General features: G+C 42.3%; 3 protein-coding genes and 1 long non-coding RNA gene across 5 annotated transcripts in view; all 4 read left to right on the top strand.

Moving 5' to 3' along the window:
- The first annotated feature begins 27,350 nt into the window (after positions 1–27,350).
- On the top strand, positions 27,351–31,616 carry LOC117757340 (B-cell receptor CD22-like). Its single transcript, XM_034578428.1, has 7 exons — positions 27,351–27,701; positions 27,838–28,059; positions 29,000–29,083; positions 29,790–30,050; positions 30,270–30,354; positions 30,486–30,543; positions 31,204–31,616. Exons 1-7 carry the CDS (start codon positions 27,635–27,637, stop codon positions 31,282–31,284), a joined length of 858 nt encoding a protein of 285 aa, XP_034434319.1. The 5' UTR covers positions 27,351–27,634; the 3' UTR covers positions 31,285–31,616.
- A 4,008-nt stretch (positions 31,617–35,624) lies between these two features.
- On the top strand, positions 35,625–87,153 carry LOC117757534 (B-cell receptor CD22-like). 2 transcript variants are annotated; one of them, XM_034578886.1, is made up of 7 exons: positions 35,625–35,694; positions 37,806–37,889; positions 38,595–38,855; positions 39,078–39,162; positions 85,612–85,669; positions 86,325–86,413; positions 86,753–87,153. In XM_034578886.1, the coding sequence occupies exons 1-6, from the start codon at positions 35,640–35,642 to the stop codon at positions 86,403–86,405; spliced, it is 624 nt and encodes a 207-aa protein (XP_034434777.1). In that variant the 5' UTR covers positions 35,625–35,639; the 3' UTR covers positions 86,406–86,413; positions 86,753–87,153. The 2 variants fall into 2 exon arrangements, with proteins under 2 accessions (XP_034434777.1, XP_034434693.1); XM_034578802.1 differs by lacking the exons at positions 85,612–85,669; positions 86,325–86,413; positions 86,753–87,153 and adding exons at positions 39,294–39,351; positions 40,012–40,100; positions 40,441–40,962.
- Positions 87,154–100,153: 13,000 nt separating this feature from the next.
- Positions 100,154–100,989, top strand: LOC117759136. Its single transcript, XR_004613429.1, has 3 exons — positions 100,154–100,166; positions 100,403–100,593; positions 100,683–100,989. It is a non-coding gene; the product is annotated as an uncharacterized LOC117759136 (long non-coding RNA).
- Positions 100,990–114,557: 13,568 nt separating this feature from the next.
- LOC117766429 overlaps positions 114,558–115,113 on the top strand; it is a 5,636-nt gene continuing 5,080 nt past the window's right edge. The window contains exon 1 of the mRNA XM_034593478.1: positions 114,558–114,646. Within this exon, the coding sequence (XP_034449369.1) occupies positions 114,558–114,646 (89 nt within the window). The remainder of the gene's footprint in view (positions 114,647–115,113) is intronic.

The following is a 115,113-nucleotide window of genomic DNA, read 5'->3' as shown; positions in this document are numbered from 1 at the left end:
TCTCAGAACTGTTTTGAGCTGCTCCAGCTGCCCCGCAGGCGACTGCACCGCCGACGTGGGTCTCCTCAAAAATACAACTACACTTCAGGGCAACAACGAGAAACACGAGGACTGTGAAGCTTCGCCCCGTGTTTCTGAATCCGACCTGATGAGACACAGACTGTGGAACTCTATCGCTGCATTTAATGATTACACAATGATTACAGACAACGGTGATCACCCAAATCACATCCATTTCATATTCTTTACACACAGAACAGGGACCCATGTACATCTCCAACCTGTTGTTACCTTTCATCACCAGCAGGGCACCTAGGTTTTCTGACCAGGGCTAAACTGCCCGAACTTTGCCTGCATGTTCCTCGTCCTCCTGATTTTCATGTGCCAACAGTTTGTCTGGTTCATTTCTTGTGAAGCTCTTCATTATTTGCACTGTGAAAGGTGCCATCTTTAATAAACTTAACTTATTTACTTGATTGCTCCATCCTGTCAAGTATAGGCCCGGAAAATATAGTTCAAAGAAAGGTGCATAGTGATTTCCAGTGATGACGATGCTGCAGGAGATTCTGCAATGAAAAGATAATCATGGATATTGTACAGTGGAAGCTGGATATAGTGATCAACCGTTAATATGGATCAAAAAGCTTGGGGCAGAATCGTCCCTCTCTGAATGCTGTTTAAATAATTAGGTTACAGTGATGAAGTTGTCCTCCTTCAGGGTTTTGGGTCTTTTTATACGATTTTCCACCAGATTATATGAAGGAAACCTCCTCCCATAGTTATTTATCTGCACAACAACAACACACAGGCCCTAATTTATCTTCGGCCTTTTGATTTTCCTTGTTACATCTGGATAAGAGGTGATGAAGAGCTTAATGAATATCTCTCGTCTTCCTCTTGTAGTGGTTCTGAGACTGGAGGTTAGTTTTCAACGTGGAAATAACTCATTTTAACTTCATAGATAAGGTGCTATCCGCAAAATGCTGTTTGTGATGTTGTTGTGTGTTTTTTAGTTGTGTCTGTCTCCCTGTAGGACTGCAACGAGCCACGTGCACCAAATAAACTGTTCATTCTCTCTCTCTCTCTCTCTCTCTCGGTCGACTTGATGCAATTCTTAAAAGTTTTATTTCTTTTCCATTTTACGATCAACGCAGAGGCCAAAGCCAAAGGGCAGAGAGTCCAAACAAACACCACAATCCAGCACAGACAGGCAGCCAGACAGATTAACAGCAGCGGCATAATTAGCTCCCGGAGCCAGAGTATGTGAATTGTTTTATTACGGCTGCCAGTGGTCAGGGCTGCACACCGCGCTGCTGGGAGAAAGGTTTTCCAGTGAGATGGCTTTGGCGCGCTCACACGCTTTCTCTGGGTATTAGTGTTATTGCTCTGTGAGCGGCTCAGGAGAATTACTGAGCGTCTCTGGTTGCAGGGGGGAGATTCTCATTTTCTCATAAGAAATGACAATTTAGAGACGGTTAAAGTCTAAATATTTACCTGCTCGCGCCAGAGAGATGATGTTTTCACCCCTGTTTGTTTGACTTTCCCTTAACATTGCAAGATATTTAACCATTTTTCTTGATTTCTCAGGGAATAATTCATGGGTCTTGATGGAAAAAAATACACGTTTAGGTGATTTGGTGCAAGAAAAACCTGGATCTTGTGAATTTAAATGTAGTTTTCACAACGAGACGTTTGTCAATCTGGTGTTTTTGAATTTTCTTTTATGTGTTCCCTTCAAAATTACCACAAAAAGACAGTAAACCAAGGTAGTGGCCCTCTTCAGGCAGCCGTCCCCCCCCCCACACAAACAGATTAAGTTTCTATGATGCTTCTTTTCCTCCCCGGAGACAACTTTGATCTTCATGGAAGGGAAACGGCATCAATAACCTTCATCACCTTAGAACCGAGAATATCAACAAGCTCTTTGACGGGAGCGTGTGATGAAGATACAGATGTTCCTCAGTGATACAGAGCTTCCAATCACCTCTGTTTTTTAATTCTGCTGGTGTCAGCGAGGAGGATGAGAAAGGACAACATCAGTCACCGCAAACCTTTGGAAATAATTAGGTCTGAAAGTAAGTGTGGAATCTGCAGGGGAAGTTATCGAAGATGCACAAATTCAAACGCCTGTCTTCTTGGGGATTATAAATCTGAATATAAAATTCAGCCACTATAACACGGTTGAAATCAATACACACACAGACAGTAGTTGAGCAAAGTCATCAAAATAAGGCTGTGCTATGTTTTGGGAGCCGGTAGGTGGTTCTGGATTGGGATCGCCAGGAGGATCTTAACTGGAGCAGAACATGTTGTCTTCTCTTGAGACAAAACTGAATAAAGAGTCTGTTCCTCCTCGTTTCCTGTGTAGCCCACTCCAACCTCACTTATAATAATTATGATAACAATACAAATTACAAAACAATAATTAACTACTATTAAACCAATTAAGTACAATAATTAACTTTGATTTTAATTGCAAGGTCTCCGAGGCCACTTTCCAGAGTTAGAAAACAAGAATAAAAATAAAACGATCCAAAGACAGAAAAATATTAGTGCAAATGCTAATCTGTGAATGAAGAGAGACGTTTTGAGGGGAACTTTAAAAACGGGGGATAGTGAATAGACCTGTATCTGAAATCCATAGATTCTGGATTGGAATACGAGGACAGAGCAGGTCAGACTGGTCCTGACAGGCCAGAATATCGAGGAATTTAAAGTTTAAGAGAAAAAGTCTCTGCGACATCCAGCTTCTTCATCTTGTTCTATCTTTATGGCCTTTGTGAAGTTTTGTTGCACTAGTTTTGAACTTTGACTCGTGAGAAACAACATGTTTTTCAGCTGTATCCTGCATCAGGAGAGATGACGATAAAAGTTAAGTTGAACTTGAGTTTGAATGGAAGTTTGGGGAAAGTTGATTCAGTCAGGGCTCCTCCACCCCCTCCTCCTCCTCCTCCTCCTCCTCCTCCTCCTCCTCAGAGTTTGTCTCATCTCTGGTTGACTGATGACGTCTGTGGTTAAGTGGAGGAGAGTCGTTGGGTCCTAGATTTGAACAGAGACCTTCTCTGAAAGTCTCAGGTGATGGTGGAGAGATTCTTTCCTGTGTAGGTATTTGAACTTCCAAGGACTTGTTGTAGTGCAGGTTGGCACCGAGTAGTTTGGATCCAGGGAAGTTTTGATGATTAAAGTGTTGTTGCATTTCCAAAACATGTTGAAATTGTCAATTAACTTCATCTCATGGGTTTTATCAGCCAGAGCTGGAAATGAGCCTGAGATAAATACATGTTGTGACTGAAGGTTCCTCAGTAGCAGGGAAAAGTCTTTTTACGGGATTTCAGAATGATAATAATCCTCCTAATAGTTGGATGTGTAGCGACGATGACTTTTCGCAGCCTGGTAACAAAAACCCGCTGCAGTATAATCGCAGAGGAGGGAACTTTAGTCCTGGAAGTCAACAACAATCAACAGCCGGACAATCAAATAAGCTCCAATCAGGCCAATCATCCTCCGCAATTTCTCTGGAGGACGTGAACGTGTGAGAGCAAACGTCCGAGTGGGAGCCTCCGGGGTTTCTGCTGTGTCAAGTCTGCACAGAGTCCAGAGGAGTCGATGTACGAACACAGAAGGAGATCCTCCAATTTATTTAAACTCTGCAAAGTTTAAAACTACTTCAAACTATCTGATCACAAAACATCCATCACATTTTGCTCACTCTCTTTGGTAGAATCCATTTGTGTTTGAACACAAGATAAGATCATTAACCATCAAGTCCACTTCGACCTAAACCATTGAGTCCACTTCCCTGTTTGTCTTCATGTCTTCTTCCACGTTATTAACAGCAGCTGATTTATTCAGACACAGAGCTAACTCCAGGACGGCAGCAGATATGTTTCTGCCACGGCTGATGTGAGTGGAATGTCTGAGAGTGTGGGGTCATTAGGGCTTCGGTATCTGCGGCGTGAAGGATTTGCATAAAGAGGCGGACAGTATGCATACTGCTGAAACTCTCCGGGGACGTGTGCACCGCTCAGAGCTCCCACACATACGCTCAATCACCGCTGGGAAAATCAAACGCAACAACTCTGAAGCAGCTTATTTGTTTGACTGTCAGGCCTCATGTGGGCGGATGGGGTTCATGGAAATATGAAATGCAAACGCTAACATTGTCAGTGGGTTACATATGCAGCATTAATACTTCATACATAAAATAGCGGATGTAGTCAACCTCAATGTGAATGAGCACCACGGTGTGATTTTGCATGTGACTCCTTTGCTCTCTGTCAACTACAGACATTTTGGAAACACATCCCGAGGTTTGCATAATTTACAATCTTGCAGAATCTATTTTTATGTAAATTCAAATCATTATTTGGCTCAATACTTCGTTTTCTAGTGTTAATCTTTGCAGCTGAAGGAGCCAAAAATTGACAGAAAAGTTTTCTGTGTTGGTTTTTTAACAGGGGTCGGGGAGTCAAAAGTGAGTCCAGGTTGCTTATGTACCAATTAGACTTGAATGGTTGAGGTCTTTGGGAAGTTTTCAAGCAGTTAAAGAGCATCTGTCCACTGTGGCCACTGAAGCAGGCTCCCGCCAAACCGCCTCCTTTGTTGGCTGAATGCACGACTCGATAATGAATGAAATTTACATGCTGAGTGCACTGAAACTCCACAAAGAGAATGGTGCAATAGATTGCACTCGTGTTGCCACAACCACACCCTGAAAACACGACGACGGCGGCGGACGCTTTCATCATCAGCAGACGCCACGTGACACGGTGCGTCTCCGCAGCCGAAACAGAAGCAGTTCTCATTGTTTTCTGCATTTTAACAAGTTCAGTGACGAGAACATGCTGAACGATAGATCAGTTAATACCAAGGTTTTGTTTTTAAACTCAGAAATCAAGATTTAGTTTGTGTGTCTGTTGCATCGACAGCTCTTCGGGTTCAGAGCTCTGGTCAAGGGAGTTATTGGTTTTCTTTTCTGTGCATGAAAACCTCTCGGACTCGGAGCCCAACAGAAATATTAGCATTGTTGTTGAGCAAAATTTAAATCATATTATGACATTTTAAGAACACCCATCCAGCCTCTGCATGAATACGTCCAAGTCAAGTGGGACGACATCTTTAAATTCAGCCAAAAGAAACAAGAAACGAGAAAATAAACAAAAAAATGTCTTTGAATGTGTAAAAATCCTTCAACTATAATTTAATATAAGTTTCCTTCGCAGTCAAACATCTTTAAATCCGTCCGGTAGACCTCTGACTGGTTTATGTGACATGGGACAGCTGAGCGCTGAGCAGAGCAGAGCAGAGCAGAGCTGAGCAGAGCTGAGCAGAGCATGACTATTTCATGAGAAATATGCACTTCTGCGGGGGGGGGGGGGGGGGGGGGCTTGCTGCATGAGATGAGAAACATTTAATTAATCCCACAGTGATCTCACGACTCTCCCGCACAGCATCCGCAAACTAATGATCGTCAATTTAAAAAGTGGAGGATAAATGTTAGAAAGATGCACGGGGGGGGGGGGCTTCCATCGTATTAACACTGCAACGAGCCCTCGGTGGTTTCTAATGCGCTGTAATGTGCATCTTGTGTTATACGCTGATGGGGTCGGGTGATGGTGCATGTTGTCAGACTGACGCTTGAAGGCACAAACAGCTGTTTGATAACTGGATAGTTTCCAATCACGTTCCAACGGAGATAACGTTGATCAGATGCTACGAGAAAATACACGATTAAGGTTCATAGCTGGAGTTGAAATGCAGGTCCCGGGTGTTTCCACTGATCCGTATCATCGTGTCATGGAGATCAGTGGAAAGGGCAGAAGAAGAGGAGCCGCATCAAACCAGGAGGAGGTTGATTCTCCTTTTCTCTCCTTCGCCTTTCTCCTCTTTCAGCCTTATATCCTTTTCCAAAGCCTGCAAACTCCACCACCACTGTTTGTTGGTTGATTTTTTGTTTTACTTACGTGTGGTTAAGGATCGGTGAAGAACCCACTGAATTTTGGTGTGGATCTGGATCAGGGGGCGGATCAGAGAGACTAATATTTATAAGTTTGCCCGGTTTTTAGATCCAAATTAAAATATGGATCTATTGAATTAAAATCTGTTTTCATAAAGCGACTGTTGGCCGACGTGTGTCTTCTACCGAGTGTCATTATAGTGTTTTTAATGTATAAACCAAGATGGTTGCCATCTTCACACAACCACACCACCGACATGAGATGAATCAGTCTGTGCAATTTGGTGCAGATCTAGATCAAATTACAGATTTGGTGAATTTAAATGTTCATAAGGGAACTGTTGGGCCATTATAGTTTTATATTTTATTTATTTGTTAATATCTAGTTTCCAAAACGTTTAGTTTGAACTGACAGTCCAGAGGAAAGACTCAACAATCACTGGACTGACCTGGACTTGATTTTGAATCCTGACTCCTGCTGTTTGGAGGACACACACCCGGAGATATGAACATTAGCTCTGTGGCCCAACTGTGACTGAAGATTACAAACAACAAGAGGGACTTTAAAATGGTGGCTGCCTCGGAAGGCGCCCCAGTGAAGTGCTGTGTTACGACAGAAGTGCCTGGCTTGGTACAATGGCAGCAGAAAGCAGGTCCCCTGTTAGAAGTTACTCCTGCGGACACGTCGAGAAGCTCTGGAACTACAAGCTCCCTCATAAAAGACTCATTTGGCCATTACCGCCCTCGGAGGAGCGAAGCAATAAGAAGTGTACGCATGCGAGTGGCTAACATGCTGTAATGATTCCTGAGGCGTGGTGGCAGAGAGATGCTTTCCTCCGGGGCAGGGAAACGGCTGCAGTGCTGCAGAAACATGGATATCACATTATGAGACAGGAGTCCGAGGAGGCCGGGCGGGTTGTTAGTCCTCATCCGGGGAGAGGAGGAGGGAAAGAGGAAGGACAGGACATGTGGAGAGTCAATCCATCAACGGTGTGTGTCTGTGCAGGAATGTGTGTGTTTTAGGGATGCGTATCCTCTGAGGAGAGAAGATCTCTCGGAATAACTTTAAGGATGAAGCTGAGGGAGATGGAGAGCGGACACACAAAAGAGACAATTAAATTACACCATGTATTTCTGCATATGTCTGATGACGTATATGTGTGCAAGTTCTTCTTATGTGTGTTTGCAGAGCAGCTTATTCTCCACGGACGAGAGACTGAGAGGTAGAGATGAGACACAGCAATGCAAAGCGATGGAAAAGAAAAGTGTGTGTGTGTCGAAGAGTCATTGAAGTGAATCAGGAGAGCCCGTAGAGAAACAGAGAAAATCCCCAGAACCCTCAACCTTCACTGACGGCTTCTATCAGCTCGGAAACCGTTTTCCAACGCCGTCATTTTTTCCAAAAACAGACGGGGAACAAGAAGCAGAGGAGCAGCTCGGCAGGAGGTGGATACAAGTCTGAAGCATAGAATGTGTTTGTGTGAATATGTGAGAGCGCGAGTTTTGACGGAAGCAGCCCGGCGCTACATAAATCATATATGAAACACTTCCACAAATATACAGCGCCGCCGCGGTGTAATTCTAATTATCCATTCGAGGACGGCGACGACAACTCACCAGTTTCGCCGCGGGGCTGAAATCAAAGACGGCACAGGGAGGGAGACAAAGCAACGAGGGAGCGAAGAGGAGCGAGAAGAAGAAGGAGAAGAAGAAGAAGAAGGAGAAGAAGAAGGAGAAGGAGATGAAGAAGGAGAAGAGGACGGCGAGGGAGTATCTCACAAGCACAACAATGTGTTAGTTAAATGCTAATTAACCTGAGACAAAAAGCAGCGCATGGGGCACCGCGTTATGAAAGGGAGGATGAAAGGAAGGGGAAGTATATTCCGAAACAGGGGGGGGGGAATGACTAAGTGCATTCACAACAAACACATGAAGGTGCAGAGGAAAGCGGCGGAAACAGGGAGGCTTAAAGATTAACCTATTAATGCAGCAGGTTTGTCACGCTGTAAGCCTCTTAGGAGGACCTCTCCGAGCCGAGAGGCGGCGAGAATGTCAATTTAGGCGCTTTCTCTGCTAATTACACTCCGTCTCCGGGGTAGAGGCTTATTTTGCATGCGGACGGAGACGGGGAGAGATTTGAAAAGGAAAAGATATGCAGGCAGAGGACACACGGAGGATTCTCGCAGGCGATGGCGACTCCGGCCGTCTAATTGGTTGACAATGTAAATGTGGAGGGTATAAATACTGTCAAATTCTCTGTATTATTCATCTGCAGCCCCTTCAACTGTCGCCCATTTAAACTGCATCTCATCTTGAGGAAGAAGAGACACACAAAAACGCATCATTAAGAGTTTCCTTTTCCGTCTTTTTCTGCTGTTAAAGCAGAAGTGCCTGCTGGGAATAAAAATACTTCTTCATGCCGTTGTTTCGTCGGCACGTTTTGCTCAGGATCAGAACGTGTCAACAAAATGTAAAACTCCAAGTCTGTAAAATTGTTTTGAGGTTCTTCTAATTGTTTTAAGGGTTTTAAGAAGTGATATAAAGTCTCTGAATCTGTGAGCTCATGTTTAGACTTGAGCCTCAACTCATCTCTATTAAGTACTGGAGTCTGGGCTTTAAAAGTCAAATCAAATCAATTCCACACCGTGCAGGGAGCCAACGGAGCGAAGGGCCGGGATCGAGGTGAAGTGATGTTGTCTATTAAAACCAGTGAGTTGCCTTCAGTCGTGATTTTACCGTGGACATTACACAGTTATTGAATTGATCTATAGTATAACTAAAACAAGCTGGCTGCTGAAACACGTCTGTAGTTGAAGGTGGGATCTGATAGAAAAGAACTTCTATCATCTGTATATATTACGTTCTTTGCTTGTAGCCGCAGGACGAACATAAAACACCGATGTTCAGTCATTTAGTCACGACATGTAAACTACAGCTCAAACTCACATGGCAGAGGTATTAATATATCTATTGTTTCCATAACAACGATGCTCCGTCCCACTTTCTTTTCCGCACTTAACGTTGAAGCCAGATCTGCATAAGTTCTCGTCCCGAAGATGATTTCCGCTAAATATAACAACACATTTACATATTGTGTTCATTCTCATCTGTAAAGCAACATTTGCATCCTGCTGCTGTCGAAGCTGTTTGATGCATAATGTTTGAGTTAGTTTTTTCTTCGAGGAGTCGTGTTGAACACAGTCTTCTGCTCTCTATGAAATTAACCTTTTCTGATTCTGTTTACGTTATCACACGACTCATTGCATCATGAAAATAAGAAGAAGAAGAAGTTCAGTTAATGTTAACATCTGGATCGGAAACATGCCGTCAGTTTAAATACTGGATCATGTTCGACGTCTAATTCAGGGAATTTCTGGATGAGGCTTGTGACCATTTATAGTTTCAATAGTTTCAAAACTTTTACTGGTGACAGATGTGAGGGTCACCCTGACACCACGAGCAGCCGCGGTACCTTCAGTGCATCTCGGCACAGGTTCTTCCAAGCCTCCTGAAGTGTGATGGAGAAGACAATCACCTATTTATCTTTAATGTTTAGGTTTTGGGGCGTTTTTTATGCAAGATGACATCTGAGACAAGACAATAAAATAAGAGAAATGTATAAAAGATGATGTCTAAATGTCCAGGATACCTGATCGATCCCCGTCCCAACCCTTTCAAGCAGCGGAGATGAGCTGGGCTCAGTCTAACACACAAGGTCAGGAGTATGGACATCCAGAGGGAGCCCAGAGTTCAGCCTCTTGATGTGGAGCAGGCATCTTTTCAGGAGGGAGCCTGGGCGCCTTTGACTGGAGGATTTCCGGGCTCGGCCAACTGGGAGGGGACACCCTCGAGGCAGAACCAGAACTTGGAGGAGGGACAACATATCCCATCAGGCCTGGGAATGACTCGGGATCCAGCAGGAGGAGCTACAAGATCTGCAACCTGACCTCGGATGAGCAGAGGAAAATGCCAGGATGGATGGATGGATGGATGGATGGATGGATGGATGGATGGATGGATGGATGGATGGATGGATGGATGGATGGATGGATGGATGGATGTCCAATGGGAGATACAACACAAATGATCTCCCTGTTACCAGTGATAGAAGTAACCTTGATGTTCATTGAGCATAAATCTGCATAAATCTGCAAAGATGAATACATTATTACTATTAAAAGAAGTAAATCTTTAATCAATTTATTCCTCACTTATCTGCACCTTTTTTTTTGGCCAACATTGCAATTTTCTTAAATGCAAATGACCCCACAAATACATTTACTGTTTGTGCATATTCATATTGAAAAGGGCCACGCTTTATGTACACATAGTTATGGAAGGTATCAGGTTTAAAGAGGAGGCTCTCTGTGGTTGGTCAAACCCGGTTGGTCGCAGAAGCGTGTGCAAGAGCAATTATTATTTCTTTGAGTTGCATATATTTGGATCTTTCGTGGACGAGCTAACTAGAACTGAATCTCTGCATCGTTCTTTAAACCAGACTCCCGCAGAACCTGGAAGCTCCTTGGAGAACTCATCTATTTTTCAGGGTTGGATAAACCCGCCTAGTTGAGACTGGTAAATATTTCATCTTTTTCCTCGTCGTGCCGTCTCCCAGGTCGCCTCAGTTTGACTGCTGCTCTCCACCGTTCTGCTTTCTCTGCTCTCTCTCACTTCCCCGCTGCCACGATCGTGTGCCACGTGTCTCCGGCTCTTTTGTTTCTGCCTTTCTCTTCTCTTGTCAAAACACGTGTGTGCGTTCATACTCTCAAAGGTTTCCTCTCGTATAGTATATTTATATACACCAGTGGAGAGAAGGGTCAGCAGACAGTCGCAGGGAAAAACATTTCACCCGTCGACCACACAGATTTAATCTGGCTCCACAAGAATAGATACAATGCACTTTGGTTAGGATTTGGCTGAGATTTAAAATGTCGTAAGAAGTTTAAAACATCTATAACCACTGATAAACATGATGATGAAGCTCCTACAACCCAATGACAAACTACAGTCTGTAAATAAACATGGGCGACGCGTCTTTACTTCCTTTTATGGTTTATGAACATTGTTTAGACTCAAATCACATTTTATTAGAATTGTATTATATTTGTACCAAGTTGCATCACAAATACAGGAAGGAACAGAGACAAAAATCCAATAAAATAATAATATTATACTGAAATAAGATATTTCTTTCGATTTTAAAGATTCCTTAATACAAATAACCTTATTATTCATATTTTAGATATTTAGACAAAATTTTGCATCAAATTGTGCACATGCATAATGTAACGTAATGGTGTAATGTAATATCCTGTGGTGGTTCAGAGGAATTAATAGTAACGAGCCAACAGTCAAGATGATCTAAATGTGGTTGACTTCAGTGACCCTGAGCTCATTGAGACTCTGAATCCGTCTTCACGTTGTGGTTGTTGTTGTTAATCCATCTTCCTCTCTCTTCCTGTCAACTCTGTTGATTCTGTGATGCCCTCTCTCTCTCTCTCTCTCTCTCTCTCTCTCTCTCTCTCTCTCTCTCTCTCTCTCTCTCTCTCTCTCTCTCTCTCTCTCTCTCTCCCTGTCTCCTAATTTCCATTTTGTTTTGTTCTCTCACTCTGAGAAATCCTCCTCCTGTCTTTTCTTTTGTTTTAACACAGATTCAAACAGACACGTTCACCGTGAACACATAGGAAACAACGGGAGCTGCCAGGAAGTGAAGAGCGATCCCAGCTCACCTGCAGCACTTTCTCTCTGTCTTTAACAAAATCAATTCCACTGGATTGTTCCAGGCTACTCGATCTAAACAAGCAATTCAGGTTCATTATATTAGTGTCGTCTTTTTTCTAAAGAAACACTGAAGTTAGTGTTTCTCATGTGAAGAAGCAGCAGGAGATTGTTCGGATCAGACTCGGTCACGACAACAGGACAATGTTCAGGCGAGGAGCGGAGCCTGGGTGGAGGCAGGACATGTCGTATGAATGTTAATATAACTATAAAAAAGGATTTTTATTGACAGCACATCCCCATTGACGTCGGCCCTTATCACCAAGAGTAGAATCTCGTCTCTGAGTTCACGTCTTCGTCTCCTACGTGCATGATGCCTATTTAGTAAAATATACAAACAAATTTAAAAAGGCATTTCCCAGCACCAGGAGCTGCTAATACATTTAAATTGATAAATCCCTCAACTCCAACTTCACACTAAACTTTCAGTTGTCTCACTTGTGTCACGTCTACACAACAGATGCAGCTTCTTTGTCATTGTTAAAATATGCAGCGTGAGTGAAAACATGAGCTGTTAAGCAGCTGCATGAGTTAAGAAGCCAAGTGCATTTGTTCTGATGGACGTTTGAAACATGTCGATGGAACAGTTCTGGTGGGAACAGACTTTCAATTATTTTTCTAGCTTTTTAATGTGACAGGAAGAAAAAAAATCTCCTTTTCCTGTGTTTGTGCTCATTTGACTAAATAATTGAAAGAGTTTAAGTTAATTCAGCCGTGAACAGAGTGTGATTAGAGGGTTATTTTAAAGACTGGAGGCTGTGGGGTAAATGATACTGTGCCCCTGAGACGCAGGTTAAACCGGACGTCTCTGACTAATCTGAAAATGTTTGTTTCATTAAAAATCTCTGTGTCTGTGCAACAGGTGCGTCTCTGCCGCGGCTGCGAGGCTCGGACAGGAAGCACCGGTTTGTCCAGCAGAGACACGGTGTGCGGTGTGACATCAGGTCTGTGTTCCCCCGCTGCAAACATCAAGATACAGACGTCCTTCTGCTGTAAAAACACTTTTCCACAGTTGTTAAATCCAGCTTCAAAGACGTTTAAGAAGCTGTGCAGGGTCTTGTAACCCTCAACGTTCATATTCTAACATGCATATAACACATCTAGCTCTATTTGTCCCAAATGTCCTATTTTATTCAATTTTATTCTATTCTTTAATGTGTCATTGTGACTATCTGCTGCTGTAACAAGTGAATTTCCCCCGTGTGTGATCAATGCATTTTATTCTATCTTATCTCTTTTCTTTTAAATTCGTGTCTTTCTCATGTCTGAAGGCGTCGATTCCACCATTTACCTCGTCCCCTCGGCCCGTTTCCAGCGTTAAGCTTCACACCCTTCAACCCGTAGCACTTCTCCTCTCTCCATCCATACGATGATATAATCTGAAACAGCAGGAGGTCGGAGCAAGGATAACGTGTAGAACATGGCCTCCGGTGGCGAGGGTGGTGGGAGTGAGGGGGCTTTTTATTTCACTGCTGCACCGGCACCGAGCGACGGCGCTGGAGCTCTGACAGTGATGCTATTTAACACCATCGTCTGCCCCCAGGGCCAAAGGTCTGTACGCATCAGGGTGAAGTGAGTGTGTGTGTGTGTGTGTGTGTGTGTGTGTGTGTGTGTGTGTGTGTGTGTGTGTGTGTGTGTGTGTGTGTGTGTGTGTGTGTGTGTGTGTGTGTGTGTTATATGCCAGTGAATTCACATCTCTGTACTTTTATGTGAACGTTCAGTGTCCTTTGTGTGTGGAAATACAAATGTATCCTCTGTACGTTCCCAGCATTTATGTACATTTCTGCAGGAGTTCGCTCAGCAGCCGCCTCTCGGCTCCTCTGTCGGTTCTGTGTGAATGCAAACGCCAGCTGGAGATGATGGTTTCTGTGAGTGTCGGTGGCTAAATGTTGGATCTGTCGTCTCTAAACGCTCGATGGCAAAGGAGCTAATTAGCAGGGAGGCCGAGGAAGGAGGGAGGAGAGAGTGTGAACGACATGAAGGAGAAGCGGCGTGAACGGAGGACGGGACAGATCGGTGGTAGGAATAAAGAACAGCCAGATATTTTTAGTTTAACCTTGTGATCTTTCACGAGTTGCCGAGCTGAAGCGAAGGCCAAGCGGCTGCTGACAAACTGTCACGCACACGTTGAGCAGCGCAGGCAAACAAGCGGTGAAAACAGATCCACGTGCCACTCGCTCATTTCTCACCTGCAACTAAATAAAGATCAGACTCTTTGCAGTTTGAAACAATATCAGAAGGAGCGCTCGGATTTCTCACATTTCAAACCCTCGGATTTGAGCTGCAACACTTTCCAACTGGAATGTTCACTGCTGTCGATATCTGAACGAGTTCATCAGCTCCAGCGATATGAGCGTGATTGGATCTGACGTGAGTAATCAAACATAATCTGCCTCTCCTCCGACCTCTCGTCTTTTTCCATCACGCCTAATCACTCCACTCTCACTGCCATCGCACGCCGCTGTGTGAGGAGGCCGCGGCGGTCAGTGTGGCGGGACAGAAATCGGAGAAACGGGTCTGACGTCGAGAAACGGGAGGAATCGGTGATAGATTGTGTTTTATATGGTCATGATCATACGATTATCTGTAATGTGAAGGAGACAGTGATGAACCCTGAGAGGATTATTCCCCAATGTGACTGTCCTTGTCACTGGAGCAGTTCTCATCCATTTATCTCAGTTCTAAGTCGGTATTAAGCAACACTGGGGAGTTATTAAACTTGGCAATAACAGCTTCAAAGTTATTCTGGTGCTACAAAAACTTTGTGTCGCCTGGACGCTTGGAACTGAACGATGGAACTTCTCACTAACACTGAGTGACAGTGTTTCTGAAGGGACGGGTTGTTGTAGTAGTTTGTTTGTGAGCAGGATGATGCAAAACCTGCTCGTCAGATTCCCTTGAAATTCGGTGGCGTGGAGGATTGGGACACATACGCAAAACATTTGGGGGAGAATGCGTCCAAAGGATATTTTACATCACTTTCTTTAACGTGGCGAGACAGTGTTCTGTTGACATTTTCACAGTTTTTCCAGCGAATAATTAAGGAAACAAACCAGGACTGATGATCTGTGAGAGTGTGAAATGTGGAGCAGCTTGATTGGATTTAAGGCGACTGAGAGCCACTCGCGTTTCAAATGCAATCTGAGCTGAGTACAATTATAATAATAATAATAAACTTTATTTGTATTGCACCTTTTATACAAGAAATACAGCTCAAAGTGCTTTACATTAAATATAGATACAAATAAGATGCAGGTAAAACAGAAAAGAAAGAAAGTGATAAAAACTTTCAAAGCACAGGAGAAGTGCAAGTGTAATCTGATTACATGATCCAGATTACATGTATGAGTATCTGATCAGGTTTGAGTACTAACACGCTCAACACTTTTTAATTGCTCCCTGAGGAGAACCGTGTGAGTCACTATCTGAACGAGGACAAACTTTCCCTGACAAAGTCTCGAACACTCGGAAAAACTGTTTAAACTCCAAGTTCAAATGTCACTTAATTGAAAATTGTTCAATGCAACTTTCAACACGAAGCGTGGCCACTTCCTTCACATGAATCCGGCCGCGCCTCTGCTCAGCGTTAATTGCTCGGCTTAAGGCTTCAAAGCCGAGCGAGCGCAGGGATTCATTAAGACAGAAACAACAAGGGAAACACACCGAGTGAGATGAAGCGGGAGCGGAGGGCGAGTGATGGTCAGGAGGACAAAGGCTTTGAAGTCTCTTGTTCTCCACGTCCGGGAGACGTAGAAGTGTCTCTGCCAAACCCGAGACTATGATTGTGTCACAATTGAGTTTGTACTTAGTCCTGTTTCGTTTTGTTGAGCTTGAAAGTTCATTCTTGACCTTGGAAACGGCAATTTGACAGAATAATGTTGACTCAGGTGCATTTTCACGGTTTTACGAGCAAAGCTGTTGTATTTTCTATCAAAGTCTCATTAACCTCGCCAAACTCGTAATCCCTCTCCAGTCAGAGAAGAGTTTAGTGGATTGTTTCTTCGGTCATAAGCAGAAGGAGGTTTTCACATCTGTGCTTCTCTTTCGTCTCAGTTTAGGAGAAAGTTTTTTCCCGACATCACTAGTGCACCTTTGCACAAGTGTGAGGGGAAACTTACCTGATTGACTGGGACTCGTTTCCACTTCATCACGACGGCAGCGGGAGTTTGGATAAAGAACCAGTGTCCCAGTTGGGAACACTGTGAGTACGACTGTGTCACAGACAAGAGCGAGCACCTCCGAGTGGAAGGTGATAAAATACGTGAAACATTTCACAGGGGGAAATAAAACTTGGAGCCTCCCTCCCCCCCCCAAAAAAAACAGGGGCTAAATCCAGGCCAGACAGGAGGAGGGTATAATGGTTTGTTGAGGTTTTATCCCTCTACACCCCATATTTCCATTTCAAAAGCTTGTTATGACTAAACTAAACTTCAAAATAAAGAGTCGAATTAAAATAGATGCAATACCACAATAACCTTGTTACATAAAGTACAGTTTTTTTTCTTGGATGGAACAAGTTTGCCTGCGTCTCCTGCTGAACTCGGCAGCAGCTGAGCGGCACATCGCCGCCCACAGAAACACATTCACCCCGACCGGGACCTCGGTGTTGGTGTTCGCATCACAATCCAAGAGCAATCTCCCTGAAATGTTCCATAATCAGGCCTTGATTGCGTCCTTCTTACCGACAAAAAAACACAACCGATGGCTCCACCAATTATCCACCAAGTATCCCACAATGTTCGTGTGCCGGGGGAAACAGGTGGTTTATTGTTTTCGGGGACAAAAGGCTCAGCTTCCCTAATCACAGCCCAGGAACTGTGCAGCCAGATGCAGGGCGTCCTCTGCCACCATTTCACGGGCCTTGCTTTTGTGAGATTACGCGAGCGAGCGAGCGAGCGACGTACAGGCATTCATTCCCTCTGACGTTTATTTCGGTTGCTCCGCCAGGCGCAGCGGGCAGCGCCGCGAGATATTCGTCAAGGTAATCAATTTACAATGTGCTAATCACGGCCCCCTCGTTGTGGTATGCTAATACGTATTGTGGCTAAATGAACTGGTGAGTGATTCCAGGGAGCCGTGCGGGTCCGACATGGCAGCGCTTGTTGCTGAGCCGTTTGTGGTGAATGGCGGTGGAACGTCTCCTGATGAATGACGGGGGGGGGGGGGGAAGCTGTGGGAGGAGGACGGCAGCTGTGATTCATGGAGGGATCTGGTGCTGGCACTTCAGGTTTATAAATGTTTACAGGCGAGGTAGCAACATGGTGTGTGTCTGTGTGTGTGTGTGTGTGTGTGTGTGTGTGTGTGTGTGTGTGTGTGTGTGTGTGGACATGCTTTAATATGGTGTGTACAGTCTCTCCACATGAATGCATATTGTGATTGCCCTTTAAAGAGGAACTGTTATGTGTTCATTCTGCAGTTTTACGTTTAACTTTATGGTGAGAAGTCTCTGATATTTTATACTTTCCTGATTTTGTTTGAATTTTAATGTTTTATTTTCATGTGTTTATTTTCTTTTAACGTTTATGACCATTGGTTCCTAATTCTGATGATTTTATGACTTGTTTGTTTTAATTGCTGCCTTGTGAAGCACTTGGTAATCTGGGTTTTGTGTAATGTAGATAATTGGAGTAATTAAATGGGGATTTATTACCTTATTTATTACCTTATATATATTTATTACCATTTCTTTCTTTATTGATCCTTAAAAATCAATAAGCTCATTTAACCAAAGAGACAACAAGATGTTTTTCTTATTGTCCTCTCAAATGTGTCACAGCTGAATTCTTCAAAAACCTTAACTTTCAATTAAAAGTCTATAACTTTGCTCTCAACAGGTGCCAACAGATAAAAGGCCTCAGATGAGCAGATTATTAGGAACAATCACTTGGAAATCAAAATACAACAAAAACAAGACAAGTATATAAAACATGAAGACATAAAATCCAGCACTAAAAAAACCATTGAACACAATAAAACATGCAGATAAAACACAACATTAATATAAAGTCATGCACAATATATAAACAGCAAGTATAAATTTACAGCTAAACTACACACCCACACAAATGTGTCCTCAGGAAAATGTCCTCTTCTTTAATGGGCTGTTTATAAACAAACTGTCCCACAGGCGTTTTATAGCTCACTTTCAAAAGCACAACACATTTACCAGACTTAACCCAAGTCAGTCTTTTCCTTTTGCGTCTTCTGAGGACAGTCTGTGCCGGTGCCATGTTTTTAAAATGTCATCAAAGTCAAACCAACCCTGAGAAAGACGGTGGAAAACCTGTTGAGACGAATGTTTGCAGAGACAGACTCTTGATGTTGTTCACGTCCCTGGAGCCCGAGACACTGAGAACCTTCTGAGAACCAGCTCCACCAACCACGTCTCCTCTGCCGACGACCAGCTGGAAGCCCAACGGCCGCTTGTTGCATCGTGCGCTGCAGAGACAGAGGCTTCCTACTGCAACAGTTAAATGTGATTAGCTGCTAAAATCACAACGTAATTCCACCTATTTGCACTAATCCCATCAGCTGCAGGTGATAAACCTCTACATTTGGTTTATATACGTGTTTACCACATTATTCTGCTGTGGTTTTAATCACTTAATCTCTGACTTGGCAGTTTGCACAAATTATTACTGAGACGAGCATTTCGATGAGTATCACAGTCAAAGATCAAGACAAATACACTCAGTTTATGTTTAACTGTAAGAAAAGTATTTAGATCCAAAGTCTGTTTCATCAGCATCATGTGAAAATAATTCAGAAACGTAGTTAGGATTCCGTGTTTGCACTAAATGTTCTGATGAGAGAGGTATTTCAAAGTTTATGGTCCAAAAATGTTAGAAAATGTTTGTCAGTGCCTATAAATGTCCAACCCTGTGTACTTGGAATTTATCGAAAAGACTAAACTTCTAGTTTCTACGACTGAACGACTGAACTAAAACATATTTATATATAAAGTAAATGTAGTTATATAGTTTCTGTGGGTGAATTTTGTAGAGAAACCAAATAAAACACGTTGTGGGTCATAGTAAACTTAGCTGCTGTTGAATATCAAACCTAAGGAGATTAGAAAATGTCTCTTTTCAATTAGGTGCATTGAGTAGATTCCTTCACTGCTGCAGAGCTGCATGTTGTTTACCAATGTAGCTGCTTTCCTTTCTGTGCTCTCACTTCAATTACACTGCAAAGTGCTTTGATTCTCATTATGTGTAAAAACAAATCCATTATGGAATGAGTGACATTTCCAATTCGCGTCTTTATTCAGAGGCACAACAGGCGCTTTGTTGAACAATAACACAAATGTGATAAAATGTCAGATCTGGTGGAGGGTGGTGCGGCAGCGCCGTGTGTTTGTGTTTGCGCGGAGTCGTGACGCGGCCCGGTGATTTCCATTTAAATTTCCCTTTGGTCCCCTCACTGCGTCTCCTGTAACCGCCGCCGTCCCTGGCGTCTCTCCGCAGCAACACGTGGCGCCTTTGGGAGGTCGCTGCTGTTTTAATAGCTTCTCCACACACAGTCAGCTCCATGGCTGGGTGCTGATGTGGCGTTAAACACATTGAGCAGCGGCGTGCTGGTGACGGGAAAACAGAGCGACCTGCACTCAGAACTGTGATTCCATTTAAGTCAAACTGCAGATTCTTGTGTTTGATCCATTTAAGATTCACTTTGGATTATCAACAGGAGTTCCACCATCTCTTTGTTAAGTTCATGTCTCACTCAGGACGTGTTATCATGAACTTAACACTGGAGATATACTTCTGAAGTTTGAGGGGTAAACAGCATTGCAGCCAAACCGAAAAAGCTTGGGTGAACTATCCCTTTAACGGCCTCATGTACCTTCTACGATGGCGCCAGGAGAGCTGCTTCTGCCATCTTCTAACTTCCTGTACCTACAGAATGTAAATCCTAGAAATCTATACAACACGTGTCCTGGGGTGTGCCCTCTAGTGGAAACCTCCAGGAACACACATTGTACACAGTGAGCGTCGTGTGGCCAAACAGGAAACTGCGTGTGTTGGGTTTTGAACATAGCCTGCAGGATTCAGCACGGTCAGCTGGCTAACAACAGTTGTAAGCAAAGTTGTGAATTATTCAGCGTCAGCAAAACTCCGTCATTGTCCCGACACTCGCTACAGGGGACAGAGATTTCATAGGTCAAAGTTCAACGCAATTAAAATCTGTGCAAGGTGATATCAGCTGGCCTCATTCCATCCATCCCTCTGATTGGCTGCCAGTCTCCCATGTCCACTCACCCACCTGTGCACCTCCTCCTCTCACTGTCTCCTCCTGTCGAACGCCCTCTGATCTCTTCCCTCCGAGCTGCAGCTACATTCCTGCGATTCGCCGGACATGCGTGATGTTTAATCAGCTCCATTACCACCCGCTCACACTCACTCTGCTCTGTGCAGTCGGCCCCTCGCCGGCTCTCTCGCTGCGTCTCCTCTCCCGGCCTCCTCACCTCACATTTCCTCGTCCTCCCTCCCACCCGCCTCCTCCCCCCCCCTCGAGACCTCGCGTGCTGTGAGCTGTTTGTTGTTTGTCACATCCATTAAGAGGAAGGCGAGGCGGCGGACGGTGGGGGGAGATGCTGCCCTAACGTTTGACCCACTTTGCCCTCCACGTCACTGGGCGGCCGCGGCGGAGCCCTCCGGGAGGCGGTGGATGTCTGGCTGGGTCCTTGTGGTGTAAGCCTGCCTAGACAGTAATTGGCTGGCTCAGAGCTCCGCGCAGGGGCCCGCTCCTGACAGCTGGTGGGTGGATGCTGCACCAATTAGAAGAACAGAGAGAGAGACAGGTTGAAAGAGGGGGAGAGAGAGGGAGAGAGAGAGGGCAGGGGGGGGGGGGGGGGGGGGGGGGGGGGTTACACTGTGTCTCTGTGATCACATGAGAAAAGTGAGAGTTGCTGAAATAGTGAAGAGACGAAGAGGGAACAGTTTGTACTTTTACCTTTCAAATCCATTCTGGTTGTCGTAAGTGAGTAAGTGACAAACACACACACTCACAGACACACACACACACACACACACACACGCACACGCACCCACACACACTTGTTTCCTCCCTCGTTCTCTCTCTTCTTCTCCGAATACACAATATTTTCTCACAAGGACTGACCTTGTCTTCAAAGCTCACACATGCTGGTACAGACGTATTCAAAGTGAAACTGGCACAGACACACAACTTAAATACAGACACACACACACACACACACACATACAAACAAGCCGAAGGTAGCCACACACCATTTAATGATATTTAATCAATACCAGTTCATACCTTAGTTCTTTAAACCATCCTGGAGCAGCCAGTCTCTACACTGCTCATCCTCATTGGGCGAGAGACGGGTCACATGTCCATCACAGGGCAAAGACACCTGCAGGTTATTGAAAGTCTTTAATTAACCTGCATGTCTTTGGACTGTAGGAGGAAAACACAGTGAGAACAAACACACAACCCTTGTGTGTGGTGACGGTGCGAACCGCTGCACTTGCTTGGACCACTAGAGGGAAATCGGAGGTTTCCTGCTGCAGCCGCCGTGGGTTTGGTTCCCAGACCTTTGCTGCATGTTTTCTCCTGTTCCCTCTTACTGTCCTGTCAATTAAGACCAATGCAACACATTTAGATTCAGAAAGATGCTATAAAATAAGCATTATTTACAGTGAACAGGCAGCTGGTTTACATGCAATTCTATAATTCCTTACATCTTTGAACTTTAAGGGTTGGGGTTTTATTATTTACTTTCCCTGGTCCGGGAACACAGACTCACAAACCAGTCCTGTGCACACAACACATCCTGTCACCGAGGACCTGGTCACTACTTCAAACAGTAAAGACAGTTTCCCTGGTACAGACCCACACTCGCTCAGTAAAGTTCCTCCTGCAGAGACACACTTTTCTGTCGCTGAGGTCCTGATCTGTGTTTCAAGGCAGAGAAACTCTGCATGAACCAGAGACTCAGAGTCAAATAGTCGTGCAGCAGCCGTAACAGATTCGAGTCCCTCTTTGTCTCGGTGTCTGAAACGTGCATTAAAGATGAGAATCACTGTTTTAATCTCTCTGCCTCATTACGAAAAGTCCCTGAAATGTGTGGTTATTCTGGATTATGGATAAATTACAGTCATTTTTATTTGTAGTGGAGTCTATCATTTAGTTGTCTCACTGTTTGTTAGGTAAGACAGTTATTGTTCATTAAAGTAATTAAATGATGTCTCTATGAACAGGAAATGGACAAAATAGAGTCCTGGTCAAAATGTCATGGGATCTGTTTCCAATATTCGTGTGTGTGTGTCGTTACTCTTTGGGAATAATCTGTGATTGACAACATCACTAAACTTTTCAGTGGAACAGCTGAATTAATGATGTATTTCATTTTATTGACAGTCCAGATTTTAGGGTCACTCACTTTATTTTTACTCAACTCTGGACCCTCTTGTACCAACGATCAAATAGTTGCCTCATGGTCCAATTCCCCTTCTTCTCTTCAACCTTCTTCTGCAGGACGGATACCAGGGACCCTGTCGGCCCCAGAGATTCACTTTGGAAAGAAGAGTCCTGTTCCTTTCTGAGCTTTTTTAATTAGTTTAACTTTGGGGATGTAGGACTGGGGACTCACTTTACCTCCCAACAAGCCAATGTGGTAGAAGTCAGATCCCATCAGTGCAATATCCTAAAAGTGACTCAGGCAAAGACCAGCATCGAACCCGGGAAAAAGCAAGTGTCTCTCTGTGACGTGACAGTATTTGGTTGAATTTCTCCTGAAGAGTTAAAATATGGGCTTTTTTACAGCGTATCTTTCTTTTAAAAGGCTCTAAAATCCAAGTGTTCAACATGTAAACCTTTACCAGCAGAGTGGATGATGCATTTCCTCGCATTTAGGGGCGATTGTCAAAGACGGGGATAAAGCATAAAACAACACCCGGTCAGAAAAATGAAGACGAGCTACTCAAGGTGGTAATAATTGCTTTACAGGAATTAATGTCCAGCTGTATGAAAAGGTCAGAGGGAGACACACTCTTACGCTTTAATCTTCAGTTTGAGGGAGGTTTTCTCTTGTTATTTGTCTGCAGAAAAAAAAAGCTGACAGTAGGTTTCTTGCCTTGAATCCACATGTGCATCATTGCTGCATCAGTGCTGCTGTCAGTTAAATCTAAATCCCTCCAAGTGTTTGATAAAGGAAGAAATAAAACGTCTTTATTTGTTGGATTTCGTCCATAAAAAGTCCCAAAGTGCTTCTATTCAGCATCTGGCAGCAAAAAACCCATTTGGCCATGATTAGTTTTTCTGGGACGTTGAAAGTAATGACAATTTTTATTGTCGTAACAAAACAAGCGTCAGTGCAGAGAAGATTTTCTACTTGCTCCGTCTGAACACCACAAGGTTTATCTGCAGATCCTTGAAAAATACAAACATGCTAGAGGCTTGATTTGCGACCTCTCACGGGGGGGGGGGGGGGGGGGGGTTCTTTTTATTAGCTCTTCTAAGGAGGTTTTGTTTTCACCTCTGTTTGTGTGTTTGTTTATTCGTCAGCAAGATATAAACATATTTGGAAAGATAAGATAAGATAATAGGCTCCTGTAGCTTCCTTCATTTATCAAGACACTTTGTTTTTGGTTAACGGCATGAATTAAAAGGTCAAAGTTCGTCAAGGTGCAATCTGACTAAAACTAAAACTACTGCAATCCAACGAAACATGTCTGCTGTAAGTTTCACCTTCTCCTGTAAGTTTGTGGTGCTATTGGATTACATTGCACTGGTATTTCCCTAATGAGCAATAGTTCATAAGTGATTATTAACGGATGTTCGAGACAAGTCAAGATGCTCTTGAAGCCCAAAGTAGTTTAATTTATGACTCTACAACCTGGAGCGTCCATCTCCGAGGTGCATTACATCCAGATTAATGTGGCCTGAAGGGGTTTTGGGAAACACTGAATGCTTCTCTGTTTAAAATTTGGGTGAACGTCCATCAAGAGTTTTTTTTAAGTGGACCCACAGGTGAGTGAGCATCTCTCAGGTCAGGGATTTCTGCTGTTGTCAGGTGTCTCCTTCTGCTTTGTTTTTCAAGGACGTATGATATTAAGACATGAGGTGATTGGAGTGTAAACGTTAATCCTAAAAGGGGTCTTAACCTATCACAGGCAGCCAGCGGTAGTGGCTGCTTGATGAGCTCCAACAAAACCTCCTCACCGCTGACGGAAGTTTAATAGAAGGCTAACAGGGGTCAAATGGGGTTTAGGGTTAAGTGACATATGGATAAATGGTGTTCAAGCACTTTATTACAGTCAGTCATTGTACTTGGAGATCTGAGATGTTTCTGTATTAGTGTTTATGCAGCAGTTTTGGCATCGTGGTTAGAACTAAGATGAAGCAATAGTTAAAAGGAGTAAAAAGGCCCCTGAGACAACCACTAGGGTTCCCAGGTTTAATCCAGGTTTGAATCAGATCAATCTCCAGCACAGGCCCATATCACAACTTTTTAATTTTCACACCTACAGTTTTTAAACTCAAAACTGTTTGTGAGTGTGAGGGGTTTTGCTTGAGGAGTACGTGTGACTTTATTACAGGAGAGTGTGATGTGTTAGCTTCCCACTCCCTCACATTGAATAGTGCAGATCCACAATCTGTTGGACGGCTACTCGACTTGATCTGTGGCCATTTTTCAGTCACTTCCTGGTTTGAATATGGTCGTCAGGCTGTAGATGCCCTGGTGGCCTTTCCTCGAGCTGTATCCCGACTCCGCAGGGGCCCTGTACAATAAACTGTGTGAGCTGTGTTCACTTCACAGACGGAGTCGTCTGTCCACTGTGTCTTTTACCGACGGGATTGATGATATTCCATCTTTATATCAAATTATGGATCAGTGTGAGCGCAGAGGCCATCTCTTCAAAATGACATTACATTAAGCTCTGTCCCGCTCTTTCTTTCTCACTTCTTCCCTCCCTCTCTTCTTGCTTCGCTGACCAATCGCTCTCCCAAATTACATTCTATGGTTCCATTATGAATGACGACAAGACGCCGAGCGGCGCTGGTTCGGGGGGGGGAAGACGCACAGAGCAATGCAGTAAAAGTCATGTCCTGAGCTATAGGCGCTCCCCTGAAATTAGGTTAGCCACCGAGCAAAGTGACAGATATTGGTGGAGCGAACCATCCTGGCATGCTGCCGGGGGACATGTTAGCAGGTAATTGTGACCGTACTCTTTAGTCAACCCTTTTGGTTTGTGTTCAGGATCAGTCCCATCCAAAGTATTGTTTCCTCCTTGATAATCTTCTGCCAAAAAAGCAGCACGGCTCTAGAGACGACGGTGTTGCAGCTGCTTGGTCAGTCAGTCGGAAACTGAAATGTATCTCTGCCACCGTTGGGTGGATTGCTGACGTTCATGGTTCCTAACGGATGAATCCTAATTACCTTGATCCTCTGAGGTCCAGTTTCACATGCCCGGTGAAATCTTTCATGCTCATCACGCCACACTTGATTTTTCATCCTGAAAATGTCATCAGCTGACTTACAGTAGACCATAAGAAATGCTAGCGTGCTAACATTAGCATGGGACACAGTTCCAAAAGTGTACAGAATATTAGAATTTTCATTTTCCATTTACTTGTCCATATAAACTGCTTCTTTTGGAGAAGAAACGCTGACATTCCTTGAATTACTTCATACTTTTGTGACCTTTGGACGGATACTGCCTGCAGGTGACGGTAAACACGTTATGGATGTTTTAATAGCCCAGCAAGATTTGTCCCGTTGCTGCTGTCAGTCAGTCTGGACATGTTATGCAACTCCACTCTGCTGCTTTTCATTCTTTTTGTCAGTTAGTTTTCACTACTTAAATAAAACTATGTGTCATATGTAAAATCCTCTAACTGTACTTTATTTTGTTGCTTGACATGGTTCTTTGTCTTCTGAGGTTGGCTCACAAATGTATCACGGTCGATTGTAAAGGTGGAAACCAAGACTTTTTATTTTTTTCGCCAGTTATTTAAAAACCTGAATTACGACTATACCACCTGTAGGGGGACCCAGAGTGTACTTGCTTTAAAGCGTCGTAACCAAGTGGCTAACGCTGGGGACAGACTCGTGACTCTTCACTCTTGAGTTGTTAAAATTGATTTAAAAGAGACATGATGTAAATTTTAAATTGCATGTGTGACACAGGGAAATGGAGGATTTCAGTCTTATCTGCCACGTTCAAACGAAGTGTTGTCAGGCAATAACAACATGAAGCCCTGAAATAACATGGTGGAGAACTTGATGTTTTATCTTTGGTGACAACAATAATAATGTAGCATATTTAAAACTCAGGGGTTTTGATCTTATCCAATTATTTAGTTAGAAAGTCGGATGCTATTTTTAAAACGGATAACGAGCCCAATGCCAGAAAATCACTTTGTGCGATAAGCAAACATCTGTTTATCCGTTTAGATTTATTTTGTGGATTTTTTAAATGAAATGTTTAGGTTGTTTTTTTTTTCATCTGCAGCATATGCTGACTTGATGGATAATGATTAGAGAGAGTCTCTTCCTCCCACACAAGTTACAGCTTCCCCAATTAAAGTTAAAGCATGATATTTTCTGCCTCATTACTCCTAGAAAGTTAGTGTCACAACAGAGACGGGTGGAGAGAGAGAGAGAGAGAGAGAGAGAGAGAGGGAGAGAGAGAGAGAGAGAGAGAGAGAGAGAGAGAGAGAGAGAGAGAGAGAGATTTGGAGGAATAATAAACCTTAATATCTCAAATAGATGAATTGCGGATGCAGAAGAAGACACTTTGATATTTTAACTTTTATTGTATTGCATTTGACAATAAACTCTTGAATCTTGAAGTCGTTTCTCACACTCTGTTAAATGAAGAAATTCACAGTTTGTACAAAACACAAGTTACTTCTTTGTTTTAGGTTTAATCTTTCACAATCGGGCTCAGCAAGCATGTAAGTGTAAAGAGGAAGGAAGGGGGGGGTGTTTAACAGTTTAAATTTATCTTTCTCTGACAGAATCTGTCTTTATTCTCAGCCTCTTCTGTGTTGTAGGTAGACGTGTCTGTGATGTGACTGAGTTTCATCTTGTGCACATTATTTATCTGTGGACGTTTTTATTGTTTGAAGTCACAGACGAGAGCAGCAGCTACTATGAGTGTAACTGCAGCAGCGAGTGGATTTGTTGTCCTTCTTCTCACTGTGACAGGTACTGTACGTCTACATTCATGTTTCACTCTATTTTACACTCGGACTTCTGATTCACCTGAAGTGAGTTTGAGAAAGAAAGTAAAAATATAAATGAACCATTCATTCATTTTCAGATTACCACCTGTAAAGTGATGCAGAAAGAAAATATATGAAGGAATTATCATCAGTATTATTTTGTATCTTTGTTTAGATGTTTCTATCGTCTAGAGCTCAAAATATTACAGAGGCTGAAACATGTTATTATAATAATAATTATTATTATTATCATCATGACTGAGTTCCTCTCCTCTCGATGCAGGAATTGTCATCAGTGTGTGGAGTCATCAGTTGAAATGCTATGGAATGCTGCTCATGGAAATGTGTTTCTTTTCTACAGAAAGTAAAAAGTAAACTGGTGTCGTTATGAATCTGATTCTCTGTGTTACAGTGGTACAGTGTGAGAATGGCTGGGATGTGAGTTACACTTCTACTGAGATCTGTGCCTTCAGAGGATCAACAGTGGACATTACCTGTACCTACACATACCCATCCACATTTAATAACCATGATACTACAGTTCAGGAAACTTTCTGGTTCATTCAAGAGAGTAATGGGATTCACGTTGATCTAAGGACTGATCCGGAGTATTCAGGTCGTGTGGAGTATCTCTGTGAAAACAACAAGTGCACTCTGAGAATCTCTAACCTGACAGAGAGCGACTCAGCTGTGTACAAGTTCATGTTCACAACAAACCAACCTACTGGGAGTTTAACTGGTTCAGCTGGAGTCACTCTGTCTGTCACAGGTAACATTTACATCTGAACATTCATTCATTTATTTCCTACATCTTGTTTGGTTCACTTGAGTGTGTCTGTGCACTTTTATATGCATGTGTGTGTTGTCAGTTTGGACTAAAATGAATTCCTTCTTCTCACACACAGATTTGCATGTGCAGGTGAGCAGATCAGTGAAGGGTGACTCTTATAACTATGCAGAGCTCAGGTGTCAGAGCAGTTGTCGTCTTCCTGATCATCTGAACTACGTCTGGTACAAGAATCAACAGAAGGAGATTGAAGGAGCATCTTATTCAGATTTTTTTCGTCGTGCAGACAGAGTTTCCTGTGCTGTTGAAGGACACGAGGATTTCCGCTCTCCGTCAATGTGTGAGTTTAATCTACAGTATTTCACTAACAGCACCATCTGCTGGAGTATTTGAGATAATGCATTGTACCATAACTTCATGTGTCTTTAAATACTTTTTTCTGCATGGGCACATTGAACTCTTGGGATACTACTGTCAGTACTGACAAACTAGTGTAGTACTAGTACTAGTATTCTGCTTGTGTAAATAAAGATGGAAGACATGACAGCTCCCCAGAAGTGAACCCAAAGCATTGTGATCGCCCCCTGGTGGCTGGCTGCAGTATAGAACATACATCCTGTCTCCTCCATGTTAGTGGATGGAACATGGACCAATCTAAAAAGTCAAATACATTTTTCTCAAAGATGGTTTCTGTCATTTTAGGTCGTTCTTATCACACTCTATTGTTCATGTTTCTCATAAGTTTGGTTTTAATTAGTTATTTGATGAAATGAAAAGTAGATTAAACTTCATGATTGACAGCTGACGCTGACTCAGGATTGGTCGAGCTCGTGTATGGGCGGGACCTTGATACTGTGGCTCCATCTCCAGATCACTACTGTGCAGACTGTGGTTCCAAATGTGAAAGATGGCAGCGTTGGTATCCAGGATATTTTGGCTTCATTTCTGGAGAGTGGGAGGAATTGGAGACGTGTCGTCCATCTTTGGTCGACTCTGCATAAAAGATACAGATCATTTCCTCCATATTGGCCAGTTTGCTCCATTATAAGAGCAACTTCTACAAGGTCCCTCATGTTCCTCACCTCCAACAGTGTGTTTCTCCCTCACTCTGAAGTCTAAAGGGCACTTCCCTGTGTTTTTTGTGAACTGAAAGTTTCCTCATCTTGGCATCGTCATCATCTTAAAATGAAAACCTGCCGACTGGTGATTCACCAGAGAAAAGTTAGTTTCATAAATGTATAAGTTTATCTTCTGATTCTCTGATGTGCTCTGTGTTACAGTGGTATGGAGTCAGAATGGCTGGAATGTGAGTTACACTTCTACTGAGATCTGTGCCTTCAGAGGATCAACAGTGGACATTAACTGTACCTACACATACCCATCCACATTTAATAACCGTGTTACTACAGTTCAGGAAACTTTCTGGTTCATTCAAGAGAGTAATGGGATTCACGTTGATCTAAGGACTGATCCGGAGTATTCAGGTCGTGTGGAGAATCTCTGTGAAAACAACAAGTGCACTCTGAGATTCTCTAACCTGACAGAGAGCGACTCAGCTGTGTACAAGTTCAGGTTCACAACAAACCAACCTAATGGGAGTTTAACTGGTTCAGCTGGAGTCACTCTGTCTGTCACAGGTAACATTTTCATTAGAGTCAGTTTGAAATGTTAGTGTGTATGTTGAAATAAAATAACATGTTTGTTCACAGACCCTCAGCTCCAGGTACATGTGAGGAGATCAACAGCCAATCCATATTCTACCTGGACAGAGCTGACCTGTCACAGCAGGTGTCAGCTCCCTGATCATCTTTCCTACGTTTGGTACAATAACAATGAACTTGTTGGACGAAAAAAATACTTTCACCTCCAACACGTTAATGCTGAAGACAGCTATCACTGTGCTATAGAAGGACAGGAGCGTTTCCCTTCTCCTACATTGTGTGAGTTTACGCCTCCTCATGAAGCTACAATAATATGGAAATAATTTAAATTTTAACTTTTAACAAATAATACAGACAGTGTTTTGATTGTATTCTCCTCCTGTGTGTGTTAATATAGACTATCCTTCAGACGCTCCAAAGCCTCCCTCTGTGTCAGTGAGTCCCTCTGGTGAGATCATGGAGGGCAGCTCGGTGACTCTGACCTGCAGCAGTGATGCTAACCCAGCAGCTAATTACACCTGGTACAAGGAGGACGAGGACTCACCAAAAGCATCAGGACAAATCTTCACCATCACTGATATCACAGCTGAACATGGTGGAAATTATCAGTGTGAGGCCCAGAACACACAAGGACGTAGTAAGGCCACCTTACATCTGACTGTTGGAGCAGGTGATTTTAGCACTCTGACTTTTAGAGCCTACACCCCCCCCCCCCTTTTCATTGCACCAGAACCTTAAACCATCAATACTCAGGATTTCCAGATGTGTCACAGCTGTATATCAAGCTCATCATATTGCACATGAACAATACTGACTGACCAACAGCATCACCTGGCAAACTGAGTCATCAGTCTAACCACACTGCTAATGTCTCCTGTCTGTTGTCTAGTGAAGTCAGTGATAATCATGAATATCATCAGGCTGACTCTGGTGGTCGTGCTGGTTCCAGTGCTTGTCTGGACTCTGTGGACGAGGTAAAACAATACAAATCCATCAGTTCACCCTCTGCTCTTTTACTGTCTTCTTCAAATGTCTTCAGACACTAGTTTCAGTGTTATGAAGTTCATTTTGTCAAATGTTGTGTTTGTTGTTGTTTTCGATCCAGGATGAAGAAAACTCTGAGCTTGAAATCAGAAGCGAATGAAGCTGTGGAGATGATAGAGGTGAGAGACAGTGAGGCCAAAAGAATGACTCCATATCACTGTTTTCATCTCACTATGTTAGAGAAAGAGATAAAACATTTCTTGGATCAGCTACTTTGTCTGAATCTGCCCCAAAATGTAAAAGGTTCTTTCCATTGACCGTATATTAAAATGGACGTAGACTCTGGGTCTAGAAAGTGAAGTGAATGATCCACTTAGAGTCAAATAGACCATAAAGCACCGCAGGCATTGGGGCATGGATACCGTGTGATTGACAGCTAGTACTGGGTGCAGGTCGCAGGTTTAGGTGGGCGGGCAGTGTCCTTGGGCCCTGAGTCAGGCTCCACCCCCTCTCCTCCAAATATGGTTACTTCTGGTTTCAAAAAACCAAGATGGCGCTGGACAACATGTCAAAAATGGAGGCTTCAAAATGGCAGCTCACAAACCAATGGGTGACGTCACAATGCGTTGACACTTCTTTCTTGGCCCATGTCCCATCCTTCCACCAAGTTTTGTGGAAATCAGTTTAGCAGTTTTTGTGTAATCCTGCTGATGAGCAAACAAACGAATGGACAGGGGGCGCAACAACGTTCAAACTATTTTGAATGAACTGTGATTATGTGCAGGTTTCATGAATAAAGTCCAGTGAGGCTTAATATTTTCTCATCTCTCCCCCATCAGTCACACAACTGTCCTGAGTATGAGAACGTCGCTGCTGCAGCACAGACAGAAGACACAGAGGAGCAGGAAGACCTGGTGTGAAGCCTCAGGTCAGAGCCACTGTGACAAACATAACCAAGATGGACGACTTCAGAGTACATCCGTACAAGAGAGTTTTACAGAAACCATAGTGTGTAGTTATTAAATACAGGAAATCTGTCCAAGCAAAAAATATCTGAGTGCAAGCGCAGAGTTTGAGCACAAGCAGAGCAAATCTAAGAACCAGCAGGAGCTGTGTGAGTGCAAGCGCAGGGTGTTGAGTAAAAACACCACGAAATCTGAACGTGCAAGTCCAGCTCTCAAACTAAAAGACCACGCTTTTTAATAAAGAGGAAAACACCCACACATTTCCTTTCTACTCATGGTTTCCTGTTTTCTTTTCTCCTCAGGTGCACTGTGATTGGTTGATGAAAGTATGTGAGAGGAAACAGGAAGTATCTATCTTTACATCCCCGGTTGCAGCAGCAGTTTGTACAGCATGACCTTTAGAGCAAGAGTATTGTTGTGTTGTTTCTTTTCTTTTTCTTTTCTGATGGGTCCAGTCGGCCAGTTTTCGCAGCTTTATTTCTGTGAGCTTTAGTTCTGATGTTGGTTTAGGTTGAAGGAAGATTCTCAGGTCCTACGACCCTTTGTGGGTTGGTGTGTTGGGTTTTCCTTCTTTTGTCCATTTTGCCGGCCTGTTGTTGAAGTTGTTGTCTTTTCTGCAATAAATAGATTTTGTTTTTGCTGTTACCCTCTGAACTATGTTGAACGTCTTGGTGATGAGCCTTTGAGGCTGTGGTAACACCACGTGACTCATCTCGTGTCTTATACATGATATTATTGTGGTTATTACATGGATAATGAATGTATCGTAATTTTATGATTCTTTCTTAAATAAATGTTTTTGGTCTTTTGTTTTCACTCCTTATCTATTTGTTTGTCTGTTTTTCAGCAGAATTACACCAGAAAACTAAAAAACGATTTTTCCTCAAACTCATCAAATTTGGGCAGGAATCCTGATAAAGGGGCGGAGCCAGGAGCCTGTTTGTATCACTGTCTTTATAATTGTGAGACTGATGAAAACAGTCAGGATTATTTAGTGGACTGGTTTCTATGAGTGATTGAACTCTGGTGCAGCTCGATTGAATTGAGGGAGATTGAATTGATGGAGGCTGGCATGTGCACACATAGACACCAAAGGGGGCTTGAGCCACTGCCCTTTTTCTTCCTCGAGAGAAAGTGTCCTTTTTAAATAAATTAATATTATATTCCTGTTTGCGCACAGCTTCCCTGTCGAAAAAAAATATTGAAATATAATAAAAAATCTAAATATCAGGTGGGGAGATTAGACTAGTCTCTATAAACCAGCACCTCGGACACGGAGACACGAGACTCCTCCTCCCATACTGTTCTAAAGTTACAGCTTCCCAATTAAAGTTAATTGTGCGGTGTTTTCAGAGGAAGGTGATAATTGAAAGCACTTGTCTGCAACAACAGCAGGTTTCTTTCACACTGTCAGACTCAGATTGATGAGGAGTTTTCATTTGGAGGAATAATAAACCTTAATATCTCAAATAGATGAATTGCGGATGCAGAAGAAGACACTTTGATATTTTAACTTTTATTGTTAAATAGAAGAAAAGAATTTCTCCAGAGGGACGTGAACGACTTCCCCTGTTGCTGTGATTGGTTGATTGGTGGCAGCTGTAATTGAAGCAGCGGAGATGGAGACGAAGTTCGAGTTCTGCGTTTATAATATAAATATAAATCTTATACTTTGGGTTTCGCCCTCAGTGAACTTACTTTGGCCCCAAAGGTCAAAACACAACTTTAAACTATTCATTACTCACTGAATCAAATCCTTGCTCAAATTTTAAAGAGTTTGATCAAATGGAAGAAGAGTTTGAAATCATGAGAGAAAATTTAAACAAAGGACATTCATACGATTTCATTTTCAAATGTATCATGGTATGAAGTGTCCTGTGACAAAGAGGAACAAGATGGAGCAGCTTTGCTTCCTTGAATCACATCAGAAGGTCTTATCTTACCAGACATCTCATGAAATGTGGTGCATGGACCTGGGTCGTTTACTACGAAGCAAGTTCAACATGTATATAAGAGGAACGAGAGGAAAACGCTGATACCTCAATTCAGTTCCAGTAGTGACAGGATATGAATGAAACTCAACAAGGCGAAACACAATCAATACAGTTACATAAAGTTGACTGAATACGTCTCATAATTTGACACACTGACGTCAGACACATGCACAACTGAGAACCAATCAATGAAGTGCGTGTAGACTCAGTCCACGCAGGTGATGACAGTACAAACGTATGTCATACAATTCTAAATCCTCAGTGTCCTCTGTGTGTTTGAAACTGTAAAACTTTGTTTCTGACAAACTTTGCAAAAGGTCAAGGTGACTGTGACCTCCCTAAACCATTTTTAGCCTCATGAACAGATTGAGAGAATAATTTCAAATTTGGCATAAATGTTCACTTACACTCATGAATGACCTGATTGGTCAAAGCTCAAGGCCACAGTGGCCACACCAACATGTTTTGGGCCTTTTGAACATGATATCTCAAATCTGCCTTTAAGGAATTTCTTGAAACTTTGACTTAAAGATGAACAGATTGGATTTTGTCACGATGGTCTCATATGAGGCAAGAAATAAATGTATGAATATTGAAACTGCAATGGTTGGAGGCGGCGCACAACCGAAGGGCAGTAATTCTAGTTAGGGAGTAAAATGTAGAGTGAATGTTTCATGGTGGTGACACCGGGTTCATCTGTTAAGAAGATGAGCTGGTGACCAGCAGGGAAAAACAGAAAGCTCCAAGATCACTGCTGCCATCACAGTTTGATTCAGCAGAGTAGGATCAGGCCCACAACAAAGAGAAACTCTCAGTACCCAACAAAGTTAAAGAGTAAGACACAGATTCCAGCCTGATCCCAGCTAGCATTTTACTGTACGACCAGATTTCAGCTGCGGCACACACACGACCAGCAGAGCCGCACGATGACGTCCACTACGCCAGCGTCTGCTTCACCCAGAACCGGGCAGATGCCATCTACTCCAACATAGGTCGAGTTCAACCCCAGAGAGAAACTGAGGAAGACGAGGAGGAGGCTGAATACAGCGCTGTTCGATTTGACAGTGCAACAAGGTGAGCAGCTCCACACGTGAACATTTTCATCACTACACTTACTGAGGTTAAAAACTGTGGGTGTGAGTGGTTTATTCTGCCCTTCACAGAACAAGACGTGAAGAAGAGGGGGACGATTCATCTGCAGTGTACAGCACAGTCACCAAACACTGAAGAAACACAACATGAATCTGTTGTTTATATTTTACAGCATCACGGAGCCAGAAGAAATAAAACATATAGACATGTGCAGTGTTTGTAAAGGTTTGTTTTCTTTCTTGATGGGTTGGTTAACCCAGATTACAAATTCTCTCACTTCTCACTTTGGAAGCCACGAAAGGTAAAAGTAAGAAAGTTGTTCTTCTTCTCCCATAATTGAAAATATTTCCCAGGCTCAACCAGGTGTAGAGTTAGCCTCAGGTTAGGCTAACGCTAACCGTAATGTATGTTACTGTCAAAATGTTACAAATAACAATAAGATTAACTTCTAAATATTATAAATTGTAATTAGTTGTAACTAATATTAGAACAGCTAAAAGATTTTATATAAATCAATGGGAGTGACCAATAATCATTTTCTGGAGGGGGGTTTCAACAACAATATTTTGGATAATGTAAGTACACTATCCAAAATAGTGACTGTACTTTTTGGACGATTAAAGTACAGTCAGTACATTTTGAAGATTTAACAGGAGATTGTTGCAGAAGTGACACCCGCTCATCCAGGAACACAAAAAAGCTTCATGTTATATATTCACGTTTCCATGGTGACATGTCAAACTTTGATGTTTCACCATGAAACAGGAATTTGTTTTAACTCAAATTTACAACGTCTAATCTTCAGAAACTTCACGTTTGATACTGAATATAAAGATGGACAACATGACAGCTACCCCCAAAGTGAAGCCAAATGATAGCTTTAGTTGAGGAAGATTCAGGTTTGGTATGAACAGCCACTAAAGTCGTTTCTCACACTCTGTAAAATGAGGAAATTCACAGTTTGTACAAAACACAAGTTACTTCTTTGTTTTAGGTTTAATCTTTCACAATCGGGCTCAGCAAGCATGTAAGTGTAAAGAGGAAGGAAGTGGGATGTGTTAACAGTTTAAATTTATCTTTATCTTACAGAATCTGTCTTTATTCTCAGACTCTTCTGTGTTGGAGGTAGACGTGTCTGTGATGTGACTGAGTTTCATCTTGTGCACATTATTTATCTGTGGACGTTTTTATTGTTTGAAGTCACAGACGAGAGTAGCAGCTACTATGAGTGTAACTGCAGCAGCGAGTGGATTTGTTGTCCTTCTTCTCACTGTGACAGGTACTGTACGTCTACATTCATGTTTCACTCTATTTTACACTCGGACTTCTGATTCACCTGAAGTGAGTTTGAGAAAGAAAGTAAAAATATAAATGAACCATTCATTCATTTTCAGATCATCACCTGTAAAGTGATGCAGAAAGAAAATATATGAAGGAATTATCATCAGTATTATTTTGTATCTTTGTTTAGATGTTTCTATCGTCTAGAGCTCAAAATATTACAGAGGCTGAAACATGTTATTATAATAATAATTATTATTATTATCATCATGACTGAGTTCCTCTCCTCTCGATGCAGGAATTGTCATCAGTGTGTGGAGTCATCAGTTGAAATGCTATGGAATGCTGCTCATGGAAATGTGTTTCTTTTCTACAGAAAGTAAAAAGTAAACTAAGTGTTCTCTGGTGTCGTTATGAATCTGATTCTCTGTGTTACAGTGGTACAGTGTGAGAATGGCTGGGATGTGAGTTACACTTCTACTGAGATCTGTGCCGTCAGAGGATCAACAGTGGACATTACCTGTACCTACACATACCCATCCACATTTAATAACCATGATACTACAGTTCAGGAAACTTTCTGGTTCATCCAAGAGAGTAATGGGATTCACGTTGATCTAAGGACTGATCCGGAGTATTCAGGTCGTGTGGAGTATCTCTGTGGAAACAACAAGTGCACTCTGAGAATCTCTAACCTGACAGAGAGCGACTCAGCTGTGTACAAGTTCAGGTTCACAACAAACCAACCTACTGGGAGTTTAACTGGTTCAGCTGGAGTCACTCTGTCTGTCACAGGTAACATTTACATCTGAACATTCATTCATTTATTTCCTACATCTTGTTTGGTTCACTTGAGTGTGTCTGTGCACTTTTATATGCATGTGTGTGTTGTCAGTTTGGACTAAAATGAATTCCTTATTCTCACACACAGATTTGCATGTGCAGGTGAGGAGATCAGAGAAGTATGACTCTAATAACTACATGCATGCAGAGCTCAGGTGTCAGAGCAGTTGTCGTCTTCCTGATCATCTGAACTACGTCTGGTACAAGAATCAACAGAAGAAGATTGAAGTAGCATCTTATTCAGATTATTTTCGTCGTGCAGACAGAGTTTCCTGTGCTGTTAAAGGACACGAGGATTTCCGCTCTCTGTCAATGTGTGAGTTTAATCTACAGTATTTCACCAACATAGCACCATCTGCTGGAGTATTTGAGATAATGCATTGTACCATAACTTCATGTGTGTTTAAATACTTTTTTCTGCATGGGCACATTGAACTCTTGGGATACTACTGTCAGTACTGACAAACTAGTGTAGTACTAGTACTAGTACTCTGCTTGTGTAAATAAAGATGGAAGACATTACTGCTCCCCAGAAGTGAAGACAAAGTATTGTGATCGCCCCCTGGTGGCTGGCTGCAGTATAGAACATACGTCCTGCCTCCTCCATGTTAGTGGATGGAACATGGACCAATCTAAAAAGTTAAATACATTTTTCTCAAAGATGGTTTCTGTCATTTTAGGTCGTTCTTATCACACTCTATTGTTCATGTTTCTCATAAGTTTGGTTTTAATTAGTTACTTGATGAAATGAAAAGTAGATTAAACTTCATGATTGACAGCTGAAGCTGACTCAGGATTGATCGAGCTCATGTATGGGCGGGACCTTGATACTGTGGCTCCATCTCCAGATCACTACTGTGCAGACTGTGGTTCCAAATGTGAAAGATGGCAGCGTTGGTATCCAGGATATTTTGGCTTCATTTCTGGAGAGTGGGAGGAAGTGGAGACGTGTCGTCCATCTTTGGTCGACTCTGCATAAAAGACACAGATCATTTCCTCCATATTGGCCAGTTTGCTCCATTATAAGAGCAACTTCTACAAGGTCCCTCATGTTCCTCACCTCCAACAGTGTGTTTCTCCCTCACACTGAAGTCTAAAGGGCACTTCCCTGTGTTTTTTGTGAACTGAAAGTTTCCTCATCTTGGCATCGTCATCATCTTAAAATGAAAACCTGCCGACTGGTGATTCACCAGAGAAAATACATGGAGTCAGTTTTATAAATGTAGAAGTTTATCTTCTGATTCTCTGATGTTCTCTGTGTTACAGTGGTGTGGAGTCAGAATGGCTGGGATGTGAGTTACACTTCTACTGAGATCTGTGCCTTCAGAGGATCAACAGTGGACATTACCTGTACCTACACATACCCATCTTGGTTGAATTACCTTGATACTACAGTTCAGGAAACTTTCTGGTTCATTCAAGAGAGTAATGGGATTCACGTTGATCTAAGGACTGATCCGGAGTATTCAGGTCGTGTGGAGTATCTCTGTGGAAACAACAAGTGCACTCTGAGAATCTCTAACCTGACAGAGAGCGACTCAGCTGTGTACAAGTTCAGGTTCACAACAAACCAACCTACTGGGAGTTTAACTGGTTCAGCTGGAGTCACTCTGTCTGTCACAGGTAACATTTACATTAGAGTCAGTTTGAAATGTTAGTGTGTATGTTGAAATAAAATAACATGTTTGTTCACAGACCCTCAGCTCCAGGTACATGTGAGGAGATCAACAGCCAATCCATATTCTATCTGGACAGAGCTGACCTGTCACAGCAGGTGTCAGCTCCCTGATCATCTTTCCTACGTTTGGTACAATAACAATGAACTTGTTGGACGGAAAAAATACTTTCACCTCCAACACTTTAATGCTGAAGACAGCTATCACTGTGCTATAGAAGGACATGAGCGTTTCCCTTCTCCTACATTGTGTGAGTTTAAGCCTCCTCATGAAGCTACAATAATGTGGAAATAATTTAAATTAAACTTTTCACAAATAATACAGACAGTGTTTTGATTGTATTCTCATCCTGTGTGTGTTAATATAGACTATCCTTCAGATGCTCCAAAGGTTCCCACTGTGTCAGTGAGTCCCTCTGGTGAGATCATGGAGGGCAGCTCGGTGACTCTGACCTGCAGCAGTGATGCTAACCCAGCAGCTAATTACACCTGGTACAAGGAGGACGAGGACTCACCAAAAGCATCAGGACAAATCTTCACCATCACTAATATCACAGCTGAACATGGTGGAAATTATCAGTGTGAGGCCCAGAACACACAAGGACGTAGTAAGGCCACCTTACATCTGACTGTTGGAGCAGGTGATTTTAGCTCTCTGTCTTTTACAGCCTACACCCCCCCCCCCCTCCTTTTCATTGCACCAGAACCTTAAACCATCAATACTCAGGATTTCCAGATGTGTCACAGCTGTATATCAAGCCCATCATATTGCACATGGACAATACTGACTGACCAACAGCATCACCTGGCAAACTGAGTCATCAGTCTAACCATACTGCTCATGTCTCCAGTCTGTTGTCTAGGGAAGTCAGTGATAATCATGAATATCCTCAGGCTGACTCTGGTGGTCGTGCTGGTTCCAGTGCTTGTCTGGACTCTGTGGACGAGGTAAAACAATACAAATCCATCAGTTCACCCTCTGCTCTTTTACTGTCTTCTTCAAATGTCTTCAAACACTAGTTTCAGTGTTATGAAGTTCATTTTGTGAAATATTGTGTTTGTTGTTGTTTTGGATCCAGGATGAAGAAAACTCTGAGCTTGAAGTCAGAAGCGAATGAAGCTGTGGAGATGATAGAGGTGAGAGACAGTGAGGCCAAAAGAATGACTCCATATCACTGTTTTCATCTCACTATGTTAGAGAAAGAGATAAAACATTTCTTGGATCAGCTACTTTGTCTGAATCTGCCCCAAAATGTAAAAGGTTCTTTCCATTGACCGTATATTAAAATGGACGTAGACTCTGGGTCTAGAAAGTGAAGTGAATGATCCACTTAGAGTCAAATAGACCATAAAGCACCGCAGGCATTGGGGCATGGATACCGTGTGATTGACAGCTAGTACTGTGTGCAGGTCGCAGGTTTAGGTGGGCGGGCAGTGTCCTTGGGCCCTGAGTCAGGCTCCACCCCCTCTCCTCCAAATATGGTTACTTCTGGTTTCAAAAATCCAAGATGGCGCTGGACAACATGTCAAAAATGGAGGCTTCAAAATGGCAGCTCACAAACCAATGGGTGACGTCACGGTGCGTTGACACTTCTTTCTTGGCCCATGTCCCATCCTTCCACCAAGTTTTGTTGAAATCAGTTTAGCAGTTTTTGTGTAATCCTGCTGATGAACAAACAAACGAATGGACAGGGGGCGCAACAACGTTCAAACTATTTTGAATGAATTGTGATTATAGGCAGGTTTCATGAATAAAGTCCAGTGAGGCTTAATATTTTCTCATCTCTCGCCCATCAGTCACACAACTGTCCTGAGTATGAGAACGTCGCTGCTGCAGCACAGACAGAAGACACAGAGGAGCAGGAAGACCTGGTGTGAAGCCTCAGGTCAGAGCCACTGTGACAAACATAACCAAGATGGACGACTTCAGAGTACATCCGTACAAGAGAGTTTTACAGAAACCATAGTGTGTAGTTATTAAATACAGGAAATCTGTCCAAGCAACAAAATATCTGAGTGCAAGCGCAGAGTTTGAGCACAAGCAGAGCAAATCTAAGCACCAGCAGGAGCTGTGTGAGTGCAAGCGCAGGGTGTAGAGTAAAAACACCACGAAATCTGAACGTGCAAGTCCAGCTCTCAAACTAAAAGACCATGCTTTTTAATAAAGAGGAAAACACCCACACATTTCCTTTCTACTCATGGTTTCCTGTTTTCTTTTCTTGTCAGGTGCACTGTGATTGGTTGATGAAAGTATGTGAGAGCAAACAGGAAGTATCTATCTTTCCATCCCCGGTTGCAGCAGCAGCAGTTTGTACAGCATGACCTTTAGAGCAAGAGTATTGTTGTGTTGTTTCTTTTCTTTTTCTTTTCTGATGGGTCCAGTCGTCCAGTTTTCGCAGCTTTTTTTCTGTGAGCTTTAGTTCTGATGTTGGTTTAGGTTGAAGGAAGATTCTCAGGTCCTACGACCCTTTGTGGGTTGGTGTGTTGGGTTTTCCTTCTTTTGTCCATTTTGCCGGCCTGTTGTTGAAGTTGTTGTCTTTTCTGCAATAAATAGATTTTTTTTTGCTGTTACCATCTGAACTATGTTGGACGTCTTGGTGATGAGCCTTTGAGGCTGTGGTAACACCACGTGACTCATCTCGTGTCTTATACATGATATTAATGTGGTTATTACATGGATAATGAATTATTATGTATCGTGATTTTATGATTCTTTCTTAAATAAATGTTTTTGGTCTTTTGTTTTCACTCCTTATCTATTTGTTTGTTTGTTTTTCAGCAGAATTACAACAGAAAACTAAAATCATATTTTTCCTCAAACTCATCAAATTTGGGCAGGAATCCTGATAAAGGGGCGGAGCCAGGAGCCTGTTTGTATCACTGTCTTTATAATTGTGAGACTGATGAAAACAGTCAGGATTATTTAGAGGACTGGTTTCTATGAGTGATTGAACTCTGCTGCAGCTCGATTGAATTGATGGAGGCTGGCATGTGCACACATAGACACCAAAGGGGGCTTGAGCCACTGCCCTTTTTCTTCCTCGAGAGAAAGTGTCCTTTTTTAAAAACATGAATATTATATTCCTGTTTCACACTGTCAGACTCAGATTGATGAGGAGTTTTCATTTGGAGGAATAATAAACCTTAATATCTCAAATAGATGAATTGAGAATTCAGTTCCAGTAGCGACAGGATATGAATGAAACTCAACAAGGTGAAACACAATCAATACAGTTACATAAAGTTGACTGAATACGTCTCATAATTTGACACACTGACGTTAGACACATGCACAACTGAGAACCAATCAATGAAGTGTGTGTAGACTCAGTCCACGCAGGTGATGACAGTACAAACGTATGTCATACAATTCTAAGTCCTCAGTGTCCTCTGTGTGTTTGAAACTGTAAAACTTTGTTTCTGACAAACTTTGCAAACAGTTTCAAAGACTCCGAACTGAATAAATCACTTGATGAACTGTGAGCGAGTCTGAATTATTCTGAGTTGCACCTATTGCACTTGCATGCAGATGAGTTAAAATAATCGTGCTCATGCAACATGCATGAACAGAACTTTTTTTTTTAAATACATTTTCCTGGAAGGGCCAGAAGTGATGAGCCTATAATACAAGCGTTCATAATTTAAAGACTCTAATATAATGTTAATAATAATTTATACCGCCCATTGAAAGTCTATTAAATATACAGAGACACTGTTCTAATCATATGATTCATTCTACTTCCACTAAACTGCAGACATCCGACAGTGGGAGTATTTTATTTATTTATTTGAGGCGTAACTTTTGTAATTAAAGATTAAACGTGTTTTTTTCAGGCTTTTTACTTCTTTGAAATCTGCAGAAAGACGTTTATGTTTTTAAAAAACCTTTGAAATCCACCGTCACATAATTTCCTCATTCTGTTTATTTGTAGCTGCGGCTTTTTTTCGCAGGATGATGGTGATTATAATTGAAAGTGCTTCTCTCTGATAACAGCAGGCTTCTTGCATTTCATCTCATCATGTCGATTTTTTTTTTGGGGGGGGGGGGGGGGGGGGGGAGCTGATGGGAAACCATATGCAGATTTTATTCTGGAGACCATTTTTTTTCATTTCTACTTCACCAAACAAAGTCGGGTGAAGCAGCCAAGTGGACCAGAACTTCACTTCTCACCCTGACACAGAAGTTGATCTGCAGGTCCGAGGCTCCAGATGCTCGGTGACATAGGACTTTAATTTCACCAGGAAAATCCATTCAGTGTGATACTGCTGTTCAGGGACTCATTAAAAAAACAAACATTTAACACCAAATAACAAGGTGGTGACGGGTTAAAGGGATCGATTTCTAAGGTACTAAGGTGCCAAATCACCTAGATCCCCCCCTTGTGGCTGCACACAGTATAGGTCATTCTGAATTATGGTTTCTGGCACTTTAGGTACAGTTCTTATCACACTGGTGCAGATTGAAGTGTTTGACAGCCGTGATTGACTCACACTTGGTTGATCATGTGTTTTTGTAGGAGTTTGATACCTGCTGCCCAATCACCACTGCACAGACTCTAGACAGCAGAGTTAATATCTGGGATATTTTCTTTTCTTTTCTGGATCGTGGAAGAATCTGGTGACGCATCCTCCATTCTCATGTACACTCTCTGATCCCATCATAACAATCCACCGGGGGATTTTTCTATAGCACACACAGCCTCGCCCCATATGCTCAACTACATCACATCAATTTCTCTATTTCTAAATGTTGTTCATTTGCCAATTGACGTCTGTCCTGATTGTAAATCTCTGCACTTTCCAGGTGCTGATATAAAGCCTCAGGCAAACCAACCAGAGACCAATCCAGACGTGTGTGACAGAAACTAAAACCAGGACCGAAAAGCCAGGAGCAGATCATCTGAATGTTGCTCTGCTTGTTTCCACACGCTTGTGTTTAATCTTGTTGTTTAGTTGTGTTGTCAACACGACACCAAACACGACGCCTTCCTCTGCGGCTGTCAGGTCCAGCTCATCCATGCAGAGTACGAGGGCGAGCGTCCTCCGCTCCGCCGGGTGCTCACGGTGAAACGCAGTGTCAAACAAACAGTAATAAAAAGCCAAGGGTTACGCTGGTCGATCATACGATGCTGGTGGTGATAGTGTTGTCATAGAAACAACCCGTGTGCAGCGCTGCTCTCCGGAGCTTTTCTGCCAAACGAAATCGTGATACGGGAACATGCTCTGATTCAAAAGACATGTCTGTCTCATAACTGTCTGCAGAGCATCGCCCCCTTTGTGCCGCTGCTGCAGATGTAATTAAACGTGGATGGTGCAATAAAGAAAACAGGCTCAGCTTCTGTTGAATGGCAGGAACCTTCATATTTAATCCAATTTAAATGTTACCACAAACTGTGGAAGCTAAAATATCCTTTTGTGATGATGTTGAACACATCTTCAGCCTGACGATGACCAGGTCTGTGGAGCAACTGGCACTAAACTGAAGGGACATTTCGGACATCATGACCGTGGACAGTTTCTTTCTCACCTCTCCTGCTCACGTCATCCTTACAGTCCTTTTAAAAACCACGATCATCTAACGTCTGCTCCCACGAAGCCGCTCAGAGATCATGATCAGTGTCGGGTGAATTTCTTAAAGGCTCATTCATGCTCAACGTTAGATACGTGAAAGAAACATGGACAGACGCCACATGTCCTCATTGCTCTGTGTATTCATTCCAATGGCAAACTCTGGGGTCTCCGATGTGTCGGGAAAATGTGTTAGTACATTATTACGTTACGTTATATAATTGGAAATGAGGCGTTAAGACATATAGGACACAGGGGAAGGCTCCTGCTGCAGGGGGCTAACGTCACTATTTACTTTTTGTCTGCAATATAAATATAATTTCTATCACCCATCAGTCCCTGTGTGTATCACTTCTGTGTGTGTGTGTGTGTCTGTGTGGGCGGTGTTGTTGAGGGGTGGTTAATGTTGTGTTAACGGCAACAATAAGATTTATGTTGTATTTAATATAAAGTCATAAAAGTGATGGCTTATCTCGGTAAATAAAAGCAGAAGGAAAGACACGGCTCAGTGAAATAACGGCTGGGGAATCACGACTGGGTCATATATCGCGTGTGTGTGTGTGTGTGTGTGTGTGTGTGTGTGTGTGTGTGTGTGTGTGTGTGTGTGTGTGTGTGTGTGTGTGTGACTAATTTAAAAAAACTAAGTACTCGAAAGTATGTGTTTTTAATAAACAACACGTTGGTAAAACACACACATGTGCCCAGGTACAGACGTGTGGGTGGGGGGGTGGGCGCTGCCGTCTGTGATCAGGCCGGTTGCTGGATGTTCTGCTGCGTGCACCGTCGTGTGCGGCCTGCAGGGATCGGCCTCAGGGATTCACAGCTCGTGCTCCGGTGGCCGATGATCAGCAGGAAGACGATGAGGAGGAACGACGGCGGCTCCTTAACGAATACCAGCTTCTCTTCTCCCCTTCCACTGTTTGCACACGCACACGACATGTTGTGCAACAAAGAAATAATGAGACCAAACAGAAGTGGTCACGTCGCTGCTGCACAAACTTTTCTTTGGATGAAATAACTTTGTTATAAAGGATTCAAATACACGTTCTTAGTGGATAAAGAACACATTCAAAAACTGAATGGTTTGTTTCTATGTGTTTGAGCATGAGACAACAAAAAGCCCGTAAACATACAGAGTGTTTTTGTTTTATATATTATAACTTAAAGATCTAGTTAATGCTGTTTATCTGGAGCTAAGGAAATGTAGGTAAAGCAGCAATATCAACAATAACAATTTGTAACGCTAATAAACCCTGTGAAGAATAATATTCATTGGAATTGTATTTATCTTTGTAAATAAAGCACTTTGTAAACTTTGTTTTGCTGCTCAGGGTCGTCCGCCAATCACAGAGCCCATTAGCTATCACGTGACAATGAATCAGCCTCTTAGGGTAACGGACAGTATTACAGAGCTTCTGATATCCGGGCTCAGACTCCATCTTTCGTCCGTACATTGCATCAGAAGGTCAGATCAGTGGTTAGATTCCGGTATTCCCGAAGTGTCCTTGGGCAAAACCCTGAACCCTGTATGTCCCCTGACATTGTATGAATGGTGCCTGGTAGAACAAGAGCTGCTTTGAGCGGTTGATTAAACTGGAGACAATTAAATAAGGACATGACTCTTGTTATATATTTGAATTTGGAGTTGTTGTCATTGTATTAATTGTTTCTTCATGTGAACCGAACAGAGAACACTGTGACCTGCGGCTTGGGGGTGGGGGGGGGGGGCAAAGTATTGACTTGTTTCTCTCTCTCTCTCTCTCTCTCCGTCCTGTTCTCTCTCTCCAGGTGTTAACAAGCTGATTGGCTTCCACCTGAGCCGACCAGTCACGCCTGGTTCCCTCCGACCGAGCCGGCCTATCGGTGTCCGGGGACCTGAGTGAAGCTCTGTCTCTGTCCGTCTCTCTACTTGTAGCCTGCATGAGCGGCTTCTGCACAAAGAACTCGTCAGGAATAGTAAAGAGGGAAGTTTGACCTTCTCTCACCTGCTTTATATTAAGAAACATCCAGTTGTTTGGGTTCGTTTCATGTCTCTATTGTTTGGGTCTTTTGTCTTTTTGCATTTCTCGTGTTTGTTTTTCTGAGGTGGTTGGTCGTCAGGCCTCGTTCTGCTTTATTTGATTTGATTTCGTTATCAGTTTTTTCTGTATCGCTGCTCCAAAGTAAAAACGTAGAAGTTTGCTGTTCCCTTTCTTAGTTGAAAAACTCTGGGGTCAAGCAAAATGGGAACGTTTGGAAACGACGACGCTTTTCAACATTGTTGTTTCTCTATCGTATTTTCTAAATGCTCAGGTGATAGGAGATGAGTTCTGATACGGAGCTAAAGTGCTCGTGTGGACTGATGTCATTTTAAAACTAGAATGTTACATGGTACAAAGCATAAGGCCACAAGTCCCCAGGTTAAACTACATTTAAATCTACTAGACCCGGTTTATAATTTGAATCTTATAAACATCAAGATCCATTGATTCTCTGAGAAATCAAAGAGTATTTTGAAAACAATGTGAAAGACAGATTCCTGGATGGGCCCCTGATCAGCATTCCACAGATTTAATTGTTTATTTCCTGATTGATAACTGCATCGTTCCACCGAGTTTCATGAGTAGTTTTTGTGTAATCCAGACAAACAGTAATAATAAGGGGGGTTAGGGTTAGATGTAAATATGACCTCCTTTAGTGGCGGTAATGAAAGATGTCGATAGAGTCGAGACAAACCTTTTGAAATGATGTTCAGGTCTCTGGCTGAGTCGGTCACTTTGGCTCGGGTTACGATGCCTGTTGGGCTCAGGTAGTTTTAAAAATAAGAAATGAGGCCAGAGCTGCACTTTAGTGTGGATGGAGCCATTGTCTCCATTTCCCCATAATGTCACGGCATTAAAAATTCAAGATGTTGATAAATCAAACACAGCATGTATACTTTCAGACGTATTACTTATTAATATACTTTTAATACTGTACTTTGTCCACTAACAAAACTCCAGGATGAGGCGAGACGGCGGTCGCTGAGAACATCTGTCAGAATAATTCATGTACTCACCTCCATCAGCAGCAAAGCACTGAAGAACTGCACTCGTCTGTCGTTCAGACCGGAAGATATAATCCTCAGAGACACACAAACTTTGTCACATTCATGTAGTTGTATTTAAAACGTCGCCGACTCGGTGTGACGACTCGGTGTGACGACTCGGTGCGAGAGCGGCAGAGCAGTGGTCACTCGTCCCTGATCTGAAGTGCAGAGGCTGCGTCGCTGTGAGAAACAAGAAGAAGAAGAAAACCTGCTCGCTCGTCCAATCTGTGCTGAAGTGAATCAAGGTTAACCAACGAGAAGCTGTCAGGAGTTTAAGAATCGTGTTGAGGGCAAGAGATAAAACTCAAGGATGATGATGTGGTCTTTTAAATGGAAAGTTAACGTGTTTGCTGTCCCATAAAGTTACAGACATCACTGATAAACATTAGTTAAAAGCCTGGAGACTTTAGCTTGTGTGAAGCTGTTCATGTACTTCACATGATAATCTGTCACTCTGCACCATAGACTGATGGAAATGGATGCTACTTACTACTGCTTGGGGATCAGCTGCTGCCCCAAGTGACGGAGTTTGAGTATCTCGGGGTCTCGTCCACGAGTGAGGTCAGCAAGAGATGGACGGGCGGATCATGCTGCCTCAGCAAACCTCCAAACTAATGCCCCTAAAGTGGTGGAATAAACAAATCCCAGAGTGTGGGAGCGTGGAACAGCGAGTCCCATCTGTTCGGATCACGTCAGTGTGAAGAGTCTGTGCCCAGGTCAGCTCCCAGGCGGCCGCCCGGAGCTCCCAGGGTCCGCAGCTTGGACAGCAGCCATGACTCACTGGTACAGAGCGATCTGAGGAGCCGGAGCTGAACCCGACAGCCGGACGCCGCTTTAACCCGATCTATGTATACTGAGGTCATTTGTTTAAATCACAGGCTCAGACTCAGATCACTAACAGTCATTTTTATTTCCACAGGGGCTGGTAAATTATATCAAATCAACCCCACTGATGGAGATGTCCTTGTTTTGTCACAGAGGAACATGAGGGTTTGAGCTCTTTTACCCAAACTGACACCAAACTGAACACCCAGCGCTGCCTGCGAGGCCCAGCTCGGGGCAGGAAGCCTGTTTCCAGCTCTGTGCACTGATCAACAGGCGAGTGAGTCGGTTCAGGACGAGGATTCTTCTCTGAGGGACGGTGGAAGCAAAGAGTCGGAGGGAGATTAGAGGAAAAGTCTCAGGGAGAAGATCGACGTTATAAAAAACGATGTTGGCACCGGTTGCTTTCTGCTCCTTTTTGCTGAATCAGTAGAATAACGGAGCAAATGTAGTTATTTTTAACAAACTAAAATAAATAATCGTATCAACTTTCACAGAAACAGATGTCGGTATAAACCAAATCTGTCATATCAGCGATCAGCAACATCCTTCATCAGCTCTATCGGTTTGAGGGTAACTTTCTTTAAACAGCGACTGAACGAGACACTTGTTTGAGTTTGAACTTGTTTTATTTGACTGGATTTTGTGTAAAGTTGACGACAGACCTGTTTACAAAGTTATTTTTGAGTTTTCAAATATGCAAGAGCAATAACCTCTTTCCACCAAAACGGTGAATGGGGATAAAACAACTGACGTGTGTTTGTACCACAGAAATATCCAATGTATCATCATCATTTATTATTTAAAACCTCAGGAGACACGTTGAGCTAGATCCCTCATTTCCGACGGTGCCGCGGTCCACGGTAACAACACAGGAGATTTAAGGCAGCAACAGATAAAATCAATAGTATTGTGTCTGAATTGCCTCAACGGTATAAATGACGTCAACTTGAACAGCTCTTCTATAAGAGTGAAGGAGCTGGTGGGGGGGGTGGGGGTGGGGATGGGGACAAGATGTAAAAGGTCAGAATGAGTTATTTATTCAGCAAAAAGTTTGGAGTAAGTTTACAAACGAAAAGGATGTTGCTCAAATCAAAGAAATAAATAAAACCTGGAACCTTTCAAAGAGACAAAATTCCTTCGAGTGTCTTAAAGCGTCCGTCCAGGTCGTCCAGGTCGTCCAGGTCGTCCAGGTCAGGTTTCAGAGTTGATCTTTTAGATTTTACTCTCAGTCACATTGTAAATTTGCTGCCTCAGATCCTCGTGCACGGCTTCGCAGGCTCCTACCTCCAGACTGAAGGTGATCCGTTCCCCTCAGCTCTGGAACTCACTGCCCGAGGATCTGAGACCTGCAGAATCAGCAACGTCCTTTAAATCACTTCTCGAAAACTCATCTTTTTAAAAAGAGCCTTTTAATTCATTTTACCACAAAGTTTTATTGCCGACACGTCTCATCTGTGTTATTATGATTTATTGTTTTTTGGGGATTGTCGAGGGGCTTTCTTCTTTCCTTTCATTCCTCTTTGTTTCTTATCGACTGTTTGTGTTTTCACTGTTGATTTATTCCATTTTAGTTTCTGGATTATTTGCCTTGGTCCTGAAATCTCCTAATTATTCAAGGATTAGGAATAAACAGGCACTAGTAAATATAATTTATTATTATTATTGTTGTTGTTGTTATTATTATTATTATTTGATGTAAATTGACCGATCGACTTCAATCTGTGCTTCCTAGTTTAATTGCATCTTTTTTCACTGGCTTCATTTCATTCTACCAACACTTACATTTGGTTTGTTGACTGGAGGATTTTGGGTTCGACGCCACCTCAGACAAACCGGCTCTGATGTTGTTGCTGAATGTTGCAGACGAACCGAGCATAATGGAGCAGGGACTTAAAAAGACTTAATGTCATTAGACTTGGGCTGGTCTCTAATATACTGTAATCCAAGCCTCACCCGTGGTTCTAATTACTAAAATAAAGACTAGCGTGGGAGAGATAATGAGATAGATAGGACGGTAATGCCTGTGGAAGCTCGGTGCCGCGTGCAGAGCTTAGTGGAGGGAAGAGACAATAGAGACGAGCGGGTAGAGGACAGTCGGAGGAAGAGGAGAGAGGAGGAAGAAACGACTGGATGGTACAGTTTGTAGTGACAGCGGAGGAAGGAGAGGAATATGGAGACATCAGGAAGAGGGGAAATGGAAATGACAGGTAGAAAGAGAAGGGCATGAGAAGAGAGTGCGGTAAAGGAGGTTTGAGGAAAAGTAAAGGTAGCAGGTCAGAGAAAGAGAGATGGAAGCCAGAGGAAGGTAAAGTAAGAGTGTGCAGTCATCCATCATTCCTGCTGTGGACTTCTCAGGGGACAACATCTTATTATAGAGCCGTGTGTAATACTGTACGTGCATCATGTGTAACACACACTTCATTACATGCTCCCTGCACCGCGAGCGTCGACACACTGTGTGTTACTGTCTCACCTGCAGACCACACACCATGACAAAACCCTTCTGTTGTGTGAAAGGGATTCAAATGTTTTTATTTTTATTTTTTCCTTGAGCAGGAAACAAATATTTGATTCTCATAGTGTTTATACCTGGTTCCTTTTAAGTATTAAGAGCAAAGCGAAGAAAACTAATTTGATTTGTATAATAACAGTAAGAGTTAATGTTATGTTATGAGAGTAGAGTTGTTATTCTAAAGTCGTAATACTACGACACTATTGTAAATATGAAATCACAGTGGCTTTAAACCAGAATATCGACTGTAAACACTAAACACATCTAAACAAGACGATGGTGAGATGAGCCAAAAGAACAAATATTTCCAAATTTGTGAACCTTTACTAACAAGATGCTCCACGATCCTCATTTCAACGCAGGCAACAGACTGATCTCGTGAAATCCCCCCCTCTTAAATGACAAATAGCCTAAAATTACCATTTTTAAACTCATGGAATTACGACTTTATTCCCGTAACACTCCGACCTTATTCCCAAAATTGTAATTCTCACTCATTAATTGGCCGTAATGTTCCGTCTCGGTTTCTGCCTTCGTCTCACTACGCCCCAAATTTAGAGAAAGTGCACTGAAGACATCTCAGCCTCGTTAACTGGAGGATGAGAGGGATGCGTCCTGCATGGCTGATGGAATAAGACTCTGTCGCAGCTGGACGCAGATGGAGCCGGAGCCCGTAGAGTTTCAAAAGCCCCCCGAGCGATTGGGCTCATGTCTATTGACGCGAGCATCGTGAAAAGGCCAATTGGGCTCTGTGAGTAGAGAACGTCACCACGCAGAAGCTAACGCAGACGACACAATCCGCCTAACGTGACTCTAATTACACTTTAAGCTGATAGGGAAGAAAAGGACGCGCAGAAAACGGCTCGGATCTCCCTCATCTCTCTCTCACGAGGTGGAAATTATTCAAAGTAATTACAATCCGTATCATGGGGGGGGATTCCTCAAGGTGAGCTTATACGCAGGAGTCGTCTTATAGCAAATTACAGCTCGCACACAATAATGGAATAAGGATATTTCATTTTAAATGCATGTAGAGAATTGCTGTGTGGATCCCAGCCATAGGTTAAATCTGTAATTCCATACAATCAACAGTAGCGTTGATTTAAATGGATTTTTTTCCGTGGCTGTAAATTGTCTGATTCTCTCATTGCTCGTTACCTCTGGACATTCATAACTTTGATTAAAAAATAAAACTCTGCTTAGTCATGTGTGTATTTCTCCTGGTTAATAAAGGATTATTACATCCTGTGTTCAGGGATCAGATCTAAGTATCTAGGTTTAGAAGAAGTTCGAATAAAGTTCCCTCGTTAAGAACTTTAACGACGAATTGAATACATCAACACTGCAAAAGTAAAACCAGTAATTAGGATTGAAATAAGTTTTTTGTGGGGGGGGAGAATATTCACTATGATCACGAATGTCACACTCAAACTTCACATGTGGACGTTTTTCCTCCGAGAAGCTGCAACATGAGTGTGTTTAATTAGGACCGTGGAGGCTTCTCATCAGAGCTGGAATCAAACGGTTTTCTCCGAGACCTGGAGGAGGGCGGGGGCAGATGTGAAGAGTGTGAAATATGTATGTGCACAAAAAGTAGCTCATATATTCTGTCCAGGCTCCCAGGGACGGACTGGGACTAAAGGACGACCCTGGACCAGCGCCGGCCCTGGATCTCTCGCTCTCAGCGTCGTCATCGACCTTCCTGCTGCCGCCGCTGCTCGTGCTGGCGTGAAACACGTCATTTATCTTCATACATGTTGCAGCATCGGCTTAAAGTCATTTCATTTTTGAACTCCAGGGTGTTCAGCTTCCTGTTCCTGTCTATTTTGCCCAGTCAGCGTCGCTATGAGTTGCTTGTAAACTTCCGGCACCACGGTTCTGTTTTGTCTGGTGCTCGTGGTTATGACAGTTTTTCTTTAATCAGACGTGGACGTAGTTTAATACACTGTTTTACAAATGCTGTATATATTATATATTAGTTGTAAAAGCAGTTATGATATTTTTGATAAACTTTACTTAAATAATAAAGTGAAAATGAAAAAATAGGGGATTTACAAACAGTAAATTATTAACAAAAGAGTAAAACAGACGATACAGATTTTTACAAGTGTCTTATTGAGGTGACGCCTCAATAGCTTCAGGATTGACCTGGGTTGAGATTTGTTGACTTCAAAGGTCTTTGCTCCTGATTGACACCACTCCCCCCCCCCCCCCCCCCCCCCCCAGGTATTTAGTTCCCTCCCTTAGTTTCCCACCTGTCTGCAGATTTTAATGCTGCAGAGATTTTGAGAAGAACAGATAAAAAACGCACTTTACGCCCCTGCAGATATAAATTTAATAAATTCCTGACTTTGGCGCCTCCACGTGGTTTAAATAAGACAATGACGGTAACATCTTTACACGCCTACCCCCCCGCCCCCGGGGATCTCACCCAGTGGATGAATGCACTGAGAACAATTTTCATTAAGTTTTGTCCAACTTCTCTGCAAACAAACTTATCCCAGCAGAGTCGTTTTAAAGACTCGCTCGATAAATATTTTTCTCCTGTGGGCTTTTACTTAAGCAGAGAAGCATTAACGTGCACAGCTGTGTATTAGTATAACGTTATTATCACCACGATGTAGTTGCTTGGTGGAGTCTGTAACTCAACTTGACAGGAAACGAGTCCCCGGCCGTCCGCTCAGTCGTATTTACGTCCGTCCCTCTTTCTGGTCACATGTGCTGCAGCTGACAAATGAACACATTGAACAACCGCTGATGAATGTGACGTTTAAAGTTGTGTGCTCAGCATGTGACTCGCCTCATAGGAGGCTAACAAGCAGGTCGATGCAGAAAGGTTCGATGAGGCCTCTTGATCACCTGATCGCCCATTCATCTGGCTCTTAACCCCTCCCGCCTTCCACTCCTCCGCCCCCGCCCCCCCCCTCCTTCATCACGGCCCTCAGCTCCTTTCCACTCAGGTCAAAACACTTTCACCGGCGAGAGAGCGATTTAACGTCAATGCAACATTTTCCCCAGGTGCCACTTGACGCCTGCTGAGGAGTCCTGTGCTCCTCCCCGGCTCATTCATTAGAACGCCATCGACCGCGGTCCGGTCTGGTCTGGTGAACCACGGGGAACCGAGAGGTTATGCACACGCCAGCGCACAAAATACACACAGTCACACATTCACACATTTGCAGAAGCACACACACACACACACACACACACATGCAATTTGCTGTTGTATAACAAATCTATTGAATGGGAATGTGACCATATTTAACAAGAAGCTCCCACTGATTTACAGCGAGCGCGTATCAGCGGGGGGGGGGGGACGCCGGAGCTTTGATGCTGTTGTGTCAGCCTGTCAGCGGTTTCCATCACTGGCCATAAACCTGTCACTGTTAATGTGGCTGCACAGACATGTCAGGAAAGAGAGGACCAGTGGAAACACAGCAGTAACGCTCAGGTCGTATAAAATCCACCTCCTGGGGATGAAGGCTATGAAATAATTTGCCGTACTGAGGTATATATTCTTGCACTTGTCATATTCCGGGGTTGTATACTAAATGATGAATTTTGGCGCCTCTCAGTGGCGGTATCAAATAGCACACACCGATGTTTCTCACTCCAAAGTGTAAAAACAACTTAAAGGAGCCTGCAGAGTTTTTGACCACTAGTAGTGCTATAGAGCAATGGGTTATAAATCCTGCTTCCTCCATGTTAGTGGATGGGACATGGGACTCGTTGGTGCAAGATGGCAGCGTTCGTATCTGGGATATTTTGGTTTCGTTTCCGGATAGTGGGAGAATGTGAAGACACGTCGTCTATATCTTTATTTACAGTCGACGGTTGTACAGTCGGAAACAACAGCAACATGACAGGGAGTGCAGAGAAACACTTCCATCAAGCAGAAGTGGACGTGAACACGGCAGGATTTTAAATATTTTAGGAGGAAGGAAATGTATTAAAATGTTTGTTAGATCTCAAGAATGTACACAATTTATTCTCATGACATAAAGAACCAAAGCAGCTGTTCAGGATATGTCTAGAAATAAAAAGTACAGATGGCCCTTATAGCTAACAGATGTGTCCTAAGTGAATGTAAACGCTGTGATTTTGTCACGTGTGACCTTCTTTAAGCTTCTCATCTGAACACTCGCTCTCTGCATCCTGTCGGCATTGAGATAAGCAGGAGTTGATTCTCTTTATAGACGTCACCTGAGGGCAGACCTTTAAAGATCCTGTGTCTTTTCAGCCTAATTAACTCAACACGTGACTACACGTGTTGAGTTAATGTCGAGTACACGGGGGGCGGGGGGGCCTTCTCACACAGCAGAGCAGCGAAAGGCCTTTTTTTCTTAATAACGTTTCACTGCGATGGACAAAGGAGTAAAGCCTACAGGCCCCATCTCCCAAACAGGGTTTAAGCCTGTTCTACACCATGGAAGAAAAAAAATAAAATCCATTAAAGGAAATCCTTGAAATAAGATTGGGCTTAATCCTCGTCTGGGAAACATCCTGCACGATCCTAAAGGAGCGTAATCCTGCCCAGGCAATTTAGGGCGTCGGTTTATTGGAAAGTACGCAGGCGATGTTAACAAATTGTCCACTCTGTGTCCCCGTGTAATGACTGATACACACAGGAGAAACTGTTTTTTGCCTCTTCTATATATATAGATATATATATACTGTATATATGAGCCTGTGTGTGTGTGCTCCTTCTTCTCAAATAAGTGTTAATGTCTTTCTGTTATTATCAAATGTTCTTGGATGGTGATTGATCGCTCCGCCCAGGACAGAACCAGGCTCCAAAAATGAAAATGCCTCCATTACTCTCCCTCACACGACAGTTATTGTTGATGGCCCCATATTGCATTAGTCACCAGATGAGGTGGTGTGGCAGCCCCTCGCTAATATCGTCCAACTTTTATCTCCGTGTCTGCCCTGGAGGGGGTTTGATCTCAGAGTTTCCAGCTCAATAACTGCACTAACAACTCGCTCGGTCCCCGCGTGGTGCCTGTTTGTTTTATTCGCCTTCAGCTATTTATTGTCTTCCTGCTCCCGCCGCCATCTGGGAGTTGACAGATATGATGTCTGTTTGTCCCGTGCTGTCAGCCACGGCTCGTTTTTTATTTTTATTTTAATTAGTTGCGGTTTCCCTCCGTTAAATAGAAAAAGCTAAAGAAAGACTAAATTAAAAGGAGATGTGCTATTACTCTGAATTGAGTTAGTTTTTTTGTATAAATACAATCAAGAGCAATAATGTATTTTCTTTTTAGTCGTTGATTGTCCTCGGTTTCTGTATCTGCTGCTAATTTTACACTGTAATCCCATTTCTCCTGTTGCCATGTCCTTCCTGTGCTGTTTGTTCCTTTTAACGAGCAATTTAATGGTTTTATTCTCATAGTTTCTGTCAGATAATGTGCTCGTCTCACCCCAGGTCTCATTATGTGTCCTCAAAACCTACATTTGTTCCGTGCAGACGAGCTCCAGGTTAAATGTCTTTAATTATGATGAGTCTCAGGGAGAGTTTCCGGCCTTTTTCTTTTTAAACAAACCACTTTAAAACACAATCATGGTGTCTAGTGTATACATTAGTGTACAAGAGCAAAAATTCATCTTCTCACCTCTGCAGTATCCTCCCTTTGGAGCGAAGGAAAAAAAAGCTTATTTTAGGCCAATACAAATATAGTTGATATTTTATTTTACCTGCACAAACTTGTCACTTGAGATGTGAACGTGTCGGATGCACAATCGATGCTCTGCTGAAGAAGCCGTCCACCTGAAGGTTCGTGTCTGTGTCTGTCCCTGAGGATGTTCCAGGTGTGAACGTGTAGATCGCATGTTGTGCAGGTAGTTCACAGGACTGGGAAGGAGGCTGGGAGGTAGAGTCGGGTGTCATCTGCGTAAAGGTCGAAGCTAAAGAAGCATAGATTAGCTCAGAAACAGATGATGAAAGAGTTTAGTTAAGTATAGTTGACATTTTGGTAGAAAAGTCTGTTTTGTTTAATGCGGTTCTGACGCCTTAGAAGATCTTTGATATCACAACATCAAATATGTTGTAAAGAGTTTTCAGGAACACACCCTCAAGCGAAGCTGTCCCACATCCAACCCGGAGCTCAGCACAACACTCACTCCCTGATCACTAAGTGAAAGGAAGAATGAAAGCAGGACTTTGTCAAATATTAATGACGGCAGCGCAATCGTCTCGTGTTCAGGAGCAAGTCGGGGCAAACTTCCCAATTGATGCTGTTTATCACAGTGAACAATAGAAAGTAGAAGCAGTTACTAAGGTCTGATGAATCTATTTGTTGTGGTGGCGCTGCGATCAACAGTCTAGCAGAAGGCTGATGAAGCAGTATCTCTATTTGGTGACAGTAAACCTTAATTATTTTACTTGTGTAGTTGTTATTTTTGCACATAATGAGCTGTCATGTATATTTTTTTCAGTTTTTGTCTCGTCTTTATCAAATCGATAAAAGAAGTTCTTCAAATTACCTCAAGACAATAAATCAGTGTTTGAAGCAAGAACCGATTGTGAGTAAAAAAATGATCCTGGACATTTCTAACCCAGACCGGGCTCCAGCAACCAGGCCCCTCCTCTTTTTATTCAGATCTTTGTACTTTTTGCTCAATCAACTTCTTTTAATTCATGTTAGCTTTCGCATGACATCAGCCAAGAATGAGAAGCGCTGTGTTACCATACGTGAGGGCTGCGGGCTGCTGGATAATCAAAGTGGGCCGTCAACGTATCAGTGGTCTGAGCAGCACCAGGGAAAGTCGTCGATAACGGCAAATAAACGTAAAGTATATATGATTTAAGGTTTGTTAAAACTCTTTGTCAAGGATCGGGGAGCCGTTGTTGTTGTTAAGCAGAAGTGACCATTCATTAATGTGTCCTTGGTACAAACTGTACTTTCCTCCATGAAAATGGAACCGGACCATGCAGCACCTGGAGTTCTCCACCCTGCCGCTCCACCTCACTGCATCAAGGCTGCACCGCTTCTTGTTTTGTTCATGACTGTCGGCATTGACAAGTGCAAAAATCCTCCAACCTTAAAGTAACCGAGAGGTACCGGGGGTTTGGCGGTTGAATATATTCATATCCTTCCCCCAATTTCTACACATCTTTCCCGATGTTTATTCAAGAGCAAAATATTAAAAGCGTAGAAGCTGAATAAAGCAGCTGTACAGACTGGGACTCTTCTCTCTGGGGTTTTCTGCAGATTTGGAAGTTGAGGCTTTGTTGCTGAAGTTCCGTCAGTATTGCAGCCCTCCCAGCGTGACTCCTCATGTCGAGGCATTGGTTTAGAAAAGAGATGATAATGAGATGAGGGATGGGAGTAAAATAAATCTCTCTCCCTCTCTCTCTATCTCTGTGCTGTCTATCTGCCTATCTTAAAACTCTTCTCATCTCTTCATCTGTCCGTCTACATCCACACCAGCCGACTCGGGGAAATGTTATGTCTCTCACTTCGCTCATTTTCCTTTTCCATCCTTCTTCCCGCTGTTTCTCCTCCTTTTCCACGTGGCCCTGGCATCAATAATTCACAGTCCCCTGCAGAGTAAACCGCCCGGTGCACTGATTAAACATGAGAGAGCGAGGGAGAGGGAGAGAGAGAGAGAGAGAGAGAGAGAGAGAGATTGCCGAGGTGCGAGGAAGATGAATCAATGTTTGAAATGCACTAAATATGAGATATGCAAGTGAGTAGAAATGAATCTGTGCTTGATTCGTTTCTTTCTGTGAGTTTGTGGCTTCTTGTACTTTGGGTTTTAGGCCTTGAGGCTGAGGAACAGCCACTCTGGACCTTTAGAGGAATAGTTGGTCCGGCTAATGGATCCGATTATAGGCAGTGAAAGCTTCTGTTAATGGAAATCTTGTCTGTGTGTGTGTGTGTGTGTGTTTGATGCAGCCATCCAGAAAGCCCAATATTATCCCCATCACCAAGTGGGCGTAGGCAGCATAACTCAACCACGTCTGATTTACGGAGCCTCGCTAATGCACCGTCCTCAGGTGCACGAAGCAGCACGTTGTCTTCCCTCTTTAAAACCTGCTGCACCCTGTTCTTCTTCAAGCAGTCGCCCGTAAAGAACCTTGTTTCCTGGATCTTGGGATGCTTGTTATAATGCTTATTGTCTTTGCATCGATGATTTAAACAAAGCGTGGATCATAGACTGTAGATAATTTGGTTCCATCGGTGGAACTTTGTTAGTGTGGCTCCAACCCTCGTTTGCTGCTGCTCAGATTCTGGCTTCAAACGCCCAAGATGGCGTCGTTCGTATCCAGAATATCTTGGCTCCATTTCTTGATAGTGGGAGGAAGTGGGGGCGTGTCCTCCATCTTTACACACAGTCTAGAGATGGATGTTCATCTATAGATGTAAATGGCACCAATAAGAGGTTCAATTTCGTTTTAAAGTTTCTCAAAATCACTTCTTCACAGATTCTGGCTCCAACATAAGATGGCGTCGCCCGTATCAGGGACATTTTTAGCTTATTTTTTGTGCAATGGGAGGAAGTGGACATGTGTCGTCCATCTTTAATTACAGTCTATGGTGTGAGCAGAAAAACAAAATGCTCTATATGCCTGTGTGAGTTTAACACTGTGCTGAACTGCAAAGGAAAGAATTGGCCTGATTCTTTATTTTATATCCAACAACCACGAGACTTTCTTCTTTTATGTTTTTTTATTACGTGCCATGTTTCTCTCTGGTCCCTCTCAGTGCTTTGACACTGAAATAGAAATGATTCATACGTTTCATGAATAAATGATCAAACTTATCAGCGTTGGAGGTAAAGCACAGTTTCACCACCAACTCACGTGCGATGACATTTGTTTCATTTTTACAGTTTTCCTTTTGAAATATATATAAACTGCTCTGTGGAGGCAGATTGTGGGTTTTGTCTTTTAACCAAGTTGAGAGAATATTCATGTTATTCACCTGCAAATGTAATAAAAGTAATAAAATGCATTTACCCTTGTGGCTAATTTTAAACATTATATAAAATGTTACGCTAAATACTCATTAGATGTGTAATAGCAATGAGCCATGATCAGACTCACATTAGAGTGAAAATGAAACATGGCTGCCGCATGAGGAAACAAGGTTTTCATAGAATATGGTTTCTAATGTTCCCAATTTTCTTGGGACATATTTTTACTACTATTATTATTATTATTTCAGGAACTTCATTGTACAGAAAATCAAAGTCTGTAACCTGCAGCAGTCGTAAAACCCAGATCTCCAGAGTGAAGATGTGCTGCAGGTTTCTTCTGACCAGACTCAGGGACATTGATTTGCCATCTGTGTCAATGAAATGCAGCCTAATGAAATAGATGGTTTTAGTAAACTGAAAACAAGTTAATTAACAAAAGGGAGATAAAGAATAAGAGGGTGACAAAATGAAATGAGAGTGTATTAATTCATTCGACCGTTATTTATTCAGGGCGGGTCCACGCAGAGCAGCTCCCTCTCTATTGCATTGGATGCCGTGTGTGCACAGAACAATTAAACAGGAAACTACAAGTTCATCGATGTTCTAGACGTGTGAAGCTGAAAGTGGAGTTAGGAGCATTTTATAATTCTTGCTAAACAAAGTTTTTCTGGCACGGTACCACCCGACGAATCCGTAAGAAGTGCACAGAGCGATGACTGTTCAAGATATTTCAAACTTTGGCAGTTAATAATTCACATAGAACCCAAATGAGTGAGGTTAGAAAGTCAAACCTTCGAAAAAATATGGTTTAAATATTTGAGTGCTCTATAATGAATAGAGCTATAAGATGCTGCAGTGCACCGTGATGCGTCATCTTTGCCTTTTCACGAGAACACAGCAGGAGATTCTCGTCTCAAAACACAGAAGTCTGGGGAGCGTTCAGGCGAAGGGGTTGGTGCAGGAGGCAGGAGGCAGGAGGCAGGAGGCAGGAGGCAGGATGCAGGAGGCAGGAGGCAGGAGGCAGGAGGCAGGAGGCAGGATGCAGGAGGCAGGAGGCAGGAGGCAGGAGGCAGGAGGCAGGAGGCGGGTGGAGATCACGTTGACGCCGGCGTTGGCCCGAAATCTCTTGAATCTTGTTGTCTTTTTCATCCTGAGATGCTTGAACCCTTAATGTTTTTCCAGTTTTTCATCTGTCGCATGTTAAGCCAGGGCCACATGAGTGCGTGTGCAAAAATCTGTTATTCACACAAAGAGGGTGTCTGCCGGAGAACTGCTACTTACGGTTTCTGGTATTGTTACTGTATTTTGCTGTGGTAGGTGGAGGAAATAGGCGAAATCCCGACTCTCTAGAAGAGCAGGAACGTCATCAATGTGCCTTGTTCCCAAATGTGTCCACTCGGACGTTATCCAGAGTTTTTACTCGGGGACTGGAGGGAGAAACTCCGCAGAATGTCTGGAGCCTCTGAATCAGACGTCCTCACTTACATTCCCTCTTGAAAACTCCAGGAGATTATCCAGAGATCATCGCAGGTCTGAAAAGCTGCAGCTTCTGAGTCCTATGAAAAGATAATGCACGGCGTGGCGTGAGTGGTGTTTCTGCACATGGAGAAGAGACATATTTGTCTTTAATGGAAGAGGAAGTTTGTCTCTGAGAGTCTGGCAGCCGCCAGTAACTGTATCTGTGGCCTGATGGTTCTGGAGGAGAGAAGAGTGCACTGTTTAATGAGGGGTTTTAAAAGATGGCACCTGCTCGGGAGGCGAAGCAGAGGGATTCATATTTATCTGCGGTGCCTTGGAAGCTTTGGCAGATGATAGAACGTTATGTTTTCATGTAGTTTCCCCTTCTGCTTATCAAATTTGTAGAAGTGACCGTTAATAATTCAGATCTGCACAAAACTACACACACACACACACACACACACACACACACACACACACACACACACACACACACACACACACACACACCAACACACTTATTGTAAATAACTTGAAATGCATCTCTGTACCGAAGCACAATGACATAATAAAACATTTAGCTTACCCGCCTCTCTCTCTCTCTCTCTCTCTCTCACACACACACACACACACACACAGTCGAGGCCACGTTTACATGGCTGTGAGGCATCATTTCCCCTTAATGAGTCCTGCCAATGCCTCGGGCTGCAGATATATATTAGCGTCATATCGGGAGGAAATGGAAAGAATTCACCCAAAGGGGCCGAATGTTTCCATTTATTTGTGCGCCCACGAGAATGTTAATGTATCGTATCTGACACAGAAACTGACATTTAGTGGAACTGAGCGGACGCTAGAGGCGAGCGTGGTGTGTTCTTCCCGGCGTGTTTCTCACAGGTATTCTCAGGTGTCCTCCATTTTGACGAGACGCTGTCAGAAAGTGTCTCACTCCGTATTCGGGGGGGGGGGGGGGGGGGGATCCTCCTCGACGCCGTCCATCCTCGGGGAGCAGTCACAGAGGGAGTGTGAAGAATCATTGAGATCTGATGCTTCCAACAGATTTTACCCATTAAATCAACACTATGCAACTTCTTCAGGTGAAATGATCAGCTTGATTTAAAAGGAGTTTGATGTTTGAGTGACTGTGAACATGGAGAAAGTTTCCCTCTGTTCTCTGTGACTCTGGTGAGTGGGTTCGCTCTCCTGTGAGAAGAACTGACTGAGAGTCACAGCTTCAACTGTCACAATCAGCTGCAGCAGGTTGAAGAGTGAAGCTGAACTGTGGATCAGTTCAAAAGACTCAGAAGTTATTAGAAACCAGAGTTTATCTCCAATATTCAGCAGGAAACTGTGAAAACATTCAGAATTCTGAACAGAGTTCGGTGGATTTGTTACAGCCGCAGCTCTTCAGGTTCAGGAAGCAGAGGATCATGGGTAACGTCCAGCGTTCAGTGAGTGGGACGACGCAGTCAACTCATCGATAGATTTAGTTTTTTTCTCTACATGAAAACCACGTCATCACTCGGACACGGATCCCAACAGAATTAATAACCACGTGTGGCCGCAGGGGGCGCTGTTGCTCAGTAAATGTTACATAGTGTTGGTTTAAAATGAAGAAATGACCATTTGTGATTCCCTGTGATCTATTTGGGGGGGGGGGGGACTTGTGATTTAGCATTTAGCCATTGATAGTTTGTTTGGTTCTGACATGAGTTTTCCAAATAATTACAGTCAATTAACATAAAAATAATAAAAATACTTGTTTTGTTCTTTCTGACCCTTTTTATAAATGTTTGATATTATATAGTAGATATGAGTGTGTCTATGTGATAGAACTGTTCATACTCACCCTGACCCCCTGCAACCATCAAAGCACAAGCCATATAGCCAATGTACATATGGATGGATGGAAGTTCGGTATCCGGGTGTGTGTTTGTATGATTATTTGTGTGTTTGTATGATTATTTGTGTGTTTGTATGATTATTTGTGTGTTTGTATGATTATTTGTGTGTTTGTATCTCCCTCTGATTCATTATTGAACATCCTCTGCAGACGGCCTCGGCAGAGTGTCGGTATAATTCACTCCCTCATCAATAATGAGTTTGTGGGGTCATCACTTTGTGTTGTATTGATAACACGGAGATGAGAGCTGATTAAAATGAGGAGAGGGAGCGTAACGTCGGATTCCTCGTCGTGGTGAACGATTTAAAAAGAAATATGTATTTATCACCACGGAATCATTAGATGTGGGGGGGAGGGTGGAAGAGAATAAAAGTTTTATATTTTATATTTAAGTATTTTAAATTGTGCAAAACATCTCACCAATTCTTTCACTTTGATAATTAAACTTAATTAACTCTGTCGGGGAGGTTATGTTTTTTTTATAAGATATTAAAATAACTGGCTGTGAAATAAAGAAAGTTTTTAATATGAAAAACAATAATCAACAATGATAAATAACAGCAATAATATATATAATACTTATACAGGACAAGAGAAGCATATTTAGGACGAGTGCTATTCAAATTAAATAAGACCATAACGGTATGTAGATAAATGCAAACAAGACAACACAACAGATGAGAATTTTTAAATATAATAAGTGCTATAGAATAAACAGCATTAAGACTAAAGAAACACCCTGAGGTCAGTTAAATGTCAAAAAAAGTCTGTTAATATGTGTATATTTTTGTGTATGTGGGGAAATCAAATTGATAAAACATATTTATTCATACTACTGCATGTGATAGATTGAATAATAGTGTTGGGGTTAGATGTTAAATTATAGTTAAATGAACATAATTATTTAAGATATAAATGTGCTGTGGGAAGACCTGAGTGCCAAATTCAGAACCTGACCCCTGTTACCTAGAAAACAAAGAAAGAGAAATGAAGAAAAAATATATAAATGTAAAGTGTAGTTCATTTTTCTCAGGTAAACATGCATTTCCCCACATATTTGATATTCTGTAAACTATTCACATGTGAATAAAGAAGCAGTCATCCAGTGTCTTTGTTCAGTCTAATACCTCAAAGTTACACCGTGAACACAGGATGTGATTTCAGCAAAACCCAAACTTTGTGAATGTTCTGAATGTCGGAATCACAGGTTTTCAGGGAACAAACAGGAATCCCAGCGACGGGCCTTTCTTCACACGACGTTCACACGCGTCTACAAACAAACACAGACGAGCAGAGACGTGTGACGCGAGTCTGGCTCAGAATAACAGGATATTCAACGCTTTAATGCCTCCACCTGGTTTATTAATGCTCTTTCAAATCCTCATCCAACACAGATGAAAAACGTTCAAATGTGTGTTCCTTAGCAACGGCAGCAGTGGTGATTTTACTCTCGGGTTCCCTGTGACATCAGCTTGTGTTTTTCTCCGTCTCCATCGGGGGCGTCGCTCTAATAACGACACGAGGAATCATCCTGAAATGTTCCATCTTCAATTCACCTGTTTGCGAAATGTCTCGTCGTGAAAAACTCTTCTACTGACGCTTGTTTTGTTTCTACTTGGATTCCAGTGGTTTAACATTTACAGTTTCCTGGCATCATGATAAATGACCACGTTTTTAAAAAAAAAGTTTTTGCAGAATTCCGAGTGGTGAAGCTTTTAGAGCGGGGGAGATAAACCACTTTACCTCCCAGCTTCAATTTTCTTCACCTCATTATCATGTTTTATGTTCAGCTTGGATTCTCAGCTTCTCGGGCTCAACCGGAGGAAACTCGTCTTGATTTAACACTTTAATTCAGTCTGTTCTTCAAAAAGACAGAAAGTGACAGTGACTGCACATATTACCGCTGTTCTGTAAAAATACCACAAATGCAAATATGAGTCAAGTAAGTTTTTTTAAATTGAGCAATCAGGTGTGAAAAGCTCGGGGCGGAACATGTTCCTCGGCCCTCGGAGGAATGTGCTTCCCCTCAATAAAATGTGCTTCCCCTCAATAAAAAGACAAAAGTTGAACATCACCAAAACTGAAGTTATAAAGATTTGTTTTAAACGTCCCCTCGTGAAAACGCTGCAGGCGGAGAACTGGATCCAGCCTGGATGTAACAACCTGCTGCTGCCAACACACTGATTCCTCCGACTGACTCCACGTCGTATCAAAGACTCCATTTTGTTCACCACATGGGCCGTTTGGAAGTGGATCAAATCGTTCATGTTTCACATCCCGGCTCCTGAATAATGTAGAACTGCACCGGCTCAAGTTCTGTAGCGCATTAGGAAATGGATGAGAACTTTTATACCTGAAAATAAAGGAAGAAGAACAATATCATAAAGTTTCTTATACATATTTAACTTTTCTTAAATGTGATGTGTACATTGGTGCCACATCACCATTACTGCCTATATTTATCTTTATTTGATTTAATATTTTTATATCTCTAGTTGTATATTTTAAGTTTTATTCTTGCACTGTCTATCTATCTATCTATCTATCTATCTATCTATCTATATATCTATCTACATTTTCATTTGCAGATATTTAGCAAATAATATGTATAAATATGCTATGACTCCTAGATTATGTGGTGACTTTGTCTTATTAAAGATTATACTACATCCTTATGTTTTTTTTTCAATAACCTGAGCTAATTATTCCTTGATTTGGATATTATTATATAATCGATAAAACACAAATGAATTGTTCGACTCAATGTTGTGTCAACATAACCATTAAAATAAATGTTCTTTTTCCCAGTGCAGCAGAAGCTCCTCACGGGAACACAACAAATTGATGGTAACACTCTTGTTGTGTGATGTTGTCTAAGAAGTCGTCTTCCTCTAACGGTGCGTTCACGCCAAACGTGACGCCCTCTGTAGGCGGACAGGCGAATATACACGGGTTGTGTTTATTCGCTCTTCTCACGCGAGTAACACAAATAAACACAACTGGTCCTGCTGCACAAATCGCGTGAGTAACACAACATAGAGGAGGGTGACACCCGGTCTGAATTTCAAAACATATTGTTCTAGAAGCTCAGAGTGAATATTAAAAAAATGTTTGATGTAATATATAAAAAGGTCAAAGAGCTGAAAATGAAACCCAAACAAACCTGAGGAATATCCAACATTACTTATTCAAACGGTACAAAGTGGTTCCTCTGTAGCAGTTTCTGATGTTTTCCTCCACTTATCCAATCAATGTCGTGGCCCGGCACCGATGTGCTGAGAAAGGGTTTATGATTGATGGCCTGAATGTTGAGTGGCTCTCATTGTTTGTTATTTCAATTAAACCGAGACAGACAGCAAACAAATCAATAGCTATGCTTAGAGAACTGGGGATTAAAAGGCTGTTTTTGGATCAAATATAATTCTCTAACTTTTTTAAGGGCGTCCAGTCGATATCGGAGCGGAGCGCTGTCGTCCAAACGGAGGGAAAAGCCGCAATTTATTATTTCTATCCGCGTTAAAGCGGGATAGATGGGATCGCTGTCAAAACCTACGCACAAATTGACCGATTAAATTGAGGGAAGGATTGGTGGATTAGGCCAAAAAGACGATTCTGTGAGGATCAGGTCACGGGTTTGATCCCCTAAAGGAACTAATGAGCACAAAAACTGCCACAGGAGCGCTCGCTGAGTGATGGTGAATCCGAACAGAAGTCAACCACTGGAAAAGACTGTCAAATTAGAGAGAAGCAACTCGCAGACAGACGATTAAAGACACGTGAAGTTTGGCTTTTTTTTTTTTACTCTTTTACTGTGAAGCAGTGAAATGTGTCACTAATCCTGATCTGAGTCCAGATCTTCGTGAAATACTTTTCCCGACGTTCGCATTATTTTGACGAGCTTTTCTCCTCGACTGAACATAATATGACCACAGTCTGGTTTAATGGAGCCGCTTCAGAATTATTCTCTATATAACTCTTTCTATTGTTTGTGTGCAGAGTCAAGTTACAAAACTCTGTGTTCATCCTACCTGGTTTATCTGCAAGTCCATGTTTTTTTAATTTATGTTCACGTGCGTGGTTTATCTTTAAGTTTGACTGATTTATGTTTTCATACGTTGCATGTCGGCTTATTCTCTGAGGTCTGTTGAGCAACCGACACATTCTTCAGACCGGAATTCACTACTTTTCAAAATAAAAGCTCTGTAATTCAAGTGATTCTGGGAATATTGTTGCTATGAAGGAGATCTGCAGCCGTCGGATGTTTCTCAGTCCAATATGGTCAAATTAAAATAATCAGATTTTCACCCACAGTTTAACTTTTAATATTGTACTTCTATATAAATACAGTAATTTGGTAATATTTTTGCTTTACTACACTTATTTACATTTACACCTTCATGACTTTTTTTCACTTACTACTCTACTTACAACTTCCCTTTTAGACCAGGACAGTTTTAAAAGTTACTACACACTTTTTTGTTTATTCCTTTTTATCACACTAGTATATAAATAAGCAGTGTTGATGGATCTTGGCCATAAAATGTTTTAAACTTTGTAACGTACTTGATTTAAAATCATGTTGACCATCTACACGCTGGATAGAATAAATGTTTGTGAGAGAAATATGTCAGGATCCTCCAGAGAATCAGTCGGAGGAGTCAGAAAAATGACTTTATGAAGAAAACAGAAACAGAAGAAAAGATTTATTCTACTAAACCCAGAGATAAACTGGTTGTGTTACTTTAAGCTGATAAAAAAAACACACACACTTGTCAGCAGCGCTCACACAAATCAACCAAAACACCTTTGACATGAAATGTAAAAACGGTGGTCATGCAGATGCTCCTGCTGCACGATGCCATCAGGCTCCCTGAGGCGTTTGTGGAGCAGACCTGCCAAACTGTTTTTCCAGGGCAGGTCTTGGCTCGTTGGCCAGTCGCCACTCGTCCCTCACATCTCGTCGGTGGCCACAGGCCCAGAGAGGTTCAACAGACCCCCAGGCGGTGCATGTCTGTAGCCCAGGCAGGAGGTGATATCCTGGGCTTTCACTTCTCCGTCCTCAGACGCCGGGTCCTGGATGTAAACACAGCTACACAGAAGCCTGGTGAGAGAAATATACCATCCACAGAAATGTGCATGTGGAAGTCAGATGAGAGAACAATCCTACCCAGCGGATATATAATCAGAAAGCTGTGACAGTTTACTTCCAGGTATGCAAAGTCATGCAAAATGTATTGTATACAATGAATCCTGGGATGGGTTTGTCCAGGAAGGATCCAGCCATCATTACTCAGAACGGTTGGACGCACTTTGTTGAATCCGAGCTGACAGTGGGCGAGAGGCGGGCTGCAGCCTGGACAGGTCATTATCGTATCGTAGGGCTAACACGGCTTTGGCTCAGGAGGCAAAACGTGCTGACCACTTGACTTGAGCTTTGAGTGGTGATCGAGACTAGAAAAGATCTATATAAATACACATACACGGTTAACCCTCGATCTGAGAGGGGGAAACTGGAGAAAACAGACATGGAACATACGTGCAATCACCTCAGGGAACCTTCTTGCTGTGAGACCACTGCACCCCCGCTCCTCCCACAGCTAAACTCTCATCACCAAATCAAGTAACCGAGAATTAACGCCGGTGCTTTTCACACTCTGACGTCTTTTCACCTCTCGATCATCGTCCCATTCGTCCAGTCACATAAACAGAACCACACCAACAGGGCTGACGGCACTTTCAGGCGACGGATGTTTACCTGCTCACGATCTTTCTTTCAAAGTGAGTCCATTTATTAATGTAGAAAACAAACAGGCCCCCCCCCCCCCCCCCCCCCCCCCGCTGTCAGCAGAGCGGAACGCACGTATTAGTGTGATTATTAACGACTCCTGAAGAGCTGGTACCAGTCAGCACTTTACACACATCACGGGGAAAGAGAGCGTGTGCAATTTACTCAGAGCTTTTATCCACTCATTCATGTTTAGACTGATAGAAAACCTGTATAATAACTGTTGAGCTGACGACACGAAGACGTTTAGACAGTCACAAGTCAAATGTTGTCTTTAAATCAAAGATGGATCTTATTCCAGCCTCCACTGAGGTAACATCTTTGAAAGTCATCGTCACTAACGTCACTAACGAGCTTCCTGAGGCGATGGTGGATAAAAAACAACCTGAACCCGAGTGTGTAAATTTATCGAATCTCGTCGTGAAGTGATATGAGCTGGATTTCTTGGCAAACTTCTCGAGAACTGCACTTCTGTAATCTGTTGGTTATAAACAACAGCTGTTCCGCAATCCACCCACACACACATCCACCCACACACACAACCACACACACACACAGACACACACACACAGCTGTAATGAGGTCTCCTCTGACAGTGACCATGGCCTCTGTCCTGCGCTGGACTGGAATAACACGTACTTTAAGGAATCGATCAAAGCAATGTGGCAGGAGTAGGAATTACTATTTTAAGACCCTGATAAAATCAACTCATATTTGAGAGCAGTCTGAGTTGTTCAATCTTCTTCTCATTGTTCTTTAAGTATTATGTTTATAGCTGATTATTTTTATGCTGCTTTCAGACAAGCACTCAACTGATTTCCTGAAACTATCCCAGAGGGGCTGGATGAGAAAACAAATGTCCGTGTCATTCTCCAGAGTTTTCACCCGACCGCCTTCCGGTAAAATGAGCCCATGTGAGAATAGAGCAGGAAAATGTCCGGAACATTCACAGCGAGCGAGTGAACGTGAGACATCATTAACACTGATGTTCCTAACAAGCCACGGACGAGAAACTAAAGGAATACAAATATCTCAGGATGATGAAGAGGTTCTGCTTCTATTGCCCTTTTCTTCTAAAGCAGTGTGAGTGGTGTTGTTCTGGGCTACTGGGCTGGATGAGCAGCACCATCTTGACTGGGAGGCAGCAGCACGATAAATGTATGACTGTGGGCCTCAGAACCTGCCTGTGCACTCAGCTGCTGCTCATTGTTAACGATTGGCTGCAGGGGGACCACAGACCAATGAGTCTGTGGGACTGTGTGACACATGAATCGTAGTGGGCACTGCACCAAGATCTGCAGAGGAGATGGCTCAGAGAACAAGAGCTCATATTTTCATCTGCGTTCGTCTCTTATTTAGCAGGATTGCGCAAAAAACACTTGTCAGATTCAAATGAGACTTGGTGGAAGGATCCAGTTTGGGTCAGAGAGGAAACCATTCAAATTCGGTGTGAATCCGGATGAGGGGGCGGACCCAGATGTTTTGTTTTTCACTTTCTTGAACATTGCAAGATTTTCAAACATAATGCATAATTACAGCACCTTCAGAGTTTAAATGATTCCTTCCAGAGCAAAGGGAAGTAATGACCACAATAACAATGCAGAGAATATATAGAATATCACACAATACATGTTCAAACACAGCTGAATATCTGCAACAGCCTGAACGTGTTTCACTTCATCTAACACCGATGTAGAACTGTGTGTTTTTCTTTCAAACACTTTCATCTCATTCCCGTCCAGTGGATTTGCAGTGAGCAGCAGAAATTCCACCGTGATGTAACAGTTACTTGATGTTATTTAAGATTTTTTAATACCCACAGTAAAAGCCCCAGGAATTAATTTCTGATGATAAATCCACACAGTCCAGATAATAATTGAACTAATGAGACTCTGGATTTATTGCTGTTCTCACTGATTACAGACTTCCGGCTCTAACGCCTTGAGGAGGAGAGAAAGAAATAAAATCCTGATGACACGCAGCAGGAGCTCCGCGGCGTCTCCACCCACATTTTCATCTAAAAGAAAGCAGCTGAATTATTAACTGTGTTGTCCTACGGTAGATTAATTTAAAATATTTGCTTTGGCTAATTAGTATTTGCAGCGATGCAGATTATTGTTCAGCATCTCTGTGACACATTATGTATAAAAAGGAATGTGTGGAATAATTAATTCCACAAAGTTTTTATAGGGTTTCACACCGTTTTGAGGACATGAGCAAGAAAACGAATGAAGAGAGAGAAAGAAGAAGGTGTGACACGGGTTTGTAGGCTGTTGGAATAAGGAGGGATAAGGAGGGATAGTGGAGAAACATGGAGATAAAGATAATTACCATAAAAGTATTTATGCTTGAGAGTAATAGAACTTAAAGTTGTACCTTTTGTTCCCTGTGGGATTTTGTGTCTTTACATTTCTACACGTGGATGAGCCGTAGATTGAATAAAACGACAGAAGACACATCTCCACTCGTTCCCGGTGTACGAAAACGGAGCTGGACCAAAGTGTTGGACCAATCAAATTACATCTTATGAACATGAATCACTGAATTTTTTCAATTAACACATTTGTTTGTAAGTGAACCAGCATCTTAACTTTCAGTCATTTAGAGTTGCTGGCCTCCTGAAAGCTGAAAATAAAAGAGAGAGGAGAGAGAGAGAGAGAGAGAGAGAGAGAGAGAGAGAGAGATATAGAGAGAGAGAGAGAGATATATAGAGATCAGAGAGAGAGAGAGAGATAGAGATAGAGAGAGAGAGAGAGAGGAGAGAGAGAGAGAGAGAGGAGAGGTGACAGATGCCGGAACGAGAGAAAACAGAGAGTAAAAGATTCAGAGTGTTGGCTCAGACCCACTCGGAGCTGGATGCAGAGTCACATCTTGGCCGGTGAGTCAAGCTCCTCTTGGTCCACTCGGTTTCTGGATGATCCCTGAAGAGCTGGACGCAGAGAGTGTGTGTGTGTGTGTGTGTCTGACAGAGTGTGTGTGTGTGTGTGGTGTGTGTCTGTGTGTGTGTGTGTGTGCAGTTGGCAGACACATCACAGCTGAATCAGGGAGAAACAAGGCCAAAAGTAGGAGCTGCCTTCACCTAATGAAGCTCCATAAATACAAGAGACAACTTCCTCTCTCTCTCTCTCTCTCTCTCTCTCTCTCTCTCTCTCTCTCTCTCTCTCTCTCTCTCTCTCTCACCATGAAACAGGAATTTGTTTTAACTCAAATTTACAACATCTAATCTTCCCTCAACTTTTAAATCATTTATTATTCAGTCACAGTCATTGTGCCCCCTACTGGTCACTGGAAGTAACCCTTGTGTTAATTACCCTTCGGTTTACAAGGAATGTTCATGTCCTGTTCTACTCTTGATATACAGCAGCATAGTGCGTGCAGGGTGTGTTCTCCGGTGCCACATAGTGGACACAGGAAGCATGTACACAGCTGCACACTCCACGCCGGAATTAGCATCTTTCTCAATCGTGCAGTGTCGGACGGTTGAGAAAAGTAAACCACTGCGTCAAGTGGCTGGATCGAGGGGGGGGCAGGCCTTGGTGGGAACAGCCACTAAAGTCGTTTCTCACACTCTGTAAAATGAGGAAATTCAGTTTGTACAAAGCACAAGTTACTTCTTTGTTTTAGGTTTAATATAACACCTTCTGGCTCAGCAAGCATGTAACTGTAAAGAGGAAGGAAGGTGGGTGTGTTTAACAGTTTAAATTTATCTTTCTCTTTCAGAATCTGTCTTTATTCTCAGACTCTTCTGTGTTGTAGGTAGACGTGTCTGTGATGTGACTGAGTTTCATCTTGTGCACATTATTTATCTGTGGACGTTTTTATTGTTTGAAGTCACAGACGAGAGCAGCAGCTACTATGAGTGTAACTGCAGCAGCGAGTGGATTTGTTGTCCTTCTTCTCACTGTGACAGGTACTGTACGTCTACATTCATGTTTCACTCTATTTTACACTCGGACGTCTGATTCACCTGAAGTGAGTTTGAGAAAGAAAGTAAAAAATATAAATGAACCATTCATTCATTTTCAGATCACCACCTGTAAAGTGACGCAGAAAGAAAATATATGAAGGAATTATCATCAGTATTAATTTGTATCTTTGTTTAGAAGTTTCTATCGTCTAGAGCTCAAAATATGAAAGAGTCTGCCACTTATTATTATTATTATGTTTATTATTATTATTATTATCATCATGACTGAGGTCCTCTCCTCTCGATGCAGGAATTGTCATCAGTGTGTGGAGTCATTAGTTGAAATGCTATGGAATGCTGCTCATGGAAATGTGTTTCTTTTCCACAGAAAGTAAAAAGTAAACTAAGTGTTCTCTGGTGTCGTTATGAATCTGATTCTCTGTGTTACAGTGGTACAGTGTGAGAATGGCTGGGATGTGAGTTACACTTCTACTGAGATCTGTGCCTTCAGAGGATCAACAGTGGACATTAACTGTACCTACACATACCCATCCACATTTAATAACCATGATACTACAGTTCAGGAAACTTTCTGGTTCATTCAAGAGAGTAATGGGATTTACGTTGATCTAAGGACTGATCCGGAGTATTCAGGTCGTGTGGAGTATCTCTGTGGAAACAACAAGTGCACTCTGAGAATCTCTAACCTGACAGAGAGCGACTCAGCTGTGTACAAGTTCAGGTTCACAACAAACCAACCTACTGGGAGTTTAACTGGTTCAGCTGGAGTCACTCTGTCTGTCACAGGTAACATTTACATCTGAACATTCATTCATTTATTTCCTACATCTTGTTTGGTTCACTTGAGTGTGTCTGTGCACTTTTATATGCATGTGTGTGTTGTCAGTTTGGACTAAAATGAATTCCTTATTCTCACACACAGATTTGCATGTGGAGGTGAGCAGATCAGTGAAGGGTGACTCTTCTAACCATGCAGAGCTCAGGTGTCAGAGCAGTTGTCGTCTTCCTGATCATCTGAACTACGTCTGGTACAAGAATCAACAGAAGAAGACGGAAGGAGCATCTTATTCAGGTTTCTTTAATTCTGCAGACACAGTTTCCTGTGCTGTTAAAGGACACGAGGATTTCCGCTCTCCGTCAATGTGTGAGTTTAATCTACAGTATTTCACTAACAGCACCATCTGCTGGAGTATTTGAGATAATGCATTGTACCATAACTTCATGTGTCTTTAAATACTTTTTTCTGCATGGGCACATTGAACTCTTGGGATACTACTGTCAGTACTGACAAACTAGTGTAGTACTAGTACTAGTATTCTGCTTGTGTAAATATAGATTGAAGTCATTACTGGTCCCAAGAAGTGAATCCAAAGCATCTTGATTTCCCCCTGGTGGCTGGCTGCAGTATAGAACATACATCCTGCCTCCTCCATGTTAGTGGGAAGGACATGGACCAATCTAAAAAGTCAAATACATTTTTCTCAAAGATGGTTTCTGTCATTTTAGGTCGTTCTTATCACACTCTATTGTTCATGTTTCTCATAAGTTTGGTTTTAATTTGTTATTGGATGAAATGAAAAGTAGATTAAACTTCATGATTGACAGCTGACGCTGACTCAGGATTGGTCGAGCTCATGTCAATGTCAATGTCAATTTTATTTGTATAGCACATTTAAAAACAACTTGGTTGACCAAAGTGCTTTACAGGAGTAATGGTACAACAAAGGGACAGTAAAAAGGTAATACATTATAGTGCAAGTAATACAAATAAAATACAATTATTAATGTAAAATAAGATAAAACATAAATAAATAAATGAAATAAAATAAAAGATATATGATGAGAGAAATAAAATCAGCTGCGATGAAACACACTCAACTCGAGCAGAAAGCCTGGGAGAACAGGTGTGTTTTTAGTAGCGATTTGAAGTTTGTTAAAGACGGGGCAGAGCTGATGTGAAGTGATAGGTTGCTCCACAGGTTTGGGTCGGCTACTGCGAAGGCGCGATCACCTCTGGTTACTAGCCTTGTCTGAGGTTTGTCAAGGAGCAGTTGCGTTGCTGATCTCAGTTCCCTAACTGGAGTGTGCATAAAGAGAAGTTCCGATAAGTAAGACGGTGCCAGTCCATTAAGAGATTTAAAAGTTAAAAGTGAGATTTTAAAAACGATCCTGTGACAAACAGGAAGCCAGTGTAGGAGGCGCAACGTGGGTGTAATATGGTCTCTCTTTTTTGTCCTAGTCAGCAGGCGAGCAGCAGCATTTTGGACTAGCTGCAGGCGTTTAATGGATGATTTGTCTAAGCCTACATACAGGGAATTACAATAATCCAGACGGGAGGTTATAAATGCGTGGATAATTCTCTCTAGGTCTTTTTGTGGTAGGTAGGGCTTTACCTTTGCTATTTGTCGAAGTTGAAAAAAGCTACCTCTGACGATTAAAAGCCCTGTCAAAAAGAACACCAAGACTCTTTACAGTGGAGTGAGTATAAGAAGCCAACGGCCCAAGATTGACCATATCTTGCAGTTCTGATTGTCCAAATATGATAACCTCAGTTTTATTGTTGTTTAATTTGAGGAAGTTTGAGTCCATCCATGATTTTACGTCATTTAAGCAATCAAAGAGGGGCTGCAGTGATAGTTTTTTGGTTCAGGGGCAAGTATATTTGAATGTCGTCTGCAAAGCAATGAAAGGAGACATTATATTTTTCAAAAATTGAGGCTAGGGGCAGCATATATAGAGAGAAAAGGACAGGGCCTAGAACGGATCCTTGAGGTACCCCACATGTAAGTGGGGCCTTCCCCGAGGAGTATTCACCCAGGTGGACAGAGAAACTCCGATCTGTTAAAGAAGACTCAAACCACTTGAGTGCTGTACCTTTAATCCCTACAAGGTTTTCCAGGCCTGACATTAGGATCGTGTATCGGCGGGACCTTGATACTGTGGCTCCATCTCCAGACCACTACTGTGCAGACTGTGGTTCCAAATGTGAAAGATGGCAGCGTTGGTATCCAGGATATTTTGGCTTCATTTCTGGAGAGTGGGAGGAAGTGGAGACGTGTCGTCCATCTTTGGTCGACTCTGCATAAAAGACACAGATCATTTCCTCCATATTGGCCAGTTTGCTCCATTATAAGAGCAACTTCTACAAGGTCCCTCATGTTCCTCACCTCCAACAGTGTGTTTCTCCCTCACACTAAAGTCTAAAGGGCACTTCCCTGTGTTTTTTGTGAACTGAAAGTTTCCTCATCTTGGCATCATCATCATCTTAAAATGAAAACCTGCCGACTGGTGATTCACCAGAGAAAATACATGGAGTTAGTTTTATAAATGTACAAGTTTATCTTCTGATTCTCTGATGTGCTCTGTGTTACAGTGGTAAGGAGTCAGATTGACTGGGATGTGAGTTACACTTCTACTGAGATCTGTGCCTTCAGAGGATCAACAGTGGACATTACCTGTACCTACACATACCCATCCAGGTTGAATAACCATGATACTACAGTTCAGAAAACATTCTGGTTCATTAAAGTGAGTAAAGGGATTTACGTTGATCTAAGGACTGATCCGGAGTATTCAGGTCGTGTGGAGTATCTCTGTGAAAACAACAAGTGCACTCTGAGAATCTCTAACCTGAGAGAGAGCGACTCAGCTGTGTACAAGTTCAGGTTCACAACAAACCAACCTAATGGGAGTTTAACTGGTTCAGCTGGAGTCACTCTGTCTGTCACAGGTAACATTTACATTAGAGTCAGTTTGAAATGTTAGTGTGTATGTTGAAATAAAATAACATGTTTGTTCACAGATCCTCAGCTCCAGGTACATGTGAGGAGATCAACAGCCAATCCATATTCTACCTGGACAGAGCTGACCTGTCACAGCAGGTGTCAGCTCCCTGATCATCTTTCCTACGTTTGGTACAATCACAATGAACTTGTTGGACAAAAAAAATACTTTCACCTCCAACACTTTAATGCTGAAGACAGCTATCACTGTGCTATAGAAGGACATGAGCGTTTCCCTTCTCCTACATTGTGTGAGTTTACGCCTCCTCATGAAGCTACAATAATGTGGAAATAATTTAAATTTAAACTTTTAACAAATAATACAGACAGTGTTTTGATTGTATTCTCCTCCTGTGTGTTAATATAAACTATCCTTCAGATGCTCCAAAGCCTCCCTCTGTGTCAGTGAGTCCCTCTGGTGAGATCATGGAGGGCAGCTCAGTGAATCTGACCTGCAGCAGTGATGCTAACCCAGCAGCTAAATACACCTGGTCCAAGAGAAGTGGGGATAAACAAGTTCAACGTCTCAGTGAAGGGACACAATTTGTCCTCAGCTCCATCCGGTCGTCAGACTCTGGAGAGTATTACTGCACAGCTGAGAATGAGCTGGGAAGGAGTTCAGCAAACATCTTTATTACTGTGACATGTGAGTGAAACACAGGTTATGAAGTGAAGATATATTGAATCTGTCCCATTCTTTGTCCTTTACATTTTAAATGTGCAGATATGGGTCGTTTGACTTCTGCCCCATAAATATTCACAGTCAGACCATCAGCAGCACAAAGAGGAATCCACCCAGCGTCTGTTAAAACATCCATAAAGCTTTCACCATCCTCAGTAAACTTGAAAGATATTTCCTTCACTGTGCACATTCACGTGACGAGCAAACAGCTCTCAGCAGACAGACAGTGGTGAAAACAAAACCCTGCTCCTGTGCACACGTCACACATACACCTCCCAGCAGGGGGAGCAGTGGCTCATTAACATTTTAATAAACATGCCCACAAACAGGCCACTCTGAACAGAGCTCTTCACACGTTTTATTAGAAAAGAAACTTAGAAAGTACTTAACAAAGTACTTTTTGTAAATGTTTCGTCCTGCACCTTTAAAGGGGACATAGCATGCAAATTCCACTTTGTTAGTGCTTCTACAGGTTAATGTGGGTATCTGGCATGTCTACCAACCCAAAAACTCTGGGAAAAAAACACTCGCGCATTTTGTTATAGTTCCTCTAAGTCAGAAACGTCATGCTTGAGCGACTCGATTGAGCTTCCTGGGTTTTGTGTCGTAACAAGGAACTGGAAGTCTCCCTACATGGGGCTGACCAGCGCGGAGAAATGCACGTCCCGTGTGAACAGCCAGGCGGCTGCGCGCTTGAGAACGGCGCTGCGCTGCCTCGCAGCGGTCTTCCACACAGCCAGCAGTGTGGAAGACTTCCGCAGTGTTCAGCACTACTCAGCACGCCGGGTTACAGTAGTTACGCCGGGTTACAGTAGTTACGCCGGGGTACACCGGACGCGGAAGCGCCGCAGCGAGGCAGCGCAGCGCCGTTCTCAAGCCGAGCAGCCGCCTGGCTGTTCACACGGGACGTGCATTTCTCCGCTGGTCAGCCCCATAGACTGTATATATAAGGTCAGCCCGCGATTCTGCTTTCTCCGCTTGTTGTTGTACCCGTTGAATGTCGGGGTTCGGGGGTAAATGATGGTCTTCATACCCCCCCCCCCCACCCCTCTTTCTCTCTCTGTCTGTCTGCTTGTAACAGAAGGGGAATACAAAGTATGGGATGCATATTTGATAATTTATATCATATAAAATATGTAATTTATATCGTTTAAAATCATGGGGGGAGAGGGGGGAGGGGGGAGCTGGCTCATTCGCATTTAAAGGAACAGGCACTCAAAACAGGTCACTCTGTGGAGGGCTGTTTTATACAGGGTAAAAAGGAGCTGTTTGAAATGATCCTTGTGGTATTTTGACCAAAGTATGTTACAGACATTTCATTAAGACCCCAAGGAACCATATCAACTTGTGGTAAAATGGGCATGCTATGTCCCCTTTAAGTATTGTCATGGACATCAGCACTCATTGGATCAGCCGCTGCAGTTTTCCTCGCTGTGACTCTCCTCTCCGTGTTCCTACTGATCAGGTGAGCAAATCTGTTCCACTAAAGCTTTGTACGATGAATTCATGAAAATTTGTCCTGTTAAATTAAATCAACTCAATTATTATGTATATTGTTTGTTATTTGGTTCAATTGATCAGAAGAAAGAGAAACTCTCAGCAATCTGCTGATCCTGGGGACAGACTTGACCACAGTGAGCAGGTGAGACACACAGTTCAGCGTCCAATCCTTTCAAACGCCACTATTTCTCATATCAAACCCTTTTCTCTGTCATGTGAAGATTAAAAACTAGTTATTAAAATCACAGTCAAAATTGCCATTGTAAAAACAATCATCTGGTGTTTGAATTTCCTTCTGGTAATCTATCCATTTAAGCAAATCGCTGAGTGTTATAATTTTCTGTGCTGTGCGGTTTGTTCAACAGATTTTGCTGAACTATGACACTTGATGCTGCTCTAAGTTTGTTGAGTTGTAACATGTGCTGCTTTAAATCTTGTCAAAGTTTGTGAAAGATTGTATTGATTGGTTCAGATATCTTTAGTGTGGAGCACTGTAATGTGGAGCAGATCACCATTGGGTGTGGCTGTGTAATATGTTGATTTTGCGTTGTTCTGTCTGAGACTAAGTGTGTGTGAGACTGCTGTTCGTAGTCTGTGTCGTTGGGACAAATAAAGTCAGTGTTGGCTGTGTGTGGATGCAGCTCTATAATTAAAGGTTGATCCACAGAGCAGTCGTGTTCTTTCATATCTGTATTTAGTGAGTATGTTGCCCTTTTACGTGAATTTGAGGTAATTGTGTTACGAGTTTGGAGAGATAGCGCTGTGTGGCATTGAGTGTCGGTGAGTAGGGCGTGGTGCATCGGCGAGACGGAGAGTTGTGTACTCGTTGCTGGTCGGAACAAGACTGAGAGAAAGAAGGGAGTTAAGGGGGTGTGGCCTATCCCCCTTCCTTCTCGCTCCTTCTAGTTCCTGTGAGCCTGACTTTTCTTTTTTTAAGTGCCTCTGTGTCTGTAGACCTGCAGTTGTATTAAAGTGTTATACAATTAAATGATACACACTATACACCCAAAATATAGTGCTAAAAGAGTTTTTATCAATGATTTGCTTACAGATAGTTTTGGGGTCTAGGGATTATATTGTGTGTAGCTCGACCTCTAATTAAATGATGTTAAACAACTTGTTTTGACCAAACTTGGCTGCAGTACGTGAACATCCAGCTCCCAGATGAAGTCTTATCTTTACACAACAGAGGTGAAAGCGCACACACAAGTGGCTCACAGACACACTAAGTGAGAAGTTTGAAGTGTTAGTGTTTGGAATTCAAACTGAAGACCTTCCCTCCTTTTGGTTTTTAGCAGAATCACATGTTTCCTGTCCTTGAAACACGTCTGGTGTAGAAGGAGGCGGTTTAAATAAATCAATAGCTGCTATAGTTGGACTCTAACGTTGTCAATACTGCCACATGTACAAGATTCAAAAGCAAATTTGTGTTTGCAGCGTCTACCCATTCAGTCTGAGGAAAACTGTGACCTTCACTATGCTAGTGTCCACTTCATGAAGAGACAGACGGATCCTGTCTCCTCCAACATCGGATCAGCTGAACCCAGCAAACACAAGGAGGCGGAGGAGGTTGCGTACGCTTCTGTCAACTTTAACAGATCTGCCCCGAGGTGAGCAGCTCTTCATTCAGGACCATTATCCTCACTAACACCACAAAACATCATAAACAGAGATATATCCTATAGAAGTCATTTGTTTTTACACTTTCATTTTCTTGTTTGTTTAAACATATGTATTTGTTAAAGGAGACATATTCTGCTCATATTCAGTTTGATCATTTTAATTAGTGTTGTGACTTTAAAATGTTTAATGTTCAGAAAACATCACTTTCCTCCGACTGTCTATTGCTGCAGCTCCTCTTTTCAGCCTCTGTCTCAAACACTTGGTTTTGGCTCCTGTCTCTTTAAGTCCCCCCCTCCTGATAATGCCCAGTCTGCTCTGATTGGTCACCCGGCCCACTCTGTTGTGATTGGTTAACCACTTCCTGTGCGTGTAGGAAACCTCCACCCTCACTTTACGAGGGACACATTCAATCTCAAATCATTTCTTATAGTTTAACTATCGTTTCCGTGGTGAACGACATGTTTGTTTGAACCCGTGTGCAGCGGGCTCTCGTTTGGTGGGTGTGTCAGAGGTGTTCCCCAATCAGCAGCGACTGTTTTAAAAAGGCAGTGACACAATGGATTCTAAAGTTCTCTACAGATGCTGGTGTTAGAAGCTGCTGTTCCAGATGACGGAAGCAGAGACTGTGACATTCAGCCTGTATTGAAGCATTCAACACGTATTTTAACCCACATCATCTACCTCCGAGATGTTTTCCACGAGAACGTCAAGAATGACCTCCTCCGCTGACATTGTTGCAACACTTCGTAACACAATGTGTTCAACGCACCACTGTTTACGTTTAAATACTGCTTATGCTACGTTTGCTACAGCCCTGGCTTCTGCCGATGATGCAGAGGTATGGGTGGGACTACTGGTGAGGTGTTTCAGGAGCTTCATTTTTTCTGTGGGGCAGAGGAGCTCGTTTTACCAGGAGAGGAGCTCAGACTTTGGGCTTTTTAACTTAGCAGAACTTTGAAACTCAATATGTCTCCTTTAATGCTACGGCTCCATGACCTCCTGATCATTTATTTGTTTTATCTCCTTTCAGAACCAGAGGTCAGGACACTGGAGAGGATCCAGCTGCATTGTACAGCACAGTCAAAAAACCTCCTGCTGTTTAGACCAACGTCTGGAAATCACCTTAGTCCCGATGGAAATATCTCAACAGCTGCGGGATGGATTTGAATAGAAGTTCATACAACTGTTCATGGTCCCCACAGGATGAATCCTACTTTGGTGACAGTCAGACTCCAGCATCATTGTTGAAGTGAATGTTCAGTTTTAAGTGACTTGTCTTGACAGCTAATGGATAAATTGACTTCGGTGACTCGACTTTTATCTGAAATATATCAGCAACTTGTAGAAGTTGTTAAAAACACCACATTTAGCCTGAATGAAAAATATCAAACATTTTATAACTTGCAGCTTCAAACATGAAAATATCTGCGGTGTGTGTCAGACGGTCGACAAACTGTAAACTTGTAATTAACTTTTTTCTATTCATAAAATAATCTCATGTGGATGTGAGCTGCTACTTACGTGATGAACGCCTTGAATGTGACCGTTAACACAAAGTGAACTGCTGACACCAGATGAGTTGTGTTGCCTCTGGTGTCTGTTCAAAGTTTGCATCAGGCCCATTGATTTCACTTTAGTGTTTTGTGGTATTTCTCACATCACGTGTTAAACACGTGAAGAAGAAGGAGTTAGGTGTGTTTTAATCCACCATGTTCACACGGCGGCCATTTTCCTCTGACGTCTCTCTCAGGGTGCGAAGCTCGAATGTTGTTACGAACAGAATAATGTTGTACTGCTGTGATCCAGGTTTATAAGTTATACAAAAAAGATTATATATTATCACTTATTCTTCATTAGGATTATTGTTTCATTATTATAATATTAGTTTTGGTAATTTTAGTAACATAATTAGTTTGTTTGCTGCACCTTTAGGAGACTGATATTAATTATACTTTTTCTTTTTCTTCACAACATTATTCATATTTATAGTCTTGTTTATTTCATTTGTTGTTCACTCACAACTTCCTCTTTTCTAACTTTGTGATGTACAGTTTTGCAACAAAGCAGATTTTCTTTCGGGATCATTAAAAGTATTTTTTAATGATTTATCTGTTTATAAATTTGTGTTTTTCCATTAAATGTGAAGCTCATTTGTTGTAATTTGCTTTTGTTTTGAAACTCTTACTATATTTGAATCTCACTTAAAGTATTAATGGCAGTTTATTTTCCAGTTCAATTTTAAATCTTTTTTTAATTTGTCTTTTTCATGTCAATCTTTATTACATCTTAATGAGACACTGAACTGATGAGATTAAAAACAGCCCAGTTTCTCTCAAGTCTCCTTAAATTTGTCTTTCTTGTGTCAGTGAGATGTTGTGATGTGGATGATACAGGTTTGGTATGAACAGCCACTAAAGTTGTTTGCCACACTCGTACAAACCACAGTTTAATATAACACCTTCTGGCTCAGCAAGCATGTAAGTGTAAAGAGGAAGGAAGGTGGGTGTGTTTAACAGTTTAAATTTATCTTTCTCTTTCAGAATCTGTCTTTATTCTCAGCCTCTTCTGTGTTGTAGGTAGACGTGTCTGTGATGTGACTGAGTTTCATCTTGTGCACATTATTTATCTGTGGACGTTTTTATTGTTTGAAGTCACAGACGAGAGCAGCAGCTACTATGAGTGTAACTGCAGCAGCGAGTGGATTTGTTGTCCTTCTTCTCACTGTGACAGGTACTGTACGTCTACATTCATGTTTCACTCTATTTTACACTCGGACTTCTGATTCACCTGAAGTGAGTTTGAGAAAGAAAGTAAAAATATAAATGAACCATTCATTCATTTTCAGATCACCACCTGTAAAGTGATGCAGAAAGAAAATATATGAATGAATTATCATCAGTATTAATTTGTATCTTTGTTTAGAAGTTTCTATCGTCTAGAGCTCAACATATTAAAGAGTCTGCAACTTATTATTATTATTATCATTATTAATATTATTATTATTATTATTATTAATATTAATATCATTATTATTATCATCATCATCGATGCAGGAATTGTCATCAGTGTGTGGAGTCATCAGTTGAAATGCTATGGAATGCTGCTCATGGAAATGTGTTTCTTTTCTACAGAAAGTAAAAAGTAAACTAAGTGTTCTCTGGTGTCGTTATGAATCTGATTCTCTGTGTTACAGTGGTACAGTGTGAGAATGGCTGGGATGTGAGTTACACTTCTACTGAGATCTGTGCCGTCAGAGGATCAACAGTGGACATTACCTGTACCTACACATACCCATCCAGAATCAACAGAAGAAGATTGAAGGAGCATCTTATTCAGGTTATTTTAATTCTGCAGACAGAGTTTCCTGTGCTGTTAAAGGACACGAGGATTTCCGCTCTCCATCAATGTGTGAGTTTAATCTACAGTATTTCACTAACAGCACCATCTGCTGGAGTATTTGAGATAATGCATAGTACCATAACTTCATGTGTCTTTAAATACTTTTTTCTGCATGGGCACATTGAACTCTTGGGATACTACTGTCAGTACTGACAAACTAGTGTAGTACTAGTACTAGTATTCAGCTTGTGTAAATAAAGATGGAAGACATGACTGCTCCCAAGAAGTGAAGACAAAGCATTGTGATCGCCCCCTGGTGGCTGGATGCAGTATAGAACATACATCCTGTCTCCTCCATGTTAGTGGATGGAACATGGACCAATCTAAAAAGACAAATACATTTTTCTCAAAGATAGTTTGTGTCATTTTAGGTCGTTCTTATCACACTCTATTGTTCATGTTTCTCATAAGTTTGGTTTTAATATGTTATTTGATGAAATGAAAATTAGATTAAACTTCATGATTGACAGCTGAGGCTGACTCAGGATTGGTCGAGCTCATGTATGGGCGGGACCTTGATACTGTGGCTCCATCTCCAGATCACTACTGTGCAGACTGTGGTTCCAAATGTGAAAGATGGCAGCGTTGGTATCCAGGATATTTTGGCTTCATTTCTGGAGAGTGGGAGGAAGTGGAGACGTGTCGTCCATCTTTGGTCGACTCTGCATAAAAGATACAGATCATTTCCTCCATATTGGCCAGTTTGCTCTATTATAAGAGCAACTTCTACAAGGTCCCTCATGTTCCTCACCTCCAACAGTGTGTTTCTCCCTTACACTGAAGTTTAAAGGGCACTTCCCTGTGTTTTTTGTGAACTGAAAGTTTCCTCATCTTGGCATCGTCATCATCTTAAAATGAAAACCTGCCGACTGGTGATTCACCAGAGAAAATACATGGAGTTAGTTTTGTAAATGTATCAGTTCATCTTCTGATTCTCTGATGTGCTCTGTGTTACAGTGGTATGGAGTCAGATTGACTGGGATGTGAGATACACTTCTACTGAGATCTGTGCCTTCAGAGGATCAACAGTGGACATTAACTGTACCTACACATACCCATCCAGGTTGAATCACCATGATACTACAGTTCAGGAAACTTTCTGGTTCATTCAAGAGAGTAATGGGATTAACGTTGATCTAAGGACTGATCCGGAGTATTCAGGTCGTGTGGAGTATCTCTGTGAAAACAACAAGTGCACTCTGAGAATCTCTAACCTGAGAGAGAGCGACTCAGCTGTGTACAAGTTCAGGTTCACAACAAACCAACCTAATGGGAGTTTAACTGGTTCAGCTGGAGTCACTCTGTCTGTCACAGGTAACATTTACATTAGAGTCAGTTTGAAATGTTAGTGTGTATGTTGAAATAAAATAACATGTTTGTTCACAGCCCCTCAGCTCCAGGTACATGTGAGGAGATCAACAGCCAATCCATATTCTACCTGGACAGAGCTGACCTGTCACAGCAGGTGTCAGCTCCCTGATCATCTTTCCTACGTTTGGTACAATAACAATAAACCTGTTGGACGAAAAAAATACTTTCACCTCCGACACTTTAATGCTGAAGACAGCTATCACTGTGCTATAGAAGGACATGAGCGTTTCCCTTCTCCTACATTGTGTGAGTTTACGCCTCCTCATGAAGCTACAATAATATGGAAATAATTTAAATGTAACCTTTTAACAAGTAACACAGACAGTTTTTTGATTGTATTCTCATCCTGTGTGTCAATATAGACTATCCTCCAGATGCTCCAAAGCCTCCCTCTGTGTCAGTGAGTCCCTCTGGTGAGATCATGGAGGGCAGCTCAGTGACTCTGACCTGCAGCAGTGATGCTAACCCAGCAGCTAATTACACCTGGTACAAGGAGAACGAGGACTCACCAAAAGCATCAGGACAAATCTTCACCATCACTGATATCACAGCTGAACATGGTGGAAAGTATCAGTGTGAGGCCCAGAACACACAAGGACGTAGTAAGGCCACCTTACATCTGACTGTTGGAGCAGGTGATTTTAGCTCTCTGACTTTTACAGCCTAACCCCCCCCCCCCACCTTTTCATTGCACCAGAACCTTAAACCATCAATACTCATGATTTCCAGATTTGTCACAGCTGTATATCAAGCCCATCATATTGCACATGAACAATACTGACTGACCAACAGCATCACCTGGCAAACTGAGTCATCAGTCTAACCACACTGCTCATGTCTCCTGTCTGTTGTCTAGGGAAGTCAGTGATAATCATGAATATCATCAGGCTGACTCTGGTGGTCATGCTGGTTCCAGTGCTTATCTGGACTCTGTGGACGAGGTAAAACAATACAAATCCATCAGTTCACCCTCTGCTCTTTTACTGTCTTCTTCAAATGTCTTCAAACACTAGTTTCAGTGTTATGAAGTTCATTTTGTCAAATGTTGTGTTTGTTGTTGTTTTCGATCCAGGATGAAGAAAACTCTGAGCTTGAAATCAGAAGCGAATGAAGCTGTGGAGATGATAGAGGTGAGAGACAGTGAGGCCAAAAGAATGACTCCATATCACTGTTTTCATCTCACAATGTTAGAGAAAGAGATAAAACATTTCTTGGATCAGCTACTTTGTCTGAATCTGCCCCAAAATGTAAAAGGTTCTTTCCATTGACCGTATATTAAAATGGACGTAGACTCTGGGTCTAGAAAGTGAAGTGAATGATCCACTTAGAGTCAAATAGACCATAAAGCACCGCAGGCATTGGGGCATGGATACCGTGTGATTGACAGCTAGTACTGGGTGCAGGTTGCAGGTTTAGGTGGGCGGGCAGTGTCCTTGGGCCCTGAGTCAGGCTCCACCCCCTCCCCTCCAAATATGGTTACTTCTGGTTTCAAAGATCCAAGATGGCGCTGGACAACATGTCAAAAATGGAGGCTTCAAAATGGCAGCTCACAAACCAATGGGTGACGTCACGTTGACACTTCTTTCTTGGCCCATGTCCCATCCTTCCACCAAGTTTTGTGGAAATCAGTTTAGCAGTTTTTGTGTAATCCTGCTGATGAACAAACAAACGAATGGACAGGGGGCGCAACAACGTTCAAACTATTTTGAATGAACTGTGATTATATGCAGGTTTCATGAATAAAGTCCAGTGAAGCTTAATATTTTCTCATCTCTCCCCCATCAGTCACACAACTGTCCTGAGTATGAGAACGTCGCTGCTGCAGCACAGACAGAAGATACAGAGGAGCAGGAAGACCTGGTGTGAAGCCTCAGGTCAGAGCCACTGTGACAAACATAACCAAGATGGACGACTTCAGAGTACATCCGTACAAGCGAGTTTTACAGAAACCATAGTGTGTAGTTATTAAATACAGGAAATCTGTCCAAGCAACAAAATATCTGAGTGCAAGCGCAGAGTTTGAGCACAAGCAGAGCAAATCTAAGCACCAGCAGGAGCTGTGTGAGTGCAAGCGCAGGGTTTTGAGTAAAACACCACAAAATCTGAACGTGCAAGTCCAGCTCTCAAACTAAAAGACCATGCTTTTTAATGAAGAGGAAAACACCCACACATTTCCTTTCTACTCATGGTTTCCTGTTTTCTTTTCTCCTCAGGTGCACTGTAATTGGTTGATGAAAGTATGTGAGAGGAAACAGGAAGTATCTATCTTTCCATCCCTGGTTGCAGCAGCAGCAGTTTGTACAGCATGACCTTTAGAGCAAGAGTATTGTTGTGTTGTTTCTTTTCTTTTTCTTTTCTGATGGGTCCAGTCGTCCAGTTTTCGCAGCTTTATTTCTGTGAGCTTTAGTTCTGATGTTGGTTTAGGTTGAAGGAAGATTCTCAGGTCCTACGACCCTTTGTGGGTTGGTGTGTTGGGTTTTCCTTCTTTTGTCCATTTTGCCGGCCTGTTGTTGAAGTTGTTGTCTTTTCTGCAATAAATAGATTTTGTTTTTGCTGTTACCCTCTGAACTATGTTGGAGGTCTTGGTGATGAGCCTTTGAGGCTGTGGTAACACCACATGACTCATCTCGTGTCTTATACATGATATTAATGTGGTTATTACATGGATAATATTATGTATTGTGATTTTATGATTCTCTCTTATTGTAGCGAGACTGCGACACACCACAAAATCACTCCGACACCACAGCTCTCTTTTACTGTACTGATACAACATGTGACAGGGACTGCATCAGTTCACATCCTCTTCTTAGACTACTGTAAAGGATGCATGAAATTATAATGTAAACCAAAGGACAAAATAAACATAAATATTCCCTGCCTCACATGTCTAACCCATCACAGAGCAAACACAATGACTTAATGTGGGTTCACAAACAACATTTGAAAAAAAAACAATGCACTTCACACTCGTTCTATACAAATCCCACAAGAAAACTACATCTCCCATAATGCCGCGGGTTGCTGCGGCGCGAATCGGCGGCACTTCAAAGGAGCAGAAAACAATGCAACGCTAACTTTTGAAATAACTCTGAACACTCCTCACAGTACAGACTTGGGCTTTACACACTACAGCTGTCTTATGTTGCTCTTTCAGAAAGCAGTCACAGCAACATGCACTAAACGTTGGAATGACACTTAGAAGCGGAACAGTCCGTAAACATACCTGTCTCTCTTTCAGCTCCCAGACAGAGAGACAGGTTCCTGAGCGGCACGTACCACAGCGCGACAGGGGGGTTCACAGACCAGAATACTGACATACAACATATTCACATGAAAATAAAAGGCACATAAAACATTACTCCTTTTGTAAGTACTGAAAAGAATCTCACAAAGATGTTAGGACTGATTTAGCCGAATCATTGGCTATAAAATAAAAATAAGAAAGTACTAGAAATACATATCCCCCCCTCCTCTCATTGTTGGCAAATGGAACATCCCCCTGAGATGATACTCACTGCAGGGTTTTTAAAGTTAGCTGGAATATAAAAACACACCATGTCGTGTTCTTTTATCCTTAGGTATGAGAAGGGTCGGTCTTAGTTCAAAAAGTATTTATTTAGAAGCAATGAAAAGGTACAGCATAGCTATGGGCACTCAAGGCACAGCCTCGGCTTTTAGTCCGTAGCTCGGGGTAGTCAAGAGTCGCCCCGAACGGATGACAGGTGCAATATTTATAATAGTAGGTTGAAGGCGTGGTCCCAGCATCTTGGAACTGGAATCCACCAATGATGAGGAGCCGCTCCCAGGTTCGTCACTCCTTTGATAGTAGCTGGGCAAATCTTCACATTCTGACAGTGTTAAGTTTTGTGTATTAAGAAAAAGCCTTTATCCGGCTGAAGCTTTGTGAGTCTTCAGTAGTTTTGCAGACACAGTGTTTTTGTTCATTGGAGTGTGAAACATTGTGTTTCTGTTTTATCGTCTGTATGTTCTGTGTGTGTAAGCATGCGTATTTATCAGACAAGACAACGCCTTTCCTATCTGGCCTTCAGAAGCTGGGGCAGCTTCTTGATTTCTTTCTAAGGCATAGGTCACAGTGTCTTAATGAGCACAGTGCATTCATGTATGTGTGATGTTGAATAAAGCTAAAGGAATACTGTAATATATATATAAAGGTTTATGTATGAGAACAAGTTTAAGTACAGTGTATTGTATGCCACGGATTACAGTCCTAACACATAACAAAACATAAATTCTTTCTGTTAAGGTACAAACATGGTGCGTGTAAAATCAATCCTTTTTGGGGCTATAGTGTCTAATTATATTATTAAAATCCTAACAAATCCCTCCTTTCACACCATGAAATGGTGTGAACAATTTACTGGGGATCATCCACGAACTCCCCAACCTCCATCTCATCCAATGCAAACTCATCACTATCATCATCATCATCATCATCATCATCATCACTCAACAAAGGCAACTGATAGGGTAGGGGATGGGGCATGTGTTCTTTGGTCAGAGCCATGGTGATGAGTCTGTCGAGCAAGGTCCTAAAGCAAGGGATGCAGCAGCAGCCACAGGTGACTAGGATAGCTGAAAAGATAGCTAGGGAGAGGAGGCAGGATGCAATCAGCCCTTTCCATTTGCCGAATGCAGTGTTCATCCAGCTATCTAGGGGGTTGTTAATTCCAGAGTCTGCGGCCATGTTTTGTGCCATGGTGCGTAAGGCGGAGAGGGCCCTGGTCACCGAGCCATCAGGGGCGGTATTGTTGGGGATAAATGTACAACAAGAACTTCCTATCATAGTGCACACACCACCCTTTTCTGCCAGTAGGAGGTCTAGGGCCATTCGGTTCTGTGTGACCATAAGGGAAGTAGGGGCGAGCTGTTCGGATAGGCCAGTTATGGCGTCTCGAGTAAGGTTGGTGAGGCGTTGGAGATTGAAATGGACGTAGTTAATGCGATCCATGTTTTTGTTGGGAGTTACCCATATCCAGATAGACTCAAATCCCGCTGCAATTTGATCCGCTAATTTATATTGGTCTGGAACACCCCGTGGAATCCCTATGGCATCTATGTATGTGGGTGAGTCCCTATTTAAGTCAAAATCCGTTGTTCTTCGTCGGCGGGTGCTAGTGGGTTGTCCTGGGCGGGGAGAGAGGATAGTCAGGGGCATGGCCAATTGAACAATTGTGCAGGAACCCTTCCAGTTTGAAGGAAGGCAGTTCCTCAAGCGTTTTCCTCCACAGTACCAGAAGAGGTCACTGCGGGCCCACTCCAGCTGTGTGGCGTTGTGCCAGTCGGTAACATTGATGTTTCTAGAACACCAGGAGGACGGTATCGAACCCACCTCTCTGTGAGATGAGTTACCTTGTTTAGTCAGACATGTGTAATTTCCCTTTACTGGAGTAAATATAGGGGGCAGCGTGTTGTTTGGCGCCGGGGGAAAGAGATGACTGAGAGTAGAACAGTTGGCGGGACTGGCTTCCATGTGTAAGCCATACATGCAATCAAAACCGGGTCGATCCGAGTCTATCAGTAGGGGGGCCGGGGTGGTGGTTAAGGTGGGCCGGGCTGACTGCAGACTATACAATTAGTGAGGTTTTGGGAACGGTGTATCCAGTCTCTATTTCTACCACATCTTCAACGGTACTGGCGTCGTAATATTGTACCGCAGGGGAGCTGGGTGGGGATGGTAGTGGTGAGGTGGATTCAGGGGGAGAGTTCGTGGAGCTAGTAGTAGAGTTATCAGACGGGGAAGGGGAAGGCTGAGTTCTAGGGGAGGAGGAACGGACGTCTACCCTAACGATGCCCATGGGGTCAGCTCCTGTCATGTCTACTCCTAAAACAAAATAATAAGGCAGTGCAGCTTTTTTACTCAATTTGTTATAGTGGAGATGTTTAAGAGTCTATTGTCGGGGGAACCGGCAGGCGTGATCCTCCGGGTGAGGGTGATGTTTCTTTAGAGCTGTCCCAAGGGGGTTCGTGCATTGTATCTGTGGGTGTAACCTCTGGGGCCTGTGTTCCACAAAACGTGTTATCAAAGGTTTATCATTTTGCATTCATCTCTAAACCATTGTTTTTTATATGTGATATCAGGAACCATATGAACATGTGATGTATAATGCAGAAAAGTAATTTTCCATTTCTAAGCATGTGATTGCTTCTAATATCAATGTGTGTGTGTCAGTGACATTTGGTGTGTCACTTTCATGTATGTGTGGTGTGGGTGCGATACCATGTATCTCAGGCGTCGAATGAATCAGAGTTTCCACCGCTCTCTCCTGGCCCCCCCTCCTCAAATCTGCCTGAGCAGCTGCACCTCGTTCCTCCGGACACTCCCTCGCCCAACGTCCCCTCTTTCCACACCTGTAGCAGGTGTCTGCTGTTCTGTTCGTGGAGGAATACAGGGCAGAGGTGAACGGCTGGGGCTGAAGCCACTTCAGGTCTCTGAAGAGGGGCACAGTCGAGATCGTGGTCCACTCTGACACACTGAGGCACTGTAGGATACAAAGAAAACTTTTTCTGTGCAGATGTATCTGTTCGTTAACATTCATTGGCCATTTTATCACATTCATTCCCTTGGGTAGCACACTGCATTTGTAGTGACAAAGAAACTGTTGCAGGCGTATGCTTTTTATGTAGATGCAATGAAGAGATGTGTGTGTGTGTGAAGAGTTGAACTGTGTGTGTGTGTGTGTGTGTTGTGAGAACTACGTGTGTGGACTGAGTGAATATTAAAATCCCAGGAGATAAGACACAGACACATGCTGAAGGCCTCTTCGAGGTCTTGTTGGGGGGGACGAGCACAGTCTCAGATTTGTGGCTCTGATGTCATTTTGGCAGTTTACACAAGCAGAAATAGTATGCATAAGCAGAGATAATATTTAGTGTGGTATAATGGTAAAAAAAATGTCATTACCTTCCTCCTTTTTGATCATAAAATGATCACAACATCAGATACAAAATTTACTTGCAAAATGTCAGCACATATTATATCTAAGGGTGTAAATCTCAAGTAAAATTCTTAAGTAGTCTTTATCTTCCAATTCTAAAAATAAAGAAAATTAAATAAATAAAGAATTTCTGTGTGGAAATTGCTTCTTCACTCCAAATTCGATCTCTATTCAGTTAAGGATATATCATTTCACAGTACCAATTTTGCTTGGATATGTGTAACAGTGCAAGGAACCCTCTAATTTTGTGCACTATAAAAAAATATTTTGGTTGGCGGTCTCGATAGCAAATCTTGTTGGATTATATATTGTCATAACTCTAAAACCTTTTTAGGAAAAATTATATTATAACATAATCATGCAAGTTCACCTTTTCAAAGAGCAATGAACATTATTCAGTCTGACATTTGAATTTGAATTTTGAAATATTAAAATATTAAAATATCCTTGTTTGAATAAAACATAAACAAAACAAATAAAACAAACATCTAATAAACCAATAAAAAACATAAATAAAATAAACAACTCCAACTGAAATACCAGATAAGATGGACTCTCTAGTCCCATTAACGAAAATTGCTCTTGAATACATAAAACATTTGACACAGGATATATGTTACCAGCTCAGTATACTGCTTCTCTAATTGAATGTGTGTTTCTCTCTGCTCATATGGAACTCAGAGGTGCGTAGCTGAGTTTAAAGTACAGTATACAAGCTTATATTTGGAAATAATCAAGACAAGACATACAGATAGACCCTCCTTTTGTGGTCAACGTATTACTTTAAGATTTTGAGGAGGAGTCGGCCAAATCAGTGGCTACTTCTCGTAAAGACCGAGAAGGTGGGTCAGTGGGTACACAATGTGTGAGGTGGTGCCAAATTGCTCCTGTTTTTTTTTTTCTTTTACTCGGATCGCATGTGAGGTACACTCTGTTACCTCCCAAGGTCCTGTCCACCTAGGGTCGGGCCACTTTCTCTTGTGAACTTTGACCCTTACCCAATCACCCGGTCTTACTGGAACAGGAGTCTCCGTGGGTGTCTCGTCAGAACGTCCAGCAGCCGCCTGGACCTGTGCAGACAAAACTTCAGTAAGATTAGTTAAGGCTTTCATGTAGTCAGTCAATTTCTCCTGACATACATCCAACCCGGGTCCATACCCAGGGTCTCGAGGAGGCCCTGGCATGGGCCTTCCTGTGAGAAGCTCATGTGGGGATAGATGGGTGACACCATTGGATGAACTTCTCATTGACATGAGCGCCAAGGGCAGTGCTTCAACCCACGTGAGTGAGGTGTTGTGACATGCTTTGGCTATCTTTCTTTTTAATGTCTGGTTTGCTCTTTCTACCAATCCTTGCGACTGGGGGTGATACACGGAACCAAATCGATGCGTGATCCCTAGTGCGGCTTCTACCGTACCTAAATGTTTGTTGGAGAAGTGGGACCCGTTGTCTGATCTGATGACTCGGGGAACTCCATACCTGGGTATGAGTTCATTTCTTAACCATTTGATCACTGTTTTAGCATCCTCCCGTCGGCAGGGTATTGCTTCGAGCCATTTGGTGTATCTGTCTACCATTACTAACATGTACCTATATCCCTGTACTCGTTGGTCAGCGCCCATGTCTGTGAAATCAATGCATATTTCTTTGAATGGCGCATCAGGAACAGGGAAACGGCCCATGGGGCATTTGTATGGTCTTTTAGGGTTGTGTGCATTGCATGTATCGCATTCGTGTACAAAGTTCTCTACCAGGGCTTCCATGTATGGATGCCACCAGAGTGTTTCCATGTTCTTCTGAGTCTGTTTCTTACTGATGTGTGTAGGTCCATGGGCCTGTTTGAGAAGTATCTGGGCTAGTTTGGCTGGGACTGCTAACTGTCCGCTGTGTGTTCTCCATTGGCGTTACAGGTCACTATGGGGTCAAATTCGGGGGGCACAACGTGACCTGCTGTGGACACTGGGCAACTTCATTGGTCATATTCGTAGCCGTATTCCCAGGCGGAAGATGGCATCTGGTGTGGTTGCGGGGGCATGCCTCTTCCTCGGCCTCGTCCTGGGGGGCCTCCGCGCTGGGGGCCTTGTCCTCTGTAGGGGGCTGGTGTTCCTCTTTGTTCCCCATGAGGGCAGTCTCGGGCCCAGTGGTCAAGCTGGCCGCATATGAAGCATCCGGTATTGGGGTCTCCGGTATTGGGGTTTCCTCTGGTTTGACCTCTATACTGACCACGGCCGTACCCTCCTCTTGGTCTGAATGGAGGGGGACCCTGTCCCCACTGATCGTAGCTGGGAGGTGGGGGCTGCGGGGCGACCGGGGGTTGACTGAGTCTTTCAGTTTGCATAGCCCGTGCTACTGCCTCTGCTATTTCCAAATGTAATCCTGACACGGCCGCCATTTGTTTAAGGGGCTTGTTTTTCTTGTTGCTGTTGACGTCATGCCTCTTCTCTGCCAGTTGGGCTTTTAGTAGCTGTCTGGCGAGAGCCTTGTCCTCGTCGGCCTCAGTTTTTTCCTGTCGCCGATATTTGATGAGACTATGTGCCACGGTGCGTCTCCAGTCTGGGTCGGTCTGGGTGTCCAGGTTAAGGACGTCTTCTAGGTTTTCTTGGACTGTTTCAGGAAGCCCACCCACCACCTGGCGGCGCCAGAGAATAAGGGTGGTGTCTGATGTGTCGTGTCTGGTCCCCATTGCTTCCATCCAGAGTTTGCTGGCCCTGTCCAGGTAGGTGTTCAAATCTTCCCCTTCTCTTAGGGTGATGGAGCCTAAAGCCCGTGGGTCTAACTGTACAGGGTAAAGGGCCCTCATGGCATCGTGCAGCGGGCCTGCACAGGTCGTCAGGGGGCTTCGGTCGGGGGAGTCTGTCAACCCTGCTGCAGTCATTATTGCGTTGCAGACATGTGCCCCTCCTTGTCGGGTGATCAGTCCCCTGTAGTCTCCGAGGCACAGCGGGTCGCCAGCTGTTAAGGTCACCAGGTTCCTGATCCAGTTATCGGCGCCTTTTGTCAGTGGGGGGAGGTTGTTAACTAGGCTGGTTAAGTCCTTCATGGTATATGGTAGGAAAAGAGTTTGCCCCTCGAGCCCCACTTGCAGTGGAGCTTGAACAGGGACTTTCCACGGGGCAGGTTGCTGGGGGTCCAAAGGGTTTTTGGCCCTGGTGCGACTGGCGGGGTGAGAGGGCATCGCAGCGGCCAGGGATGGCATGTCGTTTTCTTCAGGAAACAGGCCTCCGTCTATCATCCCCACGAATTTTCCTCTGGCAGGGAACCAAGCCCCGGTCGGAATGGAGGTCTGTTCTTGCTCATTGTCCTGATCCTGTGGTGGAATAGATGCATTCCTCCTGGGAGGGGTAGTACTCCTGGAAGGGGGAGGATAATTGGTTGTGGGGAGGGCATGTGGAAGATCAGGTCCGTCACTTAAGTGATTCTGTCTGTTGTCTTTGTATGGGCTCCTGCGGGGTGTGGATGAAATAATTGGGGGGTCAGGGTCCATAAGCGGAGGGCTGGCTGCTCCGTCTTTTTGACATGGGTGGTTCTCAGATTCGGTCTCCTCGTCTGCTCTTCTTTGTAATTCGTCCAACTGCTCAGCGTTCATTCAGCTCTCGATGAGCTTTTCCTGCTGCATCTATGATGTCACTTTCCAGGCCCACCTCTCCACTGATGATGCGGAAAACAGGGGTTTGTAGTGGTGGCTTTGAGCTGCAACAAGTGTTGTCATATAGGGGAGGGTCGGGGATGTCTGGGTACAGGCCGGTGGCGGGAGGAGGGGGTGCAGAGGGAGTGTATATCTATATAGATATATATATATATAATTATTATTTATTATTATTATTTTTTTAATGGTAATATCGCCAGAACAGCACACATCAGTACATCAGTATTCCAAATAGAAGGTACAGCCACAGAAGAAACCAGATCATCCAATTGTCAGCCACCCGATGTTTTCCTAGTGCTGTGACACGTTGCTGTAATGTGTGTATCTGTATGTCAAGGGTGTGTATCTCTGACTGTAAAAAGTTCCCGTCGTCTCTTAGTGGAGAAAAAAAATAAAAATTAAACAAAATTAAATAAAATCAAAAATTCAAAACACAAGCCAATCCAATGATGTCAAACCAGTTGTAACCCGAGCTGTAATGTCCTTTGATCTCCCCCAGGTGGCGTCCTTGTTTTATCCCTAGCTGTAATACCCTTTATCAGTCCCCAGATGGCAGGCGTACACCGCTAGTTGTACTTTCTTTTATCCGCCACCAGATGGCGACCTCGCTCTATTTTTCTTATTTCCTTATTTATTCTGTCTCTGTCAGCTGGGTGACCTTCCTCTTGTTATCTCCTCCTAATTTGGTTCTCTCTCGTTTTCCACACACACACTTTCATTCACACTTGTATCAGACTTAGTGCTGTGTCACCATAGTTCCTTTACATGAAGTTCATATTAGGACTACTCAAATCAGTTCCATTACCCACACGTATTAGTTACCTTAAATTCTTTAATCAATCTCCAAAATGCTATTGTTTAGTATTTAGTAAATACCCACACATTCAGACCTCTTAAATCTTATATTTTTTATGGTCAGTTTTTTTTGTCTGTCAGTCTTTTTATTCTAGTCAGTCTTTTCATCTGTCAGTACTCGCGACATGTTATGGCCTTGGCGTCTTTTTAATTTGTGCCCGATTCAAGCAACGGTGTGTCTGGCTAGTTAAGCTCCTCACTCGTCAGTGCCGGTAGCCCCTTCCTCCAGGTTCACACCCTAATCCCAGATTTGGTTGCACGGATGCAATCTATTGCATGAATCGTCTGTCTTTTCTCCAATCTGAATTAGTTTTAAGGGTTGGTGCGTCACAGACTTTTTAAGTGTGGCGCCCGTCCCGCGCAGGTCCCAGACCTCGCTTTTTTATCTTGTTTCTTTTGCGCCAAGACAGGGTCCCAGACCCCACACAAGGTCCCAGACCTTTCACAAGGTCCCTGACCTTTCACAAGGTCCCAGACCTTTCACAGGGTCCCAGACCTCTGTTTAGTACTTTTATTTTACATACCCTTTCATTGCTTCCATAAAACACAGAACTTTATTATTTTACCTCCTTTCTCCTCTCCGCACACTCACAATCTATATCAATGCCTATATAACTAATGCAGAATTTGTTTTAACAGGTTTCTGCTTACCTTTTAGTTTGGCGCCCGTGAGTATGTGGAGAATCGATCGGAGCGGCCTCGACCTTTGGGTCTCCGGTCTTTCTGGTCAAAAACTTCTCTTCAGGATCACGTCGGGGTCACCAATTTTGTCGTGTTCTTTTATCCTTAGGTATGAGAAGGGTCGGTCTTAGTTCAAAAAGTATTTATTTAGAAGCAATGAAAAGGTACAGCATAGCTATGGGCACTCAAGGCACAGCCTCGGCTTTTAGTCCGTAGCTCGGGGTAGTCAAGAGTCGCCCCGAACGGATGACAGGTGCAATATTTATAATAGTAGGTTGAAGGCGTGGTCCCAGCATCTTGGAACTGGAATCCACCAATGATGAGGAGCCGCTCCCAGGTTCGTCACTCCTTTGATAGTAGCTGGGCAAATCTTCACATTCTGACAGTGTTAAGTTTTGTGTATTAAGAAAAAGCCTTTATCCGGCTGAAGCTTTGTGAGTCTTCAGTAGTTTTGCAGACACAGTGTTTTTGTTCATTGGAGTGTGAAACATTGTGTTTCTGTTTTATCGTCTGTATGTTCTGTGTGTGTAAGCATGCGTATTTATCAGACAAGACAACGCCTTTCCTATCTGGCCTTCAGAAGCTGGGGCAGCTTCTTGATTTCTTTCTAAGGCATAGGTCACAGTGTCTTAATGAGCACAGTGCATTCATGTACGTGTGATGTTGAATAAAGCTAAAGGAATACTGTAATATATATATAAAGGTTTATGTATGAGAACAAGTTTAAGTACAGTGTATTGTATGCCACGGATTACAGTCCTAACACATAACAAAACATAAATTCTTTCTGTTAAGGTACAAACATGGTGCGTGTAAAATCGATCCTTTTTGGGGCTATAGTGTCTAATTATATTATTAAAATCCTAACAACCATTACATTATATAAATGTTTTTGGTCTTTTGTTTTCACTCCTTATCTATTTGTTTGTTTGTTTTTCAGCAGAATTACACCAGAAAACTAAAATCAGATTTTTCCACAAACTCATCAAATTTGGGCAGGAATCCTGATAAAGGGGCGGAGCCAGGAGCCTGTTTGTATCACTGTCTTTATAATTGTGAGACTGATGAAAACAGTCAGGATTATTTAGAGGACTGGTTTCTATGAGTGATTGAACTCTGGTGCAGCTCGATTGGATTGAGGGAGATTGAATTGATGGAGGCTGGCATGTGCACACATAGACACCAAAGGGGGCTTGAGCCACTGCCCTTTTTCTTCCTCGAGAGAAAGTGCCCTTTTTTAAATACATGAATATTATATTCCTGTTTGCGCACAGCTTCCCTGTCAAACAAATATATTGAAATATAATAAAAACTCTAAATATCAGGTGGGGAGATTAGACTAGTCTCTGTACCCTCCCTCCCTCCACGTCTCCTGCACAGAGCTGAGCACTGGAGCTGTGGACATTTCTCCATTCTTAGAAGCATCGCGACTCGGACTCTGAATAATTCTAACAGCGCTGCTCCAGGACAGACACTCGTTAAAGATCCGGTCTGTGTCAGAGTCTCTGTCGGAGTCTGCTTCCTCCTCACTCCTCCTCTGACCTGCGCTCACTTTACACTTTAACATTAAACACCAGCACTGATCACAAGTTATCAGGACACCTACAGGACTGACGTTTACTTTGTGTTGGTTTGATTTGCTTTAGAGTTTATGAGACACATGTTTAAACCTGCGACACAACACGAGACGTGACGTGACACAGTCAGGACATCAGGGTTAAAGTGAGAGAACCATCCGGAGTCATGATCCGACATCATCGATTAATAACTAAATACATGTGGTTATCAGTTTGTGTGAAGAGGGACAGAGACCAACACACACACACACACACACACACACACACACACACACACACACACACACACACACACTCCTGCAGACAGAAGAGTTCCTCCCACAGATTCCGACGTAACACAGTGTTTTAACTTCTTTGTTGCAGAAGAAGCGACGCCCCGTTCATCCAGGAACATAAATATGAATTCAGCAGGTTTTTATAAAGTTCAGTTCTTAATGTGATGATTAGAAAACATCAGAGGATCAAAGTCACTTGTTGACCTGCGGAGTAATGGCCTCAGTGCAGTGGAGCTGCTAAGGGGGGCCAGGTGGGGCCAGGAGGGGCCACCTTGATACAGTAAAGGCAATCATCAGAGTTTGTCCTTTTAAGCTTTAGGTGCAGGACACAAGTCTAAACTGAATGAATGTCCAATCAGTGTGGAGAGCACTGACCACTGTCATAGACTGACTGTTGTAATTGAAAACCTTATTTTGTAAGTTACAGCACAACTGTAAGAACAGTAACAGTCTATAATACTTTTTAAAGCACTTTCTAAATAAAAACTGATTTCACATTTCTCTGACTGATTTTATTAACTGATGAAAAAGCAGCCATGGGACATTGTGGATGTGTGACACTTTGACTTTTAGTTTTCACAATACACCCAGACCACAAAGTTGATCCAACTTGAAAAAGGTAAGTAAATACATTTTCTTCATACCTACTTTTTAATTTAATTTAAAAGCTGTATTTACCTAATTTTGGCAGATTGTTCCAACTTAAAAACGGCAGGTGAAGTTAACTCTCAAAGTAAAACCGGCTCGTCTCATTTAACTGAATAGTTGTGTTTACTCTGGCTACAACCATATAACTGTGCTTCTAAACAAAAACGATCTCTCTCCACGTTCTGCTTGTGCTTTAATGTAGTATCAGACTAATCAGAACAATCAGTTCCAGAGCTGAGGTGGAGTTCATGTGAATTTCACAGTCGGGAACTAATTCTTCTGATTATTCTGACTCCACGTTAACGCACAACCAGAGCACAGTGGGAGGCTCCGCCCATCTAACCCAACAGTCGATGGTTCCTGTGTCGCTCTACTGCTCACGTGCACCCGTGCATGAGCTCATGAAGTCCAGTCTACACAAGTGAAGAGTTTTACACGTGTATCAGACAAAACAAGTTTGACTCACATGAGTTGAATCCTCGTGAGAAATAAGTGCAGGCATCATTTCCAAAATAAAAGAACATTTCTTCATTTTAACGAGGGGATTTACTGGTGTTTGTCCGTTCGTGCATGTTAATAATGTAAAGAGGAAGGAAGCCAAGGTTGTAACTGATCTATGATTTCTATCTGTCATCGTGACTGGCTGACAAACATCGTTTCTCAAGGGTGGAATCTAGCTGCTACATCTCTCTCTCTCGCCCTCTCTCGCCTTCTCTCGCCTTCTCTCTCTCTCTCTCTCTCTCTCTCTCTCTCTCTCTCTCTCTCTCTCTCTCTCTCTCTCTCTCTCTCTCTCTCACTCTCTCTCTCTCTCTCTCTCTCTCTCTCTCTCTCTCAAACCAGCAGTCAAGCACTCGGCACCCATGCAAAATTTCTCTGGAGGAGTTTTCTAGTTCATCCAACTGTTTATTTCTTTCCTCTCATCTAGAAGAAACAAGTCCTTCACACAACAACGTGAGTGCGGTGAGAGACCAGAAGACAGAGCGCAGGTAAATGAATAGTTTCATTTAAAAGCACTTGATCTCCACTCTTCAAGGCTGCCTCATTAACCGGTGGAGTTCTGCATCATTGTGATTTGATGAGAAGGATCACTGCTGCCATCACAGTTTGATTCAGCAGAGTAGGATCAGGCCCACAACAAAGAGAAACTCTCAGTACCCAACAAGTTAAAGAGTAAGACACAGATTCCAGCCTGATCCCAGCTAGTATTTTACTGTATGACCAGATTTCAGCTGCGGCCCACACACAACCAGCAGAGCCGCACGATGACATCCACTACGCCAGCGTCTGCTTCACCCAGAACCGGGCAGATGCCATCTACTCCAACATAGGTCGAGTTCAACCCCAGAGAGAAACTGAGGAAGACAAGGAGGAGGAGGCTGAATACAGCGCTGTTCGATTTGACAGTGCAACAGGGTGAGCAGCTCCACACGTGAACATTTTCATCACTACACTTATTGAGGTTAAAAACTGTGGGTGTGAGTGGTTTATTCTGCCCTTCACAGAACAAGACGTGAAGAAGAGGGGGACGATTCATCTGCAGTGTACAGCACAGTCACCAAACACTGAAGAAACACAACATGAATCTATTGTTTATATGTGGATTTTACAGCCTCACGGAGCCAGAAGAAATAAAACATATTGACATGTGCAGTGTTTGTAAAGTTTTGTTTTCTTTCTTGATGGGTTGGTTAACCCAGATTACAAATTCTCTCACTTTGGAAGCCACGAAAGGTAAAGGTAAGAAAGTTGTTCTTCTTCTCCCATAATTGAAAATATTTCCCAGACTCAACCAGGTGTAGAGTTAGCCTCAGGTTAGGCTAACCCTGACCGTAATGTATGTTACTTTCAAAATGTTACAAATAACAATAATATTAATTTCTAAATATTATAAATTGTAATTAGTTGTAACTAATATTAGAACAGCTAAAAGATTTTATATCAATCAATGGGAGTGACCAATAATCATTTTCTGGAGGGGGGGAAGGGGGAGGGGGGTCATATTTTTTTTTCATATTCAGTCACAGTCATTGTGCCCCCTACTGGTCACTGGAAGTAACCCTTGTGTTAATTACCCTTCGGTTTACACGGAATGTTCAAGGCATGTTCTACTCTTGATATACAGCAGCATAGTGCGTGCAGGGTGTGTTCTCCGGTGCCACATAGTGGACACAGGAAGCATGTACACAGCTGCACACTCCACGCCGGAATTAGCATCTTTCTCAATCGTGCAGTGTCGGACGGTTGAGAAAAGTAAACCGCTGCGTCAACTGGCTGGATCGAGGGGGGGCAGGCCTGTTCAACGCTGCTTACAGCTTTAGTTGAGGAAGATTCAGGTTTGGTGGGAACAGCCACTAAAGTCGTTTCTAACACTCTGTAAAATGAGGAAATTCACAGTTTGTACAAAACACAAGTTACTTCTTTGTTTTAGGTTTAATTTAACATCATCGGGCTCAGCATGCAAGTAAGTGTAAAGAGGAAGGAAGTTAGCTATATTTAACAGTTTAAATGTATCTTTTTCTTACAGAATCTGTCTTTATTCTCAGCCTCTTCTGTGTTGTAGGTAGACGTGTCTGTGATGTGACTGAGTTTCATCTTGTGCACATTATTTATCTGTGGACGTTTTTATTGTTTGAAGTCACAGACGAGAGCAGCAGCTACTATGAGTGTAACTGCAGCAGCGAGTGGATTTGTTGTCCTTCTTCTCACTGTGACAGGTACTGTACGTCTACATTCATGTTTCACTCTATTTTACACTCGGACTTCTGATTCACCTGAAGTGAGTTTGAGAAAGAAAGTAAAAGATATAAATTAACCATTCATTCATTTTCAGATCACCACCTGTAAAGTGATGCAGAAAGAAAATATACGAAGGAATTATCATCATCATTATTTTGTATCTTTGTTTAGAAGTTTCTATCGTCTAGAGCTCAAAATATTAAAGAGTCTGCAACTTATTATTATTATTATTCTCATCATGACTGAGTTCCTCTCCTCTCGATGCAGGAATTGTCATCAGTGTGTGGAGTCATCAGTTGAAATGCTATGGAATGCTGCTCATGGAAATGTGTTTCTTTTCTACAGAAAGTAAAAAGTAAACTAAGTGTTCTCTGGTGTCGTTATGAATCTGATTCTCTGTGTTACAGTGGTACAGTGTGAGAATGGCTGGGATGTGAGTTACACTTCTACTGAGATCTGTGCCGTCAGAGGATCAACAGTGGACATTACCTGTACCTACACATACCCATCCACATCTAATAACCTTGATACTACAGTTCAGGAAACTTTCTGGTTCATTCAAGAGAGTAATGGGATTCACGTTGATCTAAGGACTGATCCGGAGTATTCAGGTCGTGTGGAGTATCTCTGTGAAAACAACAAGTGCACTCTGAGAATCTCTAACCTGACAGAGAGCGACTCAGCTGTGTACAAGTTCAGGTTCACAACAAACCAACCTACTGGGAGTTTAACTGGTTCAGCTGGAGTCACTCTGTCTGTCACAGGTAACATTTACATCTGAACATTCATTCATTTATTTCCTACATCTTGTTTGGTTCACTTGAGTGTGTCTGTGCACTTTTATATGCATGTGTGTGTTGTCAGTTTGGACTAAAATGAATTCCTTATTCTCACACACAGATTTGCATGTGCAGGTGAGCAGATCAGTGAAGTATGACTCTTATAACTACATGTATGCAGAGCTCAGGTGTCAGAGCAGTTGTCGTCTTCCTGATCATCTGAACTACGTCTGGTACAAGAATCAACAGAAGAAGATTGAAGGAGCATCTTATACAGATTATTTTTATTCTGCAGACAGAGTTTCCTGTGCTGTTAAAGGACACGAGGATTTCCGCTCTCCGTCAATGTGTGAGTTTAATCTACAGTATTTCACCAACACAGCACCATCTGCTGGAGTATTTGAGATAATGCATTGTACCATAACTTCATGTGTCTTTAAATACTTTTTTCTGCATGGGCACATTGAACTCTTGGGATACTACTGTCAGTACTGACAAACAAGTGTAGTACTAGTACTAGTATTCTGCTTGTGTAAATAAAGATGGAAGACATGACTGCTCCCAAGAAGTGAAGACAAAGCATTGTGATCGCCCCCTGGTGGCTGGCTGCAGTATAGAACATACAACCTTCCTCCTCCATGTTAGTGGATGGAACATGGACCAATCTAAAAAGTAAAATACATTTTTCTCAAAGATGGTTTCTGTCATTTTAGGTCGTTCTTATCACACTGTATTGTTCATGTTTCTCATAAGTTTGGTTTAAATTAGTTATTTGATGATATGAAAAGTGTATTAAACTTCATGATTGACAGCTGAAGCTGACTCAGGATTGATCGAGCTCATGTCTGGGCGTGACCTTGATACTGTGGCTCCATCTCCAGATCACTACTGTGCAGACTGTGGTTCCAAATGTGAAAGATGGCAGCGTTGGTATCCAGGATATTTTGGCTTCATTTCTGGAGAGTGGGAGGAAGTGGAGACGTGTCGTCCATCTTTGGTCGACTCTGCATAAAAGACACAGATCATTTCCTCCATATTGGCCAGTTTGCTCCATTATAAGAGCAACTTCTACAAGGTCCCTCATGTTCCTCACCTCCAACAGTGTGTTTCTCCCTCACACTGAAGTCTAAAGGGAACTTCCCTGTGTTTTTTGTGAACTGAAAGTTTCCTCATCTTGGCATCGTCATCATCTTAAAATGAAAACCTGCCGACTGTTGATTCACCAGAGAAAATACATGGAGTTAGTTTTATAAATGTATAAGTTTATCTTCTGATTCTCTGATGTGCTCTGTGTTACAGTGGTAAGGAGTCAGAATGACTGGGATGTGAGTTACACTTCTACTGAGATCTGTGCCTTCAGAGGATCAACAGTGGACATTACCTGTACCTACACATACCCATCCAGGTGGACTTACCATGATACTACAGTTCAGGAAACTTTCTGGTTCATTCAAGCGAGTAATGGGATTCACGTTGATCTAAGGACTGATCCGGAGTATTCAGGTCGTGTGGAGTATCTCTGTGAAAACAACAAGTGCACTCTGAGAATCTCTAACCTGAGAGAGAGCGACTCAGCTGTGTACAAGTTCAGGTTCACAACAAACCAACCTAGAGGGAGTTTAACTGGTTCAGCTGGAGTCACTCTGTCTGTCACAGGTAACATTTACATTAGAGTCAGTTTGAAATGTTAGTGTGTATGTTGAAATAAAATAACATGTTTGTTCACAGCCCCTCAGCTCCAGGTACATGTGAGGAGATCAACAGCCAATCCATATTCTACCTGGACAGAGCTGACCTGTCACAGCAGGTGTCAGCTCCCTGATCATCTTTCCTACGTTTGGTACAATAACAATGAACTTGTTGGACGAAAAAAATACTTTCACCTCCGACACTTTAATGCTGAAGACAGCTATCACTGTGCTATAGAAGGACATGAGCGTTTCCATTCTCCTACATTGTGTGAGTTTACGCCTCCTCATGAAGCTACAATAATGTGGAAAGAATTGAAATTTTTACTTTTAACAAATAATACAGACAGTGTTTTGATTGTATTCTCATCCTGTGTGTTAATATAAACTATCCTTCAGATGCTCCAAAAGTTCCCACTGTGTCAGTGAGTCCCTCTGGTGAGATAATGGAGGGCAGCTCAGTGAATCTGACCTGCAGTGATTTTAGCTCTCTGACTTTTACAGCCTACACCCCCCCCCTCCTTTTCATTGCACCAGAACCTCAAACCATCAATACTCAGGATTTCCAGATGTGTCACACCTGTATATCAAGCCCATCATATTGCACATGAACGATACTAACTGACCAACAGCATCACCTGGCAAACTGACCATTGAGGTCGTCAGCTGAGAATCATGAAGCACATGACACAAAAACTAGGTCAACAATTTTATTGCTAATAATTTTTCTGGACGATTAAAGTACAGTAAGTGAAGAGAAATTGAATCCATCCCATTCTTTGTCCATTACATTTTAAATGTGCAGATATGGGTCGTTTGACTTCTGCCCCATAAATATTCACAGTCAGACCATCAGCAGCACAAAGAGGAATCCACCCAGCATCTGTTAAAACATCCATAAAGCTTTCACCATCCTCAGTAAACTTGAAAGATATTTCCTTCACTGTGCACATTCATGTAACGAGCAAACAGCTCTCAGCAGACAGACAGTGGTGAAAACAAAACCCTGCTCCTGTGCACACGTCACACATACACCTCCCAGCAGGGGGAGCAGAGGCTCATTAACAGTTTAAGAAACACGCCCACAAACAGGCTACTCTGAACAGGGCTCTTCACACGTTTTATTAGAAAAGAAACTGTCTTTATATTCAGTCAGAACATCGAGACAGGTTTAGCAAACATGACAAAAAGTTGTTTTTGTAAATATTTCATCCTGCACCTTTGAGTATTGTGATTTCTTGAAATGATAAAGTAAAAGTTATTTCATCATAGTTTCACCTGGATCATGGAGATCAGCACTCATTGGATCAGCTGCTGCAGTTTTCCTCTCTGTGACTCTCCTCTCCGTGTTCCTACTGATCAGGTGAGCAAATCTGTTCCACTAAAGCTTTGTACGATGAATTCCTGAAAATCTGTCCTGTTAAATTAAATCAACTCAATTATTATGTATATTGTTTGTTATTTGGTTCAATTGATCAGAAGAAAGAGAAACTCTCAGCAATCTGCTGATCCTGGGGACAGACTTGACCACAGTGAGCAGGTGAGACACACAGTTCAGCGTCCAATCCTTTCAAACGCCACTATTTCTCATGTCAAACCCTTTTCTCTGTCATGTGAACATTAAAAACTAGTTATTAAAATCACAGTCAAAACTGCCATTGTAAAAACAATCATCTGGTGTTTGAATTTCCTTCTGGTAATCTATCCATTTAAGCAAATCGCTGAGTGTTATAATTTTCTGTGCTGTGCGGTTTGTTCAACACTTTTTGCTGAACTATGACACTTGATGCTGCTCTAAGTTTGTTGAGTTGTAACATGTGCTGCTTTAAATCTTGTGGAAGTTTGTGAAAGATTGTATTGATTGGTTCAGATATCTTTAGTGTGGAGCACTGTAATGTGGAGCAGATCACCATTGGGTGTGGCTGTGTAACACATTGATTTTGCGTTGTTCTGTCTGAGACTAAGTGTGTGTGAGACTGCTGTTCGTAGTCTGTGTCGTTGGGACAAATAAAGTCAGTGTTGGCTGCGTGTGGATGCAGCTCTATAATTAAAGGTTGATCCACAGAGCAGTCATGTTCTTTCATATCTGTATTTAGTGAGTATGTTGCCCATTTACGTGAATTTGAGGTAATTGTGTTACGAGTTTGGAGAGATAGCGCTGTGTGGCATTGAGTGTCGGTGAGTAGGGCGCGGTGCATCGGAGAGACGGAGAGTTGTGTACTCGTTGCTGGTCGGAACAAGACTGAGAGAAAGAAGGGAGTTAGGGGGTGTGGCCTATCCCCCTTCCTTCTCGCTCCTTCTAGTTTCTGTGAGCCTGACTTTTCTTTTTTTAAGTGCCTCTGTGTCTGTAGACCTGCAGTTGTATTAAAGTGTTATACAACAAGACCTTCCCTCCTTTCGGTTTTTAGTAGAACCACATGTTTCCTGTCCTTGAAACACGTCTGGTGTAGAAGGAGGCACTTTAAATAAATCAATAGCTGCTATAGTTGGACTCTAACGTTGTCCATACTGCCACATGTACAAGATTCAAAAGCAAATTTGTGTTTGCAGCGTCTACCCAATCAGTCTGAGGAAAACTGTGACCTTCACTATGCCAGTGTCCACTTCATGAAGAGTCAGACGGATCATGTCTCCTCCAACGTCGGATCAGCTGAACCCAGCAAACACAAGGAGGCGGAGGAGGTTGCGTACGCTTCTGTCAACTTTAACAGATCTGCCCCGAGGTGAGCAGCTCTTCATTCAGGACCATTATCCTCACTAACACCACAAAACATCATCAACAGAGATATATCCTATAGAAGTCATTTGTTTTTACACTTTCATTTTCTTGTTTGTTTAAACATGTGTATTTGTTAAAGGAGACATATTCTGCTCATATCCAGTTTGATCATTTTAATTAGTGTTGTGACTTTAAAATGTTTAATGTTCAGAAAACATCACTTTCCTCAGACTGTCTATTGCTGCAGCTCCTCTTTTCAGCCTCTGTCTCAAACACTTGGTTTTAGCTCCTGTCTCTTTAAGGCCCCCCCCTCCTGATAATGCCCAGTCTGCTCTGATTGGTCACCCGGCCCACTCTGTAGTGATTGGTTAACCACTTCCTGTGCGTGTAGGAAATCCTCCACTCTCTCTTTACGAGGGACACATTCAATCTCAAATCATTTCTTATAGTTTAACTAGCGTTTCCGTGGTGAACGACATGTTTGTTTGAACCCGTGTGCAGCGGGCTCTCGTTTGGTGGGTGTGTCAGAGGTGTTCCCCAATCAGCAGCGACTGTTTTCAAAAGGCAGTGACACAATGGATTCTAAAGTTCTCTACAGATGCTGGTGTTAGAAGCTGCTGTTCCAGACGACGGAAGCAGAGACTGTCACATTCAGCCTGTATTGAAGCATTCAACACGTATTTTAACCCACATCATCTACCTCCGAGATGTTTTCCACGAGAACGCCAAGAATGACCTCCTCTGCTAACATTGATGCAACACTTCGTAACACAATGTGTTCAACGCACCACTGTTTACGTTTAAATACTGCTTATGCTACGTTTGCTACAGCCCTGGCTTCTGCCGATGATGCAGAGGTACGGGCGGGACTACTGGTGAGGTGTTTCAGGAGCTTCATGTTTTCTGTGGGGCAGAGGAGCTCGTTTTACCAGGAGAGGAGCTCAGACTTTGGGCTTTTTAACTTTGCAGAACTTTGAAACTCAATATGTCTCCTTTAATACTTCGTCTCCATGACCTCCTGATCATTTATTTGTTTTATCTCCTTTCAGAACCAGAGGTCAGGACACTGGAGAGGATCCAGCTGCATTGTACAGCACAGTCAAAAAACCTCCTGCTGTTTAGACCAACGTCTGGAAATCACCTCAGTCCCGATGGAAATATCTCAACAGCTGCGGGATGGATTTGAATAGAAGTTCATACAACTGTTCATGGTCCCCACAGGATGAATCCTACTTTGGTGACAGTCAGACTCCAGCATCATTGTTGAAGTGAATGTTCAGTTTTAAGTGACTTGTCTTGACAGCTAATGGATAAATTGACTTCGGTGACTCGACTTTTATCTGAAATATATCAGCAACTTGTAGAAGTTGTTAAAAACGCCACATTTAGCCTGAATGAAAAATATCAAACATTTTATAACTTGCAGCTTCAAACATGAAAATATCTGCGGTGTGAGTCAGACGGTCGACAAACTGTAAACTTGTAATTAACTTTTTTCGATTCATAAAATAATCAAAACAAGCATTATTAGTTAGTTGTAGTGTGACACTGCTGCCACTAGATGGTAGTAAAGAGTTTTACTGATAAAACCACAGAGAGGATTCTGTCGCTTTCACTTCTTTCTGTTTCTACATTATTGTTTCCAGCGTTTCCATCATCAGCCGATCAGGAGTTGTACTCATTTCCTCTGAGGACTGGAGGGACCACGTCTCATGTGGATGTGAGCTGCTACTTACGTGATGAACGCCTTGAATGTGACCGTTAACACAAAGTGAACTGCTGACACCAGATGAGCTGTGTTGCCTCTGGTGTCTGTTCAAAGTTTGCATCAGGCCCATTGATTTCACTTTAGTGTTTTGTGGTATTTCTCACATCACGTGTTAAACATGTGAAGAAGAAGGAGTTAGGTGTGTTTTAATCCACCATGTTCACACGGCAGCCATTATTCATACTTATAGTCTTGTTTATTTCATTTGTTGTTCACTCACAACTTCCTCTTTTCTAACTTTGTGATGTACAGTTTTGCAAAAAAGCAGATTTTCTTTCAGGATCATTAAAAGTGTTTTTTATTCTCTTCATATATTTTTATTTTTATATTAAATGTGAAGCTCATTTGTTCTAATTTGCTATTCTTTTGAAACTCTTACTATATTTTAATCTCACTTCCAGTATTTGTTCTGTCTTTCGTTCGTCCTTTTCATAATAAAGCCAGTCAGACGCCATACGAGACTTCCAACACGCACATATTTGGGTCAATGACGTGTAAGGATTTTCAACAGGCCAATTTTAAAATACAAAAAAAAAAGAATATCTATTGTAATTATTCAAACATTAGGAATGTTGTGTACACATAAAATCATATAAAAATGTCAAATTATTTGATTTTCGTGTTTTTTCATCTAGATGAATTGGCCGTGGCCTTAAAAAATGTCATGTGGTGCGACCGTAATTTATCTTAAAATGAATTAATTTCCTTAATATGCTTACTTTTTTTTTTTACAATTTCTCAATAATATAAAGTCATTAGTAACAAAGTAGTTGCATTTCTTTAGAGTTTTTGTAAATAATGATCTCATATTTTTGTTCTATAATGTCACCGTCCCCTTATTAAATGTCGTTAAGAGACTTATGTTTCCGATAAAGTGCATAAAATTGATAAAAATGTTTTAAAAATACCATTCATTGAAGCAAACTGTATCAGTGATTAATATTTCAGCCACAGAAATTTTATATTTTACTTTAAATTTAATACAGGTCTTGGTATTATTGGTCGCACAACATGAGTGGTCGCTCCAAATAATATGAAAACCTCCTGTCGTTTAAAAAGATCAATAAACAATAAATTCCATACAAAAATTTGACTTAAACCAGATTTTATTAAAATTTCATAGAATTTTCATGAACACAAACATTTCCTAAACATTTTTTTAAATAAAAATCTCATCAAGAACATCTAAGTGCAGCACACGTTGTTGTGAACAAACATTTCATTAAACTGGCTGCTCTTGTGCTACATCTACATCAACCAGAGCTGGTGGGATGTTCTCCAGAGACGGCGGCGTAAGGTCTCACACAGCGTTTGCCATATTTTGACTTTCTCTGTAAGCTCTGGATGCAGCCCTCCAGTTCTCTCTCTGATTCTTTCTCTCTCTCTCTGTCAACTCACTTGACTTGGCATATGGAATCTCTCCCTGCTGTTTATTTCTCTCGTAGCTGAAAAAGATATGTAATGTCATGCCATAAATCAATAAGTTATTTTGGACTAATGATAGATGAACATTTTAATGCAAATATGCATTTCGTCCAGTAATGAAAAACACATAAGAGCAATATGTACTTCATGTTGCTTTATTTGTAGTTTTCATTTTTAAAATGTTTTAACATACCTTTCTCTTCTCTGAGCAAGGTTCTCTGCTCACAAATAAAGAATAAATTACTAATAAATTCATAATAACCGAGATAAAATTACATGTTACATTTTTGGGGTGGTATTTATTCATGATATTGTACAAAAATTAAACATAAACCGTTGTTTCTGAAATATTAGAAAAAAATACTCTAATTGCATAGAAATATTTTCCAAAAAATACTAAAATAAAGTACATTATCTATATAAATCATTAATTGAATTTAAAAAAGCCCCAAAACTCCCAATCTAGGACATGTGTCTGTCATGTAAAACACTCTGCAATGCTCGCACCACATTTGGTCGCACCACATGATATTTTTCTAGTTCAGTCAAAATTTACAGCCACAGAATTGGCCACCTAAAGAAAACAAACTAGGTCAGCACAAAAGGTCACTATGACATTTCTAATCAAATTATTTATTTTTAGAAATAACTTAGAATTCATAGTTTTTTTTCAGGTCCAAATGTGGCAACTACATATCAGCTGTGAAAAAGGTTATTTTTTTCCAAATTTGAGAGAGAGTTACAAACCTGTTGCTGCTTCCATGGGTCCTTGGCAAAATGGTTTATGATGCAACTTCCTGTCTTTGAATGGATTTCAACATCAAAGTCCCAAATTGGTCCTTTCTTGATGGTCGCACCACATGATATTTCATAAAAAGGACATAATCAGACAAAGTTTGTTTGTATACTATGATGGAAATATAAATGCAAATGCTTTGCAATTTTGTACAGGACTACAAAAGACTTTCGAAAGCATGCCAAATATGGCAGAAAATAAATTTGAATAGATTTGAGTAATTTCAAAGAAGTTTTCACAACAGCAGTCATGGCCGGACGGTCGCACCACATGATATTTTGACACTTTAAAAAACAGAAACATTTAAATAACTAATGTTTTTTGGAAATTTAAAGTGTGTACATATACGGGACTACATATATATGGTATTTCTTTATGTATTTAAACCTTTTTTTAACAGAAGAAAAAGCAGTCGGACAGAAAATATAGGCGTCACGAACACATAACCTGCAGTTCAAGTTTGTTTGACACTTACAATACAGCATAAATTTACCCAAAATAATAAACAAAAATAAATAAAATTTAAAAAAGTGTGCACATAAAAGTCCCTTCAACGTCCGTGAGTCCAGTCTTAATGTCAAACTGGTGGATTGATCGTTGGGGCCCAGTCCGTCTTTGTACAGTGTCTGTCCTACCACACCGTGGAGTGAAGAGGAACATGGAAGTCTGAATCTCTCTCAAAGATCTGCATGTTGGCTCGACATCCAGTTAACTGGAGTCTTGGTTCTTCGGTGGATGTCCTCTCTGGCACCGGAGAATTCGTCTCTCACCAAAAACCTGAGCGTTGAATAGTAAGAATCCCTGCACCTTCCAACAGGTCAGCAGGGTGACCTCACACTTCCACACGATATAACAGAGTCTGAGCAAAGCAGGTAGTGTGCTTGTAGCTTGAGCAGCAAAATGGCCGACAGGATGCAGACAGGTAAAAAAACTCTCCACAGAGTAGATTCACCAGAGAGGATGACTGGGTACCGCCCCCTACTGGCTAGAAAATGTCACAGCAGGTCACCCAATGAGCCACTACAGTGTTATACAAAGTGTACAATCTCTTTCTCTATAGCACTTATACAATATACAATATTGCAGCCTTAAGAATGTATTTTCGCTGCTTTTCTAGTGTGGTCTACACTTGCGTGTGTGAATGTGTGTATTTGAGGTGGCCTGACGTCTAGTTCAAGTCAACTGGTAGCTTAACGTATAGTAATTAAATTATGTCCAAGTTCAAAGTAGCAAAATAACAAACGGTAATTAACGAAAATCAACAAACTTGGGAGCGTGTGGTTGAAAAACTGTTTCTCTGCAGCGTCTTTGTCTCTCGTCAACACCTGGTTCCATTGACCTCATTCCGCTGTATGTGACGTCACTGGCTGGTATTAGTCTCAGCTGGTCAGCTATAGTCAAAATGTTCTAAAATAAAATGGCTCCAACAGTATTAATGGCAGTTTATTTTCCAGTTCAATTTTAAATCTTTCTTTAATTTGTCTTTTTCATGTGAATCTTTATTGCATCTTAATGAGACACTGAACAGATGAGATTAAAAACATCCCAGTTTCTCTCAAGTCTCCTTGAATTTGTCTTTCTTGTGTCAGTGAGATGTTGTGATGTGGATGATGCAGGTTTGGTATGAACAGCCACTAAAGTTGTTTCTCACACTCGTTAACCACAGTTTAATTTAACACCATCAGGCTCAGGATGCAGGTGAGTGTAAAGAGGAAGGAAGTTGGGTGTGTTTATCAGTTTAAATTTATCTTTCTCTTTCAGAATCTGTCTTTATTCTCAGACTCTTCTGTGTTGTAGGTAGACGTGTCTGTGATGTGACTGAGTTTCATCTTGTGCACATTATTTATCTGTGGATGTTTTTATTGTTTGAAGTCACAGACGAGAGCAGCAGCTACTATGAGTGTAACTGCAGCAGCGAGTGGATTTGTTGTCCTTCTTCTCACTGTGACAGGTACTGTACGTCTACATTCATGTTGTCACTCTATTTTACACTCGGACTTCTGATTCACCTGAAGTGAGTTTGAGAAAGAAAGTAAAAATATAAATGAACCATTCATTCATTTTCAGATCACCACCTGTAAAGTGATGCAGAAAGAAAATATATGAAGGAATTATCATCAGTATTATTTTGTATCTTTGTTTAGAAGTTTCTATCGTCTAGAGCTCAAAATATTAAAGAGTCTGCAACTTATTATTATTATAATTATTATTATTGTTATCATCATGACTGAGGTCCTCTCCTCTCGATGCAGGAATTGTCATCAGTGTGTGGAGTCATCAGTTGAAATGCTATGGAATGCTGCTCATGGAAATGTGTTTCTTTTCTACAGAAAGTAAAAAGTAAACTAAGTGTTCTCTGGTGTCGTTATGAATCTGATTCTCTGTGTTACAGTGGTACAGTGTGAGAATGGCTGGGATGTGAGTTACACTTCTACTGAGATCTGTGCCGTCAGAGGATCAACAGTGGACATTACCTGTACCTACACATACCCATCCACATCTACTAACCATGATACTACAGTTCAGGAAACTTTCTGGTTCATTCAAGAGAGTAATGGGATTCACGTTGATCTAAGGACTGATCCGGAGTATTCAGGTCGTGTGGAGTATCTCTGTGGAAACAACAAGTGCACTCTGAGAATCTCTAACCTGACAGAGAGCGACTCAGCTGTGTACAAGTTCAGGTTCATAACAAACCAACCTACTGGGAGTTTAACTGGTTCAGCTGGAGTCACTCTGTCTGTCACAGGTAACATTTACATCTGAACATTCATTCATTTATTTCCTACATCTTGTTTGGTTCACTTGAGTGTGTCTGTGCACTTTTATATGCATGTGTGTGTTGTCAGTTTGGACTAAAATGAATTCCTTATTCTCACACACAGATTTGCATGTGCAGGTGAGCAGATCAGTGAAGTATGACTCTTATAACTACATGTATGCAGAGCTCAGGTGTCAGAGCAGTTGTCGTCTTCCTGATCATCTGAACTACGTCTGGTACCAGAATCAACAGCAGATGGAGGAAGGAGCATCTTATTCAGGTTTCTTTGATTCTAAAGACACAGTTTCCTGTGCTGTTAAAGGACACGAGGATTTCCGCTCTCCGTCAATGTGTGAGTTTAATCTACAGTATTTCACTAACAGCACCATCTGCTGGAGTATTTGAGATAATGCATTGTACCATAACTTCATGTGTCTTTAAATACTTTTTTCTGCATGGGCACATTGAACTCTTGGGATACTACTGTAAATACTGACAAACTAGTGTAGTACTAGTACTAGTATTCAGCTTGTGTAAATAAAGATGGAAGACATAACTGCTCCCCAGAAGTGAAGCCAAAGCATTGTGATCACCCTCACCAGACGAAAAGCCGAATTTCCGTCACTGTAATCGTCTGCAGACTCGTCTAATTCCTTGCAGTTAGTGATTACAGGAGGCGAATTCCGCGTTCGCCCGTGACACAAAATGACCGAAACCGGCAGGAACATACCCCCGCTTTCGCAGTGGTGGGGGCTGGAGAAGGGGGCGTGCCGCCGTGGAGTCGCGGAGCGAAGGTGTTATCTAATTATCATATGAATCACAACGAAATCGCTTGTTAGAACTTATCTCACTTCACCATTGGATGAAACCACAGACCTTAGAAACGAAAAGTCACTTGTGATTGGCTGGTAGGTCTGTTGCTATTGGTCACCCTGGGTCATTATAATACACACGTGGGTAAACCCCTCCCACACAATATTAATAATAATAATGAATATATAGTTATTATTACTAATAATTTATATTTTAATATATATTATAAATTAATATAAATTATTAATTATTAGTAAGCCTTTACCAAAAGCACTGCAGTTACTGAAGACTATACATTCATTCATGTGATGCTTGATGTTATATATTGAACATTTTGTAGAGGGAAAAAAACATGAACAAGGTATATGTTGAGTCAAAGCTTTATTTACATACAGCACAAATAATGTAAAAATACAACTGGCCTAGCCAGTGAAAATAAATCAGGTGA

The sequence above is a fragment of the Hippoglossus hippoglossus genome, chromosome 1, assembly GCF_009819705.1.
Source record: "Hippoglossus hippoglossus isolate fHipHip1 chromosome 1, fHipHip1.pri, whole genome shotgun sequence".
In the NCBI taxonomy this organism is placed as follows: domain Eukaryota; kingdom Metazoa; phylum Chordata; class Actinopteri; order Pleuronectiformes; family Pleuronectidae; genus Hippoglossus; species Hippoglossus hippoglossus.
The sequence above is the reverse complement of the archived record's forward strand: the minus strand, read 5'-3'. Positions and strand labels throughout refer to the sequence as shown.

Excerpts from the sequence above, each read along its gene's own strand:
- LOC117757534 (XM_034578886.1), top strand. The coding sequence starts at position 35,640 with ATGAGTGTAACTGCAGCAGCGAGTGGATTTGTTGTCCTTCTTCTCACT. Across the intron at positions 37,890-38,594 it reads ATCAACAGTGGACATTACCT|ATGCTCCAAAGGTTCCCACT; the intron begins GTACCTACACAT and ends ACTATCCTTCAG. Across the intron at positions 85,670-86,324 it reads AAGCTGTGGAGATGATAGAG|TCACACAACTGTCCTGAGTA; the intron begins GTGAGAGACAGT and ends CTCCCCCATCAG.
- LOC117757340 (XM_034578428.1), top strand. The coding sequence starts at position 27,635 with ATGTTCACAACAAACCAACCTACTGGGAGTTTAACTGGTTCAGCTGGA. Across the intron at positions 27,702-27,837 it reads AGTCACTCTGTCTGTCACAG|ATTTGCATGTGCAGGTGAGC; the intron begins GTAACATTTACA and ends TCTCACACACAG. Across the intron at positions 30,051-30,269 it reads ACATCTGACTGTTGGAGCAG|TGAAGTCAGTGATAATCATG; the intron begins GTGATTTTAGCA and ends TCTGTTGTCTAG.